At 43.8% G+C, this 142,696-nt stretch overlaps 4 protein-coding genes, 1 long non-coding RNA gene and 1 pseudogene across 10 annotated transcripts; 4 read left to right on the top strand and 2 right to left on the bottom strand.

The window, feature by feature from the left end:
* The first annotated feature begins 26,391 nt into the window (after window positions 1–26,391).
* On the top strand, window positions 26,392–38,724 carry LOC100619893 (zinc finger protein 883-like). Of its 3 annotated transcripts, XM_007490093.3 has the most exons (5): window positions 26,708–27,186; window positions 27,289–27,413; window positions 30,622–30,748; window positions 35,879–35,974; window positions 36,855–38,724. In XM_007490093.3, the coding sequence occupies exons 1-5, from the start codon at window positions 26,973–26,975 to the stop codon at window positions 38,441–38,443; spliced, it is 2,151 nt and encodes a 716-aa protein (XP_007490155.2). In that variant the 5' UTR covers window positions 26,708–26,972; the 3' UTR covers window positions 38,444–38,724. The 3 variants fall into 3 exon arrangements, with proteins under 3 accessions (XP_056677181.1, XP_016288345.2, XP_007490155.2); XM_056821203.1 differs by lacking the exons at window positions 26,708–27,186; window positions 27,289–27,413 and adding an exon at window positions 26,392–26,488; XM_016432859.2 differs by lacking the exons at window positions 30,622–30,748; window positions 35,879–35,974; window positions 36,855–38,724 and adding an exon at window positions 28,143–30,615 and having other exon boundaries at window positions 26,681–27,186.
* Window positions 38,725–60,550: 21,826 nt separating this feature from the next.
* Window positions 60,551–68,390, bottom strand: LOC100014472 (zinc finger protein 300-like). 3 transcript variants are annotated; one of them, XM_056821211.1, is made up of 5 exons: window positions 68,235–68,390; window positions 66,313–66,404; window positions 64,990–65,116; window positions 64,515–64,613; window positions 60,551–62,579 (listed from the first exon to the last, which is right to left on the bottom strand). In XM_056821211.1, the coding sequence occupies exons 2-5, from the start codon at window positions 66,364–66,366 to the stop codon at window positions 61,270–61,272; spliced, it is 1,590 nt and encodes a 529-aa protein (XP_056677189.1). In that variant the 5' UTR covers window positions 66,367–66,404; window positions 68,235–68,390; the 3' UTR covers window positions 60,551–61,269. The 3 variants fall into 3 exon arrangements, with proteins under 3 accessions (XP_056677189.1, XP_056677187.1, XP_056677188.1); XM_056821209.1 differs by lacking the exon at window positions 68,235–68,390 and adding an exon at window positions 67,494–68,123 and having other exon boundaries at window positions 66,313–66,458; XM_056821210.1 differs by lacking the exon at window positions 68,235–68,390 and adding an exon at window positions 67,494–67,781.
* A 150-nt stretch (window positions 68,391–68,540) lies between these two features.
* On the top strand, window positions 68,541–69,746 carry LOC103106402 (uncharacterized). Its single transcript, XR_466051.2, has 2 exons — window positions 68,541–69,211; window positions 69,486–69,746. It is a non-coding gene; the product is annotated as an uncharacterized LOC103106402 (long non-coding RNA).
* Window positions 69,747–72,464: 2,718 nt separating this feature from the next.
* On the top strand, window positions 72,465–98,860 carry LOC130458148 (zinc finger protein OZF-like). The gene is made up of 5 exons (XM_056821198.1): window positions 72,465–72,540; window positions 73,096–73,216; window positions 85,518–85,644; window positions 95,260–95,355; window positions 96,211–98,860. Exons 2-5 carry the CDS (start codon window positions 73,184–73,186, stop codon window positions 97,569–97,571), a joined length of 1,617 nt encoding a protein of 538 aa, XP_056677176.1. The 5' UTR covers window positions 72,465–72,540; window positions 73,096–73,183; the 3' UTR covers window positions 97,572–98,860.
* Window positions 90,582–91,228, bottom strand: LOC100619260 (ATP synthase F(0) complex subunit C3, mitochondrial-like; annotated as a pseudogene).
* Window positions 98,861–107,660: 8,800 nt separating the features above from the next.
* On the top strand, window positions 107,661–116,830 carry LOC100014327 (zinc finger protein 501-like). Of its 2 annotated transcripts, none has more exons than XM_016432480.2 (5): window positions 107,661–107,929; window positions 109,019–109,110; window positions 110,500–110,626; window positions 111,003–111,101; window positions 112,750–116,830. In XM_016432480.2, the coding sequence occupies exons 2-5, from the start codon at window positions 109,057–109,059 to the stop codon at window positions 113,940–113,942; spliced, it is 1,473 nt and encodes a 490-aa protein (XP_016287966.1). In that variant the 5' UTR covers window positions 107,661–107,929; window positions 109,019–109,056; the 3' UTR covers window positions 113,943–116,830. The 2 variants fall into 2 exon arrangements, with proteins under 2 accessions (XP_016287966.1, XP_016287965.1); XM_016432479.2 differs by having other exon boundaries at window positions 108,965–109,110.
* The last annotated feature ends 25,866 nt before the right edge of the window (window positions 116,831–142,696 follow it).

Below are 142,696 nucleotides of genomic sequence, written 5' to 3'. Positions count from 1 at the left end.
AAACGTAAACTTGAAAAAGAATCTTGCATTTTTACATTTCGTGTTCATTCAAATATATTATCGGACTCATATTTAGCGATAAAACAATTCCACAAAACTACTCCCTGCATCAGTGGCATCAGAACGTTGTGGACAACGTGGCCATCGTACCTCCACTACATTAAAGAGAACAGTATTGTTCAACTCTGGGACCCGCTTGATCATCACAAGAACCACATCCCTATCCACTTGCATGGTTTGTTATTGCTCACACAAAGTGAAACGGGAACTGAAAAGGAGCCGATGAAGCTTCAAGGCCCTCCTCCTTCAGCTGACTGACTGACTTCTTCCTAAAAAGTCTCCCCTGTTTCTGGGACTTCTTCCTAGTCACAGTTTCTTATAGTGTGTCATCTTCATTCCATCCATATACCACACTAGCTGTTCTTCAGGCAACGGTCAGCAAGAGGGAGCCCCAAAGCATTTTGTTTTCAGTTCTTTTCTCCTACAACAAAGTCCTTCCGTGATTACTTTGACACATTCAAAGTCTGTCTGTCTGATCTCCTTGGCACAGATGCCCACAGTGAAGGCTCAGGGTTCAACCCCAGCACGCTTTGGTCACCTTCCAGAAGGGTAGCCCCAAATCATCTTCCTGGATGGTCGATGGATTGAGAACGTCAACAAGGAATTAAAATTCCCATTTTCCCAAGTTCCTTTTGGCTTTGACTCTTTTCCATCTTTTGCCATTTTGGCCTATTTTGTGGGTTAGAGGTGAAACCTTGGAGTTTCATCAGCATTTTCTCATTATTGATTGGTTTGGAAGTGTTTGAGCGTTCCAACTCTTCTGTTACTAAGCCACCATCTTGGTTCTGCTTACCTCAGTAGTGTTGCCCGGAAGCAGTTTCTCGTAGGGTTGTAAATATTTTTTAAATTACGTTTTTATTAACATCTTCTGTTCCTGACATCGTTGTCATTACCCAAGTATCTCCCCCACCCCCTACACCCTAACCCAGGCACAGATCCCTCCCTTTCTTCATGGATCTCAAGAGGGTGAGGCACGTCGGGTGGCCCTCCGGGGACTACCTTTAATTATTCATCCTTTTCCTCCCCCGAGGAAGGACTGGCAGCCCGAGAGGCAGATCCGTAGAGGCTGTCTCCCTTCACCAGTCCCCAGAGTGTCATAACGAGAGGTCCTCGGCATGCTGCGCCATCGTGCCTGGCTCCCTAGTGAGATGCAGAGAAGGGCCCGAATGGTCCAGGAGGAGACGAGGGGCAGCAGCGAGGCTGCGGGTCTCCCGAGGCGAGGGGCAGCCCCCGCGCTTTCTTCAGGCTTCCTGTCTCATGGCTCTGCCGCTGTCGCTCGAGTTCCCCCAGGAATCCATTTCCTCGGAAGTCAGTAAAGGGACCGTTTGATTTTTTGAAACCGGGGTCGTCGTCTCCTGCCGGTGGACAAGGCGGCGGAGCCCTTGGTAAGAGGAGCGCGAGGAATAGCGGCAAAGACCGAGCAAGAAACCAAAAGGCGCCCGCGTGTCTGGGAGGGTCCTCTGCACCCTGGGGAGGGGGGGGGAGGCGTGGCTTCAGCAGCGATGGGCGGACGGAAAAGCTGCTTCTCTCCCGGAAGTGGGCACACACGAGCCTTCCTCAAAGGAGGCTTCTGCTGCCAAACAGAATGTTCTCTGGGCTCTGCTCATTTCCGGAATGAACCGCCCTCCATTCTCATGTGGGAGGGCTTTGCTGTCCGGCCATGGCTGGGCTGGGTCCCTGGTCAGCAGCGAAGCCTCCCATCATCCGCTTGAAAGTAAAAGACGGAATGCGAGTTCCATGAACGGCCAGGGAGGCAGGAGTGGGCGGAACGCTGCTCCCAGGGCAGCAGGTGCTTGGGATGCTTCTAGCCCCTGGACGCCAGGAGGATGCTGGGGAGGGTCTGAGGCAGGAGTAGATGCTGTGCTTCGCAGAGCCGGGAGGGGCGGACCAGTATTCACAGGAAGCCGGGGGAGGCCCCGAGGGGATGTTCCCTTCATCTAGACCTGGGCTATCGCTGGGGTTTGGGGGTGTCGGGGTCCCCTGACATCTCCCCCCTCTCCAGATTTCCATGGGAGAATGGTGAAGTTTGTGTTCTGTGGCTCCCTCAGAGCTGTCTCCTAGCAGCAGCAGACCTCCTGTAGGCCTGGCGATCTGGAGGATGGGCCCAGGCGACGGGTTCCCCTCATTGGCAGATGGAGCATGAGGGAGAGGCTCAGTCCCGAAGGCCAAAGTGTGGAAGCCAGAACTGGGGCAAACACAGAAAAAATGAGCGCAATAGCACCTGATAACATCGGTTCAACACGCGACTTCCCTGCATTTGGGCAGCTCATCCCCAGGGCCAATAGATGCTGTCTCAGAAATCTTCACACAGGACGTTGGCTCAGGAAATGTGCTTCCCAAGTTGCTTGCAGAGATGCTTTGGGATGTTCCTGCTAAAATCCTCTGCAAAGCACAGATGAGTTGGGCTTAATACACCCAAAGACAGTGGCTCGAGCCCCAGTTCTGGAGGGACTACAGAGAGCTCTGGGCCCAAGATCCGAACTTCAATGGTGATAAATTAAAACTGCAGAGGCGGATCCCTGATGCAGCAGCCCCTCTTACTTCTCAAAGTATGTTCCCTGGCCCTTCACCTCCCTGCTTTGCTCAGTTGTTTGGGATATAGAGTGCTCACGCTCCCATTTCACACTTTGTTTTATAGGAATTCACCATAAAAGGAAAAGCAGGAAAAGATTGTACTGTCCTGGCTGGCTCCTTAGGTCTATGCCTTAAAGGGCCCAGAGTCATTCAACACTGTCTAACTCGAGCCTCCAGCAATCCACATGCCACAAATCCACTCGGGAACCATCTGAGTCCCTGGCCTTAGTGAGCCAGAAGAATCCAGTTCTGTCCTTTAGCCCTGTTACAAAGGCCTTCACTGGGATCTAGCCACATTCCTCTGAGTGCCTCGTGGTCTTGGATGGTGGCTCAGTCATCAGACAGTTAGACTTCAATTCCAACCGCAAAATAGCATTTGTTGAGATCTCCAAAAGCTTTTTCCTCAAATGGAAGATCCTTCCCATTCCAGCTTGGAGAAGTTCAGCCTCTCAGTACTTCAATTCCACCATCTTGAAATTCCGTAACCCAAACAACTCTTTTGTTCTAAAGATTCCTTAAAGCCATACAAGTTTACAGATAAAGTGCTTTTTAAAAACTTTCTTATACAGTAAATGCCAATCCTATACTATTTTTTTTCACAGACTCTTTACATGGATCTTAATGGAAAAGATTTGATCTCAAGCTATTATAGTTCATTTATTTTTCTGACTGTCAGGGCCTGGGGTCCTTTTCTCTTCCTAAAAGTTCTCCTTTTCCTTTGTAAAGCATCAGCCTCTCCCAGGGAATTCAGCCCTCCTTCCCTTGTGTCCACTGTAAAGCCAATCCATTGAACTTTCTGGTCATTTTTCTCCCAAAAGGTATGTATATAAGACCCCAAGTTCTTCAGTTCATTGGAACTCCCCTTTCGAGGTATTTTTTCCTGGAGACACTGTTCCCAGATTCCCAGAGCTTTGGCTCTGAACTTTGCCCCTCTTGTCCTGATTAAAGACTTGTTCTTTCTGGCTACTTCAGTGGTTCTGTGTTTTTCAAGACTGAAAGGCATAATTCCAGATTGCTTTCCAAAATAGATGAATCTGTAAGTTCCACCGTTAGTGTATTCATGTTCCCATTTTCCCATATCCCCTCAATGTTTGTGATTTTGTGTTTTTATCATTTTAGCCATTCTGATAGGTGTGAGATGATATCTTGCTTTTCATTTTAAAATCAATAATTCCGTAGAACATCTTTTCATACACTTACATATAGCTTTGATTTCTTCAACCAAAAACTGTTTTTTCATATTTTTTGACCATTTATCCATTGAGGAATAGTAATATTCTTATATCTTTGACAAAGTTCTCTACATATTTTTGATAAGAGACCTCTGAGAAACTATAAATCCCTCTCCCCCTGTGAAGAACTTATTACAACTACAGAAAGATTGGCAAGCAAGTGCAAGCAATGGAAGCTTGAAGATCTGTAAACCAGGAAGATTCTAAAGGAGAATGTGGCCAGGAGGAAGGCAGTTTGAATAAGCTGGCACAAACTGTTTTTACTCACCTTTCTTCCTTGGACTCTGAGGAAGGAGCTATCAAAGAGATTTACTCTACCTTTCTGGCTATTGGCTTCTCCTTGAAAGATTTGTGGCGCAACTCTGAATATCTTCTCAAGTTATTAACAATATCCCTTAAAGACTATTCAGCCTTACTTATATTGAATTTATTAATTTTTATTATTTTTTTTTAAAACCCTTACCTTCCGTCTTGGAGTCAATACTGTGTATTGGCTCCAAGGCAGAAGAGTGGTCAGGGCTAGGCAATGGGGGTCAAGTGACTTGCCCAGGGTCACACAGCTAGGAAGTGGCTGAGGCTGGATTTGAACCTAGGACCTCCCGTCTCTAGGCCTGGTTCTCAATCCACTGAGCTACCCAGCTGCCCTTGAATTTATTAATAGATTAGGGAAACCATAAATTCCCTCTCTCCTATCCCCACTCCTTTACCTTTCTTCCTTTCAAATAAATCCCTGTTTTCAGTATTATAGAGTGAGATTAGTCTGTTAAAAGCTGCAGCCAACTTAGCAACTCTGAATCACTGTTGAAACCAACCAAAGGAAACAAGAAGTGTGGGGGGTGGGGGCAGGGAGAAGTGAGAATTCAGTGTCCCCCTTAACCTTATTTCTTATTATTATTCCAGTCTTTCCCTTTACCTTAGTAACTGAGCCTCGAACACAATTTGGCACCCTGGAAAAGATTACTTACCCTTCCCTAAACAGTGAAAGATAAGGGAAAAAGAAGATGTTTCTGCAGATAATCTGTGAAGTGGTGGTACTCTCAGTCTTTGCGTGCTATTGGATTTATAATTTAATGTATAGTGCAGTGACTAATATTCTGATGGACACTATAGGCCTGATTTCTAATTCGACTGCTTTTCTAACAGCTCTACCCTTCACTACTGACACTGTACTATGGCAAATCCTCACCCAACTGTATGTGTTTACCAGGGCTGCCATACAGACCTTCTCCTATCTCAAGAACATTATTAAGTTTCTGACACCAAAGAAAGCAGCTCAAATCTTGGTTGTAGACACAAATCTGGAACAGCTAGTTAAGAAAATGTGTGAGGAGTTTCTGCAAAGGCAAGGATTAGATCAGGCTAAGGATGGAAGTGGGCAAGAAGATATTGGGCTTAAGGACAAAGATAATGAGGAGAAGATAAGAAAGCAAAGGGAAAGAACAAGAAAGGGGCCCAGGAAAATGGCAAGGAAATCAGCAATGATGTTGAGAAAATATTACCACTTGGGGACATTGCAAAGATATCAGGCAATGCAGGGGTGCTTCATTCCAAAGTTCACAAACAATTTTCCACCCAGGAACTCGAATCTATCTGGCGCAGATTTCCAAAATTTCTCTGTGAGTCTTACTATGCACTTAAGGAATTGAAGAGGGCATTTAAAATGTTTGAGCCTAATTTTCAGGATGCAGAGTTCCTCCTTTTGGAATTATTTAGCCGTCATCAGCATAGGCAATTTATTGATAAGACCAGAACTGATTAGCACCCTGACAAGATGGCCTGCTGAAGAACAGAGAGAAGACTTTGATTTTGCTAATCCAGTTTACCCCCAATTTACTGCTTTCCTTCTAATCTTGACTACATTAATTTTATTTGTCCATTAGTTTGATTTTAATGGCTACCATGAGAAATTGTTAGATTATATATAAATTGAAATCCCCCCAAATCCCAAGATCTCTTTTAGAAAAACTATAGTCTAGCTATGCCTCTATCTTCATACTCTTGTGAAATTGGTATTTTGAATTCTGAATCTAGAAACCTTAAACTTGTAGCCCAGTAAGATCTGATGAACTCCAAGTTTTAGGACTAGCTTGTAAGTTGGAGACCCCAAAGCTTCTGCTTGTTCCTTGTTCCTGTGAGAATCCACCCTGAAGGGAATCTCAGGCTGGCAGTTTGAGAAGGAATAATGACCCTAAGGTAACCGACAATCCCAGTTAGGTGGGGCTAAGCAAAAGCCAAGTGCCTCTTTTTGCCTTAGGAGCTTCTCCCATTGTACCACATCCCCCTTTTGAGGATCAAACTCAGGACCTTCAGCTTATGAAACTGACTTGCAAGGCCTACTGCACTAAGAAGGCACTCGGCTTTGGATATGATTGCATCAGCCACAACAAAACTTCTGTAAATGGTAGCCTCGGTTTTGGATATACATTCTTCCTTAAGCACTGCTTTGTCTGCATCACATATATTTTGGTAAGTTGTCTCATTGCTGTCATTCTCTTTATTTAATTTAATTTAATTGATTTATTATTTCTACAATTCATTTGTTCATCCATTCATTCTTTAGTATTAGATTTAGTTTCCAATTAATTTTTAGTATTTCCACAGGCCTTTATTGAATTTAATTTTTGTTGCATTATGGTCTAAATGAAAGGATGCATTTAATATATGTTTTTCTGCATTGAACTGTGACATTTTTATGCTCTAATATGTGGTCAAATTTTTTTTGTTGGTATCATATACCACTAAGAATGTACCCATTCAGTTTTCTCCAAAAATCTTTCATATCTAATTTTTCTAAAATTCTCTTCATCTCCTTAATTTCCTTCTTGTTTATTTTTGGTTGGATTTATTTAGTTCTAAGAGGGGCAAGTTGGGATCCCCCAATAGTATAGTTTTATAGTCTATTTCCTTCTGTAATTTATTTCATTTTTTCAAAAATTTGCATGGTTACCATTTGGTGCATGTATATTTAGTATTGGCATTACTTCATTGTCTATGGTACCTTTTATCAAGATAGAGTTACCTTCCTCATCTCCTTTAACTGAATCTATTTTTGACTTTGCTTTGTCTGAGATCATGATTGCTGCCCCTGCTTTTTTTACATCAGCAGAAACATAATGGATTATGCTCTAACCCCTTTTCTTTGACTCCTTTCTTAGAATGCATTTCTTGTAAACATTATATTGTAGAATTCTGGTTTTTAATTCACTCTGCTAGTCACTTGTTTTATAGGTGAGTTCATTCCATTCACATTCACACTTATGATTACTATGTATCTGTGGTCACTCAAAATATATTTCCACATTACTTTAAAAGTTGAATAAATCTGCCATTATCTAATCAATAATGAGTTAGCATATTTTTTCATATGACAGTTGGTAAATTTGATTTCTTCATCTGAAAACTGCTTGTTGATATCTTTTGACCTTTTATTAGTTCAGGGAATGTCTTGTATTTTTAAAATTTGACTAAGTTCTCTCTATATTTGAGAAATGAAGACTTAAGCAGAAAAACTTGCTGTAGTTTTTTCACTTATGATTACTGTGCATTTCCCTCCATCTTATTCCCCCCATTTATCTTACTCTTTCTCTCTGTTCACCCTGACCATCCTCAAAAGTGTTTTTCTTTTGACCAAAGTCTTCCCCATGCTCCCATGCTTTTTTTTTTTAATTTAAACCCTTACCTTCTGTCTTGGAGTCAATACTGTGTATTGGCTCCAAGGCAGAAGAGTGGTAAGGGCTAGGCAATGGGGGTCAAGTGACTTGCCCAGGGTCACACAGCTAGGAAGTGACTGAGGCCAGATTTGAACCTAGGACCTCCAGCTCCCATGCTTTTTAGCATGATATTTTTAGCAATGTTGCCAGCTACCTTCAGGGGGGATGAAAACAGCATCAAAGTCAGCTACTACACTGAAGGTCAGTGATTTAACTTGAAAAGGCTACAAGCCAAGCCTAATGTGGAGGGACAAAAGGTGGACACCTTTTGGTTTACAGATGATTGCATACTTATTATAGCCTCAAGTCTGAGATGCAATAGAACACAGATTTATTCTCTGTTGCTTTGCTAATTTTGGCCTGGCATGAAGAAAACCAAGATTTTCCACCAGTAAACACTGCCTTATGTGGAACCATCGGCTGCAAAAATGGGTGGATTCCAAATGCTAGGGAAGACTTCACTTACCTTGGCAGTGTACTTTCCAGGGATGTCCACCTAGATGATGAGGCTGACACACACATGGCCAGAGCTGGCTGTGTGCAAGTGTGAGAACAAAGAGGTATTGGACTGCCCACCAGCCCAAAGGTCTACAGAGCCATTGTGCTGACTTCATTGTTATATACTTGTTACACCTAGAGAGTATACCAATGCCAGGCAAAGAAAGCAAATCAATTCCATGTGAATTGCCTTGGGAAGATCCTGAGGTTCATATGGCAAGATGGGGTTGTGGACCCTGAGGCCCTTTTGTGAGCTGAACTGCCAAGCATTCAGATTCTACTGCAAGAAGCACAACTCTGATCAACTGGCCACTTGCTGGAGTGCCAAACGTACATCTACCAAAAAGACTATATTTTGGGAGAATTCACATGAGGCAAGTGCTCGTACTGAGCTCAGAGGAAGTGATACAAGGCTACTCTTAAAGTCTCTTTGAAGAATTGGTATTAATTGTGAGATGTGGGGAACAGGGACCCACGACCATCCTGTATGTTGTGACTACATCAAAGAAGTCAATTTGCTCATAGTTCAAGAGAAAGGTGAGATGTACAGATTTAGAGCCCTCTCCACCTCATAAGTTCATACTTGCTCTTTGTGCCCAAGCACAAATTTCTGAACTCATATTGCTCTGATCAGCCACTCAGAAACACTGCACAGTGATCCCAACATAGTGATGTCCTTTTGGTCCTCTTCTAGCATGAAAGACAATAACCATTCTACCTTCTGAATCTAGGGCATTTTTCTTGAAAATTTATTGAAATATAATACTAGACTCTTTTTGGGTCATGTTTCAGGTAGTTCAAGATTTTAAAATGCTTTCTCGTGGACCTATTTTCCAGATCAGTTGTTTTTTCCAGTTGAGATATTTCATATTTTTTCTCTTTTCATTCTTTTCACTTTGTTTAATGTTTCTTGATGTTTTATGGTGTCATTAGCTTCTACTTGCCTGATTCTAATTTTTACGAAATTATTTTCTTTAGTGAGCTTTTGTTCCTCCTTTTCCATTTGGCCAATTCTACTTTTTAAGTTGTTTTCTTTAGTGAATTTTTGTACACCTTTTCCCATTTTTGTAACTTTCTTTACTGTTTGCTTTTTTGTAATGATTTTTTTTTGGTGTCACTCTCATTTCTCTCCCCAGTTTTTCCTCTACTTCTCTCATTTTATTTTGAAAATGTTTTTGATCTCTTCCAGGAATTTTTTTTATTCTGAAACCAATTCATATTTTTCTTTGAGGTTTTTTTTTTAATAGCTGTTTTCACATTACTATTTTCTTTTGAGTTTGTATTTTGAACTTCCCTAGCACCATAGTAACATTGCATAGAAATTTCTATGGTGATTTTTTGGTGTTATTGTTTGCTTGTGTTTCCAGCTTATTTATTGACTCAACTTTATGTTATAGTTGGACTCTGTTCCTAGAACAGAGGAAACACTGTCCTAAACTTCAGGTTTTCATAAATTTCAGAACTAATTCTGTGGATTTATAAGTTTTCAGTTATTCTAACATGATATGATCTAAGGAGAGGTGTGGTCTCTGCTCTCTGTCCTGTACTCCAGTTTGTGAGAGACCACAAGCATTTTTCAGCCCTGAAGCTTTCACCAGGATCCCTGGTCCCCTGCATTCACATGTTCCAGAGTTGGAGGACTAGTGCTCCACCTCACCCATGGACCTGAGTGAGGCCTGGGCCTGTGACCTAGATCTTCTTCTGGGCGATGCAACTGAGCCTGGCACCCAGTGCCACAAAGTTTCCAGGTTAACCTCCTCCTGATCGGTTTTCTGGCCCCCACTGTTAGTAGGCTGAGAGCTCTAGACACTATCGGTAGTGATCTCACCTTCCACAAGGCCTGCGCTGGCTGGCTGTGGTCTGTCTGTCACTCTCACCCCATTGAAACAAACCCTTCCTGTGGCCTCGTAAGCTCTTTTGGGAAGGAATTGCTTTACTCCATCCTTTGGTTGGTTCTGCCATTCCAGAAGTTATTTTGAGACATTGTTTTAACGTTATTTGGAGGGGAAATTGTGAGAGGTCATTTTACACATTTACCTTTTACTACATTTGCACTGCCATCTTGGCTCCTCTTCTGCATGGTACGAAGAATAAAAAGACCAATATGAAAACTGTCCCTATGCTACAGAAGTTTAAAATACATTTAAAATATGAATGTTTATTTGATTCCGTCCTTATGGGAGCCTAAATAGAAGCTTCCTTGAATGGAGTTGCTTACCTGTAAGACAGAGTGATCGATTCAAACCTTCTTCAGCCCAAGTGTGCCAAGAGCCAAATGCTCCCCCAAAGAGCCTTGCTTCCTCTGTTCTCTTTCTTACAGAGTCATGTAGAGCACTCCTGGGTCGCTCTGGTTGGACAGCCTTCACCTCAGGCCAAGTCGGAGTGCTGAGGGAGACTAAACCCACCTATAATGGTGGGGCTGATACCACCAAAATGGGATTTTAAACTGAATAAGAGGTACGATTTATGCTACATTCACATAGATAAAGGGCATCTGAAAGGGGTGCATAGAATGGGGAGGAGAATGGAGATCATGCCATACAAGAACTGACTTCAGGAACTTAGATGGTTAACCAGAGGAACAGGAGGTTTAGGGAAAGAGGTAGAAAACACAGTAATTTCCTTCGGGTATTTGAAGGCCTGACACGTAGCACAGTGTCTGGCACAGAATACACTCTTTTTTCAATGTTGATTGATTGATTGGCATGAATTGGCATGAATCCCGTGGCAAAGGAATTAGACATATTTATTTATTTATTTACTATGTTTTCCCATGGTTCCATGATTCATGATTCCCCTTCTATCTTCTTTCCCCTCTCTTGGAGCTGATGAGCAGTTCCCCTGGGTTATACATGTATGATTGTCCAAAACCCATTTACATTTTATTCATATTTGCAGTATAGTGATCTTTGAACATCAAAACTCCAATCATATCCCCATCAAACCACGTGATAGATCCCATGTTTTTCTTCTGCGTTTCTGCTCCCACAGTTCGTTCTCTGCATGTGAATAGCTCTTCCATGAGCCACTAGACCATGTGGAGGTCTCCATGCCACTTGCTTAATGAAATGATGTAAATGTATTCATTGCCTTCCATCTTAAAGGGGTACAACACTATAAGGAAAAATGGGATTGGGAGGCAGAGTATCTTGAGAAAGACTTAGAAAGACTTGACATTCAAGTCCTTAGTTATCTCATCTCTTAAATGAAATAAGTTGGATGACCCCTGAAATCCCTTCCTGATCTAAATAATATTACGTTCACCACATTTTGGCAGCAATTGCTTGAATGGGCATTATTCCTTTTCATTCAGAATTTGGTAGAAAGAAGAAAGTAGAAAATGGGAAGCACCCAATTATAAAAGAAAAGACATTGTCTCCAGAATCAAAGGTCTTAGTTCAAATGGGCCTTGGAGTGGTCGAATGTCAACAAAGCTAGTGAAGAAAACTCCCTAAAGCCTGGAATGGGCCAAATGGAAAAGGAAACACAAGAGTTCAAGGAAGAAAACAAATTTCATAAACACTAAAATTCAGCAAATGGAATTTAATGACTCCCTAATGGGGACAAACTAAAAATTTTCCCAATAAGATCAGGAGTGAAACAAGGATACCCTTTATCAGCACTACTATTTAATATTAGAGTAGAAACACCAGTTATACTAAGAGCAGAGAAAAAATGGAAAAACACTGGAAATTGAGAAATTTTAGAAAAAGATATGGAAAACTTGGGACATTAATATACTGTTGACGGAGCTGTGAACTGATACAAACATTCTGGAGAGCAATTAGGAACCAGGCCCAAGGGACCATCAAATGTGCATACCCTTTTACTAAACAATACCACTACTAGATCAGTACCCCAAAAGAGATGAAAGATAGGGAGAAACCTACTTGTGCAAAGATAATCGTAACAACTCTTTTCATGGTGGCAAAGAATTACAAACTGAAGGGATGTTCATCAATTTGGAGATGGCTGAATTAGTTGTGGTATATGATTGTCATGAAAAACTATTTTCCCATAAGAAATGATGACTAGAGCAGTCATAAAAATACCTGAAAAGGCTTATATGAAATGATGCAAAGTGAAGTGAGCAGAATCAGGAGTTGGACATAGGAATTCTAATATATGATGATCAGCTGTAAATAACTTAGCTATTATCAGCAATGCAAGAATCCAAGACAACTGCAAGAGAGTCATGATGAAAAAGTCTATCCACCACCACAGAAGGGCATGATGGAGTCTAAATGCATATGGAAGCAGCCCATTCTTTATTTTATTTCCTTTATACATTTCCTCTAATGTAAGATACATATCTCCTTTTAAAATTGTTTTCTTTATTTTATTCCAGTAACAAATTTACATATAAGTTGTCCCTGGTTATGTGATTCATGTTCTCTCCCTCCTCTCTTTTCTTCCCCTTCCCAGGATTGATTAGCAAATCCACTGGGTTATACATGAATGTCACTCAAAACCTATTTCTACATTATTCATTTTTGTAATAATCTTTTAATACCCAAACCCCAAATCATATACCTAAACAGGTGACAACACATATGTTTTATTCTGCGTTTCTGCTCCCACAGTTCTTTCTTGGGATGTGAATACATTCTTTCTCATAAGTCCCTTGGAATGTCCTAGATCATTGCATTACTGTTAGTAGCAGTCTGTTACATTTGATTATCCCACAATGTTTCAGTCACTGTGTATAATATTCTCCTGGTTCTTCTCATTTCACTCCACATCATTTCATGTGGATCTTTCCAGCTTTTTCTGAAATCATCCAGTTCATCATTCCTCATAGCACAATAGTATTTTATATCACCATCATATGCCACAATTTGTTTAGCCATTCCCCAATTGAGAGACGTCCCTTCAATTTCCAATTTTTTGCCACCGCAAAGGCACAGCTATAAATATTTTTGTACAAACACGTCTATCCCCATTTTTCTTTATCTTTTTGGGATACAAATCTAGAAGTGCAATTGCTGGATCAGAAGGCATGCATTCTTTTAAGCCCTTTGGGCATAATTCCAAATTTCCTTCCAGAATGTTTGGATCAATTCATAAAAATCCACCAACAATGCATTAGTGTCCCAATTTTGCCACATCCCCTCCAATATTTATTATTTTCCTTCACTGTCATATTGACCAATCTGCTAGGTGTGGGGTGGTACCTCAGAATTGTTTTGATTTGCATTTCTTTAATCAGGAGAGATTTGGAACATTTTTTTTTCATATGATTATTTATTTTTTTGATTTCTTCATCTGAAAACTGCCTATTTATATCCCTTGGCCATTTGTTATTTGGGGGATGACTTGGTTTCCTATAAATTTGACTTTGTTCTTTATATATTTGAGAAATTAGACCTTTATCAGAGAAATTTGTTTAAAAATTTTCCCCCAGTTTGTTTCTTTCCTTTTAGTATTGGTTGCATTGATTTTGTTTGTATGAAACCCTTTAAATTTAATGTAGCAGTCCAGCCCATAGGTATTATGGAGAGACAAGGATTGTGAGTGAGCACATGGCCATCCTGTGCATGGCAATGGGCTCTATTCCCAGCGTGGCTGAAGTTTAGGCGTGAAACCTTGCTTCCTCCTGTCTCACTCACCTGAGGATAATAACCCCACCTTCGCCTTGTCATAAGTTGCAATGATCCAATGGCAATACACTAGGTAACTCATCCATATGTATTGAGGCATCATGTAACTGATCAATATGTATTGAGCTCATTTGTATATCAAAGAGAATAAAAGGAACGGGAGGCAGCCAGCCTGCCCACTGGGAGGACATCAACAGCTTTGCAAAGGAGCAACTTCTCCCCTTTCTCTCTCCTCTCTATCTTTCTCCCTGAGGGCTGGCCTTTCGGTCAGGCCTTCCTGTCTCTCTCTCTTTTCCAATGCTAATACCTAGCATTATCTACCGCCTTTGGTTTCTGATCTCCTTTCCTTCTGAGCTAGCATTATCCCTCTGACCAGTGCAGTGTTAAATTGAGATCATTGGATGGGAATAGTCTGAATAGTAATGTACAGTGGTTGGAGCAGGCTGTGGCTCCCGAAAATCAATAATTGATTACTGACTCGATTATTTACATCTCTAAAGCCGGCTCCTTCACACCCTTCGCAGGATCCAAAACTTCTATCCTATTTCTATTTTTCTCTCCTTGAAACCTCTCGTGGGCCAGGAGGTTTTATTTACTATAGTCAAAATCTTGTAATGTTCTTCATATCTTGTTTGGGGTTACTTTCTTTTCTTCTCCATAGGATCTGATAGGTAAACTATTTTATATTCACCTAATTTGTTTATAATATCACTCTTTATGTATAAGTCATATACCAATTTTGAACTTACCTTCATATAGGATGCATGTCTTCTTTCAAAATATGATGATTGTGAAAATATGTATTGCATGAAAGCACATGCACACCTTATATTACCTGCTATATCAGAGTGGGGTATCAGGGAGGAGAGAGGGGGAGAACATGGATCTTAAAATGTCAGAAAACAACTATTATAATTGTATTGCCATGAAATCTGGAAAAAATAAAATTTTAAAAATAAAGGATGAACAATCAACAAGAAAAGAATTGCACAAAAATATTTAGTGCAGCAAAGAATTTGAAGTCATTGAGATGTCCAGTTGAGGAAAGGCTGAACAAGTTGAGGTATAGGATTATAATACTATTGTGTGATAAGTAATGATGAGCAGGATGACTTTAGAAAAACCTGGAAAGACCTATAGGAACTGATGCGAAGTTAAGTGAGCAGAACCATCAGCACTAACAGTGATATTGCACAGTGATCCACTCTGAATGGATTATTCTGAACATTACAATGATTCGAGAGAATTCCAAAGGACTGTTAAAATAGAGAAGTTAGGAGATAAGTTTGAAGTTATATCATATTGGCTCACAGGAGGAATTAAGGGGAAAAGAGGATTGGCCCTCCTAGTGTTAGATTTAAAATAGTTGAAGGCCTTAAACTGTAACAGTTAAAAGAGTGATGATGTAAACTGTAGTGAGTTAAAATGGTGGAAGATATAAATTGTGATAGATATAAGAGAGGGTGAGTAAATTTGACCACAGAAAATATGTTTCACTACAGTGTCTTGGTTTTTAAATCAAATATAAGGTGGTTGCCAGGGAAATATTCCCAATTATTCAAATACCCAAGTCAACTGGGTTTTATAGAGGTTTTAATTAATACAAATGTGGAATTAAAGAAAAGAGAGAAAGAGAGAAAAAGGAAATAAGTATGAAGGGCCTTAAGCCAACATGGCCTAGACCTGAGTCTTAAGAGAGAGAGATCAGTCAGTCAGTCTTTTAACACTCACCACAAGGTCTGTCTAAGCAAGGATTCTAGTGACACCAGGCCAGCTCCATCTCAGCTGACTTCACCAGCGAGAATTCCAGCCAGAGTCCTCCTTAAAGAGCCTTCCAGCCAGAGACTGTTCCAAAGGGCCTCTCTCCAGAGCCTCCAGAGGGACAGAGTCCCCTCAGAGGAGCTCCAGCAAGACCTCCTTAGAGATTGTCCTCCAAGAGCTTCCCTTCTCCAGAGCCTCTCTCAAGAGATTCTTCCCAAGCGGTCCTCATCAGAGATCCTCCAAAAGGATTTTTTTTCTCAAGAGATTCTGCTTTTTCTTATATAGGGGTTTTTCTCCTATGTCACCTCCCCTAAGTCCTTACATCTACCAATCACTATAGATGTTTTCCAAAGGACTGCCCACCTGAATTCCTGCTAAGTCAACTAATCTCCTCAGTAAGTCTGAACCAGAAAAAATGCTGCTGTGTCAATTAATCTCCTCAGTAAATCTGAACCAGTGAAAACACAGCTGAGTCAACTAATATCATTAAGAGAAAACTTGCCCGACCCTTTTAGGTACCTAGCATCTCATTGTATCAATTCTAAAAAACAGGCCTGGCTCAAAGAACTCCTTGCCCCACCATAAGCATGGATCCAAGTACTTTCTTTGTTTAGCAAGGAGTTTTCTCCCCTAAAGCAGTCTTAAGTACAGGTGGAGTAGCGGTCCTCCCATTTCTGATCCTGACGAGGTCTCACATCAAAATGGGGAATGTTTCCCAGTAGGGAATTTGTTCCAATGGAGGATTCCTCAATGTGGAAATTTTTAACATTCACAAGTCTGAGAAATTTCAAGATTTACACTAGTCACGTGCTTTCTTATTTGTATTTTTTTAATTTCTTAATCTCTAATAAGCCTCTAAAAATATAATACTTTTAGCAGAGAAACTTATTTTTAATCTTAACATCTCTGAATATCCCCAGCTCCACACGATGTCCTCCTTACATATGGTGAGATGCAGACCAAGTGGAGCACTGGGGACCAACTGTCCCACTTTCCCCAAAGAATCATTCCCACTAGGAGAGTAGAGATGGTTCATTATAGCATACTGAGCCTCCTGGCTTCTTTGCTCATCCACAAACAGCGGTTGGCAGCACTGTGGTTAAGTTGCACGTTCTTCAGGAAGGAGTGCCTCTGAAATGGAAGAGGAATCTGCAATACTGGGGGAAGGGCTCCCCCAGAAGGACAGCCTGAGTTACAGGGGAAGTCCTGGGCCTGTTTTGTTGTTTTATGGAATTTTGTACTCTTATTTGGAGGGGGGATAAAATGAACCTCTGGAACCCACAGTGCTGCCAGCAGCCTCCGGGCTCATAACCTCAGTCATCTCTCATCCCTTTGATGAAATATTGCCAAATTCTGATGATTTCACCTCTGCCACACCTCTGAATTTTAGAAATTTTAGAAATTATAATAATGATTATGGAAATAACTATAATGAATATAGAAATAAGAACTTTAGAAACCAGAATTATAGAAATAGGAATTGGGAAAATAATGACAATGATCAAAATGAAGAAAATTATAATGACCAACAACAAAATATGAGAAATGGCGCTCGTCCAAAACATACTCGAGGTGCTAATGACCCTCAGAGAGGTGCCCTTCAGGAGGGTGCCCAAGGAACATCCCAAATATAATAAAGATGATTCTTCTTAGACTCTATTGATATTGTTGATATTAATTAACCTTTTTCAGTTTTTTCTCCACTCCAAATAGTAGAAAAGGATGAACAAAGAACTTAAAACTATGATTGGAAAATTATGCACTGAGACACATTTAAAATGGCCTGAAATTCTCCCTCTGGCCCTATTTTATCTTAGAAGCAGGCCTAGAGGAGACCTACACATCTCACCATTTGAGATGCTTTTTGGACATCCGCCTATACAGGCTAAACCTTTTCCCCCTACATATACCTCACTATTAGGGAGAGAGATTACTATTGCTTCCTATATATAGGAGTTACAGCACAAACTACGTGAACTTCATGAATCCGGAGCGGCAGTATAGGCCGGACCACTAGACTTTTCTCTGCATGACCTGAACCCAGGAGATAAAGTTTATATTAAGAATTTCAAGCATACTGGAGCAACTCAGCCTTCGTGGGAAGGACCATTCCAAATACTGTTAACTACTCCAACATCTATAAAGGTTGGAGAAAAGGACTCTTGGATTCATTGCTCACATGTGAAGAAAGCATCTTCTGCTGAGACTGATTGTATCCTATCATATGCATTGGAGATAATAATCCATAGACAAATGGATGCTGTTTTTCGAGAACACATTGAATTACTGATTTTTTTAATTTTATTATTGCTTTTCTTTATTTTGATTAGAATATTTGATTTTTTCATTTCTTGTACTAAAGGTACACATAATTAATATTATTTTTCTGCAGTAATAGAAATTTAAAATATATATATTCTTGCTATAATGTCAATGCACACCCAAAAGCTTTAAACTATGGGAACCTGCCATTTATTGATAAAATATTATAGGACTGTGATTAATGTTTGTATCTGATTCCAAAAAAAGGGATAAAAAACAAGGAGCACAGATTTAACCTGAATAGTGCCAAAAAGAGCACACATGAAATACTAATGTGAGACTCGAGGTTGCGACGCTTGACATACGTTAAGTCGTAGGACTTCCTTGTATCTACACTCTTTGCGAAATACTCATACAAGTACAAAATTTGACTATTATGCTGGCTCCCTATATCCCTGAGAATGTAAAAAATCAAATGAGGGAATGACGCTTCCCTATCAAAATAGAATTCTAATTCTTTTCCTTCTTATATTATGGCAACTTCCTGTAGTCTTGGCTACAAATGAATAAGTGAAATATTACTGCATTCTGTCCTACAGACTTGTGGGATAGAAATTACTCTAAATTGGATCTATACAAAGACCTATTTTGAATTTTTTTCTTATGTTTTTGATTATTTTTCTCTTCTTTTGATAATTGACACATACACCCCCATACTAAACATTGCATCCTGAGCTGAACTGGATGTTTTTTTAACACTTACTTCGGGGGGGGGTTGTATTTTAATTCAAAATCTAAGAATTTTGAATTTTTTTTAAGATTGTATTGTTATAAAAATCCAAGACTTTGAATTTTGTTCGAGAAAATATCTTCAAGAAAGAAACTTGAAACTCCTAAATCCAGAGAATGAATTGTTGCAGAAAGATACCTGAAAATCTACACTTCATCAAGAAGATCAAGAATGAACTTTGGACATGATTGATTGAACTGAACTTTGATTGAACATTTATTGTAAATGTACACATTTATGCCAAAAGGGACTGCCCCTAATTTGGCTTTCTGTCAATGAGCCCAGCAAAACATTGGTTTTGCTTTCTTTTCTTTTCTACTTCCTCCCTCACTATTCTAATTTCTCTTAGAAAATTGAATATTGTGTATATCTATAGTTAGAAGTGCATTTAGAACTACAAAATGATTATGTTAAATGATCAATGGGGAGACTAGTCTCTCAATGATCATCAGGGGGGATTGTGAATCTTGAAATTTCTCAGACTCTACCTTAGAACATTTGGTTAAGACCATCCCCATTTTAAACAGTGAAGCTACTTAGATCTAAAATGTGAGAACTCTACTTGGATCAGAAATGGGAGGACCTCTACTCCACCCGTACTTAGGACTGTTTTAGGAAAAAAAAACTCCTTGCTGAACAATGAAAAGTACTTAAACCCGTACTTAAGCCATGCCTATTTTTAGAAAGGGGTGCTAAGTACCTATAAAGGTCAGGCAACTTGTGAACTTACAAGGAGCAAAGAGGTGAAAACTTACTCAGAGCTTTCCTGATGTGAATTACTCAGAAGTTTTAGTCTACCCAGAAAAGGTGAGAGCAAGATGTGAATTAAGAAGGTGATAACAAAATGTGAATTCAGAATGGGCTGTCCTTTGGAAAATGTCTACTGTGATTGGTAGATGGAAGAACTTAGGAGAAAACCCCCTATATAAGAAAAAGGAATCTCTTGAGAAGAGGGCTCTTGAGAGAAAAGCTCTTGAGAGACAGGCTCTAAGGAGGGTCTCTGTAGAGAATCTCTTGAAGGACAATCTCTAAGGAGGTCTCTCAAGGGAGGCTGACTCTGGCTGGAACTCCCTCTGGGGAGACTCTGTCCCCTTGAATCCTCGCTTGAACAGATCTTATGGTGAGTGATAACTGACTGACTGATCTTTTCTTTTAGGACTTAGGCCTGGGTTGGCCAGGACTGGCCAGGGCTGGCTTATTCCCTTCTCATTATTCCCTCTTTTTTCTCTTTCTCTCTTTCTTTAATTCCTCATTGTATTATTAATTAAATTCTCTATAAAACCCAGTTGACTTGGGTATATTCATAATTGGGAATATTTCCCTGGCGACCACCTTATATTTGATTTAAAACAAGACACTGTAGTGAAAACATATTTTCTGCAGTCACAAATTTACTCACCCACTCTTATATCTATCACAATTTATATCTTCCACTATTTTATTCACTACAGTTTACAACCTCAACCATTTAAACTGTTACAGTTTATGGCATCCACTCTTTTAAATGCCACATACTGCCACAACCTCATGGCCTCACACATACTGCTGGGTCTGTCTGCCAGAAGTGCCTCCTTTCTCCAGCCCATCTTCCATTCAGCCAAAATAATTTTTCTAATTCTGACCATGTTATTCCCATACTGAAGAACCTATAATGGCTCTCTAGTACCTCCAGGAGAAGATGCAAAATCTTGTGTGTGAATTTCAAAGCTTTTCATGTACTCACCCCCTCCTCAACCTTTCTTGCACCAACCCTCCCCACCTACTCTTTAATCCAGTGACACTGGTTTTCTTGTTCTTCTATGTGCAAGAGATTCCATCTCTTGGCTCCAGTAGACACTTACTTCTGTTTGTGGAATTGTCCCCCACCTCATCTCGTACTTGCCTTAATCCAAGACCCTATTAAAATCCAATTTTACCACCCATCTTGATTCTACTGTCTTATTTCTGTTGATTATTTCTCATTTATCCAATTGGTACACACTTGTTCTCTCCCCTCTTAGATTGTTAGTTCTCCAAGATTGTACCTTCAGTTCCTAATACAGTACCTCGAACATAGCAGGCATTTAATAAATGCTTCTTGAGTGAATGACTACATACTATCCTTTCCCAGAAGAGAGTTTTTGAAGAAGGGATCCATTTTACCACTCAGTTTTGTGGTCACTTTGGCTTCCTTCTACATAGCAAAGATGATCCTTGTTGCCCTGGAATCACATCCAGTCATGGAGATCCCCAGTGCTCAGAGACAGGTCTGAGGCAAATACATTCTCGGTTATTTATGTATCCTTATTAGAGGGTAGGTTTGAAAGTGGAGAGCCAGGTGAATAGTTCTCCTTGAAGAATGGGATTCGGAAGTATAAGAGAAACTAAATCCACAGATACCATTGGCCAATGAATCCTTACAACACTCTCCATGATTTTTGAGAAGGCTTGCCCTTAATGACTTTATTTTTAATCCATATCTAGAATAATTCTTTTGGAAAAAAACCCCAAAAATTATCATCTAAACTCTGCCCCAAACAATCAATCAGCCCTTTGTAAGCTCCTTCTAATGGCAAGAAACTCTGCTAAGTGCCACACTGGAATATGGGTCCCACTGCCCAAAGGCCATTATTCTTTTGAATAGATATAGTTAGATACATGTTTGACCTGACATCATCTCCATATTGATAGATCCTGGGACCAAAGCCATCCCCTTCCCCAATCCCTGCCGAGCCCAAAGCCCCCACCCCTTTCCCCCTTCCCCCAGCCCCTGCCTGGGATAAAAACTGCCACAATAGTAAAACCTGGCAGAACACCAGGATCTCCCTGTTAGGCCTGGAAAAATGACCTCCTGCATCAATGACCATCAGGTCTGAGAACTTTCCACCCCCAGAGAACAGGATTCCTTACAACCCCTCTGGGCCTTCCATTGAACTTCACCCAAGGCCCCCCACCTTGGCCAACAGAGACACCCCAAGTTACTTCATTCCAGACCATCACACTATAAGAGATTGCCCCCTTCTCCACCCAGGTGGAGACCCCTAGCCCTCTACTGGTTGTGGACTCCTCCCTTGCTGTCTCTTCCTCCCCCACCCCTTCCTTTGCCACAATAAATCCTTGCTTGTGTTACTTAATCTCTCTGTCTCCTTTGCCTTGGGTCGGATGCTGCTAGCTAGAGCAGATACATATATGCTTCTGGGCACCTTCCACTCTGCTCCTGTGTCTTCCCTCTTGGGAAAAATAGAGTGACTTTAGTCCCTCTTCCGTATGAGTCTCTCCACTTCTTGAACAAACCTAGCATGTCCCACTCCTTTGAATGTCCTCTTCACCAGGCTAAGCTCTTTCAACAAATCATCAGACATCTTGAGAAATGAAGTCCCTTCACTTAACGGCCTTCTAATAGACATTGTCCAGCTTCATTAGTGAATGCTAGCCATCAGCATCCTTCCTAAAAAGGAGGCTGCCAACATGGAGCACCAAAGACCAGCCCTGGGAAGATCTTCTTCTCAGACTGTGCCTCAATTACAGTTGTCCAAGGTTCCTTTAGCTTTCATCACGATCACCTCATGTTTCTGTATCAGGTTGACCTCACAGCTCTTTTGCAGGCATCAGAATTTTTTGAGAGTTGCCGTCCTCCAGTCTCTCATCTCCAATTGCTTTTTAAACTCATTGACCTGGACTTTCAGTAGATGTTTAAAAGTCACCACGGCAAAACATAATCATTGTCTTTCCCCATGAGCTCTCTCCCTCCTCTCTTCCCTATTAGTGTAAAGGGCAACTGAGTCAAAGTCAGTTAATCAATCAATAAGTAGCATTTACTATGGGACCAAGTACAGTGCCAAACATTGGAGGTAAAAGATGATCCCCACTCTGAAGAAGCTCAGTCTAAAGGGCCTAAAAACCCTACTATGTATAAATAAGCTATGCACAGGATAAAAGTGTTTAAACAGGAAAGACTCAAAAGACGGAGGCAGAGGCATTGAGGGGCTATAAAAAGCTTCACGTTGGCCAACGATGAAGAGTTATTCAACAATTCTTACTAAGTGGAATGAGACACCCTCAGAGTTGACAGGTTATGCCATGTAAGGTGTTTTAGTGCAATGACTGGAAGTTCTTGTCAAAAGAACCCAGTCCAGACACATTTGACTAGTGGATTCTTCCTAAGGTCCTTTCCGACTCCAAGATTCTATGAAAGAAACAGCAATTACAAGCTTCACCTGCAGATCGACAGACTGGAATGAAAAGTACAATCATTAAGGAACATATAACCATCATGGAATTTGAGAATTGTCACGGACTTCATTTTCTATGTTGTCCCAGCCCTTCCCAAAATATATCTCCACTACACCATATCTAAAATGTGACCGACCATTTTATATTACCTGCCAAGAACGAGGTACTAAATATTCTTCGTCTCTCATTGAACGTTCCTCCAATTTTCTCAGAAACATCTCATGGAGAGCCTAAGCCAGAGCATAGACAACATTGTAGATGGTGTAACTCAAGCCAGACACGGGCCTATCAAAATAGCACACAGGCAAAGTCTCCAAGGAAGCATTTGGTGAACATATCTCTAGCTCTGAGCTTTCTGCTTGATCTGGGCATCTAAACACGGAGAGGCACAATCTCCTAAGTAAAATGTCATCTGGGTATTTCGAAGGTGTGACTGTCTTAAGAAAAGTCTTGAACCCAGGAATTTCACTTGTCAAATGTGAAAATGTGAGAGCCCCGTGGAAAGCATAACCTCTTTGATACAAATATCTCATTGTAACACCCCAGTGAGCTGTGGCAATCCACACCTTGTATATTGGATATAAAGGAACTTGTGCGTATCTCAGAATCATTAATGAATCTGTGTCGCCATGGACAACAAACACCTCAGTTGGGGATGTTATGATTCTGAGCATGGAGGCCTCCTGTGAGTCTATATGTCTTCTGTCACTGACAGAGATCTTCTCTGTGAAGGACACACAAACTCTATTCTTCACCATTTCCTCTCCCATTTTCCAGAGGAATTCCTCACCTCTCATATCATCTGTGGCAATCAAGACTATCCAGTTCCACTGGAAATATACAATTAAGCAGATAATACCTTTGTGAAGAGAAGAGTCTTTGGGGGCCATCTGGTAGAGAGAAGGAAAATGGACCTTGTCACTAAGAGTGGAATCAAATGGACCATAGCTGATCTGGATGAGAAGGAAACAGTTTGATCCATGGTAAGAGTTAGAGAGGGGCATCGAGGTGCCACAGTGGATGGGGGATTGACCCAATCTCAGGAGGGATCATCCCGAATTCAAATTTGGTCTCAGACACTTAATAGCTTTGTGATCCTGTACAAGTTATTAACTATGTGTGCCTCAGTTCCCTCCCCTATAAATTGAGTTTGAGAAGGAATTAGCAAGCCATTTCAATGTCTTTGCCGAAAAAACTACAATTTGGGTAATGAAGAATGAGACATTTTTGAAAATGACTAAGCCAAAATGATGAAACAATTGGAGCAAAATGCAAATTCAGAAGTAGGCATTTTTGTTTATAGAAGAAGTTATGTAGATTTTAGCACACAGTTTATTATATCTAGTATTTTAATCTCTGAAATTGCTTTAAAATAACCAGATTATATTATTCCATCATTTTTTCCTTTTTTTAAACCCTTGTCTTCTGTTTTGGAATTCTTACTGTGTATTAGTTCTGTGAATTTTAAAACTACTCAACCCTACTCAGGCTGTACTTTAGAAGATCTGATTTAGCTATTTCCTGATTAGTAACAACAGAGATACTTGGTTTAACAGAATCAGGTGTTGGGAACTCTACATTTCTCCACCCTATTTAGTTTAACAAAGTCAGGAATATCCACACCATACTCAAGATTTAATTATCTAAGAAGATGGCCTTCAACAGACACATGCAGAAACAGCTGACAGACCCCTGGGCTGTCCTAAGTCAAGCTAAGCTATCATTGGTACAGATGAGATGCAGGAAAGTGACGTAAAACCATCTATATAAGGCATGTCACTTGCTCTCTCTCCCTTTCCCCAGAGAGGTGACTGGCTGGCAGCGTGCTAAGCGTTCAGACATCTTGGCGTGGTGGCAGCTATTTGTCTGGGTTTTGGCGTGAGTTTGCCCTTGAGCTGATTCAGGTTCAAGCATCTTGGCTGAGCCCTTTGGAGTTCAGGCTGATTCCTTCCTCCTTTACTCTCTAAACTTTACCTTCCTAGAGCCTCTGGTCTTCCTCCTGGTACTAGCCAGGCAGGAGAAATCCTATACCCTTTCTTTCTTCCTTATTCTTAATTTCTTTCCACCATATCAATTAAATCACCATAAATTTCCAGCTGAGCTGTAAAGAAGCCAGATCAAAAGGGTTCTGAGCCATCCATGACCCAGAAGCTTCTATTCCTGACATTGAGAGAGCCCCCAAGAGTCTCCCCAACCTCCTCTCTGGGCCTCTAAAAACCTGTCAGGGCCCATAACTGGGTGCAGAGCTAAGGGGGGCCTCTGCAGACTTCTGCCTCCTTTCCTGGAAATCCAATTGAGAGCCACATTGCTCAGAGACACCTTGGCCCAGTGTGCTTCTCTCCTGCACCTCCTTGTGTCTACATACCTTCATGCACCCATTATCATGGCTTCCTCTTCCTCCCGGAAGCCTCCTTTCCTCTCCCAGGGAGCCAACAAGGCCCCAGACCCCCTCCTGCTCTCCTCCCTGAGGCCCCCCACCCAAGCCTAGGAAGTTGGTGCTTGCCAGAGCTCAGGGCCTGGAGTCATGGAGGCCTGACTAAACCTAACCCTGACTAACCCTAATCCCGAGAGACCCTGGACAAGTCACTTTACTCTGCTTTCCTCAGTTTCCTCCCCTGTCTTTTGGGCTCCAGGAGGAGAGGGCAAAGCTGCCAAGCCTCTGTCCAGAAAAGCCCCAAAGAGGAGGAGAGTCAGCCAGGCCTGAGCAGCCTGAGCCCAGCAACCCTGCAGACAGATACACAGACACCCCCAGACTGTCTTCTATCGATCAGGGCTCCGAGCCTGGGCTCAGCAGCTGCTGTTGCCTTCTGGAGCTTCCCAAAGGGCAGGAGGGGGGTTCCTGGGCCTCTGGAGGGTCTTTAGGCCTTGTGGGCAGGGGGAGGTGCTGGAGAGAAACCCTCCTCAGCCCGCCCAGAGGCCCAAAAGACCCCAAGGAAACAGCTCTGCTTCTGCCCAGACCTTCTCTGGACCAGCTTCCCCACAGCCCCAGCTCAGGCTCTTATTGTCTGGATTCTACAGTGGGGAAACTGAGGCAAAGGCTGGGGAGGGCCTTGGCCAGCCCCCCCCCCCCCCCGCGCCCCCCTGCATTGGGCAGTGTCTGAGGCCATGTTTGAGCCCAGATCTTGGGGCTTCCAGGCAGGGGGGCAGCCCCAAGTCACTGGACTCCTCCACCTGGGGATGGGGTTGGCCCCTCCTTTGGGGAGCCCCCGGGGTCCCCCCAAACAGAAGGAGCAGCAGGATGTTCAGAGACAGCCCTGGAGGAGGGGAAGCTGGGGGGGGGCTGGGGCTGGGCAGCTGCCCTCTGCCTCAGTTTCCTCCTCTGTCAGAAGGGGCATCCTAGAGCCACCTCCCCAGGCCCTGCAAAGCAGAGATCCAAGGACTGATCAGTCAGTCAATCAATAGACACTTATTGGGCACCTGCTGTGTGCCTGGCCCCATCCTGAGGCAGCTCCCTCTCTGAGGAAGAAGCAGCTGGCGGGGCAGGATGGGGAAATGGGGGGAGGGGAGAAGACTGCCGCTCCCCGGGGTGGGAAACAATTCCTAATTACCCCTCCCCCACCAGGCCTCTACCCCCAGGGGCCCAGGCGGGAGGACTCCATTTCCCAGAATGCATGAGTCAGACATGGCCCTCCGCTGTGCAGGACTCCATTTCCCAGAATGCCGTTTCCCTGACTCCGCCCCAGCCCCGGCTCCTCCTCTCTGTGGTGGTCTCCGGGCATGCTGGGAGTCTCCTCTGGGCCTCCTCAGCTCCCGGAAGCTGCACAGCTACGCTTCTGGGACCTTTGCTGGGTAAGAGGGGGAGGGGAGGGGTCCGTGACCCAGGGAGGGGCGGCCCGGGCTCCCTGCTGTGTCCCTGAGACTTTCTGCTCCCTCGCTCCTGCGGGGGCGGGAAGACCCGGGTGGACCTTCTGGATCACTGAGCTTGTGCGCATGTGCAGCCAGAGAGGCGGGGCTGGAGCGCGGGGGGAGGGGGAAAGGAGGGGCGTGTAAATGCTGGCGGTGGGGGAGGGGCTGCCTCAGTGTCTGTTCCCCACTTTAAAGGACCCCGGAAAAGGGACAAACACGGAAGTGCCGGGCTCAGGCCGGGGCGGCTCCGTCTGGACCCCGAGCCACAGCGGGGCTTTGCCCTCCCCCAGGAGAGAGAAGGGGCCGCCAGCCCGGAAGAAGGGAGGCAGCTGGGGGAGGGAAGCAGTCACAGGATGGGGATGGGGCTGGTCCTGCCCTTCCCCCCAGGGGAACGTCCAGGGGAGAAGCAGCCCACGTGAGCCCGGTCATGGGGCAGCAGGGGGGGTGCCCGTGCCCACATGCCAGGGGGGGAGCCTTGATCTCAGCACTGACGGAATGCCAGCCCGCTCTCCCCGCCCCCAGCTGGTGCCCCGCCCACCCTACCCTCCGTCTCCTCCCAGCAGCCTCCCTCCCTCCACCCTGTGCGGCCCTGAATGGGATGAAGCCAAAGATGACGTCAGAGGGGGCGGGGCTTCTTCCTGGTCAGTTGGAGTCTATTCCCAGCCTGAGGCTGCCTGTAACCCCCGAGGCCAGGGAAGGCCTGGGAACCCCTCTGACCCTCCCCCTCTCTCCTTCCCCCCCAGGCGCACCCAGAGGAAGTCTCCCCCCCTCGGGGCTGCCACCCCCCACCCGAAGCACCCCAGGGTGGCCCCGCAGAGAGCCCGCAGCCAGAGGAATGGCCCCCGGGACCCCGAGGCCCCCCTCCCAGGTGAGTGCAGCCCCTCCCCGGGCCAGGCTGGGATCCCCCAGAACTCCGAGCTGGGTCTGTGCCAGGCCTCCAGGGGCGCCATCACTGCTTGTGCTCAGGGGGAGCTCCTGGGGCCGCCCTGGCTGCATCCACCCTGTTCTGGGCTTTCCCGGCCTCGGTATCCCCTGCCTGAAGGAGCCATCCAGGTCCCTCCACCCAAGCCCAGGCGCTGCCAGTCCTTCCCCCCCCCCCAGTGTGACCCCCTCCCTCAGGATGGCCAGGGGTCCCCCAGCTCCAGGCTCTGCTCCTGCCCTCCAGGCCTGGGCTTGGGGGGGTCAGTCAGGCCTGCCAGGGGGGCTTCGGAAGGAGTTTGGGGGAGATCAAGGAGCGTTTGTAGCCCAAGGAAAGGGCTGGGCACGGCGGGCAGGGCTGGAGGGTGTGCTGAGAGGGGCTCCAGCCAGGCTCCTGCCTCCAGGTCAGAGGACACGCCATGGACTGCCTCCTGGGTCAGGCCTTCGCTGGGCCTTTGGGCCTTATTAGGCAGTAAGACGTGGGGGAGGGGCGGGCCCGGCTCGGTATTTTGAGGTCACATCCGTGTCCTGTGCTGATTCGTGCCTTGACAGAATGATGGAGCTGCCTTGGGCTGGCGCTCGGGGGCTTTAGGCTTCCTTTTCATTGCGCTACTTTTTAAACATTGGAAATGCTTCGGGCCCCGTTTACCATAACTCGCCCCCGGCCTCTGGCACCCAGGACATTCCTCACGGACTCCATGGGAAGGCCGAGCTGCCCGTTCCTGTTCCTGGGACTCGTGGGCTTTCCTCACGGTTATACATTCAGAAGACGGTTTGTGGAAGCCCTTTCCGAGGGACGTTCTCCGTGGTGGACAGACAAACGCCCCCAACCCAACTAGCAGGCGCTGACAAGGCCCGGACGTTGCTAGATCATTAGGCACCACGTCAGTGCCGGGAAACTCCGATGTGGTGTTGAGTGATGCGCAGGCGAAGTCTCTGTCCAATATGGCTCGTGCCTGTGTTTGGGGGCCACGTTTGGTCACATCTGGCAGCTGGAACTGGACGGACTCAGAGAAGAGAATTCTTCCCGCCAATCAGGAAATGCCTTCCAGGCCGAGGTCTTGTGTGACACACAGGCTGGGTAGCACCCAGAGTCGCCTGTTGGAAACGCCACTCTGGACCAAGACCTTACGTGGACCGGAATCCAGTGTCCCAGCCCGCCGTTCCTGTTCCTGCCAGACAACTTCCTCAGCGACTTCTCTAGTGACGGGAATCTGTGAAACAAGCTTTTCACTGACTTCTGGCAGCCATTACAGGAGCTGGTTAGGGTGGACAGAAACCTGCCAGGACAGTGACCAGATTTCCGAACACGAGGAACCTGCTGTGGCTCAGTGTTGGAGGTATCAGTTTACAGTGTAGGATCACGAATGCGAGATAAGCACACCCGATGATCAGCTTTACATAAATGAATTGAACCCTGGCCTGCATTCTTACAGGGCACAGACAATGTGGAGGAGGATGTTGGGCTCCCTGTCAATGGGCAGCAGCAGCTATGGGACACCAGCAGCCACTTGGGCTGGGTCTGGCAGGGATGCTGTGGCTGTTGGTGGCCCAGAGGAGGCTAGAGAGGTTCAGGGCTCAGCAGCCTCCTGCTTAGGTCCTTCGATGGAGTGACTTGCATCTGTCTGGGACAGCAGGTGTGGAGAGCAGAGATCTCTTCTGAAAAATGTCCAAAGTTTAGAGCAGCCTCCTTTACCATGGGCAGGACAGGGCAGGGTGGTAAGAGAGAAAACGAGTTAAATCTTTTCACCAGTGAAGAACTAACTCACTTGGGGTGCACAGGTTGGGGGTTCTTTTTATTAAACCCTTACCTTCTGTCTAGAATCAATGCTGTGTATTTGTTCCAAGGCAGAAGAGTAGTAAAGGCTAGGACTAGGCAGTGGGGGTCAAGTGACTTCTCCAGGGCCACACAAGGAAGAGTTGTCAGCAAGACCAAAGCAAGAGAAAATTCCAAAAGAGCCCATTGAAAGAGTAGAAAAAAGAGTAGCCAGACAAAGATCTCCACCATGACTTTTCCAGCACATTCCTTCTGAGTAAGGTGGCTTTTCTCTGGAATGGTGGATTATCAACGTCATGTTTAAGGAGTCATCAGACAACTATAAATTTGTCTATAAGTGTAACATCAGTTAGTTTGGAATACTATTAAAATGTATACTTTTAGAACAAGAATGTGATTACATTGGTTATATGTAAAAATCAGCGTAACTGATTCAAATGGAATATAATTTTATTTAACCATAAGAACTTACCTCAGTTTACCAGTTTGTACTATCGGCTAAAGTAATGTCTAACATATGCTAAGATACTGGGTTAAAATGGGACAGTCTTCAACCTGGAATCTTTGGGGTTATCTCTCTTAGGAATCTCTCATAGGCCAAAATGGCCTAGGCCTTTCTCTTTAAGAGAGAAACTAAGTCAGTCTTTAATCACCACAAGGTCGTTCCAAGCAAAACTCCAGTGTTCAGAGAGACCCTCCAATTCAGCTTTCAGAGCTGAATTCACTTCAGAGGCCTCAAGCTCCTTCCTTTTAAAGAAAATTTTCTTTTGTGTCACCTCTCCTAAATTTTCACATCTACCAATCACAGTAGACGCTTTTCCTAGGACTGCCCATTCTTAGTTTTCACCACTCTTTAGTTCTCACCTTCTCTGGGTAGATTATAACTTCTGAGTACTTCGAACCTCTTTGCTAAGTTTGCCCTTTGTAAGTTGCTTGCCCTTTTAGTGATTAATTTGACCTTCATAGTTACTTAGCACCCTTTTGTATTAGATCTAAAAATAGACCTAGCTTTTGCCTCACTATAAGTATGGGTTAAGTACCTTTTCATTGTTCAGTAAGGAATTTTAGAACTTTATCTTCCCCTAAAGTATGCCTAAGTATGGGTGGAGTAATGTAAAGTTCTCACATACATTCCTGACTAAGTACCTCCATTGTTTAAAATGGGGAATAGCCTTAACCAAATGTTCTAAGGTAAAGTCTGAGAAATTTTAAGATTCACACACTGCATGACTAGACTCCAGTGCTGGCTCTGACACCCTTCAAGATTAGAAGTCTGGGTAAATCTCTTTTGTGATTAAGTTTTCTCCAGTCACTGGATGAGGGTTGTACTAGATGAATTCTAATGGTTCAGATCTAAATCTTGCGACTTTTGCTGTTTTAGGGGTCAATAACATTCAAGGATGTGGCTGTAGACTTCACCCAGGAGGAGTGGTGCCTATTGGACCATTCCCAGAAAGAGCTGTACCTGGAGGTCATGCAGGAAAATATGCAGAATCTACTCTCTGTGGGTAAGGACCATTTCCTCTGTGAACTCTGAATCTGCCATTAAGGGAACATCTTCATTCCAAACCAGATATACAAGACTTTGATCTTTGTCAATGATTAAAAAAGCAAAAGTGCTGATCCCTGTCCAGGGTCCTCCTCCTGCCTGCTTTTCGTTAAAAAAAAAGTCTGAATTATGTGATGGGAAGCTGGATCTTTCTTTTCTTGCTCCTAAAATCATTTCTCCTCTGTTTTAGATAGCTTCAGGAAAAAATTTAAACCACTGTTACAGATTTATATTCCTGAAGCTAATCTCAGAAGTCATCTAGTCCAGGCTCTAATTAGACCTGAAATTTGTGTGCAATTTCTCTGTTTATATCCAGGCAGCTTTTCCTTGAAAAGAACCCTCTACCTGCCAAGGCAGTGTCTTCCCCTTTGGGTTGGGTCTGGTCTTTAGAAAGGATTTCCAGTTATTAAGTATTGTGAGATTTAAAATGGTTGAGGTCTTAAACTGTAGTGATTAAAATAGTGGAAGATATAAATTGTGATAGATATAAGAGAGGGTGAGTAAATTTGACCACAGAAATATGTTTCACTACAGTGTCTTGGGTTTTAAAATCAAATATAAGGTGGTCGCCAGGGAATTATTCCCAATTATTCAAATACCCAAGTCAATTGGGTTTTATAGAGATTTTAATTAACAATACAATGAGTAATCAAAGAAAGAGAGAGAGAGTAAGAAAGGAATAAGTATGAAGAGCCTCAGGCCAATATGGCCTAGACCTGAGTCTTAAAAGAGAAATCAGTCAGTTTTTTATAACTCACCATAAGATCTGTCTAAGTAAGGAATTCTAATGACACCAGGCCAACGTCCTTCCTCAAAGAGTCTTCCAGCCAGAGATTGTTTCAAAGGGCCTCCCTCAAGAGCCTCCAGAGCTCCTACCCCAGAGGGACAGAGCCCCTCAGAGGAGCTCCTCAAGGAGCTCTCCTTCAGAATGAGAGTCAGAAATCGTGATCCTCAGAATGAGTCTTATCAAAATGAGCTCCCTCAGAATCAGATCCAGCTCTTCTCTGAGCTCTTATTTTTAAGAGCAAAATCTCCTATGTCACCTCCCCTAAGTCCTTACATCTACCAGTCACTGTAGATGTTTCTAAAGGACTGTCCATTTTTAATTCACAGCTGAGTAGTTTTAATCTCTTTAGTAAGGCTGTGTCGACAAATTTCATTAAGAAAAAACCTCTGAATAAGTTATCACCCTTTTAGGTTTAAATAGTTTACAAGTTTCCCCACCTTTATAGGTACTTAGTATCCCATTGTATCAATTCTAAAACAGTCATGACTCAAAGAACTTCCTGTCCCTTCCATAAGCATGGATCAAAATACTTCCATTGTTCTCAAGGACCTCTCTGTCCTAAAGCAGTCCCAAGTAGGGTGGAGTAGGGATATTCCCAAGGCAAGGAGCCCCCACACTCAAGTAGAGTTCTCACCATCTGCTAGGGAATTTTTTAAAGTAGAAGATTCCCCAATGTAAACCTCAAAATTCCTTAGACTTATAAATGTTGGAAATTTCACCATTGGGATATTTCATACTTGGAAAATTTCTTACTGATAGTCTATTGGAATGGGAACCCCATTGGCATGGGAGGTTCCTTCTCTTCCCTTCTTCAGATTACTTTAGGACAGAAACCTTTTGCTGAACAATGGAAAGGACTTTGACCTATGCTTAAGCATAGAACAGGAATTTCTTTGAGTCTTGATTGATTTTAGAATTGATACAATGGAGATACTTGGAATAAATCTCCACCCTATTCAGTCCTAATAGGATTGAGTAAGGGCTGCAGCCTAGATCAAAATTTAATTATTCCAATCTCTACCCTACTCAAGTTAACAGGATTTAGAAAGGGCTGTAGCAAAGGAGTAAAGATTTAATCATTTGAAAATATGACCTTCAACAGACATGTGCAAAAGCCAGAAACCTCTGGGCGGTCCTGGGTTAAGCTAGAGCCTCCATTGGCACAGGGAAATTGATGAACAGTGATTGGTAGATGGGAGAACTGAGGGGAGGAACTTGGATGGTTTCCTTAAAGATAGGGGGTCTGAAGACTCGAGGGGAGGTTGAGGAGAGTTGGTCAGTGTGGTTCCTGTGGGCTCTGAGAAGGCTTGCTCTGAAGGAAGCTGAAGGTGGGGGCCTCTGAGACTGTTTCTCCATTTTGGTCACGTGAGTGATAGGGACTGATCTCTTTTCTTTGCCTCAGCTATCTAAGGGCTTGGGCCTTTTGGCCCAGCCTAAACAGAAGGGGTATTTAAGCCCTATTCCCTTCTCTCCCTTTTTATCTCTCTCTATCTCTAATTCCTTTCTTACTCCTATTGTAATTAAACTCCAAAAAAGGCTGACGGCTGACTTGAGTTTTTCATTTAGGAATTACATAGCTGATTCCTTGGCGACCTTAAATTAATATATATCAGTCTTTTAAAGTGATTCCCTTGTTACACCAATGGGGGAAATTTCCAACATTCATAAGTCTGAGCAATTTTGAGGTTTACAGTATTCATGGGGGAGAGAAATCCAAGAAGGTGGCATAGCAAAAGGAAAAGCTGAAACTACTCTGAGAATTGAAAGCAACCTTAAAATGTGCTTTTAAATTACTAGAGTCACAGAACAAATATGTAAGGTGTAGAGGTGACTCTTGAGGAAAACAACTTGAAATTTAGGCATAAAGGGATAAGGGGGGACCTGGAAGTAAAATTGTGCAGAGAGGAATACAGGTAATTCACACCCTACCTATTACTTCAGGTCCTGATCCTGGACACAGGTCAACTTCAAGACCTTGGGACCTTGCTTAAACCTACATTATTAGTACCTCCCACACCCACCCCTTCGAATACAAAGGCCTGGCACAATGCTTTAGTGAGACCCCAAAGTGACTTGGTCAGTTCAAGCTTGTGATGAAGTCCCTAACCCCAGGGCAAAATAGCTCCCAATTCTCTGATCCCAGCAATCCATCAATAGTCCCTAGAGCAGCTTTCAGAGCACCCAGCCTACAGGCCATGGTACCACGTTAGAAAAAATGAAAGTCACAGAAAACCAATCAGAACTACAGCTAAGGGGAGAAGCAAGGAAAAACTGAAGTTTAAGAGAATTCCCCCATACCCTAAGAGAGTTGATCAAGGGGGAAGAGAGTTCCAGGAAATGTAAAATGACCAAAATGGAAAAAAGGTCACGGAAGAAAATAATTCTTTTAAAATTAGAATTGGACATATAGGAGCTGAGGATGTCATGAGACATCCAGAAAGCATAAAACAAAATCAAAAGAATTTAAAAATAGAAGAAAATATGAAATATCTGATTAAAATAACAACTGACCTGGAAAATAGATTGAGGAAAGACAATCCAAAATTTATTAGACAATCTTAAAAAGAAAAAAGTCTGGATGCCATATTATAAGAAATCATCAAAGAAAACTGCTTGGCTATTGAATTATAACTTAAAAGAGAAATGGAAAGATTCCACAAATCACCTAGTGCAAGAAACCCCCAAAAGACAACTCCCAGGAATATTATAGCCAAATTGAAGAAATCCGATGCCAAGGAGAAATAACTCAACCAAACCACTAAAAATCAATTCAGATATCATGGAGCCCCAGTGTTGATTACACAGGATCTGGGAAGTTCTACATTAAAAAATGAAAATGCGCAGAATATGATATTCTAGAAGGCAAGGAAACTAGTTTTATAAGAGTGATTTATCCACCCATCAAGACTGATTATATATTTTCAGAGAGAAAAATGGTTATTTAATAAAAGGGGATATCCAAGCATTCCTGATGAAAAGAGCAGACCAAAACAGAAAAGGTGATGTCCCAATGTAAAATTCAAGAGAATCATAAAAGGTAAATAAGAAAGAATATAGGACTCAAGAAGGTCCTATTGTTTATATGCCTAGTGGAAAGATCATATTTGAATCTGTTTAAATCGCTCTCATTATACTAGTTACTTGAAGTGTACTTAGACAGAGGGTGTGGTACTAAAGTGTTTAGGAAAATATGTCCCCCAAAAATTAAAGGTTGAAAAAGAGGATAGCACTGAGGGGAAAAGAAGAGAGAAGTAACATGGGGTAAATTATATCAAAGAGGCATAAGAAGAAAAACTATTACAGTGGAAGTGACAAGAGTGGTGCCAGCCAATCAGTATAACTTATTCTCATTGGGAATAACAGTCAGACTCATTGGGGTATAGAGTAAGAGGAGAATAAGGATGGAGATAGGGAGGGGAATAATATAAGGGAGGGGAAATGGAGGAAGTGATTAAAAGGGAAAAATGTGGACACAGTGAAAGGAGAAAACGTAGGATTAAAAGAGGAAAACAAGATGAAGGGGAATACAGAGAGTAATCAAAGCTGTGATTGTAAATGAGATGAACTTACTCATAAAATGGAAGCCAAGTGGATTAAAAACCTGAATCCTATGATATGTTGTTTATAAGAAACACATTTGACACATAAAATTAAACATATAGAGAGTAAAGGTAAGGGGATGGTTATATCCATAACAATAAGGGAATACAATTTAAAAAGACATAAAATTGTACCTCATAGCCCCTAATTCTGTCCAGTCTGGCAAGTTTATCCTTATTCAACCTTCATTCTTCCCTCACATCCCAGGCCAGATGATAGAAATGGAAAGAAAAGGAATAAGCATTTCAGAATACCTGCTCTAGGTCCTTTCTACTGGATAAAGGAATTCATAATAATCAGTAATTTCACAACATCTCTGTGAGTTTGATATTCTTATTGTCTTCAGTTCATAATTGAGACAAACAGATTAACTTGCCCAGGAATACCCAATTACCAGCTCTCTAAGCCTGGATTAAATTTGCTTTTCTGACTCCTTAAGTTCTGATCTCTTATCCCTTCTCTACTAACTGCCTTTAATGTCTAGGTAATAGGGGTTTTATAATGTGCCTATCCTATTACAAGAGGTAAATCAAGATGGACTTTTCTGATTACCAATGGTTTCCATGATCTCTGCCCTCATGCAACTGTCCCAATAGTGAATACAACAGAAGCCATTTGTAGGCCTTACCTGCCCCCTTTCCTTTAAAAAGATGATGTTTTTTATTTTTCTCTCCTGATCCCTTCCTTCTTTCTTATGCCCAGGGCTTCCAGTTCCTAGAGAAAATTTTATGTCCTGTTTTCAGCAAGGGAAAGCACCATGGCTGCTAGAGCAAAAAGGCCCAAGGAGCTCCTGTCCAGGTGAGTGAGGTGAAAGCAGGTGTATAAGGACTGTTATCCCAAATGACTTATCATTGTGGATAAGGGAGTGCTAGACATGGGGGCTGGCAGACCAGTGCTGAATCATGCTGTTCATTTCCTGAGAGATGGATGATGGCCTCAGTGTAGGGCATGAGACATAATTTATGGTTGATCATAAAATAAGATAAAGAGTTAGTATGTCATCACTAAATGACATAAATATCATTGCATGTGTAGAGAAAAGGAGAAAATTTCTATTCTACTTTGAAAATTACTGCATGAGAACTAAAAAGAGTGAAATTCTTTTTCTGCTTAGTGTACAATTTTACCAAGAATGGCCATATGATATTGTTTCCAAAATAATGAAAACAGAATGTCTGGAAGGTAATGTTACCTGAGATTCACAAAATGATAAGAATATTGGACAAGTGACTTTTTAGGAAAGATAGAAAGGGCAATGGAGGAAGACAGTGCAATACTGTGAACAAAGCATGATCAGGCATGGGGTTTGAGTGGTAGTCTAGCTACAAAGAAGTAGGTCAGGTCATTCCTCCATTCTTTACTCATGACATAAGTTGTAAAGTGTGATGAGAATCTCAGGCCTGCTTGTGAGGTTTCGTTGTTATTGTATGGGAAAGTCTTTCTAAAATTATCCATCTTGCAGATATGACCAAAAGGTATATCCAAAGACTGGTTTTGCTTGTTAAAGTTTGCCAACTCCTTTTTACCTGGGGAAATAGAAATAAATCAGTTTACTTTCTGCTATCAGAGGAAGTGTGTGTGTGTGTGTGTGTGTGTGTGTGTGTGTGTGTGTGTGTGTGTGTGTGTGTGTGTGTGTCCTCCTTTCTTCTGTATTTATATCATTATTTGTTTTCTTCAGAGGCTAAGACCATTATTCAAGTGAAGATGTCTACAAGGCTGAACTTTTTTGAGGAAGGATCTGGCCCCCAAAGATGCGTGAATGAGGATCCCCATCACTTCATTTTGAGAGAAATCTGTGACTATAATATCATGGTAAAAAAAAATCCAAAGAGTGACTGTGAATGTGATGAAACTGCAGAGAAATTCAGCCAGTATTCAGTCCTAAATCAGTATATGAAATTGTCCTCAGAAAAAGACTGTTGTCAAGATAGGGAATATAACAAATGCTTTCCTGGAGAAGTAGGACTTATTCAGCCTCCTGAGAAACCTCCTGAAATGCCCATGTATCAAGGTAACCTAAGGGGGTTGGCCTTTGGCTACAGTTTAGACCTCATTAGACATCCAAAATGTAAAAGTGTAGAGATGGTTTCTGTGAGTGATAATGGTGGGAGACCTTTCAGTCAGAACTCCAAGCTTGCTGCACATCAGGGAATTCACAAGAGAGAGAAAACTTATGAATGTAAACAGTGTGGAAAGGCTTTTACAGTGAGGGGCTCTCTTGCTAAACATGAGAGAATCCACACTGGAGAGAAACCATATGAATGTAAACAATGTAAAAAGGCTTTTACAGTGAGGGGCCATCTTGCTGCACATCAGAGAATCCACACTGGAGAGAAACCTTATGAATGTAAACAATGTGAAAAGGCTTTCACACAGAGGGGCAATCTTGCTGCACATCAGAGAATCCACACTGGAGAGAAACCTTATGAATGTAAACAGTGTGGAAAGGCTTTTACACAGAAGGACTCTCTTTCTACACATCAAAGAATCCACACTGGAGAGAAACCTTATGAATGTACACAGTGTGGAAAGGCTTTTACCTGGAAGGCCTCTCTCACTGCACATCAGAGCATTCACACTGGAGAGAAACCTTATGAATGTAAACAGTGTGGAAAGACTTTCACACAGAGGGGCAATCTTGCTGCACATCAGAGAATCCACACTGGAGAGAAACCATATGAATGTAAACAGTGTGGAAAGGCTTTCACACAGAGGGACTCCCTTGCTGCACATCAGAGAATCCACACTGGAGAGAAACCTTATGAATGTAAACAGTGTGGAAAGGCTTTTACAGTGAGAAGCCATCTCACTGCACATCAGAGAATCCATACTGGGGAGAAACCTTATGAATGTAAACACTGTGGAAAGGCTTTTACAGTTAGGGGATCTCTTGCTGAACATCAGGCTATCCACACTGGAGAGAAACCTTATGAATGTAATCAGTGTGGAAAGGCTTTTACAGTTAGGGGATCTCTTGCTGCACATCAGAGAATCCACACTGGAGAGAAACCTTATGAATGTAAACAATGTGGAAAGGCTTTCACAGAGAGGGGGCATCTTGCTACACATAAGAGAATCCATACTGGAGAGAAAATTCATGAATGTAAACAGTGTGGAAAGGCTTTCACACAGAAGGGTCATCTTGCCAAACATCAGAGGACCCATGCTGTAGAGAAAAATTATGAATGTAAACAATGTGAAAAGATTTTCACAAGGCAGGACTCTCTTGCTAAACATGAGAAAATCCACACTGGAGACAAACCTTAATTGTATGGGATAAGATCATGCATTATTCTCTAGCATACATTAATTAGTAATCTTTGATTGGCAACTTCCTATAGAAAATTGGTGAAAGGTAGGTACCCTTCAGAAGGGAGATAGTAATCTCTCCTTATGAAGAGAAGAGAAATCCCTCTCCCCAAGCAGCTTTTTCTATGTGCATAAATATACACCTTCAACTTACTCTTTTCTAATGTGGCCAAAATCCCCCTTTTCTCCCCCTTTTACAATTATTATGGATTAATAAAATCAATGGATTAATCAGCCTAGCAAACTTGTAATCTACCAATCAGACTTATGGGACCCAAGGCCTGGAGTTTAAGGCCAGATTGCCCTATTCACAAGATCCAAGGGCAGTATACTTGTGGCCTGAAGGGCAGGGTCTGTTAACCCCGCGTGCATGGTTTGGGGTGTAAGGTTACTAGGTCACCCTTTGGCTTTCATCTTTCCACACTGCTCTGTGTCTGGAGGAGCATCAGCCTTGTGTTCTAGGCCCCAAGTACAACTGCATCTATAGTATGGTCTGAGGTTCATGATCAGAGATGGGGTATGTTGAGTCACCCAGCTTTGTCCACAGGACCCAGGGCATGGCTAGAAGATGATGGAATCTTGGCTTCCTCTCAGCAAGTCTTGCAGAACTGAGCATTTGGAGCCCTATTGTGGGGCGAGGGGGTGGGGGAAGGTGGTTGTGGCGAAGCATAGTCTGTTAACAGTAGGATGATAGTGATAGAGTGGTGACCCCAGCTCATGAACCAGAGGCTGAAGGAGTCTAGGCTTGGGGAGGGGGGGTGTGGGGAGAGTCTGAGGCCAGTTTGGCCTCTACCCCTATTCTAGGAAGAGCTGAGCCCTGGTTAGTGATGTCCTCAGGATATTTAGATGTTATCCCAGGAGAATGTGGCTCTGGACCCATGTTTGAGTCTGAAGTCCTGAAGAGTCAGTAGCAGAGGACTGTCCCAACTTTTAAAAGGAAGAATAAAGGTCTGCCATGACCCGGGGTAGTTGCCATTGTCTGAGCTTTGGCCACAGGGATGGGGGCAGGGGTCATGTTTTGAGCCCCACCAAGGCTGAGCTCTAGGACCCATTGACCTGTAACCTGAGTGCAGTTCCCTTACACTGGGGCACCTGGAGTCTTGGGCCTCGTGGTAAGAGTTACAGGATCTGATGAGTCAATGCTGCCCTGCTTATTGAGCTTGTGGTTCCCAGGGTAGAGTGACCCCAGGTTCTGTTCTCTGTAGTCTTAGACTGATTCATGTAAAAGGGTGTAGCTTTTCCACCTTTAGGATGGACCCCGCAAGTTGTGAATTGATCCAACCATTCTGGAGGGCAATTTGGAACTATGCCCAAAGGGTGCTAAAAGACTGTCTGCCTTTTGATCCAGCCATAGCACTGCTGGGTTTGTACCCCAGAGAGATAATAAGGAAAAAGACTTGTACAAGAATATTCATAGCTGTGCTCTTTGTGGTGGCAAAAAATTGGAAAATGAGGGGATGCCCTTCAATTGGGGAATGGCTGAACAAAGTGTGGTATATGTTGGTGATGGAATACTATTGTGCTCAAAAGAATAATAAAATGGAGGAATTCCATGTGAACTGGAACAACCTCCAGGAATTGATGCAGAGTGAGAGGAGCAGAACCAGGAAAATGTACACAGAGACTGAAACACTGTGGTACAATCAAATGTAATGGACTTCTCAATTAGTGGCAATGCAGTGATCCTGAACAACTTGGAGGAATCTATGAGAAAAAACACTATTCTCATTCCGAAGAAAAACTGGGACTAGAAACACAGAAGAAAAACAACTGCTTGAATACATGGGTCGAGGGGATATGACTGGGTAGGTAGACTCTCAATGAACATTCTAATACAAACACCAACATGGAAAATAGGTTCTGATCAAGGACACAAGTAATACCTAATGAAATTGCATGTCAGCTGCAGGAAGGGTGGGTATTGGAACCAAGGAATAATGTTCTAAATTGACTAAATAAATTAATTTTTAAAAAATAGAATGGACCCCGCAGGCATTCCACCACAGTGACTAAAACTACATGGCTCCACAGAAACCAAATTTAGCCTTCCAGTCCATACAAGAAAGCCTTGTTCCTAGGAGGGTTCCATGGAGGGAGGGTGAGCCCTGGCCTTGAGGTAGGTACCCAGGAACCCTTAAGCGTATAAAGGGACCCTTGTGACTGGTATTCTCTCCTGGCAGCCCAGCTGGGAATAACCTAGGAACTGAGTGGGGGTGCAAGAGGGAGAGCAAGCATCTAAGTCCTTTGTGCCTGTCTTGGGTTTTCTCTCCCAGGACTTCACGGAATTGGGACTTGTACCCTTGCTGGGGCCCTGGGGCCAGAGCCTGGTGACAGTAGGTTGATGGTATTCTGAATGAGGCCTTGCTCGTTAACCAGACCCTGCAGTATCCCTACTTATGTGTCATCTCCCCCTCTAGAATGTGAGTTCCCTGAGGGCTGCATGTGTCCCCAGTGCTTAACACGGTGCCTGGCACACAGTGAATGCTTAATAAATGTTTGTTGGCTGACTGTTCTTTCAGACCCATGGTGGGATAGACACAGCCTTGCTGAATAGGGCACTGTGTTGGGCTGCCCATGTGTCTCATGTGTTTGGACAGTGGATGTGCCTTCAGCAGGCCTAGAGAAAGATCAAAGGACAATAAGGTTTGGAGGTTCCTGAGCATTCTTGGGCTCATGTCCCAGACTGAGTGAGGCCCAGCCTAGCATAGAAGCAGGGTGGAATGCCACTGCAGGCATAGGAGCTAAACACAAGCTCCCCAAGCCTTCTGGCCCCCAGTATCAGTGCCTGAATGTAGACAGGGTGAGGTGCTAGTGACACCCTGGTTCCATTTTCTTCCCCTGATCCCTCTTTAGGCCCTCAGCCTGAGAAAGTCTTGGTCTTTTTGTTGGTTCCCCAAGAAGATTTGGGGTGACCAGCCTGCACCCCCACCCAGGATGGAGCTGTGGCAGGAAGGGCAGGATTCCACACAGCCTTCCATGACCCAGTGGTGGCAGGAGGGGAAGGTCTGTTAGGGCCAAGGGGCACCAACTCAGGTGAGGCACGCCTTGACTAGAACCCAAAGTAGTTTCTGCTTTTTGTTCACTGGTGTAGCTCTGGCTCCTTGGTCTGGGCCCGAGCCGCATTTGAGGCTGGCAGGGTGGCAGAATTCTAGTTGAGACTCAACCAGCAGCCTTTGCTATTTTATAATTTGAAAGCAAAGTTAAGATTTATAAGGATAATAATGGTAGTTTTTATTTAGATAGTATAAATTTGGGTTAGTCAGGAGGATTAGTGTAGCCTGTGAAACACATGAGAAGCAGTTCCTTGCGGAACCTGGGAGTTTATTTGGGTGGATTTAGAATCCCTTAGAATTAGAAATCCTTCTTTATCCTTATATTGAACAGTTTCAATAAATATTTTATTTTTATAACTTGTCAACTTATTTTTACAGTTTGGTGAGCTAAATAGGACAAAGAACCTAACTGTCTGATTTTAAGGGTCCAATTGTCAATTTAGGCAGTTGGAGCCATCATGTCAGTAGGGGGTCTGTGGAAGAAGAGGTGAGCTGTGGTAACAGTGAGCTGAACTCTAGTTGGCTACAGTCAACTTGGTACAAAGACTCTTTACTCTCAGGAAACCTGGTGAATAGCTATATAAAATCACTGTGGGATTTTCTCAGATATGGTTTCTCTCATTTTCACTATTATACCGGAATATATACAAAATGTACTTGCCTGTGACTTTCTAATGCCAGTCCTTTCACTGACACTCCTACAACTACTCTCTCATGTCCCTGTGCTACTATTGTTTATCATGTGCTTTTACGTGATGATCAAATCTTTGACTTGTGTTTAAACATTTAAAAGCAATCATCAAGCAAGCTACTGCAAAGAGTGATCTGATGTTAAATGTGAACTATCCGGAGACTGAACTAGATAGAATGCAAATTCAATATGAGGAATTACTCAAAGCTAGAGACAATGGCAGAAAGTAAAGAACATGAAGCAACTAATTTAGAGGGTGCAACTAAATCAGATAATCCAACTAAATTAGAAATGGAAACTGAGGCATTAGAAAGCAAACCAGCTCATGTTTCCTCTAAGGAGGTACCTATAGTGTCCCCAGAGCATGGTATAGTGAATCTCATGTGCCACACAATGTTTACGCAGGCTGATATAGACAGTTTTAAGAAAAATACTCCATCTTATGAAGAAGAACCCATAGGTGTTGTAAAGCAGTTCAAGTGTTTAGTTAAGATTTACAATCCTTTTTCCGTGGATTTTGACATCCTTATGGATGAATTATTAACAAAGAGAAACAGCAAATTATAGAAAACACTCATAATAACTCCCTAATTGCCGATTGGCCAACTGAGGATCCTGGTTGGGAAGTTAACTCTGTTGCGGGGTACGGAGACTTAACTACAGCCAAGAGGGAATAATTGAAACTATGAGGCAAAATTCCAGACACTCAGGAACCTGGTCTAAATTTGAGTGCCAAAAGCAGGAAGTGGGAGAGACTCCCTCCACTTTCCTTGATAGAATTATTCACTGTGCTGAAAAATGGATTGAGTTGGATACTTTAACAGAGGAGAACGTAAATCATATTCACAGGCAGTTTGTAAAAAATGCATGGCCTATGGTCTGAAATTATTTTCAGAGTAACTGTCCAAATTGGTTTGACATGGGTCTTAATGAAATTTGCCGAGTTGCTAACTATATTTTCCAAGATGAGAAAGATAGGCAATCAGAAAAGAAAAATGATATAATTGATAACTTAACCAAAGAAATTAGAGAGCTTAAACAAAAACTGAAATCCAATGAAGTGCAGGAAAAAACAGTATCTGCATTAAGAACTTATAGACAATCCAGAAATAATTACAACCCCAGACAATACAGACAAACCCCAAGATGTTTTCTTTGTAACAGACCTGGCCACCTCATGAGAGAATGCATATTTAGGGGACAATCTTTGGACAAAGCTTCAGGGGAAACCGAGGCAATAGATTTAATCACTTTAATGGGGTCAGGCAAAATGGATATAGAAATTATGGATTTAACAATGGATTTAATAATGCAGTTCAGTATGGGACACCAAAATACCCAAATTCTTTTGATACTGGATACTACCATAATTCCCAACAAGCCACAGACCTGAATACCATGCAATATTTTAATGCAGGTGCTCATCCAAAATATTCCCAAGTAGCTGGTGGGAATCCTCAAAAACTTGATCTACTAAAAGGTGCAACTTCATTATGAAGGTGTGCCAAGGCCTATGCAGTTAAAAATATAATATATGGAGAAAATGGACTAGGAAGTATGGGCAATGGAATAAAAACTAATGAAAATGACAAAGATGTAGCATCCCAAGCATATCCACATCTATGAAATATAAATGACTGTATGGCGACTGTGTCTCCAAGCATAAGGTTATACCAATGACGCTTGTGAATGTAACCTTGAACTGGCCATGCGGCCCTTGGCTAAGACAAACTCATTAACATGCTCGGACTCAATTCCCTGGGAAAGCACGGTTTGCAATCTACACGCCCAAAGGTGTTCCCTCTACCTTGCCACCCAATCTTAATTGTCTATACTTTGTGATGTGGATACTACATGCTTGGGAGTACCGCCCAAGCAGGACAGGAATAAATTCAGAGGCAAACCCATGAACTTCCTCTTGGCTTTCTCTCCCCTTCCATGGAGTTCCACTCAGCTCCTCAATGACTATGTCTCTCTCCTCTTAACCTTCTCCTTCCCCAAGGCTGTAACCATCTCGGCCTGCATTCCCTACCTTAATCTCCTCATCCACCTCCTGTTCCTTTGTACTCATACTTTCCTATCAAAAGGAGTATCATAGGGATTGCCTGCCCTATCCAACCACTGACTTGTCCTTGTCTTTCATTCTCCACCCTGGTTCTCGGTTCCTACCTCTCCTCGGGTCCCATCACAAAGGTGAGCCCCTTCCCTTGTGGGACCCTGCTGGTCAGGGAAGTTCATTAAGGAAAACCCCACAAAAGAGATTTTAAAAACATGTGAAATTAGTACAGGAGAAATCAATGAAAAATTAGGAACAGGAACAAGTGTTGAGTTTTCCTGATCCTAGCTCCTGTGCTACCTGTCCATTCTCCAGAAAATAGCACAGAACCCCATGTAACCCTAAAAATAGGAATACAAGTTTATGGTTGTCTCTTAGACATAGATGCTGCCAAATCTGAGTTGCAGAAATCCCCTGAAGAGTGCAAAGAAATAGGTTAAATAGAAGTTGTGGATGAGGCAAGTGTTTTTTAGATTATGCACTCCATGTGATAAAACCAGGGGTTTTCGTTTACATAAAAAACTTTAAGTATTAAGTGTATTAGAGAAAGAAATGTGGCTACATTGCTGCATGTGAAAAAAGCAACAGCAGAAGAAATTATTTAAGTCAACATGGCTGCAGTCAAAAAGATATCAGAAGAAGAATGAAATGAAGATAGAGATCAAGATCAAGACAAAGTAGAAGACAATGTAGAAGAAATATAGATGGGAGCTAAAAGGACAATTGAACTGTAACAAAGACATTGAAGAAAAAATCAACACAGAGAAGAGGAACATAGACTGATTATGGACATGAATTGTAAGATTTTTGCACCATTCTAACACTACACACTTTCACTATAGTTGCAAACAAACACTACAAAGTAACAACACAAAAACAAAAGATAGTAGCAGAATAGGTTACTTTAAAATTTTAGTAAGTACTCACTACAAAATAACATACATATATAGGACACATTTCTCATAACCTCATAATCTCATAAACATCACGACCAGGAGTATCCATAGAAATAAATACAGATAAATCATCTTGGGAAAATAATAATTGTACACATTAAAATAATATGGTATTATCTCACAGGGAGTCTTTATGTGTTCCTAAGAGATAAAATCAAGAAAACATACATATCTTTAAAAAATCTTTAAGTTTTTCTTAGACTATCTTAAGGGGGGAGTTTGTTTTCCTTCTGCAACATGTGAATAGTTTATACATAACATATACATAGCTATAGAAATTGTACATATCTGTATACTTATATAGATGTGTATATAGGTAAATTATTAAAAAGTTTTGATTTTATTAGTGTGGTAAGTTGATTTTGAGTTTTAATGTAGTCAGTTTTGGTTTTCTGTATTAATGATAGGATATGGTCTTAGCATAGTAAAAAGTTTCATTTTTTGTAAAATGAAGTTTACTTGACTTTTGCATAGTTATTTTAGATAGACTTCAGTTTTCTTATAAAACAAGTTAGTTTGTAACTGTATTTTATTGTTTCAAAAGTTTGCATTTTGAATTTCTGTAATTGTATGTTTTGCGTGCAAATATGTTTTCATTGAAATTTTCTTTCATTTATATCCCTAGTACAGGTTAGCATAAAGTATAGCAATTAGAATAGGATAAAATCATCATATGATTTCAATTATTCTTAGGAAATGTAATAATAATAAGGTTGGGTATAACTTTAGAATTACATAGAATAGTGAGTATACGGGAGAAATTTTTCATCTCTCCATATGCTTGAAGGGGGCTAATTGAAAGGATGATATTAGTTCTTTTCCCAGTTGTCTTCAGCCTCTCTTAATTGTGTTTTGAATTGTATTTTGAGTTCTTCCAAAGCCTGTATCCAATTCACTGGAGTTTCTGTGTTTTTGCTTGGTGTTCCTTGATCCTCCTCTGTTCCATTTACTCTTTGTTCATTGCCTGGGTACAAGCTGTTGATTGTAATTTCTTTTTTCTTTTTCTATCATTTGCTCATATTTGCCCCTTCTTTTTCCCCTTGTAGTTAGTTGCCTGTACTCTTTATCCCCTCATTATGGGCTGGATCTATGGGTTTGGGCTTTTCTGTCAGCCTTCACCCTTGGAGCTTAGCAAGGCTCTCTGTAGGGGAGAGGTGTTGGAGCTTCAGCTTCCCTGCCCTCTGAAGGCTTGATAAGATTAAGCATGGTAGAGTTGAACTTGCAGAGCTGGATGTGCCCTGAGGCCAAAACCTCTGGAATGGGGGGAGGGCAATAAGGAGTGTCTGGACTGTGACTAGGCTGCCTGCTCTGCCCTTCTCCAGCTGCTTCCCTGTATTCAAAGCCCTGAGCCTGGCACAGCTGGGAGCTTATTTGGATGGATTTATAATCCCTTGGAATTAGAAACCCTTCATTTATCCTTATATATTTCAATAAACATTTTATCTTTATAATAAGAGTCTCTTTAGTGTCCTTACACCTGGCCCTGAAGGGAAGTTCACATTTGAGCTTCACTTCATCACTAAGGATACTTTTGATTACCTCTAACAAACAGTTGGAACCTGATTGGCGAGTTAAACAGTTTGAAGCAGTTTTGAACCTATATTTGAACAGTTTTTCCATCTAAATATTTTATTTTATATAGCTCATGAAATTTATTTTTACAGAGGACTAGACAACTGGGGTTAAGTGACTTGCTCAGAGGTACCCAGTTAGGAAGTGGCTGAGGCCAAATTTGAATCCAGGACCTCCTGTCTCTGGACCTCTCTCTTTCCATTGAGCCACCTTAAATGCCCCTATTTCTGCTTTTCTACATTTATCTGTGACCGAATAAATGGACAGATTTTCTAGGTACCACAAACAACTTATAACTATTGTCAATTTGTAATCTGGGGACCCCCAAATCTGTTTATTTGGGATCTAGCAGCCCCAAGTTTAGTCAACCTGATAGAGACCCTAAGTTTCTATTTTTATCCCATGACAGTTTGCCTCTAGGAAGGTAACAGATTCTACCAGTCTCAGACTGAAAAATAGACCTTAAAGTAAATGATAATACTAGCTTAGGCGGAGATGACAGGCCTAAGCATATGCTAAATATCCTTTGTGTCTTAGTAGCATTCCCCAGAAAGATCAGAGATCTTTCCAAGAAGACCAGCCCCAGGGCAGGGACCCTCCTTTCAGTGTCCATTGTAAGTAGTCCATTCCCTGACACCCCAGTCTCTGTCTCTGGTTCCTTTCCCTAGCCTGTCAGTGTAGTTTGAACAGACCCATTTCCTTGTAGCCATGGTCATATCCATCAGTCACATTTCCCTGCCCCTCAGTTCCCCCAATACTATGGTGCTTTGCAGCTGTGACTTAGTGCAGTGTCACTCTCAGGGATACTGTCCCCAGAGTCCCGGGGGTAGGCTCTGTAAAAGTTTTTGACTCTGGGCTCTGGAGGTGGCCAAATAATGGACTTATCCCTCTCCTGATTAAAGATTTGGTATTTCTGACTACTTTTGTAATTGTGCATTATTTCCAAATGTAATAGAAGGATCTGAGAGAGAAGGATTGAGAAGGGAATAGGGGAAATGGAAGGAGAGAGAGGGACATGGGGAGAGAAGTTGAAGAGATTCTTCTTCCCCTCTCCTTTTCTGGGAGAGAGTTATCGAAGTCTTGTCCCCCTGACAGGGGGACTGTCTCCTCAGGAATAGTTCTGGGAGATGGAGGACACCCGCTGTCACTTCCCTTCAGAAACCTGGGGCCACCCCACTATCAAGGAGAGTTGTTGTTCCTTGGGTTAGGCAGTTTGGATCCCGGGGATGCTGAGCTAATCTTCTCTTTTTGGGGAGAGATGTGATTCTCCCCAAATCTTCTGTCCGCTTTCCTAGTGTCAGAAACCAAGCAGACCTAATTCTAAAGTAGTGTTAAGATTAAAATTTAGGGGAGACTGGGGAGACTGAGGCAGGTAGACTGAAATTAGTTTCTCTCTGCAAGGAGTATTATATTTTTTAGAGGTTTATTGAAGATTCAGGACTAAAGAAAATACAGGATAAGAAACACGTGTCCAGGCCATAGAGTGGCCTAGACACAACCTCACCTACATTATGAAAAAAAGCCACGCCTGCCCCAAAACGGAAGTCCAAGAGCCAAGAGAGCCCTTAAAAGCCTTTGAATCAGCTTAAATACCTTCTCGATCTTGGCCCAGGTGAGATTACAAGGCATTCTGGGGAAGTGGAGCAAGGAATTGTGGGGGATTGTAGTCCTGTATTCAAGTCTATTTTTTACATTTCCCCGTGTGATCATTTTGGAAAAATTAATTTTTCCCCAAAAGGATCATAAAAACATAATCAACTTAAAAGATTACAATAATGTGAGGATAAGAGAGAAAAAAGAATAAAACCAATAATTACTGGACACATTGACAGAAAGCCAGTTAGGGGTCAGTCCCCTTTGGCATGAAAGTATACATACAAATAAATGTTCAATCAACTACACCCAAAGTTCAATTTTGCACAACTTGTGGTCTGGAGGCTTCTTCATGGTGGCTTCTCCAACAGTTCAGTTCTGGATTCAGAGACGTAGCATCTTTCTTTACCTAAAATTCTTCTCAAAAGGAATTTAAACTTTGCAATTTAAATAATGATTTTTTTTTACATTCCCCCGTGTTGTGGGTGATTGAAAGATTCAGAATCAGTTAGGGATGCACAGCTGAGGTATGAGGTATATGAATCAATTGGCAAGAGTTATTAAAAAGACATCAGAAAATCCAAAAGAAAAGAAAAATCTCTGGATGAAAAATATAGACTATCAAAGTCTTATGTGTAAAAATTCCAAGTAGAAGAAAAATAAATCTATAACAGGTCCTTCAATCAGGGCCCAATCAAAATGATCTAAGTAATGATGCATTTACCCAGTCAGTGCCAGGACTACAGAAAGGTACCACACTATGAGAGGCAGAAAAGGGGACCAGATTATAGGAGCCAAGGTTTTGGGGATACTCATCAGTGAGTATTCTCAGGCTGAGTGTGGATACAAGGAAAGCCTATGTCTAGCAATGATAAACATAGTAACCTCGAGTCTTCACACCAGGTTCAAGACCTTTGTATTGGCCTGGAAGTGTATCAATCCATCCTGGATTGGCTTTACTTTGGCTCTGTGCAATGGCTCTTGTGTGTATATCTTGTCCTGGAATCAGACAGAATCATTAAGCAAAGTCCCATAATTTATTTAAATAATTAGTGGCATCATTTTTATAGTCACAAGCTTTTTGGGCATGTATTAGCAAATGTATCTTAAACTTGTAGTACTGAAAAATCAAAAGGTTAAAGAAAATCTTAATGCTGGTGACATGTGCTTCAAATATAAAAAGGAGAGAAAAAATAATAAAAAAACTGAAAAAGTATATTGCACATGCAAGAAAAATATAATAATAAAAGCTTTAAAAAATCCAAAAGTATAGCTTATAATCATTGACACTCTGTGTCAGCTAAGAAAATATAAAATGCAAGGCTTTCTCACCAAAAATGAGATCCATTTCCTCTTAATATCTGGCCATGATCACTGTGAGTAGAAGGCAAATGAACTGAACAAGGTTAACAATTTTTTCATCTTTAAAAATACAGTAGTACAAATATGTAGATATCAAAATCCCCAAAATTCTCAATAGCCCAATTAATTACAATAGCAAACAAACACACTTTCATATTTCACATAAGTTGCTGTATGACATTTTTAAACCTATGAATTGATTGATATTTGTCACAATTTTTACAAACGTAGCAATCTTTCAACCTTGGTATTTAAATATATTTTTAAACAAAGTAAAACTCATCTTGGGTTAAGAACATAATCAAGAAATCTAGATATCATTCTGGTGCAAGTAAAGTAGTGAGCTGAAGAGCATAAATAAAGGGGTGCTCCTTTTGGAGGCTTTTTAAGGGTACAAATGTCCTGAGATTAACTGCCCAACTTCCATTCACATGTGGGAAGGTTGGGGTTTATAAAATGTATTTCACTTCAGCTAATGGGCCTTACCTTGTGGTAGGGGCAGGCAAAAATAACCAGATTGTTAAAAAAAATTCCAAAAATCATATTTAAAAAACCCTTAAAATCAAATCATTTGAGGTATTTAGCACATTAAAATTTCCAAAGGTTGTTAATACAATTATAACCAGTTCTGAAGTCCATCTATCCTCAGCAAAATAGAAAAAGGCTATTTTTTCATATATGGGCTTATTCACAATAATATTTGTTCAATACAGTTATAGGGGAAAAACAACAGAATTTTTAAAACTCAGTACATTCAAAATAAATTCAATCAACCTTCCATTCAAGCACAATAATATTGAATCCAGTAATATATGAACTTAAAATTACAAAGTTAAACCATAACAAAAAATGCAATAGAATACAGAGATTTTTATAAACCATTGGAATCTGAAATGCCTTAGAATATAGCCTTTAGTCTCTTCAAAGTTCCTTGGGTTCTTATCCATTTAAATGTCTATTGTCAGAAGGCAGAGTAGTAAGAGCTATGGATCTGCTCGGAGCCCCACAGCTGGGGAGAAACTGAGGCCAGATTTTAACCCAGGACCATGCTCTCAGTTCCCTGAGCCACCCATTTGCAAATTCAAAGTTGAATCTTTGGGCTGAATGTTTCTTCTGGCACACAGGTGAAATCAATGATATTACTAGAACAGTCAAAAATCCTTTTAAACAGCCCATTGCTTTTTAAGTTTCTGTTTGAAAAAATCTGTTTTCTTCTCTCTAGTCTCTCTTTCCCCTCTCCCCTGATATGATCCTTCCTCCTGCCCCAGTCCACGTGGAGCCCAGGACACGTGGAGTCAATACCTCCGTTTGCTCAGAGGTTTAGCCTAAGGGAAAATTACCCATTCTCCTTTCCCTCTCGTCTCTCCCCTCCACCCACGTGGCCAATACTGTTACCAGCTGGTCGCAATGAGTCCTGAGCAATCTGCTCCAAGGATCTGGGTGATGAGCCGGCTGGGTTGGAGGCCATATGGGTGAGGGACAGACCGCCAGGGTGGGTCAGGAGCCATCAGGTGAGAGGCCAGGAGCAGAAGCAGGAGCCAGAGCGGGCCACAGGCAGAAGCTGATCAAGATGGTTTTTTAAAGAGCATCTTGGAGAATTGTGGCTTTAAAAAAAAATTCTCTAGGCTAAAATTTTTTTGAGAAGTTCTCATCCAATCTAGTGGTCGCCATCTGTTAAGATTAAAATTTAGGGGAGACGGGGAGACTGAGGCAGGTAGACTGAAATTAGTTTCTCTCTGCAAGGAGTAGTATATTTTTTAGAGGTTTATTGAAGATTCAGGATTAAAGAAAATACAGGATAAGAAACACGTGTCCAGGCCATAGAGTGGCCTAGACACAACCTCACCTACATTATGAAAAAAAGCCATGCCTGCCCCAACATGGAAGTCCAAGAGCCAAGAGAGACCTCAAAAGCCTTTGAATCAGCTTAAATACCTTCTCGATCTTGGCCCAGGTGAGATTACAAGGCATTTTGGGGAAGTGGAACAAGGAATCGTGGGGATTGTAGTCCTGTATTCGAGTCTATTTTTTACAGTAGTAAACAATTTATTTGGGTTCACATGGGAAAGGAGAGGCAGGGGTGTCTGGCAAGGAAAGTGGAAAGCAGAAAACCCAAACACTGGTCCCCTCTGGCAGGCTGGTCCCCCCAAGTTCTCAGGGTTGAAGGTTGAGTGCCTTGAACTCTCTTCTGGCCAGCTGTTGGTTGATCCCTATTCCTCAGCTAACAAGGTTTTAATTCAGGAATCTAGGATCAGGTCAGGGAGAGAGAGAAATGTTGGGAAAGATCTGGATGGCTCTGACCAGTGTGAGTCCAAATCCAAAAATCCCTTGAGAATTCCAGTAGTGTGAATTTTAGATTTAATCAACCCTGATAAGACTTTAGAATTCTAGCACCCAGGAATGTCTACACCCCCACTTAAGGATTAAATGTGGGGAGGATGGCCTATGACCAGTATGTGCTAGCAAGTGACAAATCAGAAACAACTGATTGACCCCCTGGGCTGTCCTAGGCCAAGCTTAAACCACCATTGGTACATGTGAGACACAGGAAGTGATGTAAAGAGCTGACCATATATTTCACATCACCTCTTATGAGTCTCTCAGTGGCATTGAGAGCTTTTGGCAGCTTTTGGGGTGCTTGCGACTTTGGTGTTGGCATTTACTGAAAAGAGCTCTGTAGCTTGGTTTAGGTGAGGTGGTTTCCCTGAATTGACCTTGGTGAGTGATAAGACTGACTCCCTTTTTCCTTGACCTTCTGAAGGCCCCAGCCTCCGAGGAGGCCCCTCATCTTGGAGGAGGCCTCATGGCTGGAAGCTGAACTAGATTTAATCCTCTGGGAAGATCCCTTGGCTGAGGCCTCTTCCCCTGGTTTAGGCCAGGCCAGAGCAGATCTTCTACCCTTTCCCTCTTCTCCTTCTTCTTAATTCCTTCCTTCTATTGTAAATAAACCACCATAAAATCCTATACTGACTTGAGTATTTCATTGGGATTGAATTTAAATCCCTGGTGCCCACTAATATAACATAATTCAGTCTCAACCCCTAATTTTACCCTTAACAGTCACTATTCTTGAAGGGTCTTAGTGGAGGTGTTGGAGTCCCAGAACAAATAACAGGTCTCAAGTTGATGGGCTTCCAGCTTTTATCAAATTCTAGAGATTAGAGATTAAATTCTAGATTCTAGAGATGAAAATTCTAAAAATAGAAACAGAAGTTTATGATTGTCTCTTAGACACAGGTGCTGCCAAATCTGTGCTACAGAAATCCCCTGAAGAATGCAAAGCAGGGGCGGAGTCAAGATGGCAGCTTTAGCAAGCAGCAAAAGTTCAGACCTCATGGAAGACCCTTCATTACTGATACAGACTGAATGCTCCCAGGGCACCGAAATTCAATCTGAACAACAGGACAGAAGTGGGGAACCCTCCTTCTGGACTCAAATCAAAAGGTACATCCCCCCAAAGCCAGAATCTGAGAATACCCAGAGCTAAGGGGAAGGCAGAGAGAAGGTCCCAGGACCCTTCCCCCACAACCCAGAGGGCTGAGCCCCCAGCAGCAGCAGGAACCTCTGAGCGGGCAAAAGTGACCTCTGAGCGGGCAAAGGTGCTGGTTTGCAGGGTCTACCTTGTGAGCAGCGGGATGCCGGACTTGGAGCATCCAGCTTGTACAGCGGGGAGGAAGTCAGGGAGAAACGGGATGTGGCTGGGTCCCTCCATCGGGCTCCAGTCTCACCCTTGCCTCGGGCACATCCAGACCAATCCAGTTAAACCTAATCCCATCAGAACTCCCCAGAGTTTAGGGAGGTGGGCAAAGGCACTTGCGGATAGCTGAGAAGCAGCTGGAGAGAACTGAAGAGAGCCTGGGCGTCCCAGCCTTCCAGGAGTCTTCAGAGCCTCAGAGATTTATACCACATACAGCCCAACCCAATTGAACTCAATCCAATCAAAAGCCCCCAGAGGACAGGGAAGCTAACATTCCTCCCCTAGAGACTGTACCAAGAGATCTGACAAAGCTCCAAGAGGGGAGACTGACAGCCTCAAAACCAAAACAAAATGAGAGGAGCAAGAGCACAGCCAAATATGGGGAGCAAAGAAGAGCAAAAACGTGAGCAAACAACAGAAAAAGAAGAAAGAAATTACAATAGACAGCTTCTGCACAGGTAATGAGCAAAGAACGAATGAAACAGAAGGGGAGGACCCAGCAAAGGAAAAATCAGAAATCCCAGCGAATTGGATACAGGCTTTGGAAGAACTCAAAATGCAATTCAAAACACAATTAAGAGAGGCTGAAGACAATTGGGAAAAGAACTTAAAAACTAAGATAAGTCATCTGGAAACAGAAAATAGTGTCTTGAAAGCCAAAATCAACCAGCTGGAAAATGAGGCAAAGGAGATGAAAGATGAGGCAAAGCAGATGAAAGATGAGGTGAAGAAGATGAAAGATGATCTCCAAAGAAAATCCGACCAAAAGGAAAAGGACAACCAAAAAACTAAGGATGAAATCCAGTCTTTAAGAACCAGAATACAACAACTTGAATCAAGCAACCTCACAAGGCAGCAAGACACTATAAAACAAAACCAAAAGAATGAAAAAATTGAGGAAAATATGAAGCATCTCATTCACAAAACAGAGGATTTAGAAAATCGTTCAAGGAGAGACAATTTAAGAATTATTGGCCTACCAGAAGACCATGACAAAAGAAAAAGGCTGGACATTATATTACAGGAAATTATTAAAGAAAACTGCCTCGAAATCCTTGAACGAGAGGGAAAAGTGGAGGTTGATAGAATCCACAGATCACCTCCTGTACTTAATCCCCAACTGACAACATCCAGGAATGTTATAGCCAAATTCAAGAACTATCAGACCAAAGAAAAGATATTACAAGCTGCCAAGAAGAAGTCATTCAGATACCAAGGAACCACAGTGAGGATAACTCAGGATCTGGCTGCATCCACACTGAAAAAAAGAAAGGCATGGAATACGAAATTCCGGAAAGCAAGGGAACTAGGTCTACAACCAAGAATCAACTACCCAGCAAAACTGATTACATTCTTACAGGAAAAAGTATGGTCATTCAACAAAATAGAAGAATTTCAAGAATTCGTAAAGAAAAGACCAGACCTGAACAGAAAATTTGATGTCCAAGCACAGAACTCAAGAGAATCATCAAAAGGTAATTAAAAAAGAGGGGAAAAAAGAAAAACAAAAAAAATTCTTTTTAAGAGACTCAATAAGTTAAAATGATATGTATCCCTATAAGAAAAGAGGTCATTGGTAACTCTTAAAAACTGTTGTTATTAGCTAGGAAGCAAAAAGAAGTATACTTAGAGGGAACAGCAACAAACTGTATAGGATGAAAGGACAAGACATAAATAGGTATTTGATAAATGCATGCAAAAATACATACGCATGAGTATGCATATATATATATATATATATAACTAGAGCTTAAAATAGGTTAATATTAAAAGAAATGGGAAAAGAAACAAATGGGGGTAAATTTATATGTCATAAAGAAGCTCATGGTGGGAGGGGGGAGAACATCAATACACTGGAAGGGTAAAGAGGTCAGAGACAGGAAATACTCAAGTTTTACGTGCTTTGAAAGTGACTCAGAGGGAAAAACAATCCAATCCATTGGGGGCAAAGAATAGATTTGCACCCTATAGGGGAGTAGCAGGGTAACAAACAGTCTGGTGGGGAGGTAAGCAGTACAAGAGAGGGAGGAAGCGGGGGGGTTAATTTTAGAAAGACTACAGGGAAAACAAGGGGGGGGGATAAATAGGGAGGGGGGTAGAAAGGGAAGTAAAATAAGGGTGGGAACAAGGGGGACTGTTCAAAAGCAAACATTGGTGTAGAAGGAAATAGTGAAAGAAGAAAAGGCAGGTAAAGGAGCAGAAATCAAAATGCCGGGAAATACACAGCTAGTAATCATAACTCTGAATGTGAATGGAATGAACTCACTCATAAAACACAAGTGAATAGCAGAGTGGATTAGAGTCCAAAACCCTACCATATGCTGTGTACAAGAAACACATATGTGAAAGGTAGATACACATAGGGTGAAAGAGGGTGGAGCCAAATCTATTGGGCATCAACTGACAAAAAGAAGGGAGGAGTAGCAATCATGATATCCAACAAAGCCAAAGTAAAAATAAATCTAGTTAAAAGAGATATGGAAGGTCATTACATCCTGATAAAAAGCAGTATAGACAGTGAGGAAATATCTGTACTCAACATGTATGCACCAAATGGCATAGCATCCAAATTTCTAAAGGAGAAACTAGAGGAACTCAAGGACGAAATAGATAGAAAAAGTATACTAGTGGGAGATCTGAACCTTCCTCTATCCAAACTAGATAAATCAAACCAAAAAATAAATAAAAAAGGTAAGAGAAGTGAATGAAATCTTAGAAAAATTAGAGTTAGTAGACATGTGGAGAAAAATAAATAGGGACAAAAAGGAATATACCTTCTTTTCTGCAGCACATGGTACATTGTCCATGTTTTCTCAAATCTTAAACAAAGATTTGAAAACTATCCAGTTCAAGGACAGTAATCTCATTTACTTTGTGGATGACCTACTTCTAGCATCACCATCTGCAAAAGTGTACCAGCATGATAGTAAATGTCTGCTGTGTGAACTCTAAAAGAGGGGACATAAAATATCAAGAGCTAAACTTCAATGGGGTCTTCCTCATGTAGAATATTTAGGGTTTGTACTGTCTGAGGGGTCCAGAAGCATTTCCCAAAAGAGACTAGAAGAAATACAAAAGCCGAGTGTCCCTAAGACCAAAAGGCAACTCAGAGCTATCTTAGGAACCACAGGTTTTTGCAGACAATGTATACCTAGTTATGGTGAACTTAGAAAACCACTGACTGTTTCAACGAAAGACACAGAAAGACCCATTGAAGCTAAAACCAGAGGATTTGTAAGCAATTAAAAAGTAAAAGGAAGCAATATTATTGGCTTCTGCTCTTGTTATCCCTAATTATTCAAAGCCATTCTCACTCGATGTCCATGAGCAAAAGGAAATGGCTTCAGGCGTTTTAATGCAGAGCTTAGGACCAAACTAATTTCCTATTGCATATTATACTGGTTAACTAGATCCCAAAGCCATAGGAATAGTTTCATGCTTAAGAGGGATGGCAGCAACTGCATTGCTTGTTACCAAATCTGCAGATTTAGTGGTAGGCTATGCACTGACAGTTTACATTCACATGAAGTCAAGGTACTTCTCCTAAAGTTCAGAACACAGGCATTTTCAGATCAATGCCTGGCTAAATATGACATAGTGCTTTTGAGGAATGAACATATAACACTAAAGAGATTTAATAATTTAAACCCAGCTACATTATTAATCAATTTACTAAAACAAGGTAAACCATTGCATGATTGTGAAACTGTAGTGCAATTAATAGAAAGACCTTGAGAAAATCTGTCAGACACACCTCTTGACAACCCTAACATGATCTTATTTACAGAGGGATCATTATATGTGCAGAATGAAATAAGATTTACATAAGCTGTGGTAGTAAGGGAATTTGAGACCCTATGGTTTTTGCTTCACTACTTAGGAACCTAAGTGCTCAGGCAGCAGAATGAATTACTCTAAAACATGTATGCAAGCTTGCAAAAAAACAAATGTGCAAATATTTTCACTGAGTACAAATATGCATTTGGAATTTGCCATGCTGTCAGTTCTCTCTGGCTTCAGAGAAGATTTTTAATATCTAGTGGGAAAATAATTACTCATTGAGAAATAATTAGAGAATTACTGTCATCTCTCCAACTACCAAAGGAGTTGGCAGTGATTCTCTGCAAAGAACATCCTTTAGGAAAAGACTTAATTGCCAGAGGAAATCATAGGGTGGAAATTGCTGCATAATATGTGGCACAAAATGCTCCTGCTTGCTTTATGAATCTCTCTGTTATAGATACCACAGATTTAGAAAAAACCATACAATGACATTGAGTTCAGAAATGGATGCAAAATTTTGGAGCTAGAAAAGAAAATGGGATTTGGATAGCATCTGTGGGAAAACCACTTCTTCCAAAAGCATTTTACTCTTACATATGTCAAGCAATACACAAAAAGGGTTGTTTTGCAACACAGGCATTAATTGATACTGTTAAAAGAATTTGGATAGCTCTGGGAATTAGCACTGGCAAATAAGATCTGTGTTTTATTATTTCAAAAGTTTTTCAAAAGTATTTTGCATTTTGAATTTCTGTAATTGTGTTTTTCACTTGCATTTGGGCAAGTATGTTTTCATTGAAAAATTTTCTTTGATTTATATCCCTAGTGCAGGTTAGTGTAGATAAGATGTAGCAATAAAAATAGGATAAAATAAGTGTAAGATTAAGACTATTTGGTGGGTGGGTGGGGGAATATAATAAGGTTAGGTATAGATTTAGAATTACATAGAATAGTGAGCATATGGGAGATTTTTATCTCTCCATATGCTCAAAGGGGGGGATATTATAAGGTTGATATTAGAAATTAAGTCTTGCTATATTAGTTTAGAGATAAGAAGTAGAGAAGCTGGCTTGAGAAATAATTGGAGTTTGAAACAGCTGAGATAAGAGTGTCAGTTTCAAATCTAATGTTTTTTCTCTGCCAGATGGCAGTCACTCATGGAGACTCACTCTGAAGCCTTGAAGGAGGTAACATCTTTGCCTCTCTCTCTCTCTCTCTCTCTCTCTCCTCTGTCTGAGATAGAAGGAAAGGAGGGAAAGACCTGAAGGAGCTTAGTGTTTTCTTTTTCCAACTTGGGAAACACTATTGACTATCTATTGCTGTTTTTTTTTTAACCCTTACCTTCCGTCTTGGAGTCAATACTGTGTATTGGTTCCAAGGCAGAAGAGTGGTAAGGGCTAGGCAATGAGAGTCAAGTGACTTGCCCAGGGTCACACAGCTGGGAAGTGTCTGAGGCCAGATTTGAACCTAGGACCTCCCATCTCTAGGCCTGGCTCTCAATCCACTGAGCTACCCAGCTGCCCCCTATTGCTGTTTTTATAGATTGTTTTTAACTCTGAGAATACCAAAGAAAGACCTGGTCTTTAGTTTGGACTCTGAGTCAGCTAAGGCTCAGAGTCCTAACTTGATTCTTGTTGAGACTCAACCAGCTGGCCTTTCTTATTTTTATAACTTGGAGGCAAAGTTAAGAATTATAAGGATAATAATGTTAGTTTATTTAAGAATAGGGGAAATTTGGGTTAGTCAGATCAGGAAGGATCAGTGTAGTCTTTGGAAACAGGAGAAGCAGTTCCTTGCAAAACAGTGAGTTTTATTTGAGTGGAGTGTGAAGATTGAATTTAGCTATCTCCTGATTGTAACAGTGAAAATACTTAGCTTTTCCTTTATTGTTAAGATTAAATTGTAACCCTATGATTGTAACAATGAAGGTACTAAACTCTTTCTTTATTGGAAAGATTGGATTGTAATCCACAGTCTATTTTTAGATTTTAATCCCAAAAAGGTGATAAATCAGTATTTAAGCAGATCTGCCCATTTTAACTACAAAAAGATGTTAAGTAACTACGAAAGGTGAACTAATCAAAAAAGGTGTTAAGTAACCCAAAAGGGTATAATCTAACCAAAGGTGTGAACTAAAGAGTGGGCAGCCCTGGAGAAAATTGTCTGCTGTGATTGGTAGATGTGAAATTTAGGGGAAGTGATATGAGAAAAAGATCTTTAAGAGGAGGACCAGAGGCCAGAAGAAGATATATTCGATTCGAGGAGATCGAAGAGCTTTCTGACTCAGAGGAGAAACTGGAAGACACATACTTGAGGAGCAACCAGAAGATAGACACCCAGACTTCTTTCCATTTAGAGTAACCATTCGTGAGTGAAAGGCTTAGTGACTCTGTCTTTCTCGGAGAAAGGCCCATCATCTTGAGACTCTATTCCCTGATTAGAGCCTTCATATTTCTACCTGGTTCAGAGGAAGCCAGTTTCCGCTCTCTCTCTAATTCCTTAATATCTTACCTCTATTGTAAATAAACTACCATAAATTCTATTTACTTTAGTAACTCATTTTGGGATTTAGAAATTAAATCCCTGGTGACCACCTAATTAAATATTTAGAGTCCAACCACAATTAAATTTAACGGGAGTTAGAATTCCTTAAGAGTAAGGAATTTTTTTTTAATATAACTTATATCTTCAAAAAAGTTTATTTTATATAACAAGTTTCCTTAGTGCCCTTGCATCTGTCCCTGAAGAAAAGTTCACTTATGAGTTTCACTTCAATTTATTGCTGAAGATACTTTTGATTACATCTATCAAAAGTATCTAAACAGTTTTGAACTTCTGATTGTATAGTTTTTGTCATTTATTTTTACAAAACCCAAACAAGAATGATTTGGGTGAATCGAGTACCTGAGGAAACTCCAAATACTTTGTAATTATATCCATTATTCCTAGACAGTTACTGGGGTCAGGCAACTTTCTGACTGTGGATAACCTTTAATCACATAGATGTAAACAATGTAATTCCCCCCCACACACACACACCCCAACATTATAATGGTTTGTATTTCCTGCAATGGCTTCATTTAGGTATAAGCCTAGTAATGGAATCACTGGTTCCAGAGTTATTCAAAGGGTATAGATAGTATAATCACTTTGTGTAATTAAAAATTTCTTCCTGAATGGGTTGTACTTTTTTTTTTATAACCACCAACATTGTATTAGTCTTCCTATTGTGTGGAGTGGAATTGGTGGGGAGGAGCTCATACCCCCCAGAAATCACTCTAATGAGCAGACAGGAGACTTGATAAGATACTGGCAGAGAAAAAATGGCTTTATTTGGAGAAAACGGGACAGTAGGATGGAACAGGATTCAGCACAAATCCCCAAGGCTCTTGAGTGCTGACCACTCTCCAAGCTGCTATTAAACTCTTCAGAACTACTCAAACACCATTAAACTGTTCTAAACAAATTTACCAAGCTGTTCTATGGTCTCTCCTCTATCTGTCTATCTTGCTGGAAGCATGATATTTACAAAGTTCAGTGCTTGACATTAAAGATTAGTTCTGGCTAACATCCTGGCTATTTGAGAGAGTATATGCCTCCATGGCATCTCTAGCTAAGGACTTTTCTAATGAGGAGAAATGGTTCACCATCATTAACAGTAGGGCTTTCCAAAGGCATCATATTTGTTTGGTTTCTTTCCAAAATGAAGGAAATTGATCAAGGAATCCCTTCCAGACAAAATATTGCTTCAATGATTATATTAATGAGGTTCTCTCCATCTAAATTGTTTTATATTTAGGAAACAGCTGTGATCCAGAGGAATGTTTTTCCACATTAATTACATTCCTAAAATTTCTTTTTGGCATGTATCTTTCTTTCACACAATGAAAGATTTTTATTTTGGAAGCAGGCCTTTATAGATTCACTACATTCATAGGGTTTCTCTCCAGTATGAACTCTTGAGATCTCCACAGTTACGGCTCAGTTTCTGGGGAAGGCTTTCCCACAATATTTTCATTCATCAGGTTTCACTCCAGTATGAATTCTCCGATGTTTGGTCAGTGAATTTCTCCACGGAAAACATGCACTGAAAAGGCTGTTCTCCAGTATGAGTCCTATTATGGTTGATAAAATCTAGCTTTCTATAAAAAGCCTTTCCACATTCACTGCATTTGAAAGCTTTCTCTCCAGTATGACTTCTAAAGTGAAATGTAAGACCTGCCTTTAGGCGGAAGGACTTTCCACATTCACTGCATTCATAGGGTCTCTCGCCAGTATGAATTCTACTGTGATTAGTAAGATCATACTTCCGAGAGAATGCTTTCCCACACACATTGCATTCATGAAGTCTTATTCCTTCATGAGTACTTTTCCGGTGTCCTGAAAGGTGAGAGCTCGACCGGAATGTCTTCCCACATTCATTGCATTTATAAGGTTTCTCTCCAGTATGAGTTCTCTGATGTAAAGTTAGGCTTGTGCTCCTAGAAAAGGCTTTCCCACAATCATAGCATTTAAAAGGTTTCTCTCCAGTATGAATCCTAATATGGCGAATAAGATCTGTCCTTTGGCAGAAAGCCCTACCACATTCACTGCATTCAAAAGGTTTCTCTCCAGTATGAATTTTATAATGTATGTTAAGAGACACCTCATACCGAAAGGTCTTTCCACATTCACTGCATTCAAAAGGTTTCTCTCCAGTATGAATTCTGTAATGTATTTTAAGAGACAACTTGTACCTGAAGGCCTTTCCACATTCATTGCATTTATACCATCTCTCTGAACTCTGAAGATGAGAGTGTTTAGCAAGATTCGTCTTCCCACGTTTAGTCAATTCAGTACATTTTCCCTTTCTATCAGTTCTCTGGCGTGGACAAAGTTCGTTATTTTGAAGGAAAGAATTCCCCCTTTCACGACCCAACACATTCTGACATTTCTTAACCTTAGGACATTTCTTCCTGGAATAGACTTGATTATACTGTCCTCGGTTTGAATGCATGGTGGAACTCCCTCTCTGCTTATCTCCTTTCTGGCACTGCATAACTACAGATACTCCCTGCTGTGGAATAAGGTCTGGCTCTGGGCTAGAGGTCTGACTGTATTTACTATATTCAGAACCTCCAGCCTCCTTGGGAGGTACTGCTTGGATTGTTTTTAGTCGTCTAGGTTTCCCCTCAATGCGCTGCTTTTTCTTCAAACTGCCATCACACTCCCAGATCTTCTCCATCTTGTAGATACTTGGATCATCCTCCAAGAATGTTTCCTGGGTTAAGACTTTCACCGAAATACTCATCTTGGGAGCTGACTCCTTGGTCTGAGGCCTAGTGTCCCAACCTGAAAGAAAGAAAGAGTGTAAATGCACCTTTTCCTGGGATGAATTAGCTTTCAGGTGTCACTCTTCCATATAATCTGGATGTTACAAACACTGTACTTGTTTTCATATAACTGGAAATCAGTTTACGTGTCTTCTAAAATTTCTTTGCAGTCACCAAGCTTATCCCTTGATATGGACCATTGTAAACCTTAAAATTTCTTAGACTTATAAATGTTGGAAATTTCACCATTGGGAAATTTCATACTTGAAAAATGTCCTATTGATAGTGGGTCTTGACTATTGGAATGTGAATCCCATTGGCATGGGAGGTTCCTCCTCCTCCCTTCTTAAGAGTACTTTAGGACAGAAACCTTTTGCTGAACAATGGAAAGGAATGCATCAATAGGAAATTTTTCAAGTAAGAAATTTCCCAATGGTGAAATTTCCAACATTTATAAGTCTAAGAAATTTTAAGGTTTACACCATTATTATTAAATTAGCTGAAAATGGGAAAACTGACAGAAGGGCCTCAGAATCAAAGAAGGCGGGGATGACTGCTGGCTCCTCTACACCAATATGAACAATACAACCTGGAATATACATGTCTATATGTGTTTATGTATAAATATACAACTTATATCCATCATAGACACAGACATAGACATACAAGACTGCCTTGGAAGCAGTACTTAGCAATTTAAGACTGTGAATTTTAAAACTATTCCACTCTAATCAGACCATTCTTTAGAAGATTTGATTTAGCTATTTCCTGATCAATAACAATAGGGATACTTGGAATAACAGAGTCAGGTCTTGGGAAGTCCACATTTTCCCCTCCCTCCTTAGTTGAACAAGATTAGGAAGGTCTGCACCAAACTCAAAGATTAAGTATCTGAGGAAAAAGGCAACAGACATGTGCAGAAAAAAGGAGACAGATCCCTGGGCTGTCCTAAGTCAAGCTAAGAGATCATTGGTACAGATGAGACATAGGAAAGTGACATAAAACTGTCTATATGAGGTACATGACTTCTTCTCTCTTCTTCTACCTGGAGAGTCAACTCTGGCTGGGAGTGTGCTAGGCGTTTAGACATCTTGGAGTGGTGGTGGTGAGTTTGCCTTGAGCTGATTCAGGTTCGGGCATCTGAGTTTAGCCCTTCTTTTTCTAGAGTTCCAGCTGACTCCTTCCTCCTTCACACTCCAAAACCTTCCTTCCTTATCTCCTGATCTTCCTGCCAGGCCGGGGTGGGGGGGTTGGGGGTAAGAAGGAGAGAGAAAGCCTTCTCCTTCTTCCTTCTCCTTCACTATCAATTAAATCCCCATAAAAAAGTCCAGCTGACTTGGGTATTTTATTATTTGGGATTTCCCCTGGCGACCACTTAAATTTAGATTTTTCAGTCTCAACTATAATTTTGACCTTTACAAGACACAAGGTAAGGATATCAAAAGTAAAGCCCGAGGAAGGGCCGGGTCAGGAAGAACTCTCAAGGCCAACAAGGGAGGGCTATAAAAGGTCAAATATGCCTGGAAAAATCTTCACCTGAATTAGACCTCTGCAAGGAGTCATGGGAATATGATCAATGGGACTAAGAAACAGAATTCATGTGTAGATCTGAAGCTGAAAAATTCCAGTTTGCTTTCCAAAAAAGACTAAACCACCCAAAGCGCCACGCACAGTGGAAATGCATTCCCATACTGTGAGGGCACCAGCAGAACCTGACCTTTTCTAGCCATTCCTGGTGAGGCAACACCCCCCTCCCAGAGTGGAGGAGGCGGGAGGAAGGAATTCTCTGCGGGATCTATGGCCAGTGACCCAAAAGGTCACTGAGGGGATCCCCCAGGAGCCCATTCTCTGTGGGCTGAGAGACTAATGAGCAGCAGAGCTGTGGATGGGGTGTTGTGTCCTCCCCAGGGCCCGGCACTCACTCATTCACTCACACACATACACACACACTCACCTGGCCAGCAGCTTCTTAGAACACCACCGGTTGGAATCCACTGTGGTTCCTCTGACTCCAGCACAGAGATCCTCACATCCTGACGGGAATCAGCAAGGCCTAGTCAAGGGAAAGGGCAGACGGAGAGAGACGGTCATGGCAGGACCCAAGGCACACACAGGGAACGGGTGGGCTTTCCTGGAAGAATCGGGAATGGAACGAGGAATGGAGAGGGGGTCAGAAGGACCCATTGCAGCCATTCGACACGGAGCCATCGGGAGCTCTTCTGACTTCAAGTACTTCCCCTGAGCCTTGAGAAGGCCCCTGTGGCCTGAGGGGGCAGAGCGGGGCCGGGAGCACACAGGGAAGCCCTTGGTTCCCAGCAGGGCCAGCCTGGCTTTTGGCCAGATGAGACAGGCCAGAGAATCCCTGCTGCTCCCTGGCCAGGGCCCAGGACAAGGAAGCAGATCCGCAGCCCCAGAGGTGCCCTCCTCACCCAGGCACACCAGGTTCCTGTAGTTCTCCAGCATCACCTCCCAGTACAGCTCCTTCTGGGGAGGCTCCAGCAGCCTCCACTCCTCCCGTGTGAAGTCCACAGCCACATCCTGGAACGTCATGGCGGCCTGAAAGGACACATTGATGGGCTCAGCCCGGGAAGGGAGGGGAAGCAGGCGGGAAGGACCAGGGCGGATTCGGCCCCCAGTGACCAAAGACAAACCCTACCAGGACTGGCTCCCGGCCTCCGGCTGTCCTGGATTGTGAGTCACGACACAAACAACAGTCACTGAGGAGGCAGCCAGCACTGGGGGAGAGTCTGTCCTGTGCCTGGCTCTGGGCCAAGCCCTGGGCAGGGCATGTCCTCCTCACCCCTAATTACAGATGAGTAAACTGAGGCTCAGAAGGGGGGCAGGAGATGGCTCATGGTCACCCAGACAGGGTCAGAGTTGGGCCCCCTCCCTGTCTCTAGGCCCATCCACAGCCCTTCCCAGCAGGCCATGCTGCCTCCCAGTCATCAGCCAGGACTCGATACAGGAGGTCTTGGATTCCAATCTGGCCTCAGACACCTCCTAGCTGGGACCCTGGACAGCCCCTTGTGCCTACCATGACCTGGGAGCAGATCTAAGCAGAAGCTCCGCCTCTCTGAAGGAGAAACAAGGAAGGGCCGGTCAGGAAGCCCTCAGGAGCCCACAAGGGAGGGCTGTCAAAGGGCAAAGTGCTTCCCAATGAGAGCCTAGAGCCTGGCAGCACCTTCCCACACGGGGAGCTCCTGAGCGGCATCTTCCAGGAAGCCCCCAGGATTGCAGGTGCCGGAGAGGAGGGGAAACAGACCAATGTGGAGGCAGGAGATGGCAGTCACGGAGGGCCTCTTCCAAGGCCTCGGCTGCCTGGAAGGCTACGGGGGGAGGAGCTGATGGAGGCCTCTAAAGGCCCAGAGGAGTCTCTGCCGGGCAATGGAGAAAGCAGAAGCCAGGCCGGGGGGACATGGGCTCAGGCGCCACTTTACGATGACGACGGACAGAGCTGCCATGTCAGGAGACAGAGGAGTGTCTACACCAGGGGCATGAGCCTCCATGTCAGGAGACAGAGGAGCATCTATACCTGGGGCCTGAGCCTCTATGTCAGGAGACAGGAGCATCTACACCCGGGGCTTGAGCCTCCATGTCAGGAGACAGAGGAGCATCTACAACCGGGGCCTGAGCCTCCATGTCATGAGACAGAGGAGCATCTACACCTGGGGCCTGAACCTCCATGTCAGGAGAGAGGAGTGTCTACACCTGGGGCCTGAGGCTCCTTGTCAGGAGAGGTCGATGCTGCTTACCTGGGGGGGCCACCTGCAGGGCTCCAGCGCAGCGTCCTCTACACACTCCTCCATGCTCCCTGCTCCCTGGCCGGGGGTCCCAGAAGGCCGCGCTGGAAGGGAAAAGGGGTCTGGCGTCAGGGGGTTCGGGCTCTCCTTCCTGGCACCTGTAATCGCGAAAATATGGTTTCAAGACTGTGAATTGCCCAAACTGTAAAGATAATTTTTAGCTTCTTGATTTTAAATAAAAAATAAGTGGTCGCCATGGGAAAAATTCCCAAATATGAAAATACCCAAGTCAGCTGGGCTTTATGGAGATTTTCATTAACAGGAATGAAGGGAAGGGCGAGAGACCGAATAAGAGGAAATCACAGGAAGGCCAATGGCCGGGGCCTTTCTCTTTAAGAGAGAACCTAAGTCAGTGCTTAATCCCTCACCACAAGATCCTTCCAAGCCAAAGTCTAGTTCAGAGACCCTCCAGTTCAGCTGCTCCAACTCAGCTTCCAAAGCTGAACCCACTCCAACTAGGTGGCCCTGTTCAAGCAGCTCCCTTTAAAGAGATTTTGTCCTGCGTCACCGCCCCTAAACGGTCACATGGACCAATCACAGGAGCCGGCTCACTAAAACTTCTCACCTCTTGCTGAGCCTGCCTGACCTTTCAGTGATTCACTGGACCTTCAGAGGCTCTAAAAATAGACCAGGGAAGGGCTTTGGCCTCCCTCTAAGTACCTTCACTGTTCACTGACGAGTCTCACAGCTCTAATATGGCTGCGCTCAGGTGAGAGTTCCCACCTTCCTGGCCAAGCACCTCCCTTGTAGAAATGGCGAATGGCTGAACCAAATGTTCCAGGGCGGAGTCTCAGAAATGTTCAGATTCACACCTCCCAGCCCCCACCGCACCCCCAGTTCTCCCAGGCCTCCCGCTCCCAGGGACCCCGGGCAGAGCTTGTGTGTGCCCAGGACCCGGGACAAGCCCCGCAGCCCTGAGGAAGCCCCTGGTGGGAGCCCGGCTGGGTTCTGGGTGCCAGAGAGGCTCAGGGGAAAGAAGGGCCAGGCTGTGCCCCACCCCGGGAATCCCGGCAGTGCCCGGAGGAGGGGGAGGGGAAGCGGTCGGGCAGCGGGGACCAGGAGGGGAGAAGAGGGAAGAGTTCAGGTGCGGCGGGCCCCCGCCTGTCCGCAGCCCACGGGGACAGGGGACTCACCTCCTCCGGGGCAGGACGAACTGTGCAGGAGCTCAGCGGCACCGGACTCCCGGATGGGGGAAGCAAAGGTAAAAACCCGGAAAAGCCTGGCTTAAAACCCTCAAACCCGCCCCCTGCCCAGGCCACACCCCCAAGCAGAGCCCCGCCCCGCCCGCCCCCTGCACCTGGCCTGGGCCCAAGCCCTTAGCCGAAAGCCGTCTTATCTTTGCGCCCCACCCCCGACCTATCGGCCCCGCCTCCATGCTCCGCCCACGCCCGTAGCGTAGGCCCCGCACGCCACGCCCCCCGCCGAAGCCGCGCCTCTGACGCTGGTCCGCCCACGCTTTTCCAGTCCCCTAAGCCCAGGCCAGATCGCTGGCTTGCCGGCGCCAGCACTTCCCAGAAGGCTTTGCAAGGAGGGCCCCTGGCGCCGGGCCTCCCCTCCCCCGACTTGTCATCCACGCCTCGGGGAACTCCGGCCCTCCTCCCGGCACTGTCCGCCCCGCGGAACCGAGGCCGGACGCTCCCTCCCGAGGGGCCTACGGGCGGCCTCCCTCCGTGTCCAGGTGGTTTTTCCAGAATGCAGCCCAGGCGTTCCGCCAGCGCCGCCTGAGCTCTGTAGGCGCGCCTGCGCACTCGGCACCCTCTCCCGGGCTGCCTGCAGGGGCGCTTTTCCGGGTCATCCGTCCTCGGTGACCTGAGGGGCCTGGGGGCTGAGTCCGGGGAATGGGTGCAGGGCTCCCTAGCGTGCGGGGGGCTCACCCCGGCAGCGCCCGAGTTCCGGTGGGCCGGTTTCCCGCTACCCCCCGCGGCCGCGCCTTTCCTTGTACTGGTGCCTCCTCTCCCCGCCCCCCTCCTTCGTGGGTCCAGCTGTAGCCTTAGCCCACGGGAGAGGGGCTCCCTGGGTGGGGGCGGGGCCGGACAAAGCCCCTCCTGCCCCCCCTCCCCCCCCCAACCCGGGCCCAAGCCTCGGGGCTCCCCCTGCCTCAGGGTCCGGTTCAGGCCCCAGACTCTAGCCCAGGCCACCACCCTGGTTCCATCCCCAGTGGGGTCCATGGAAGCAGCTAGTCTGGAAGCCAGGGGGCGGGGCCTCTGGCTGTGGTTCCCCCAGCCCTCAGGCTGGGCCTCATTCTGCCTTGGCCACTGCCACGTGATCAGAGGGGGCGGGGCGGGGGGCTGCTCCTCAGTCCCAGCCTCGACCCAGGTGGGGGCCCTCCTGGCTGCAGGGGAGCTCCAGCCCCATGGCCAGCCTGAGCCTCCCCTGGCCTCCTCCCTGCTCCCGCCTGGCTCTCTGCCCTTCCTGGAGCCCGGCTGCCTGGGCTCTCTCCAGGAGGCCTTCCCCAGGTCTGCGGCACTCTGCCAGTTCTCCCCGCACCAGGGATGGTCCAGATCGGCATCCTTGGCCCCCTGGCAGCTGCAGGGCGGGTTCTCTCCTCCTGGTGACAGACCTCCCCAGGCCGGCATTGGGCCGCTCTGGCTTCCGGGTTCTCCTCCTGACCAATGGGGAGTGGGGAGGGAAGGGAGGCGGGCTTTGGGAAGAGGCTGATCCCAGGGGCGGCTTTTCTGCACCAGGCGGGCCCCTCTCTGCGGCCCCCCCTGGCTCCTCCTGGTGCTCCTCCTCAGCTGCTGGGAGCCCTGGAGAGTCCTTGGCAACCGCTCCCTCTCCTCCTCGCCGTGGCCAACGCCTTCCTGGGCAAGGAGGGCTTCGATCTGGACGGGCCACAAGCCGCTTTTCATAGGTGTGCAGAGAGAGGCAGCGTGTTATTCTCCAGACCCTCCTGACTGCTGTCCCAGTGAGGAAGCTGCTTCCCCCACAGCCCTTCCATGTCTCCTGCCCCAGCCTGAGCGCCCAGTTTGGGGTGGCCTCTGGCGGTTTGGGACCTCTCCGGCGGGGCGGGTGTGACTGACCCATCCAAGTGAAGCTCCCTTTCGTCTGAGAAGGCTCTTGTGTTGTGTGGGCAGCTTCTTCCGGGGAAGGATGCTCTCGTCAGTCAGCCCTTCTCCCTTTTGTAGGCTATTCCTGCCCTTTACTTCCAGGCTGAAAACGTTGTCGAGAGCTGCTGACCATTTCCTGCAATATTCGTTTGCTTGAATAGACCCCTGGGGAGGCTATTCCCTGCCCTGCCTGCCACCTCCGATCATTCTGCTGCATTTCCCTGCCACTTGGGACTGTCTGGAAAACCAGACATGGCCGGATCTCTGTCGCTGACTGTCTGTGTGTCTCTCCACCTCACTCTGTCTGTGTGTGTCTCGATAAAAACATTATATTTGCAATGATGGGTCTCCCGGCCCTATTTTTTTCATCCTGGTGAAAGAGGTTTTCCTTTGAACTTTTCAGGGCCCCCCTCAATCTCCACTTCTCACCACAGCAACAGGGAGAAGCCCTTACAAGCTAGCCAAGGAGCTGCCCCCCTCCTGGTGATGGGAGCCCCGCAGAATGCAATTTCTCATCAGTCCCTCTTCTGTGGCTGAGAGCACAACCGAGGCCCCTGTGTGCTCCTGAACCCTAGCAGAGTCACCCGTAGGGGAATTGTCACCGGCAGCCCCTTGTCCCCTTCCCAGGACCTGCCTTCTGCCCCCTTTACCAGGGCTGCAGCAGAATCTCCCTGACCAGCCGGGGCAGTGCCAGCCTTGCTTCCTCCCAGGGGAACTGGTCTGCTGGGAGCTGCCAGCTTGGCCCCAGACCCCCAGGAAACAAGAGCCCCCACTGAACGGCCAGGAGGGAGCTGGGAGAGGTGGTTCTGCCCAAAGGATCCCCTTTGGGTTTCTGAGCTTCTCTTCTGGGGCTGAGGCCTCTCCCAGCCCCAGGCCCAGCCTCCAGCCCCTTTGTCTGACCCCTGGACATCCAGGCCCTGCTTTCTCTGGTCCCCTTCCCTCAGCTGTGGATACCTTAGAGAAGGGCTTCTCCCCAAAGGGAGACTCTACCAGGACAAAAGGAGACACTTTACCCATCACAGGACTGCCAGCTCCAGCTAAAGTACTTCACTGTGTATTATTAGTCAGAACTTGGGAGGGGGGGCTTTCCCTCACTTCGAAATTGTCTCCTGGCAAAGTGAAAGTCTTCCCTTTCAAGTGGGGGCTTTCCACATGCCAGGTGGCTGCAAGTTTGGTGGTTCTAGAGCCCACATTGACAGCCATAAAAGGGGGTGGGGGGTGTCAGGAGGGGAGAGGCAGCCAGGCCTGAGCAGCCTGAGCCCAGCAGCCCTGCAGACCCCCAGACATCCCCAGACTGTCTTCTGTCGATCAGGGCTCCGAGTCTGGACTCAGTGGCTGCTGCTGCCTTCTGGGGTCTCCCAAAGGGCAGGAGGGGGTTCCTGGGCCTCCCCCAGGCCTCTGGAGGGTCTTTGGGCCTTGTGGGCTGGGGTGGTGATGAAAGAAATCCTCTTCAGCTGGCCCAGAGGCTCAGGAGCCCTGGAGGAAGCAGCTCTGTTTCCCCCCAAATCCTCTCTGGACCAACTTCCCCACAGCCCTGGGCAAGGCCCTTATTCTTTTGATTCCACAGTGGGAGAAACTGAGGTAAAGGCTGGGGAAGGGCCTTGACCAGGCTCACCCAGGTGGGCAGTGTCTAAGGCCATGTTTGAACCCAGATCTTGGGGGCTCCAGACCCTAGAAGGCAGCCCTGAGTCACCAGATTTCTCTACCTGGGGATGGGGTTGCCCCTCCTTTGAGGAGCCCCCTGTAACAGTTAAAATTTAGGAATATGGGGAGACTGAGGCAAGTAGAAATTAGTTTCTCTCTGCAAGGAGTATTATATTTTTTAGAGGCTCATTAAGGATTAAAGAATATACAAGAAACATGTGCCTAGGCCAGAGGCCTAGATAAAATAACCTCACATCACAGAAGAGAAGCCTCTGCTTCAAAAGGGAAGTCCAAAAGAGACCCAAAAACCTTTGCCACCAGCTTAAATCCTTCCTGGATCTCGGCCCACCTCAGAATTCCTGTGAGATTACAAAGCATTTTGGCTAAGTGGAGCAAAGGCTTGTGGGGATTGTAGTCCTGTATTCGAGACTATTTTTTACACCCCTCCCCATATTCCCCCAAACGTGAAGGAGCAGCAGGATGTTCAAAGAGAGCCCTGGGTCTGGGCTGTCAGCAGCTGCCCTCTGCCTCAGTTTCCTCCTCTGTCAGAAGGGGAATCCTAGAGCCACCTCCCCAGGCCTGTGGAGCAGCGATCCAAGGACTCATCAGTCAATCAATAGACACTTATTAGGCACCTGCTGTGTGCCTGGCCCCATCCTGAGGCAGCTCCCAGTCTAAGGAAGGAGCAGCTGGCAGGGCGCAAACGGGAAATGGGGGTTGGAGGGGAGAAGGCTGCAGCCCCCTAGGGTGGGGAACAATTCCTATAGACCCCTCCCCCACTAGTCTTCTACCCCCCCCCAGGGCCCAGCGGGAGGACTCCATTTCCCAGAATGCCAGGCTCCTCCTCACTGAGGCCCCCTCGCGACATGCTGGCAACCTCACGTGGGTGGTCTCAGCTCCTGGAAGAGGCACAGCTGTGCTTATTGGACTTTTACTGGGTGAAAGGGGGAGGGGAGTGCACCAGGCGGGGGCCGTGCCTGGTCTCCCTCCTCTAGCAATTGAGAATTTCGGCTGAGAAATGTTTAGGGAAAGAACTGGGCGGACCTGTTCCGGCCTAGGGAGTGCGGCCGAGAGCTTGTGCGCATGCGCAACAAGAGCAGCAAGGCAGGGGTCGCGTGCTGGGCTGTGAAAGTGTTCTGAGGAGCTGAGATTGTGGATCAGAAGGGCATCCCCAGGCCGGGGGGAGCACCGAGCCATTGATCCGTCAGACACTCAGTACTGCCAGGCTCTCGCCTGAGGCACTTTCCACGCGGAAGTAGAATCCGGGCCGGGCCGGAGAGGAAATGTGGGAGGGAAGAGAAAGCTGCTGGGACTGCGGTAGAGCCCCTCCCCCGCCGAGCCGCTAAGCCCCGGAGCCGGGCCGGAGGACTCCATTCCCCAGAATTCCCCAGAAGGCCGACGTCCGGACGTCACGCAGGTATTCCGGGAATCCTCTGGGCTGTGTCAGCTCTTGGAAGGCTGACTGTTGGGGTTCTGGGACCTTTTCCAGGTGCGAGGGGCAGGGGAGGGAGTCAGTATACAAGATCGGCCGCTCAGATTTTCTGTTCCCAAACTCTGGTCTTCCTAAGCTTGTGCGCATGTGCGAGCAGAGAGGCGGGTAGAAGCTAGCGGGCTGCCTCAGTGTCTGTCCCTCACTTTAAAGGACCCCAGAAAAGGGACGAACAGGCGGCTCTGTCTGGACCCGGGGCCATGCCGGGGCTTTGCCCCTCCCCCAGGAGAAAGAAGGGGCGTCCCGCCCCGGAGCCAGAGACAGCGGGAGTGGGGGGGACCCTGATCTGGGCACTGAGGGAATGCCAGCCCGCTCTCCCCGCCCCCAGCTGATGCCCCGCCCACCCTCCGTCTCCTCCCAGCAGCCTCCCAGCAGCCTCCCTCCCTCCACCCTGTGCGGCCCTGAATGGAATGAAGCCAAAGATGACGTCAGAGGGGGCGGGGCTTCTCCCAGGCCAGTCCAAGGCCCTTCCCAGCCTGAGGCTGGCTGTAACCCCTGAGGCCAGGGAAGGCCTGGGAGCCCCTCTGACCCTCCCCCTCTCTCCTTCCCCCCCAGGCGCACCCAGAGGAAGTCTCCCCCCCTCGGGGCTGCCACCCCCCGAAGCACCCCAGGGTGGCCCCGCAGAGAGCCCGCAGCCAGAGGAATGGCCCCCGGGACCCCGAGGCCCCCCTCCCAGGTGAGTGCAGCCCCTCTCCCGGCCAGGCTGGGATCCCCCAGAACTCCGAGCTGGGTCTGTGCCAGGCCTCCAGGGGCGCCCTCACTGCTTGTGCTCAGGGGGAGCTCCTGGGGCCGCCCTGGCTGCATCCACCCTGTTCTGGGCTTCCCCGGCCTCGGTATCCCCTGCCTGGAGGAGCCATCCAGGTCCCTCCACCCAGGCCCAGGCGCTGCCAGTCCTTCCCCCCCCCCCCAGTGTGACCCCCTCCCTCAGGATGGCCGGGGGTCCCCCAGCTCCAGGCTCTGCTCCTGCCCTCCAGGCCTGGGCTTGGGGGGGTCAGTCAGGCCTGCCAGGGGGGCTTCGGAAGGAGTTTGGGGGAGATCAAGGAGCGTTTGTAGCCCAAGGAAAGGGCTGGGCACGGCGGGCAGGGCTGGAGGGTGTGCTGAGAAGGGCTCCAGCCAGGCTCCTGCCTCCAGGCCAGAGGACACGCCATGGACTGCCTCCTGGGTCAGGCCTTCGCTGGGCCTTTGGGCCTTATTAGGCAGTAAGACGTGGGGGAGGGGCGGGCCCGGCTCGGTATGTTGAGGTCACATCCGTGTCCTGTGCTGATTCGTGCCTTGACAGAATGATGGAGCTGCCTTGGGCTGGCGCTCGGGGGCTTTAGGCTTCCTTTTCTTTCACTACTTTTTAAAGCATTGGAAATGCTTCGGGCCCCGTTTACCATAACTCCCCCCGGCCTCTGGCACCCAGGACATTCCTCACGGACTCCATGGGAAGGTCGAGCTGCCCGTTCCTGTTCCGGGGACTCGTGGGCTTTCCTCACGGTTATACGTTCAGAAGACGGTTTGTGGAAGCCCTTTCCGAGGGACGTTCTCCGTGGTGGACAGACAAACGCCCCCAACCCAACTAGCAGGCGCTGATGAGGCCCCGACGTTGCTGGATCATTAGGCGCCACGTCAGTGCCGGGAAACTCCGATGTGGTGTTGAGTGATGCGCAGGCGAAGTCTCTGTCCAGTATGGTTCGTGCCTGTGTTTGGGGGCCACGTTTGGTCACATCTGGCAGCTGGAACTGGACGGACTCAGAGAAGAGAATTCTTCCCGCCAATCAGGAAATGCCTTCCAGGCCGAGGTCTTGTGTGACACACAGGCTGGGTAGCACCCAGAGTCGCCTGTTGGAAACGCCACTCTGGACCAAGACCTTACGTGGACCGGAATCCAGTGTCCCAGCCCGCCGTTCCTGTTCCTGCCAGACAACTTCCTCAGCGACTTCTCTAGTGACGGGAATCTGTGAAACAAGCTTTTCACTGACTTCTGGCAGCCATTACAGGAGCTGGTTAGGGTGGACAGAAACCTGCCAGGACAGTGACCAGATTTCCGAACACGAGGAACCTGCTGTGGCTCAGTGTTGGAGGTATCAGTTTACAGTGTAGGATCACGAATGCAAGATAAGCACACCCGATGATCAGCTTTACATAAATGAATTGAACCCTGGCCTGCATTCTTACAGGGCACAGACAGTGTGGAGGAGGATGTTGGGCTCCCTGTCAATGGGCAGCAGCTGCTGTGGGACACCAGCAGCCACTTGGGCTGGGTCTGGCAGGGATGCTGTGGCTGTTGGTGGCCCAGAGGAGGCTAGAGAGGTTCAGGGCTCAGCAGCTTCCTGCTTAGGTCCTTCGATGGAGTGACTTGCATCTGTCTGGGACAGCAGGTGTGGAGAGCAGAGATCTCTTCTGAAAAATGTCCAAAGTTTAGAGCAGCCTCCTTTCCATTGGGCAGGCCAGGGCAGGGTGGTAAGAGAGAAAACGAGTTAAATCTTTTCACCAGTGAAGAACTAACTCACTTGGGGTGCACAGGTTGGGGGTTCTTCTTTTTATTAAACCCTTACCTTCTGTCTTAGAATCAATGCTGTGTATTTGTTCCAAGGCAGAAGAGTAGTAAAGGCTAGGACTAGGCAGTGGGGGTCAAGTGACTTCTCCAGGGCCACACAGCTAGAAAGTATCTGAGGCCAGATTTGAACTCAGGAACTAACTGTCTCTAGGCCTGGTTCTCCATCTACTGAATCACATAGCTGCCACCCTGGGGTTTCTTTAACTGTGTCTTTGAGCCAACAAAGCAGAAAGAAGAATCTCACTTTTCAGACTTGGAAAAAAATGTAAAGAAGTTTCAGAAGATTCTGACTATTCAGGTCACTGAACAAAGGAGAGTTGTTAGCCAGACAAACACAGGAGAAAATTCCAAAACTACCAAATGAAAAAGCAGAAAATTATGTGTTTATTTTCTTAACTTGTCAGAAAAAACAACAACAAAATTTCAACAAACAAATTCCTTTTTCTTAGAGAAATAAAAACAAAATAGAAGGCCAGCTGAGGTTGGTTTGGTCTAAGGTGTTAATATGATGGTCCTAAATCTCCTATTTCACCTCTCAGCTTGCAACAGAAGAAATGAGTGTACAGAGAGAGTAATCCAGAAAGTAAAGGTCATCAAAGAGCATTTGATAACATTAACTAACATCAGGCTTCTTTGCCATGTCATCATTCATCCTCAGTGTCAAGAAACTCCATTTCCACTCACAGATATCCCAGGTAGTTTGAAATTCCACAACAGTCAGGAATGGGTCTCCTGTTTAGTAGATTTGCTTTTTTGGGTTCCCTGTTGCTTATAGAGATTCTTTAGCTATTCCCGCCAAAATCTTTTACAAAGCAGGTCTCAGGACAGCTTTTCAAATGTTATTAAACTATTAGGAACTTAAAAGCACACTTAAAATCCAGAAACTTTAGATCTGTCCATGTCCCATTAGAATCATCCATGGCACTTAACAGGCTTATTTAACCTGTTGCTTTCGCAATATTTTTAGTTTCAGCTCTAGGAGGATGAGGTGCAGTTGGGGTTCTAACCCTCTAGGTAAAACATAAGTAACAATCCTTTCTCCACCCCCTAGGTTCAGTGATTCCACAAATGAATTTATTTACAAGAGATTAATTATACTCCAGTTAAAACAAAAATGTTTGTGGGGTGAGGAAATACTTCAGTACTTCCCCGTTGTATATAGACAACAGGGGTTCTCCATTGAGTTGCCTCTACTAGAACATATTTGGTTATTGTCCATATTCAGATGGAGAAAATATTACACAAATATTCTATTAAAGGTTTTATTCTTCCAACAGAAGTCTTCAATACTTTCATTGTTGTAATACTCACATACACCAGGCTGCATCCTTTCCAATACTATGGCCAGTTTTCTACTATTATGCTTGATATCTTAAACACAATTAATGAAATAACTGGGTCTAACTCTTAAAAATTGTAATTGCAGTTACTTATCTAAAGGATTATATGTGATCACTTGTTTCATGATTAGTAATGAAAAGGTAATAAAACAATTTTTCTTTCAATATGTATCAGGTAAATTGAAGGAAATCAAACAAAGAAGGTGGGTCAATAAAGGTTTCTTGCAGAAGATCAGATTTTCCTCCAGACCTGAAGGAATCCAATGCACTGAGGAGGCAGAGACCAGTGGGGACATTAGTAAAATCTGGGGGAGGAGGCAGAGGAGCCCCAGAAAATGCAAGGTCAGGAGATGGAGGATCTCCTGTGAGGAACAAGAAAGAGCCCAGTGTCACTGGATTCTTAGAGCATGGAAGGGAATAAAGGAAGAGGGAAGCAAAGTAAGTGTGAAGTTCTCAAGGTGACTGGTGTGAAAGGGAACTCTTTATTCCCTTTGTCTATTTTTAGTTGATCAAGAAACCCCTATTTAACACTGTTAACTATCAAGTAAGAGAATTTACAAGTCACTTAGAGAGCTCCACTCTTTTAACTCAAACTTGTGAATCCTTGGATAAGAGTTTATACCTCAGAGGATGAGAGGTGTGTGAACCTTAAAAATTCTCAGACCCTACTTCATAAGGTTTGGTTAAGACCATTCCCCATTTGAGCAGTGAAGGTACTTGACCAAGAAAGTGGGAACTCTACTCCACCCCTACTTGGGCATGCCCTAGGGGAATATAAAGTTGTAAACTCCTTGCTAAACAATGAAAAGTACTTACACCCATACTTATAGTAAGGCAAAAGTTCTTAAGCTGTACCTATTTTTAGATCGACTACAAAAGGGCACTAAGTACCTATAAAGGTTAGGCAACTTGTGAATTTACAAGGAGCAAAGATGTGAAAACTTATTCAGAGGTTTTTTTTCAGGTGTGAACTTAATCAAAAGTTCAAGCCTTCTTAGGTCTGAACTAAGAATGGTCTGTTCTTTGAAAAATGTGTACTGTGATTGGTAGATGTGAGAACTTAGGGGAGGTGACATAGGAGAAAATTCCCTTTATAAGGAGAGGAAAAGCTGAGTCTCAGGGAGGCTGGCTCAGAGGAACTGTCTCTCTGGAGATGGCAGCTGGCCAAAGCTGAGAATCCTTGCTTGGACAAATCTTGTGGTGAGTGGATAAAAGACTGACTGATTTCTCTCTTAAGGCTTGGGCCTAGGCTGGCCTGGACTGGCCTGGGCCGGCCTATCTTTTTCTTATTATTTCCTTTTTCTCTCTCTTTCTTTAATTCCTCTTTTATATTAATTAAAATCTCTATAAAACCCAGCTGACTTGGGTATATTTAATAATTGGGAATTTTTCCCTGGCAACCACCTTATATTTGATTTAAAACAAGACACTGTCTTGAGACCCATATTTTCTGCGGTCACAATTTTAACAACCACTCTTATATCTGCTACAATTTATGTCTTATACTATTTTAATTATTACAGGTAGACCCCATAGACATTGCAAATCGAAAGAGTGCCATTGGCTTCTGTGCAGAAGTGACAGGAAGTGATGTGGAAAAGGGAGGGGTATAAAGGAGACCAGCATGGTCTAGGATTCATTCCCTTCCTGGCATTTGGAGATATTGGTTCTAGAGAAGACACCACTGGGACTCCTGCCTTGGTGGCTCTCTGAGGAAACCCTCTCTTCTCGTTAGTGCTTCATTGGGACACTCCCTTCAGAGTGAGTTCTGTGCAGAGACTCTTCCTTAGATCCTGCATCAGCTTGCTGGTGAGGGACTCAGACTTCCACATAGAGATTGGAACTTTGTTGGGGAGTGGGCTGAATTTCATCAGATCAGCACTTAGGGTAGGCTAGGCAACTCTTACCTCTTTCCCACCTACATTTCATAGTTCAACTCTTTCTCTTCCTTTTTTATAAATAAAAGCTGCTAACATTTTTTTTCCTGGCTTAGGGATAATATTTTTAATTTGGTGACCACATTGAATTTATAACTCTTATTTAGTCAAAACCATAATTTAATCCTAACACCATCCTTTTAAGTGGCTATCCAAGTGGAATATCAAACCCTGGGGTGGTTTAGATGCCTGGGAAAGAGTCTAGGCTGAAGAGGGCTCATTCTGTGGCAGTGCCATTCTAGATAATAGAGAGCAAGGCTTGGGGTGGAGAGGCAGTCAGGGTCCTGAGGTCCTGGCCTTGGATGCCATTGGAGGATATTGGTGATCTCAGGACCTCAGAGGTAAGGCAGTGGGGATGACCAGGAACCACCCAGAGTAGATGAGTTCCAAACAAGAAGCTGTTTTTTCTCCTTGGAGCTGAGCTCTCTACATTCTTCCCTTTGAGCCCAGATATCTCTGCTTTCTTTTGGGCCTGAAACGTTTCTGACTTCTGGTTCTAACAATATCTGAGTGAGGACCTTTTGCTGTCCCTGCTAGTGGTGGTTGCTGCCCTTTCCACTGGACCTCATTTCTCCTGTATGAACTCTTTGATTTTCCTTCATATCAAGAGCAATTCTCCCTCTTAGACCTGACTCTGGGGGCTGCTCTCTGTCCTGGCTACTGTTGTGGGAGAGTGAATTCTGTTGGGTGAGAGGGAATGCTGGTTCTGGCCCAAAGGCTTCTCAGATACGGTCCTCCCAAGACATGAAGGTATCTATTCAAGGATATTATGCATAGTATTGCCATGGGGATGGACAAAGCCATTGCAGGGAGTTGGAATAGCCCCCAGGTAGGTGTAGAGGAAGGTAGGATAGCCCTTGTAGGGCTCAGGTTTCTAGATTGTGTAAGGAAATAAATTTAGGGTTTGATTATATTTATGAGAATTCTAAGATAATCTGGTTGCCAGTTTAAAAATGTTATAGCTCAAGTCAAAATGACTTTGAATAGTTTTATTTACAAAGAGGTGGAAAGAGTGAAAGAAGAGAAATGTAAAAAGAGGGTAGAGAAGATGTCTAGCCTATCACACTAAATGTTGCTCTGCTGCCCGGAACAACCCTGACAGGGCTCCCTAACCTTCAGGTAGAGGACCCTGTGGTGAATTAAACAAGAGTTCTCCAAGAGGGGAAGGCCTCTCGGGAACTAATCTCTCCAGAAGCCAGGAAAGGAGGTTCAGCTACTCACTCACCCAAGATGACCTTCAAAGGAGAAGATTCAGGAGCAGTATTACCAGAAGCAGCCCAAGAACCAGAGTCTTAGGTCCAAGTTCAAAGCCACTTCCAAGAAGCACATTATGTCACCAGCTGAAGGTCTCTGGACAGGAAGTTCAGGACTTTTTATAGTCTGTGTCACTTCCGATTGCAATTTGCTTAGCACTGCCCAGTGGTAGGGCAATGACTTCTGGAGTTGCCACCCACTTTAGTAAGTGGCTTGTGAACCTCCCCATCTCAGTCTTAAGTAAGAGTATTTAAACTTTGGTTGATTAATTTAAAAGTTGCTGATTGATAGACAAAGAAAGTCTAATTCACACTTCACAGTTGTATTGAGGATCTGAGGAACTGTGTGTTCCCATGCTTGGAAACTCTTGGCCTTTCCTTAGACTATTCCTCCCCTGGATATCCCAAGGGCATTCCAGGCCGAAAAATAGGGAATGGGTCAGGAAGGGGTTAAATGGAAGAGTATTGATGTTGGGGGGAAAAGGAGGGAAAGGATAGGGAACAGGAAGGGTAGGAAGTAGCTGGGGGTCCTTCTCCACACCTGTCGGCAGGGAAATTGAGCAGGCTTTCTTCTTAACTAGGCTGGGGAGTTTATATCAAACCTAGACTCAAAAGAAAGTCAGGTAGGTTTGGGGTCTTTTAGGAAAGGGAAAGTAGGAAAGTTTGATATCTGGCAGCTATGCCAGGACCAATGCTCCCCAGCCACATTCAGGGAAAAAGGTGCCCAAACCAATGCTTCTCTCTTCTTTTATTTTCCCTCAGACTCCTCCCACAAAGGAAGTGGGAGGTGTCTGAGGAAGTTGCAGTAGAGAGTTCTGGGAGCTGTAGTCTCCAGGGCTTAGTTCCATTTCAAAATGCACAGTATCCGGTACCAGGTCTACCTGTGTTTTCCGTGGAGCAGATGGAAAAGTTGAAGAGCCCTGCCAAGCGACATTATTGTCAGATCTGACTACTGCCTTGTCAGTTATTCCCAGGTCGCCCTCTTAACTACGTCTCTTGTCAACTGGATCCCCAGCTTTCCTTAGTTACAGGGCTAGGCTTAGATCCTTTGTTTTTCACAAACTGTTTTTGAAAATTAATTGAATTGTGATGTTTTTGTGGAATAATAAATTTCCCTTTAGCCTGGCCAAGGTCAGAGCTCCAGACTTGCTGTCCCCTTCTTCCCAGGTTATGGAACTAAGGGGGAATCTCCCTTCTTTTGTTAAGCTAAAAGGATTAAGGACAGGGCTGGGAAACCAAGGTGAACCTTGACACATTCTGGGAGTGTGCTAGGCCAGCCACAAGGCTGGGGAAAGCTTGTCCTGACACCTTCCTTGGTATGGACAAGGACCTGCTTCTCATGTTATGAGGGAGGAGTTGAGGTCTCCTAAGCCCCCCTCCTCAGTGGTTATTTATGTATCTGAGATCTCCAGGGATGTCCAGAGGAGGGACTGAGTGGTGAGCTCCCCAGGGAGAGAGGTGTGTGTGTGTGTGTGTGTGTGTACGTGCACACGCGTGCTTGTGGGCCTGCACTATATATTATTTTTCCATGCTTACATGATTCATGTTCTCTCACTTCTCTCTTCCCTCCCTGCTCCTGGAGCTGACAAGCAATTCCACTGGGCTATACGTGTGTTCTCACTTGATACCTATTTCCATACTCTCTGTGTTCCTTCTGTGTTTCTATTCCCACAGTTCTTTCTTTCCATCTTGATGGTGTTTTTCCTCATAAGTCCCTCAGGATTGTCCTGGCTCATTGCATTGCTATTAGTAGCAGAGTCTAATACATTTGATTGTCCCACAGTGCTTCAGTTTCTGTGTACAGTATTCTCTTGGTTCTGCTCATTTTGCTCCACATCAGTTCATGGAGATCTTTCCAGTTCTCACAGAAATTGAGCAGTTCATCATTCCTTATGGCACAATAGTATTCCATCACCACCAGATACCATAGTTTGTTCAGCCATTTCCCCAACCAGGGACACCTCATTTTTCCATTTGTTTGCCATCACAAAGAGCATCACTTTGAATATTTTTGTAAAACTTTAATATTCTCTTTTGTGGGTACAAACCAGTAGTGGTATTGCTGGATCAAAGGGCAGACATTTTTTTTAAAGCCCTTTGGGCATAATGGACCAATTCACAACAGTACCAGCAATGCATGTCTCAATTTTGCCACATCCCCTTCAACATTTATTGTTTTCCTTTTTTGTCATACTGGCCAATCTGCTAGGTGTGAGGTGGTACCTCAGAGGTGTTTTGATTTGCATTTCCCTAACCAGGAGGGATTTAGAACACTTTTTCCATGTGATTATTAATAGCTTTGATTTCTTCACCCAAAAACTGTCTATTCATATCCCTTGAACATCTGTCCACTGGGGAATGTCTTCATTTCTTGTACATTTGATTTAACTTCTTATAAATTTGAGGAATCAGATCTTTGTCAGAGCTTTTTGTTATAAAATATTTTCCCCAGTTTGTTGCTTCCCTTCTAATTTTGGTTGCATTTGGTTTTGTTTGTACAAAACTTTAAATTAATATGATCAAAATTATTCATTTTACATCTTGTAATGTTCTCTATCTCTTGCTTGGTCTTAATAGTTTTTCTTTTCCATAAATCTGACAGGCATACTATTCTCTGTTTGCTAAATTTACTTATTTCCCTATTTATATTTAAATCATCCACTTTGAATTGATCTTTATTTAGGATGTGAGATGTTGATCTAAACCTGATTTCCCCCCTACTGTTTTCTAATTTGCCTAGCAGTTTGGGTTTATCAAACGCTTGCTGAGGTCATAGTCTATTCCAGTGATCTTCTCTTCTGTCTCTTGGCCAATTGTTTTGATGACCACTGCTTTATAGTACAGTTTAAGATCTGGTACTGCTAGGCCTCCATCCTTCACATTTTTTTTCATTCGTTCCCTTGATATTCTTAATTTTTTGTTCTTCCAGATGAACTTTGTTAAAAAAAATTTCTAATTCTATAAAAAGTTTTTTGGTAGTTTGATAAGTATGGCACCAAATAAGTAAATTAATTTAGGTAGGATTGTCATTTTTATTATATTAGCTCCTCCTATCCATGAGCAATTAATGGTTTTTCCAGTTTAGGTCTACTTTTATTTGTGCAAAAAGTGTTTTATAATCGTGTTTATATAATTCCTGAGTTAGCCTTGGCAAACAGATTCCCAAATATTTTATATTGTCAAGAGTGATTTTAAATGGAGTTTCTCTTTCTAACTCTTGCTGCTAAGATTTGTCAGAAATATATAGAAATGCAGGTTTAATTTTTTACCCTGCAGCTTTGCTAACATTATTAATTATTTCCACTAACTTTTTAGTTGATTTTCTGGGATTCTTTAAGTAGACCATCGTATCACCTGCAAAGAGTGATAGTTTAGTTTCCTCAATGCCTACTTTAATGCCTTCAATTTCTTTTTCTTCTCTAATTGCTACTGCTAGTGTTTCTAATACAATGTCAAATAATAGAGGTGATGATGGGCATCCTTGTTTCACTCCTGATCTTATTGGTAAGGCTTCTAAGTTATCCCCATTGCAGATGATACTTGTTGATGATTTTTAATAAATACTAGTTATTTTGAGGAAAGGTCCTTCTATTCCTATGCTTTCTAGTGTTTTCAATAGGAATGGGTGTTGTATTTTGTCAAAGGCTTTTTCTGCATCTATTGAGATAATCATGTAATTTCTTAGTTTGGTTATTGATATGGTCAATTATTAGGATGGTTTTCTTAATGTGGAACCAGCCTTGCATTCCTAGTATAAAACTCACCTGGTCATAGTGAATAATCCTTGTGATAACTTGCTGTAGTCTCTTAGTATTTTATTTAAGATTTTTGCATCTATGTTCATTAAAGAGGTTGATCTGTAGTTTTCTTTCTCAGTTTTTGGTCTCCTCGGTTTGAGAATCAGTACCATGTTTGTGTCATAAAAAGAATTTGGTAAGACTCCTTTGCTAATTTTGTCAAATAATTTATAGAGTATTGGGAGTAACTGTTCTTTAAATGTTTGATAGAATTCACTTGTGAATCCAGCTGGCCTTGGGCATTTTTTCTTAGAAAGTTCCTTGATGGCTTGTTCAATTTCTTTTTCTGAGATGGATTTATTTCAGTATTCTATTTCCTCTTTTGTTAATCTAGATAATTTATATATTTTTTGAATATTTGTCCATTGTGCCTAGATTACCATATTTATTGTCATACAATTGGGCAAAATAGCTCTTAATATTTGACCCCTTATAATGTGAAAATATGCCTTCCTCTGCATACCTTTCATGCTATATTCAGTGGGAGAGTCCACTTGCTCATCCTGCTTTGACTTCTGTTTTGTTTTTTTTATTTGAATTTGTTTATTTAGGCAATTTATACATTATTCCTTGGTTACAATAATCACATTGTTTCCCTCCCTCCCCTCCACCCATCCTTCCCGTAGCCAACACACAATTTCATTGGGTATTACATGTGTCCTTGATCAGAACCTGTTTCCATGTTCTTGTTTGCACTAGGATGTTCCTTCAGAGTCTCCATCCCCAACCATATCCCTTCGACCCGTGTATTCAAGCAGTTGTTTTTCTGCTGTGTTTTACTCCCACAGTGTTTCCTCTGGATGTGGATAGTGTTCTTTCTCGTAGATCCCTCTGAGTTGTTCAGGATCACTGTGTTTCCACTAATGGAGGAGATATATATACTGTTTATTGTTTTTAGGAAAGACTCTTCTATTCCTATGCTTTCTAGTGTTTTCAATAGGAGTGAGTGTTGTATTTTATCAAAGGCTTTTTCTGCATCTATTGAGATAATCATGTGATTTTTGTCGGTTTGCTTGTTAATATGGTCATTATGTGGCTGGTTTTCCTAATACTGAACCATCTGTGCATTCCTGGTATGAATGACTTCTGTTCTTTTGAGACTCTTTTTGATGATCGATTTGGAAGGAAATTCAGAGCAGCTTTAGGATTTCCCCGCTACTATGATGTCATCATGGCTCTGCTTCCCTGTCTTTTAGATTTTGGAGTCAACTGACCACATTAAGTGACCAATCATTTAATAAATTATTTAAAATGAAGAAATTCTGCCTCTTGGGAATTCAAGTCATTACACTGTAAGTGTCTTTCTTTTGAATTAAGGTTAACTGCCAAAATCTTTTCTTTTAAAAAGATGACCACTCCTTCCATTCCTCATCATACTTACTCTTCTTTCTGTGTAACTAAATATAAAATGACTGAATATATTCCAGTAAGAAATTTAAAGTTCACATCATAAAGCAGAGACAATGTTTTGGCAATGGCACATCATCTCCAGTGGTTCCTCAGACCCTCACTATATCTTGAGACTGCCCTTCTTCACTTAGCTAGATTCAGTCTGATCCCATAGAGCTATGGAAAGCTCTATATGCTTTCATCTAGATAAGAGTATATATCAACCTTTTAGGAAATTAAGTAGAGAATTCCTTTTTTCTTTGTTTCTTCCTCATTGATCACTGGTCATATTTTCCCCCTAGAATACACTGTACATGCTACCTTCTCAGAAACTTCAAAATATGTTCTTACCAGATCAACTCTGACTCATGTACTGAGGAGGAATTTCAGATCACCTTCTCTCTCCTCCACAGAATCTCATACTTCACTCAGAGAGCACTTCCCATCGCCCTGATTCCACAGGGAAAAGCATTTCACAGTAAGACACTTCTCCAGGTTTTACTCTTCACAACATGATTCTGTCTTCAGACACAAAATGTCTGTCAGTATTCCATTGGGCTCTGAATGACAGGTCTACAGTGCTGGCTCTGACAGCCTTCAAGGTTAGGAGTTTGGGTAAATCCCTGGAGTGCTTCACTTTCCTCCAGTCAGTGAATGAGGGTTGAACTAGATGAAAAATGAAGGTTCGGATCTGAATCTTGTGACCTTTGCTGTTTTAGGGGTCAATAGCATTCAAGGATGTGGCTGTGGACTTCACCCAGGAGGAGTGGTGCCTCTTGGACCATTCTCAGAAGGAGCTGTACCTGGAGGTCATGCTGGAGAATGTGCAGAATCTATGCTCTGTGGGTAAGGATGATTTTCTCTGTTAACTCTGAATCTGCCATTAAGGAAACATCTTTATCCTAATCAAATGTATGGGATTTTGTGCCTTTGTCAAGGATTAAAAAAGCAAAAGTGTGGAACTCTGCCCAGGGTTATCTTCCTTCCTGCTTTTCATTAGAAAAGTCGTTGAATTATGTGATAGGAACCTGGGATGTTCCTTTCTTGCTCCTGAAATCGTTTCTCCTCTGTTTTAGATCACTTCATGTTATTAAGATTAAAATCACCAAACTGTTACAGGGAAAAATTAGTTTCTCTGTTAAAAGTATTATATTTTTAGAGGTTTATTTAAGATTAAGAAATAGAGAAAATACAAATAAGAAAGCACGTGTCTAGGCCCAGAGAGCCCATTCACAATCACTCACATCTTGCGTGCTAGGTAGAGAGCCGCGTGTGCTCTGAAGCGGAAGTAGGAAGAGCCCTCAGTAGGCTTTTATAGCCAGTTTAGAAATTTTGATCTCTCCCAGGTGAGAATTTCAGTAAGATTACAAAGCATTCTGGGAAGTGGCCAAGGACTTCTGGGGATTGAAGTCCGGGGTTCAAATCTCCATTTTTACAAGGTGAAAACCTAAACCAGGGTTACAGATTTACATTCCTGAAGCTACTCTCAGGAGTCATCTAGTCCAGGCTCTAATTAGAGCTGAAATTTGTGTGCAAATTCTCTGTTTATACCCAGGCAGCTTTTCCTTGAAGATGGGCATGGAAGGGAAGCCTCTACCTGCCTGGGCAGCCCCTTCCCTGTCGGGGCTGGGGCTGGTCTTTAGAAAGGATTTCTTGCTATCAAGTATTAATGGGGGAGGTGAAGGCAGGAAGGTGGCTTATGAGAGAAGCTGGACCTGCCCAGAGAACGTCAAAGCGGCCTTAATGTGTGCTTTGACACGATTAGTCCCAAAACAAACATGAGTAAAAGGGAGGCGGCCCTCCTTGGGAGGTAAGGGGGAAACTGGAAGCCAAATGGCCCCCAGAGGAGTGCAGACAATCCCACCCCCAGCCTCCAAACCTGGGCACAAGCCCACTGTGAGATCCAGGGACCCTTCTTGGGCCGACGTTACCGGCACGTCCCATACCCCCCGGAATACAAAGGGCTGGCACAGAGCTGTCGCGAGGCACCAAAGTGGCCCGGCCCGTTCAAGGCTGTGATGAAGTCCCCACGGCAAATCGGCAGCTTTCAGAGCCCCCAGCCCTCAGGCCCTGGCGCCATCTGGGTAGAAGGAAAAGTTGCAGGAAACCAGAACTACAGCTCAGGTGTGAGGAAAGATTCCCCCGCCCCCTTATGCAAGATTAGACTTTTTGAGGCAGTGGTGGTCAAGTGACTTGCCCAGGTCACACAGCTAGGAAGGGTCTGAATCCAGATTTGAACCCAGGCCCTCCCATCTCTGGGCCTGGCTCTCCATCCACTGAGCCACCCAGCTGCTCCCCAAGATTAGATTTTACTGTTAGTGATAGTCGTAGGATAATCATAATTGTGACTGGAAGCTAGTTAGCAGAAGCTTCTGTGAATATTCTGGCCTGAGTCTCCAGGTTTGGGTAGCAGGAAACGACTCGGAGATCACGGAGCCCCCGTGTGGGTTACACAGGATGTGGCAGCCTTTACGGGGGAGGATCAGCGTGCTTGGAGCAGGAGGTTCCGGTTAGAGCCTCGAAGCCCGGCTCTCTTCGCTCAGGGGAAAGAAGGCCGTGGTGTAGCCAAGTGAGGAGCGTCCAGGCGTTCCTGAGGAGAACAGCCGGCCGAAAGGTCCCGGCACAAAATCGGGAGAAGCGGAGAAATGGAACGACGACGGGGAGACGCGCCGGGCCCGCACGGGCGCCCTCTTCACCCAGTGCAAAGGGCGTGCTTGTAACTGCTCTCCTCAGCCCAGTGGTTGGAAGAACTCTGCGTAGGCAGAGAGGCCGGTGCTGAGGCGTCTGGCAGGGCAGGCCGCGCCGCCCCCCATCAGATGCGGAGAGGAGGCACTGAGAGAAAGACGACTGCCAGAGGCGCCGAAGAACAGCGAGTCCAGTGGAGGCCGTGCGGAGGGCCAGCAGGCCTTCAGGAATAGCAGCGGGCTCGCTCTGTGGAGGAATAGGAGGAGGCTAAGAGGCCGCCGAGGGAGGTGGAATAGGGATGGGGAAATGGTGCAGTGACTCTAAAATCATGTTTCATGTTTACCTTTATTCCCCAAAAGCTCCAGTGGCGAAGTTCACCCCAAGGGGGAGCCCCTGAGGAACCTCCAAGCCCACCAGACGGGACTTTTTAGATAAAACCTTCTGCAAAGCGCAGCAGCTCGGCTCAGATCCTTTTCTAGAGACACTCCTTCTCCACAGTGAGCTCCCATAAGGCCGCGTGTCCTCCGCCATTCCCGGACAGGAAGCTCCTAGCCTCCAACAGGAAGTCAGCGCTCCCGAGCAGGTGTCACTGCTCGGCCTTCTGCCTGCCACGGTCCTTCCCCTGCAGGTCCTAGTCTGTGCCTTGGAGCCGGCCTGCCTCTATTCGTTCTCCCTCGGATGTGATCCGAGCAGATACACGCCGTGTGCTCATTGTTGTAAACTCGTCTCACGGCACTTACCGAAAAAGCAGTCGAAGAGCCTGCTCTCGCCTCATCGACGTTTTGTGAGAGGAACAAATCCAGACGCCCGGAGAACCGGCCAGGCTTCCTGGCAGTGGGGGATGGGCCGAGGAGGTCGGGGCTTGGGGAAAGGAAGAACCGGGGGGAGTCCGTCGGTCCGCTCTCTCTGACCGAGACTGCCAAGGAAGAGGTCCACTCTTTGACTGGGTGCTTCCCTGAAACCTGATCCCCGTCGTCCTCGGTCCACCGGCGGCCTGTTACCTTGACCTTGGGCACCTGCTGGGCTGGGCCAAAAGCCAGGGTTCATTGCTGTGAAGCCCTCAGGGCTCGGGCCATGGAACCTGGGGTCCCTTCTGCCCCCCGAGCCCCAGGCTAGCCATCCCGCATCCCTGTTATTTTAGAATAAGCCTGTTATCCAAGCATAGCTGAGTCAGGCCCCCGTGAAGGGCAGCTAGAGCTCGGGGGGAGAGAAGTGACCTATTTAGGAAGAGCCTGGCAGTGGGGAGTGAAAAGGCAGGCCTAGGGAGGGGCCACAACTAGCGAGGATTGAAGGGGGGGAAGAACAGACTCACCTCCTTCCGCCTCTTGGTCCAAAACAACCTCGACTCCGCCTCCTCCTTTTGCCCTTTGCTTGGAGGGAGGGCAGCCTATTCTCTCTCTCTCCCCTCCCCACACAAAACCCCAGCAGGACAGTTTCCTTCTCCTATTCACTGCCTCATTCTGGGGATGTACACTAGGGAAAAAGGGAATCACGCAGAAGGCCAAAACAACATTCAAACAAACGCTAAAGAATAGTGATAAAGTCCCCACAATGCAACATGCCGAAATTTCACAAGAATTGTTACAAAGAATACTTATCCTGAAGCTAATATAGAAAACCACTTTTGTCTCAAAATCTTATTGCACGGAGAAATTTACAACAAACTTAATGAGCTCATGCAAAGCCCACCTCAAAATCGTCGGTGAACAGTTCAAAGCAAAAGGGTTTTCTCTAGGCTAAACCTTATTCTAGTGACCCCAAACACAGCTGATTACAGATCGCTGACAATTGGGTTTCTGTTCTCAAAATCGAATTTTTATACCATTATAACTATTTCCACAACTAATTTACAGTTTGCACGTATTTAAATCTACATACAAATGACTTCCTGTGAAGTTACACAAATATCTACAGGTCTAATAGAACTTTCGACTCTTGCAACTTTGTAACTCTTCACGATGTCATATCTAGAACCCGTACGCTATTTACATTTGTACACATTTTGCTGTTCTCTGTGTGTTCTCTATACACTATGGTACACGTTTATCTTCAAAGTGTATTACAGATCTGCTCACAGAGTACATGACAAATATGTACACGTATGTGTCGGGAAGATAAACGTCCCCCCTCTGACAACACTAAAATCTGTATGAAGACCTCTGTGTTTTCTGTTGTTACTGAACGGAATGTTGCCAAACGGAGACTTTCCACTTAGGTAAGATCTCGTGAAACGAAAGTGAATTTTCATTGTAGTCGGTACCGCTTTTTCTTAATGTATGTTCCGTAGGTATCCTTTTATTAACAATTCATGACGAGGGTGTCTTAAATGTGTGCCGGATGCAAAGAAATACTAAATCTTCAGATTCTCCTCTCGTCGTCTTCTGTTTTCATACCTACTTGTTAGTACTATGTGCAGTTGGTAAGTCGGGTGGGAAACGTTCAGTGTTCGATGACACGTTGTCTTACCATTAACGTCCCTATCCGTCGTCTTTTTTCCTGTATTGGATTCTTCTACAAAGTCTGTTACTGTTATCAGCAATTCTGCTATGTTGTCTTCTCTCTTCAGTCGTCTTCTTTTTCTGATTGTGTTTCCTCTTCTGTGGCCTTTTTACCTGCAGGTGTGTTCACGGATGATCTCTCAGCTATCTCTGTGTCTTCTTCCGGAATTCTTTTTCTTCGAGAACTTTTTCCTATCATCCCTAGAAACTAATTTAGTTAGTGTGCGAATAATGGAACCAAATATATTTTTCTAAGATTTTTATTGCAGAAGGTGAAACTAGAATGACTGTGTAAGGACCTCGCCTAGATTGCTGTGTGGCTGGTGTTGCGCCAAAATTTTATATATATAAACAGAGTCACCTGGCTCTATGTTGTGTAATGAATAATCAAGAGGACCACTTTGAACTAAAATTCCCATATCTTATAGTTCTCTTGATCTGGTTTGTACGACAGTACTACAAGGTAGAACTTGCTTGTCTCCTCCTAACATGGAAGCATAGGCGGTTTTGGAAGGTTTGGCTTGTAGTGAAGGAGATGTATGTCCGCATGGGGTCTTGTACGGATATAACATTGAGCCAAGGGTAGGATGTCTGGCCGTTTTATTTTATTTTATTTTTTTAAGTTATCATCTTTAATGAAATGACTTTGGAAATAATGTGCAGTTCCATGACACTGACAGAACAGTTTTGGAACCACAGTTAAGATACACAGAATTACATCCATAATTTGTATTAAATGTCAACATTTCAAATAGCAGTTTATTACAGGGCAAACAAGATCAAGAAAGCAACCATCAAACAAAAGAGACCCATAGCTTCAGACAAGGCGAATCCCAGGATAGCATGAGAACAGCTGCTGCTTCGGTGATGGCATAACCAATAATGAGAGAACCAAAGACAGTTCCACTACCAGCACCAGAACCAGCCACTCCTACTGTGGCAGTACCTGCACCAATAAATTTAGCAGCAGTATCTCTGCTGATAGCACTGGTCTGGAACTCCCTTAGTACTAGCTGAGACACCCCGTTCTGGGCCCCATTAGATACTGTGTTGCCTTCTCCAGTCCTGATCTCTGGTCAAGACAACACTGCTACAGAAATTGGTCAGTATACAATTCTGGATCCAGCACGGCTCAGTGCCAGGGAGCAGACGAGCTTGGCGCAGGCGAACATCTTAGGAGCAGTTGGGGCGGTGGAGACAGAAGAAGGGATCAGGTGGTGGGAGGCGAGGGCTTGGCTCAGCGCTGCTTTCTCATCTGTCTTTCTCTGGTGGCTGCAGCAGAGGTTGAACCCTGTCTGGCCATTTTAAATGTGTCTCGGTACAAAGTTTTCCAGTCACTGTTTCAAGTTCCCTATTTGTTCTTTCCACTTGGCCTGAACTTTGTAGCTGATAAGGGTACTTTTTATTTTTTTGCATATTTATTTTGCAGATGTTCCTAAATTTTCATAAACTTGTTTTAAAATATTGGTGAAATGAGAACCTTTGTCTGAGTCAATTTTAACAGGCAAACCAAATCTTGGTATAATCTTCCTTAATAAGAGTTTAACCACAAAAGCTGATGTATTTTTAGCCATTGGAAATGCTTCTGGCCATCTGTCCACCAAATTTATCCACCAAAACTAAACAAAACTTGAATTTTCCAGCTTTTGGCCTACTTATATAATCTGTTTGCAAATTTTCAAAAGGACTGCAAGCTAAAGGTCTTACCCTTATACCTTTTTTCTTAAATACATGTTGATTGAATCTTTGACAAATAGAATAGCTGGAACATACTTTTATAACATTTGTGCTCACCCCTGGTGCAATTCACACTCTTTTTATTTTTCAGTGATAACTTATGTCCCAAAATGACCCTTATTATTGATATCCCTACATAGGTGGTTGTAAAAATGTTTTGGTAAAATAGACTTTCCTGTGGGTGCTGCCCAAATTCCATTTTCTTCCCTAGCTCCAAATTTTTTTTCCATGTCTGAATCTCAGTGTCTAAATATGCTTTTTTAAGATCTCTTGGCTCTATCACTGACAAACTCATTATGCAAGTTGGTGCATTTCATGTTGAGTATCTAGCTACAAAATCAGATGGATTATTACCTTGAGACACTGGATCTTTGTTAACAGAATGGTCTTTGCAATGCATTACAGCCAATTCTTTAGGTTTTAGGATAGATGTAACTGTTATAATGACAGCATGAGCTATCTGTTTTCCTACATATGTAATAAATCCTCTGTTTCCAAACTGATCCAGTTCCATGGCATATTGAGAATACATAACAAGAGTCTGTGTAGATATTAGCTCTCCTGCTTTCAACTAAGTTACAAGCATGTGTCAGAGCCACTAACTGTATTTTGAGCACTCATATTTTGGGGTAGGGAAGCACACTATAAGGTCTTAAATTCTGTTACTACTGTTACTGCTGCACCCATACACCGTATCCCATTTTGCCTTTATGAAGAACCCTTGGTAAAAAGCACAAGATCAGGATTATCAATTGGTCTATCTTTTAAATCTTTTCTTGGTGTTCTGTTAATTCTACAACTGTTGTGTATTCATGCAATGATTCTCCATTATTTGGTAAATTGGGAAGGAGTGTTGCTGGGTTCACCACACTAGACCTTTTAATTTGTATATTTTCATTCCCAAGAAGATTTATGTCATATTTAGCTATATGTTGATCTGAGAAAGCTTGAATGGGATACTTAAGCATAAGAGCTTCAACTTCTTCAGGGCAAAAAATTGTTAAAGGACACCCAAGAACGAGATCTGCAGATTTCTGTACTAACAGTGCTATGACTGCAACACCACACAAGAATGGAGCGATGCCAGATACAATGGGGTCTAGCTTTACACTGTAATATGTTATGGGAATGTGATTTGGTCTTGGGTTTGTGCTAATACTCCTGAAGCTATGCCTTTATACTCATGCACAAATAACATAAAAGGTTTTTCATAATCTGATATCCCAAGGGCTGGAGAAGAAAGAATTGCTTCTTTCAGTTTTGTTATGGCTTGTAAATGTATCTGATTCTGGTTCTATATTTTTGGTCAGATCAGTTAGAGATTTTGTTAATTCACTATATCCAGGGATCCATTGACTACAGAAACCTGTTGTCCCAAGTATGGCTCTTAATTGTCTTTTGGTTCTTGGGGCACTAAGTTTTGGAATATCTGCTATCCGTTTTTAGGAAATACTCCTAGAACTTCCAGATAGAACAAATCCTAGATATTCTACACTTGGTAGACACCAATGCAGTTAGATTTCGATTTCTGAGATCTTATGTCCTCGTTTATATAATTCACATAAAAGAAATTTGCTATCCCTAAGACAAATTTTTGAATTTGGAGAGGCTAAAAGGATGTCATCCATGAAATGTACTAATTTGCTGTCTTTAAAATGAATAGTTTCTAGATCTTTATTTAGGATTTGCGAAAAAAGAGATGGACTTTTGCAATACTCTAAAGGCAAACAATTCCAACAGAAACTTATTCCCTGCCATGTGAAAGCAAAAATCTTTTGAGAGTCTTTTTCTATGGCCATAGAAAAGAAAGCGGAGCATGTCTACCACTGTGAAATATCGTGAATGACTGGGTATGGAGGAGATAATTGTAGCTGGGGATGGTACTATTAGGTGGGATTTTATAACATAATCATTTATAACTCTTAAATCTTGAACAAATCTGTAACACAGTTTCCCATTTTCATCAACTTTTGTTTTTTTAGTTGGAAGTATAGGGGTATTAAATTCTGAAATACATGGGACTATAATTCCTTGCTCTAACAATGATTTCTATAATTGGTCTTATGCCCTCTATTGCTTCCTTACTTAAAGGCTATTGGGGTATACAAGGTGGAAGACCTCCTCTAGTCCTTATTTTAATTTGTATTGCTGATTTCAGTAGGCCTAAATCTGTCAAAGATGAAGCCCATAGACCATTTGGAATGTCATCTGGAATCGGATAAACCGTATCCATTTCTCCATCTGTCTCAACTGTCTTTAAGAATAACATTGGGAAAATTTTCAGGGATTCTTTGGGAACTTATAAAGCGATATCTCCAGATGGTGTACATTGTACCTTAATTTACATAATAGATCCTTTCCAAGTAAATTCATTGGTGAGTTGGTCATTAAATGAATGTTCCACAGATAAGGGACCCAATGATACCACTTTGGGTTGTAATTTCTTTACCCTTTGTTGTTTCCCAGTTATCTCCACTACTTCTAAACTTCTTACAGCCTTACATTCTTCAGGAGATGTTTACAAAACACTTTTACTTGCACCTCTGTCCACTAAACAATCATAGATTCTCTCCCCCCCTCCCCCCAACATTTAACGTAACATTTGGTTCTGTGCTATTTGGTGGTAAATGTGGAGGGACAGTAAAAGAAGAAACCAAGATGAAGGAATACATAGATGGTAATTATAACTATGATTGTAAATAAGATGATTTCACCCTTACAATGGAAGCAGATAGCAGAGTGGTTTAAAAACCTGAATCCTATGATAGGTTATTTACAAGAAACATATTTGACACATAAAATAAATATATATAGAGTAAAGATAAGGGGGTTGTTATTTCCATAACAATAAGGGAATAAAATTAAAAAAGAAGTATAAAACTGTACCTGACAGCCCCTAATTCTGCCTAGTCTAGCAAGTTAATCCTCATTCTTCCTTCATTCTTCCCTCAAATCCCAGGCCAGATGATAAGAATGGAGAGGAAGGGGAGAAATATTTCAAAATACATGCTCTGTATCCTCTCTACTGGATAAAGAAGTTCATAAATTATCATTAATTTCAAAACATCCCTGTGAGTTTTATAGTTTTATTGTATTAAATTCATAGTTGAGGCAACTGAGGCAAACAGGTTAAATTACCTGCCAAAAGGCATCTACTTAACATCTCCCAGAAGCTGGATTAAATTTGGTTTTCTAACTCCAAGTTCTATTCTCCTATCTCTTTGTTACCAGCTGCCTTTAATTTCTAGATAATGGAGGCTGTGAAATGTGTCTAGCCTTCTTTTACAAGAGGTAAATATAGATAGAATTTTCTGATTACAAATGGTTTCCATGATCTCTGCCCCCCTGCAAATGTCCCAACAGTGAATACAACAGAAGCCATTCTGTAGGCTTTACTTGCCTGCCCCCTTTCCTTTAAGACCATATTTTTTTATTTTTCTCTCCTGATCCCTTCCTTCTGTAATAAGGAGTAATAATAATAATAATAATAATAATAAGCAGCCAGAGTATCTCATTTATTACACTTATTTCTTATGCCCAGGGCTTCCAGTTCCTAGAGAAAATTTGATCTCCTATTTTCAGCAAAGGAAAGCACCATGGTTGCTAGAGCAAAAAGGCCCAAGGAGCTCCTGCCCAGGTGAGTGGGGTGAAAGCAGGTATATAAGGGCTGTTATCCCAAAGGGCTTTATCTGTTGTAGTGGAGGGAGTGTTAGATTTGGGGGCTGGCAGACCAGTGCTGAATCATTCTGTTTATTTCCTGATAGATGGATGATAGACTCAGTATAGGATATGAGACATAATTTATGGTAGATAACAAAATAAGATGAATAGTTAGTATGTCTTCAATAAATGGCATAATACCTTTGCATCTGTGGAGACAAGAAGAAAACTTCTATTACACTTTGAAAATTACTGCATGAGAGATAAAGAGTACAGTTGCTTTTCTGTTTAGCATACAAAATTTACTAAGAATGACTATGTGATAGTGCATCCAAAATGATGAGAACAGAATATCTGAAAGGTTATCTGAGATTCATAAAATTATAAGAAGATTGGACAAGTGACTTTTTAGGAAAGATAGAAGATTTAGGAAAGATAGAAAAGGCAATGGAAAAAGATTGTGCAAGACAAAACATGATCAGCACAGCATTTGAATTATAGCAAGGAAGTTGGTCAGGTCATTCCTCCATTCTTTACTCATGACATGAGTTGCAAAGTATGATGAGTGTCTTGGGCCTGCCTTTGTCACCAGTCCCTGGTGAAGTTTCATTGTTATTGTATGGGAAAGTCTTTCTAAAATCATCCATCTTGCAGATATGATCAAATGGTATACCCAAAGACTGACTCTGCTTTTTTAAGTTTGAAAACTCCTCTTTGCCTGAGGAAATAGAAAAAAATCAGTTTAATTTCTCCCATCAGAGGAAAGAACTTAATATTGCTCTGTGTGTGTCCTCCTTCCTTCTGTGTCATTGTCATTATTTGTTTTCTTCAGAGGCAGAGACTAATTTTGAAGTGAAAGAGATGACTGCAAAGCTGAGCCTTTTTGTGAAAGGATCTGGCCCCCAAAGATGCATGAATGAGGATCCCCATCACTTCATTTTGAGACAAATCTGTAACTCTAACATCAAGGCAAATAAAGATCCGAAGACTGACTGTGAATGTGATGAAACTGCAGAGAAATTCAGCCAATATTCAGTCCAAAATCAGAATATGAAATTGTCCTCAGGAAATAATTGTTGTCAGGATAGCAAATATAGGAAATGCTTTCCTAAAGAAGTAGAACTTGTTCAGTATCATGAGAAACCTCCTGAAATGCCCATGTATCAAGGTAACCTAGGGGGAATGGCCTTTGGTTACAGGTTAGACATCATTAGACAACCGAAAAGTAAACATGTCAAGACGGTTTCTGTGAGTGATAAAGGTAGGAGACCTTTCAGTCAGAACTCTGAGCTTACTGCACATCAAATAATCTACGCTGGAGAGAAACCTTATGAATGTAAACACTGTGGAAAGGCTTTTACAGAGAGGGGGACTCTTGTTGCACACCAGACAGTCCACACAGGAGAGAAACCTTATGAATGTACACAATGTGGAAAGGCTTTTAAACGGAGGGACTATCTTACTGCACATCAGACAGTCCACACTGGAGAAAAACCTTATGAATGTAAACAGTGTGGAAAGGCTTTTACAGTGAGGGGCTCTCTCGCTGCACATCAGAGAATCCACACAGGAGAAAAACCTTATGTATGTAAACAGTGTGAAAAGGCTTTTACATGGAAGGTCTCTCTTGCTGCACATCAGACAGTTCACACTGGAGAGAAACCTTATGAATGTAAACAGTGTGGAAAGTCTTTTACACAGAGGTGCTCTCTTGCGGTACATCAGAAAATCCACACTGGAGAGAAACCTTATGAATGTAAACAGTGTCAAAAGGTTTTCACACAGAGTGCCCATCTTGCTGCACATCAGAGAATCCATACTGGAGAGAAACCTTTTGAATGTACACAATGTGGAAAGGCTTTTACAGAGAGGAGATCTCTTGCTATACATCAGACAGTCCACACTGGAGAGAAACCTTATCAATGTAAACAGTGTGGAAAGGCTTTCACACAGAGGGGCTCTCTTGCTGCACATCAGAGAATCCACACTGGAGAGAAACCTTATGAATGTAAACACTGTGGAAAGACTTTTATAGACAGGGAATCTCTTGCTGTACATCAGACAGTCCACACTGGAGAGAAACCTTATGAATGTAAACACTGTGGAAAGGCTTTCACAGTGAGAAGTCATCTTGTTAAACATCAGAGCATCCACATTGGAGAAAAAATTTATGAGTGTCATCAATTTGGATAGGCTTTCACATAAAGCTCCACAGTTGCTTCATGTCAGAAAATCTTCACAGGAGAGAAACCTCATGAGTGGTATTGATCTTATAGTTGTTACTTTTAGATTATTTAACTTAAGAAGATCCACACTAGGGAGAAACTTTAGGGATATAATGAATGTGGTAAGGCCTTCAGGTAACAATCATCTCTTATTCTCAAGTGAGAATTCCTTTTGGATAGGAATCTTACTACTGTCATGAATGAAGAAAGACAATGAAATATCGAGTCCAGAGCATGGATTCCTTGTAGGAAGGCTTTCAGCCAGAGATCATTTCTTACTTCATATCAGAGGATTTATAGTGCAGAAAAATCTAATGTATATACTCAAATTGTATGTTTTCTTCAGGAGAAGGGTGATCACTATTATTTAAAGAAATGCAAATTATAGTAAGTCTGAGGGGCCACCCTGCATCTGTTAGATTAGCTATAATGACAGAAAAGGAAACTGACAAAAGTGGAAGGAGATATGGGAAAACATGCGATACTAATGAGCTCTTGAGTGGAGTTGTGAACTGTTTCCACCTTTCTTGAGAGCAATTTTGAACTATGTCCAAAGGGTATTAAAAAAGAGAAAGGACCTATATGTATTTTTTTTAAAAAACAACACTTAAAACTGCTCTTTTTAGGGCAACAAAAGAATTGGAAAGTACAAAGAAACTCATCAATTGGGAAATGGCTGAGTAAATTGTGGCATATGATTGTAATGTAATACTATTGTTTTGTAACTAATGAGATGAAGCAAGAGTTGAGAAAAACCTGGAAAGCCTTGAGAATTGATGCAGACTGAATTTAGCAATACCAGGAGAATCACCACACATTGTGACAGAAATATTGTATGCACAACAATGCTATGATTTGAGTTATTCTTAACAATACAATGATCAATCCCAAAGGACTCATAATAAAAAAAATTTTTTTTTCATCTGCTTGCAGAGAAATGATGAAAATTTTTTTTCAGTTTTTATATTTTTGATTGAGTTCCACAGAAGGATCAATATTGGAAATTTTTTTATAGGATTGCACATGCAAAATCTGTATGAGATTGCTTAACATGTCTTAGGTGTGGGGAGATAATCCAAGACTCAAAAAAATTTTTTAATGTTGGACATTATTTTTACACATAATTATTTTCAAAAAATTAAATGTGAAATGATGGAGAAGAGTTGTGTGTTCATTGGTGAACAACATTCTTTTTTGCTAGCAAATATACATATATATATGTTTTTTCAGTATTAAATTTTTTTTTAATTTAAAGCATTTTTCCATGGTTACATGATTCATGGTGAACAACATTCTTTATGAGATAAAGGGATATACAAGGAATGATTATTGGAAGGGATTCACCTTAAGCTCATACTTGAATATGCACTGCACATATGCTGGAGATAAGATTCAGTGACTCCTGTTCTCTAGGAAAAGCATTTTGCTGTAGCATGCACGTCATAGACTTTCTCACAGAGGAGCCCTCATTAAGCACCCCAAATTTTATACTGTGAAAAAAATACTATAATGATAAGGACTTTTCCTCTGAAATCCTAATGTTTGTCATATATAGTACTGTTATTTTAGCCATTCTCTAGTTAATTGGCACTCATTTGTTTCTTTTTTTTTTCTGGCACAGATAGATTTAATCAAACAAACATCATAAAGAGTGCATGTGGAAGATGTCGAAGGGATAGGGGACCTGATCCATACTGTTCAGTTCATTCTATTCAAGGACTCAGGCTCATGATGCAGTTGGCTGATTTCTTTGTCTGAGCAGGAATCTAAACCCTCTGATGAAGTAAGAAGGGAGGAACTGAGGTCTCCAAGTCCCCCTTATCTCTCGAAATACCAATGTCCTAAGCTTGAGTTGTCAGGCTAAAAAGAAACAGGACACAACTCCTTTCATAAACAAGAGGAAGACACCTTTTCCAGGGACAATTGTGGCGATATGTTTTTTCTTATGGGAATCCCATGCTCCCATTGAGAAACCATATTATTTTGGAGAAATAGCCTCAAATTTTATATTGGTTAAACATTTATACAAGATGAACAAAGTCCTAATTACTCCTCCCTCTGATAATAACTTTCCCCTCTAATCTGAATGATTATTATGGAGGAGATAAGAATTTGACTTGCTCGTATAACTCACAAGGAAACAAGATTTAAGCAGATTTCTTCAATTTTCCCCTTTCAAATATAGCCAATTAAATATTTGATGGGTTTTAATAATATCAATATCACACAACATTAATTGATAAAATATTACATGTATTATATTGTTATATTTTAATAGATTATGTTGTGTAATACTGTATTATAGATTATAATATTGTAATAATCATATTATAGTGATTTTACGATAACCCAAATTATTTCATTATTTCCATAAGGGATAATCAAATAACTTTAGAATAAAACAATGCTTCAGAATTAGATTTATAACTGAAATGAGAATTAAAATCCATGAAACAATGCCTGATATAATTAAAACACACGATCAACAGGGCTGATAAAATACATGACTTTTTTCAAATGTGTATTTTTTTACCTTTTAAAAAATTTAATTTATAATCTAGCAACATCCAAATTATAAGTCAAGTTGCCTTTCTACAGCACATCTTTACAAGGGTTTGCCAAATTTCACCTTTGCATAAACTATATTGAGTTTGAAACCTAAAACAAAACTATCAAATTACCTTATAGAGATCTGTTTCCTCTCATTACTCTTTACATTTTTAATCATATCAAAACCCTGTATAAGGCTATTTAATATGAACATTCTATTAAAGAGATAACAATAGAGGCAGTTAGGTGACTTGCTCAATTGAGGGACAGGCATAGTAGAGATGGAAGGTGCTAGTTTGAAATCTGGCCTCATTGACACTTCCTAGCTGTGACCCTGGGCAAGTCACTTATCCCAGTTGTCGAGCTCTTTCTACTCTTGTGCCTTTGCAAGCAATTCACAGTATTGATTCCAAGAAGGAAGGTAAGGATTCAAAGGATAGTAATGATAGCAATAACAAGAATTGACATTTATATAGTGTTTGCCATAAATCGAGTAGGATATTAAACCTTTTGGGTGCTAATATTTCCATATTATCCTTTAGTTGGGTGGAATCCCATGGCTAGTCAATTACTCAGACTGCAGCACTGTATTTCCCAGCATTATGGTTCTTCCTCAAAATTGTAGGCACTTTAAAGGAAAGAAAAGATCTTATTTTATCCCTCCCCGGTTTCAAAATTCCCAGCTAACAATAACCGTATTCCTATTTCCTTTTATTGAGCTGGATCCATTTTTGTCCCGATCCAAAGGCCTGATCAGATCTTTTGTGTTCATTTCGTCCACTCCTGCCCCTCTCTCTGCCTCTCGCAGGCTTTTTAGGGAAGCAGCTTCACATTTAGCCTCCCCCCATCTTTAGGAGCTGAAAATTTCTAGCTAGTTTTACAAAGAGTATCCATGTGAAGTTTACTGTGTGAAAACTGTCCCTGTCCTCCTCTATAGCTTGATCTGAGCCTTCCGTTAATAATCGCATCCCAAGTGTTAATGGAAATAATCCTTCTATGTCACTGATTCTTGTTTTTAAATGCTTACCTTTCATCTTAGAATCAATATTGTGTATTGGTTTCAAGTCAGAGAAGTAATAACGTCGAGGCAATGGGAGTTAAGGTACTTACTCAGAGTCAGAGAGCTAGGAAGTGTCCGAGGTCAAATTTGAACCCAGGACCTCCCACCATGGAACGATCGAGGTGTCCCTACTTCACTCATTTTTCATGTCTTTTATGTTTGTTTGTTACCTGCCTTCCTACATTTCGGAAGGGAAAGGAGACTCGATTTTAAAGCTTTCCAAGTTCCCCTCCAAGCCTCCCATTCTTGCTAGGGAGCTCTTTTCACCTCCTAACCTAGCTGCCCTTAGCCTATATTATCAAATGCTAAAACCATTGATAAATTAGTGTATATTTTCTCACCATAACAGTAATAAAATATGCTTGTCAAAGAGAATAGCTTTCCTAAGGAACCTTTCTAATCACTGAACTTGTATGCTGCCTATACAAACGTATTTAGTTTTGCATTAACAGTATTGGAAAACATCCGCACAGCTTTACTAAATTTGCTGGATGACTTGCTTTTGTTGGGTCAGCTGAGCGTTAACATTTCTTGTCTTATGCTTAATTTACAGTCATAGCTGAAAAGCTTTAAGGAATTCTGATTGGGTTCTGGCAAGGCATAGCCTGGGGGTTCAAAGAACAAAGAGAAATGATTTCTAATGCGCGAGCTGTCATAGAGAGCACTGAAAATCACAACAACCAGCCATCATCTACTGTTCGAGACACTGTGGGGCAAAGTTCTGTACTAGGTGAGATTTCTTGTGACTTTCTAGGCAGTGCTGACTGTCCGATACATATCGGACTGCCTGAATTTCATTTCGACAGGGCCACTTAGTGGTCAGAGCTCAAAGTTATATTTCATTCCATCTGTAATGATATTTCTCAATACCATGAATTGCCACATTTTGGTTAGACTAAAATGTTGGCAAACTGAGGTAATTTGACCTAACAACTTGGATTATTCGTGTTTGTTTTGTTTTCAAAGCCCTTATCTTCCACTTTAGAATCAATTCTATGTAGTGATTGTAAGGAAGAAGAAGTCAGACAATGGGATTTCTGTACCTTGTCTGGGATGACATCTAGGAAGTGTCTGAGGGCAGATCTGAACCCAAGACTTCCCACCTGTAGGTCTGACTCAAAACTCTTGAACCTCCTAACTGCCTCCCTAACACCGTGCTCCAATTCCAAATATCAGGGGGAGCTACTTGCCTCAGTGCATTCTTAGAACAATCCGGCCAGCGTTTGTTATATGATTTTCCTTTGTGGGTTATAAGTTGAGAAGGAGAAAAGAGCCTGAGGAAAATGGGTGATAAATGAAGACTCAAAGACAAGTTAATTGATATGGGGAGCGGCGCTTGCTCCTATACTGTTTTCCCTTAAAGATTAATTAAAGGAAAACGAGAAATAAGAAAACACGTGGATGTAAGAATTCCGAGATAGAAAGCACGTGGGCGACAGTGTCCCGAGGAAAGATAAGGAGAGAAAGGAGGAAGAACTCCGAGGATGCAGAAATCAAGAGAGAGCAGCGCCCCTCACCCGAGCCTTTATTGTGCATTGAGAGGTGATCCATGAACACGCACAGCACGTAGGTCTTAACATTGGTTGAATAGCCAATGACAAGATCAGAGGAGGCGGGGATTGGCCTGACATGAGCTTTTCAGAGGAACGAGGTTTGGAAAGGTGAGGGTTAGGCCTTTGTGGCTCAGGCCCAGGCATTCTCCTGCCCTTTGGCCTGTAAGCTCATTAACTGACCTGCCCACATATCTGACAAATGAATATATATAATACAATAGCAATACATCACCCATACTGCCCAGATGCCAACGTGCCTGGTGTGCTACAATTCTGAAACTTGTATTCAGAATTTCCAACTATTAAGAGCCGTCTCTTTCCCTCCCTCCCCCCCTCCTTCATTCCCCTGTATTTATTTCTCTATCTCTGGCCTTTATCTCTCTCTTCTCTTTTGCCTCTGGTCTTTATCTCTTTCTTTCTTGTCTTTCTATCTGTTTCTTTCCCTCCTCCTCCCCCCTGTAATAGTTAAAATTAAATCATGAGACTGCTAGTTGCTTTTATAACTTCATTACATATAAAGAGTGATAGTAAACTGGGAAATATAGGAAAGAGGTGGAGAGCTGGTTAGCTCACTACTCTATTTGCTGCCATGATGGATTGAAGCTCACCACCAATACGGGTTCCTGCAGGTTCCCAGCTCCAGTCAGAAGAGCACGTGAACCATCTCCTGCTTTCACCTTATGAGTAGTTTTCTCCACTCACTGGCTCTCCCATGTCACATCTCAGGAGCCAATCATAGTTCCTTAATTTGTCTGGCACCGCCCAAGGGGGCAGGACCTAAGGGATCAGTTTCACATCTCATTGGTTTCAACTTCCTTTCCCTGAAGGTTTGTCTACACCTGTGACTGTAACAGTGTGATACAACTGTCTCCAGTATGTCCCAACCATTTGTACGTGGAGCCAAGAGCTAAAAAGCAAAAATCATTTCAGTGTGTCATCCATTACATTTACAATAAGTGCAGAGATGGGAAAATAGAACAACGTCATTGCACTCTACTTCGGCTACAAATGGGCCCTTACCTCCTGTTACAAACAACCCGGAGGCAGGCAAATGACCAGTCAGAGATAGGGATGCTCCCAGATATCTGAAAAACATGTCCGAATACCCGTTAAAATCAATTTAAATTAAGTGGACAATTAAATTCTCCAAAACTTCTATGCAGGTTAAAACCAATGTGACGGAGTCCAAACATCAGCTCTGGCTGACAATTAACAAAGGCAAAAAAGGAATAAAATGCTGTTTATGGTCATTTTACCAAGAACTTCTACAGTACAATCATAGGGGAGGTACCAATTGTGAATTTGAGATTGACTCCACCCTGCTTAGTCTTGAGAATTTTAGCAACCAGAAATGTCTACACCCCCACTTAAGGATTAACTGAGGAGGACCTATGACAGACATGTGTTAACAAGTGACAACTCAGAAACAATTGACTGACTTAAGCCACCATTGGTACATGTGAGACACAGGAAGTGATGTAAATAATTGGCTATATATTTTGCATCACTTCCTGTGATCACTCAGTGAGGTTGGGAGTTTGGCGGGTGTTTGAAATAAAAACAATAAGAGCCTGGCCTGGGGCTGTGGGGAAGTTGGTCCAGAAAGGATTGGGGGGGGGGGGAGAAACAGCTACTTCCTCCAGGTCTCCTGAGCCTCTGGGCCAGCTAAAGAGGGGTTCTATCATCACCTCCCCAGCCCACAAGGCCCAAAGACCCTCCAGAGGCCTGGGGGAGGCCCAGGAACCCCCTATTGCCCTTTGGGAGACCCCAGAAGGCAGCAGCAGCCACTGAGTCCAGACTCGGAGCCCTGATCGACAGAAGACAGTCTGGGGATGTCTGGGGGTCTGTCTGCAGGGCTGCTGGGCTCAGGCTGCTCAGGCCTGGCTGCCTCTCCCCTCCTGACCCCCCACCCCCTTTTATGGCTGTCAATGTGGGCTCTAGAACCACCAAACTTGCAGCCACCTGGCATGTGGAAAGCCCCCACTTGAAAGGGAAGACTTTTACTTTGCCAGGAGACAATTTCGAAGTGAGGGAAAGCCCCCCCTCCCAAGTTCTGACTAATAATAGACAGTGAAGTACTTTAGCTGGAGCTGGCAGTCCTGTCATGGGTAAAGTGTCTCCTTTTGTCCTGGTAGAGTCTCCCTTTGGGGAGAAGCCCTTCTCTAAGGTAGCCACAGCAGAGGGAAGGGGACCAGAGAAAGCAGGGCCTGGATGTCCAGGGGTCAGACAAAGGGGCTGGAGGCTGGGCCTGGGGCTGGGAGAGGCCTCAGCCCCAGAAGAGAAGCTCAGAAACCCAAAGGGGATCCTTTGGGCAGAACCACCTCTCCCAGCTCCCTCCTGGCCGTTCAGTGGGGGCTCTTGTTTCCTGGGGGTCTGGGGCCAAGCTGGCAGCTCCCAGCAGACCAGTTCCCCTGGGAGGAAGCAAGGCTGGCACTGCCCCGGCTGGTCAGGGAGATTCTGCCGCAGCCCTGGTAAAGGGGGCAGAAGGCAGGTCCTGGGAAGGGGACAAGGGGCTGCCGGGGACAATTCCCCTACGGGTGACTCTGCTAGGGTTCAGGAGCACACAGGGGCCTCGGTTGTGCTCTCAGCCACAGAAGAGGGACTGATGAGAAATTGCATTCTGCGGGGCTCCCATCACCAGGAGGGGGGCAGCTCCTTGGCTAGCTTGTAAGGGCTTCTCCCTGTTGCTGTGGTGAGAAGTGGAGATTGAGGGGGGCCCTGAAAAGTTCAAAGGAAAACCTCTTTCACCAGGATGAAAAAAATAGGGCCGGGAGACCCATCATTGCAAATATAATGTTTTTATCGAGACACACACAGACAGAGTGAGGTGGAGAGACACACAGACAGTCAGCGACAGAGATCCGGCCATGTCTGGTTTTCCAGACAGTCCCAAGTGGCAGGGAAATGCAGCAGAATGATCGGAGGTGGCAGGCGGGGCAGGGAATAGCCTCCCCAGGGGTCTATTCAAGCAAACGAATATTGCAGGAAATGGTCAGCAGCTCTCGACAACGTTTTCAGCCTGGAAGTAAAGGGCAGGAATAGCCTACAAAAGGGAGAAGGGCTGCCTGACGAGAGCATCCTTCCCCGGAAGAAGCTGCCCACACAACACGAGAGCCTTCTCAGACGAAAGGGAGCTTCACTTGGATGGGTCAGTCACACCCGCCCCGCCGGAGAGGTCCCAAACCGCCAGAGGCCACCCCAAACTGGGCGCTCAGGCTGGGGCAGGAGACATGGAAGGGCTGTGGGGGAAGCGGCTTCCTCACTGGGACAGCAGTCAGGAGGGTCTGGAGAATAACACGCTGCCTCTCTCTGCACACCTATGAAAAGCCGCTTGTGGCCCGTCCAGATCGAAGCCCTCCTTGCCCAGGAAGGCGTTGGCCACGGCGAGGAGGAGAGGGAGCGGTTGCCAAGGACTCTCCAGGGCTCCCAGCAGCTGAGGAGGAGCACCAGGAGGAGCCAGGGGGGGCCGCAGAGAGGGGCCCGCCTGGTGCAGAAAAGCCGCCCCTGGGATCAGCCTCTTCCCAAAGCCCGCCTCCCTTCCCTCCCCACTCCCCATTGGTCAGGAGGAGAACCCGGAAGCCAGAGCGGCCCAATGCCGGCCTGGGGAGGTCTGTCACCAGGAGGAGAGAACCCGCCCTGCAGCTGCCAGGGGGCCAAGGATGCCGATCTGGACCATCCCTGGTGCGGGGAGAACTGGCAGAGTGCCGCAGACCTGGGGAAGGCCTCCTGGAGAGAGCCCAGGCAGCCGGGCTCCCGGAAGGGCAGAGAGCCAGGCGGGAGCAGGGAGGCCAGGGGAGGCTCAGGCTGGCCATGGGGCTGGAGCTCCCCTGCAGCCAGGAGGGCCCCCACCTGGGTCGAGGCTGGGACTGAGGAGCAGCCCCCCGCCCCGCCCCCTCTGATCACGGCTTTCGGCTAAGGGCTTGGGCCCAGGCCAGGTGCAGGGGGCGGGCGGGGCGGGGCTCTGCTTGGGGGTGTGGCCTGGGCAGGGGGGGGGTTTGAGGGTTTTAAGCCAGGCTTTTCCGGGTTTTTACCTTTGCTTTGCCAAGGCAGAATGAGGCCCAGCCTGAGGGCTGGAGGAACCACAGCCAGAGGCCCCGCCCCCTGGCTTCCAGACTACCTGCTTCCATGGACCCCACTGGGATGGAACCAGGGTGGTGGCCTGGGCTAGAGTCTGGGGCCTGAACCGGACCCTGAGGCAGGGGGAGCCCCGAGGCTTGGGCCCGGGTTCGGGGGGGGGGGGAGGGGGGGCAGGAGGGGCTTTGTCCGGCCCCGCCCCCACCCAGGGAGCCCCTCTCCCGTGGGCTAAGGCTACAGCTGGACCCACGAAGGAGGGGGGCGGGGAGAGGAGGCACCAGTACAAGGAAAGGCGCGGCCGCGGGGGGTAGCGGGAAACCGGCCCACCGGAACTCGGGCGCTGCCGGGGTGAGCCCCCCGCACGCTAGGGAGCCCTGCGCCCATTCCCCGGACTCAGCCCCCAGGCCCCTCAGGTCACCGAGGACGGATGACCCGGAAAAGCGCCCCTGCAGGCAGCCCGGGAGAGGGTGCCGAGTGCGCAGGCGCGCCTACAGAGCTCAGGCGGCGCTGGCGGAACGCCTGGGCTGCATTCTGGAAAAACCAGCTGGACACGGAGGGAGGCCGCCCGTAGGCCCCTCGGGAGGGAGCGTCCGGCCTCGGTTCCGCGGGGCGGACAGTGCCGGGAGGAGGGCCGGAGTTCCCCGAGGCGTGGATGACAAGTCGGGGGAGGGGAGGCCCGGCGCCAGGGGCCCTCCTTGCAAAGCCTTCTGGGAAGTGCTGGCGCCGGCAAGCCAGCGATCTGGCCTGGGCTTAGGGGACTGGAAAAGCGTGGGCGGACCAGCGTCAGAGGCGCGGCTTCGGCGGGGGGCGGGGCGTGCGGGGCCCACGCTACGGGCGTGGGCGGAGCATGGAGGCGGGGCCGATAGGTCGGGGGTGGGGCGCAAAGATAAGACGGCTTTCGGCTAAGGGCTTGGGCCCAGGCCAGGTGCAGGGGGCGGGCGGGGCGGGGCTCTGCTTGGGGGTGTGGCCTGGGCAGGGGGCGGGTTTGAGGGTTTTAAGCCAGGCTTTTCCGGGTTTTTACCTTTGCTTCCCCCATCCGGGAGTCCGGTGCCGCTGAGCTCCTGCACAGTTCGTCCTGCCCCGGAGGAGGTGAGTCCCCTGTCCCCGTGGGCTGCGGACAGGCGGGGGCCCGCCGCACCTGAACTCTTCCCTCTTCTCCCCTCCTGGTCCCCGCTGCCCGACCGCTTCCCCTCCCCCTCCTCCGGGCACTGCCGGGATTCCCGGGGTGGGGCACAGCCTGGCCCTTCTTTCCCCTGAGCCTCTCTGGCACCCAGAACCCAGCCGGGCTCCCACCAGGGGCTTCCTCAGGGCTGCGGGGCTTGTCCCGGGTCCTGGGCACACACAAGCTCTGCCCGGGGTCCCTGGGAGCGGGAGGCCTGGGAGAACTGGGGGTGCGGTGGGGGCTGGGAGGTGTGAATCTGAACATTTCTGAGACTCCGCCCTGGAACATTTGGTTCAGCCATTCGCCATTTCTACAAGGGAGGTGCTTGGCCAGGAAGGTGGGAACTCTCACCTGAGCGCAGCCATATTAGAGCTGTGAGACTGGTCAGTGAACAGAGAAGGTACTTATAGGGAGGCCAAAGCCCTTCCCTGGTCTATTTTTAGAGCCTCTGAAGGTCCAGTGAATCACTGAAAGGTCAGGCAGGCTCAGCAAGAGGTGAGAAGTTTTAGTGAACCGGCTCCTGTGATTGGTCCATGTGACCGTTTAGGGGCGGTGACGCAGGACAAAATCTCTTTAAAGGGAGCTGCTTGAACAGGGCCACCTAGTTGGAGTGGGTTCAGCTTTGGAAGCTGAGTTGGAGCAGCTGAACTGGAGGGTCTCTGAACTAGACTTTGGCTTGGAAGGATCTTGTGGTGAGGGATTAAGCACTGACTTAGGTTCTCTCTTAAAGAGAAAGGCCCCGGCCATTGGCCTTCCTGTGATTTCCTCTTATTCGGTCTCTCGCCCTTCCCTTCATTCCTGTTCATGAAAATCTCCATAAAGCCCAGCTGACTTGGGTATTTTCATATTTGGGAATTTTTCCCATGGCGACCACTTATTTTTTATTTAAAATCAAGAAGCTAAAAATTATCTTTACAGTTTGGGCAATTCACAGTCTTGAAACCATATTTTCACGATTACAGGTGCCAGGAAAGAGAGCCCGAACCCCCTGACGCCAGACCCCTTTTCCCTTCCAGCTCGGCCTTCTGGGACCCCCGGCCAGGGAGCAGGGAGCATGGAGGAGTGTGTAGAGGACGCTGCGCTGGAGCCCTGCAGGTGGCCCCCCCAGGTAAGCAGCATCGACCTCTCCTGACAAGGATCCTCAGGCCCCAGGTGTAGACACTCCTCTCTCTCCTAATATGGAGGTTCAGGCCCCAGGTGTAGATGCTCCTCTGTCTCATGACATGGAGGCTCAGGCCCCAGGTGTAGACACTCCTCTCTCCTGACATGGATGCTCAGGCTCCAGGGGTAGACACTCCTCTCTCTCCTAACATGGAGGTTCAGGCCCCAGGTGTAGATGCTCCTCTGTCTCCTGACATGGAGGCTCAGGCCCCCAGTGTAGACGCTCCTCTCTCCTGACATGGAGGCTCAGGCCCTGGTTGTAGACGCTCCTTTGTCTCTTTACATGGAGGCTCAAGCCCCGGGTATAGATGCTCCTCTGTCTCATGACATGGAGGCTCAGGCTCCGGGTGTAGATGCTCCTCTGTCTCCTGACATGGAGGCTCAGGCCCCGGGTGTAGACGCTCCTCACACTCCTGGGTGTAGACACTCCTCTGTCTCCTGACATGGCAGCTCTGTCCGTCGTCGTCGTCAAGTGGCGCCTGAGCCCATGTCCCCCTAGCCTGGCTTCTGCTCTCTCCACTGCCCGGCAGAGACTCCTCTGGGCCTTTAGAGGCCTCTATCAGCTCCTCCCCCCGTAGGCTTCCAGGCAGCCGAGGCCCTCCGTGACTGCCATCTCTCTCCTCCATGTTGGTCTGTTTCCCCTCCTCTCCGGCACCTGCAATCCTGGGGGCTTCCTGGAAGATGCCGCTCAGGAGCTCCCTGTGTGGGAAGGTGCTGCCAGGCTCTGGGCTCTCATTGGGAAGCACTTTGCCCTTTGACAGCCCTCCCTTGTGGGCTCCTGGGGGCTTCCTGACCAGCCCTTCCTTGTTTCTCCTTCGGAGAGGCGGAGCTTCTGCTTAGACCTGCTCCCAGGTCATGGTAGGCACAAGGGGCTGTCCAGGGTCCCAGCTAGGAGGTGTCTGAGGCCAGATTGGAATCCAAGACCTCCTGTATCGAGTCCTGGCTGATGACTGGGAGGCAGCATGGCCTGCTGGGAAGGGCTGTGGATGGGCCTAGAGACAGGGAGGGGGCCCAACTCTGACCCTGTCTGGGTGACCATGAGCCATCTCCTGCCCCCCTTCTTAGCCTCAGATTACTCATCTGTAATTAGGGGTGAGGAGGACATGCCCTGCCCAGGGCTTGGCCCAGAACCCGGCACAGGACAGACTCTCCCCCAGTGCTGGCTGCCTCCTCAGTGACTGTTGTTTGTGTCGTGACTCACAATCCAGGACAGCCGGAGGCCGGGAGCCAGTCCTGGTAGGGTTTGTCTTTGGTCACTGGGGGCTGAATCCACCCTGGTCCTTCCCGCCTGCTTCCCCTCCCTTCCTGGGCTGAGCCCATCAATGTGTCCTTTCAGGCCGCAGTGACGTTCCAGGATGTGGCCGTGGACTTCACGCGGGAGGAGTGGAGGCTGCTGGAGCCTCCCCAGAAGGAGCTGTACTGGGAGGTGATGCTGGAGAACTACAGGAACCTGGTGTGCCTGGGTGAGGAGGGCACCTCTGGGGCTGCGGATCTGCTTCCTTGTCCTGGGCCCTGGCCAGGGAGCAGCAGGGATTCTCTGGCCTGTCTCATCTGGCCAAAAGCCAGGCTGGCCCTGCTGGGAACCAAGGGCTTCCCTGTGTGCTCCCGGCCCCGCTCTGCCCCCTCAGGCCACAGGGGCCTTCTCAAGGCTCAGGGGAAGTACTTGAAGTCAGAAGAGCTCCCGATGGCTCCGTGTCGAATGGCTGCAATGGGTCCTTCTGATCCCCTCTCCATTCCTCGTTCCATTCCCGATTCTTCCAGGAAAGCCCACCCGTTCCCTGTGTGTGCCTTGGGTCCTGCCATGACCGTCTCTCTCCGTCTGCCCTTTCCCTTGACTAGGCCTTGCTGATTCCCGTCAGGATGTGAGGATCTCTGTGCTGGAGTCAGAGGAACCACAGTGGATTCCAACCGGTGGTGTTCTAAGAAGCTGCTGGCCAGGTGAGTGTGTGTGTATGTGTGTGAGTGAATGAGTGAGTGCCGGGCCCTGGGGAGGACACAACACCCCATCCACAGCTCTGCTGCTCATTAGTCTCTCAGCCCACAGAGAATGGGCTCCTGGGGGATCCCCTCAGTGACCTTTTGGGTCACTGGCCATAGATCCTGCAGAGAATTCCTTCCTCCCGCCTCCTCCACTCTGGGTGGGGGGTGTTGCCTCACCAGGAATGGCTAGAAAAGGTCAGGTTCTGCTGGTGCCCTCACAGTATGGGAATGCATTTCCACTGTGCGTGGCGCTTTGGGTGGTTTAGTCTTTTTTGGAAAGCAAACTGGAATTTTTCAGCGTCAGATCTACACATGAATTCTTTTTCTTAGTCCCATTGATCATATTCCCATGACTCCTTGCAGAGGTCTAATTCAGGTGAAGATTTTTCCAGGCATATTTGACCTTTTATAGCCCTCCCTTGTTGGCCTTGAGAGTTCTTCCTGACCCGGTCCTTCCTTGGGCTCTTCTTTTGATATCCTTAACTTGTGTCTTGTAAAGGTCAAAATTATAGTTGAGACTGAAAAAATCTAAATTTAAGTGGTCGCCAGGGGAAATCCCAAATAATAAAATACCCAAGTCAGCTGTACTTTTTTATGGGGATTTAATTGATAGTGAAGGAGAAGGAAGAAGGAGAAGGCTTTCTCTCTCCTTCTTACCCCCAACCCCCCCACCCCGGCCTGGCAGGAAGATCAGGAGATAAGGAAGGAAGGTTTTGGAGTGTGAAGGAGGAAGGAGTCAGCTGGAACTCTAGAAAAAGAAGGGCTAAACTCAGATGCCTGAACCTGAATCAGCTCAAGGCAAACTCACCACCACCACTCCAAGATGTCTAAACGCCTAGCACACTCCCAGCCAGAGTTGACTCTCCAGGTAGAAGAAGAGAGAAGTCATGTGCCTCATATAGACAGTTTTATGTCACTTTCCTATGTCTCATCTGTACCAATGATCTCTTAGCTTGACTTAGGACAGCCCAGGGATCTGTCTCCTTTTTTCTGCACATGTCTGTTGCCTTTTTCCTCAGATACTTAATCTTTGAGTTTGGTGCAGACCTTCCTAATCTTGTTCAACTAAGGAGGGAGGGGAAAATGTGGACTTCCCAAGACCTGACTCTGTTATTCCAAGTATCCCTATTGTTATTGATCAGGAAGTAGCTAAATCAAATCTTCTAAAGAATGGTCTGATTAGAGTGGAATAGTTTTAAAGTTCACAGTCTCAAATTGCTAAGTACTGCTTCCAAGGCAGTCTTGTGTGTCTATATCTGTGTCTATGATGGATATAAGTTGTATATTTATACATAAACACATATAGACATGTATATTCCAGGTTGTATTGTTCATATTGGTGTAGAGGAGCCAGCAGTCATCCCCACCTTCTTTGATTCTGAGGCCCTTGTGTCAGTTTTCCCATTTTCAGCTAATTTAATGATAATGGTCCATATCAAGGGATAAGCTTGGTGACTGCAAAGAAATTTTCGAAGACAGGTAAACTGATTTCCAGTTATATGAAAACAAGTACAGTGTTTGTAACATCCAGATTATATGGAAGAGTGACACCTGAAAGCTAATTCATCCCAGGAAAAGGTGCATTTACACTCTTTCTTTCTTTCAGGTTGGGACACTAGGCCTCAGACCAAGGAGTCAGCTCCCAAGATGAGTATTTCGGTGAAAGTCTTGACCCCGGAAACGTTCTTGGAGGATGTTCCAAGTATCTACAAGATGGAGAAGATCTGGGAGTGTAATGGCAGTTTTAAGAAGAAGCAGAGAATTGAGGGGAAACCTTCTACACGACTAAAAACAATCCAAGCAGTACCTCCCAAGGAGGCTGGAGGTTCTGAATATAGTAAATACAGTCAGACCTCTAGCCCAGAGCCAGACCTTTTTCCACAGCAGGGAGTATCTGTAGTTATGCAGTGCCAGAAAGGAGATAAGCAGAGAGGGAGTTCCACCATGCATTCAAACCGAGGACAGTATAATCAAGTCTATTCCAGGAAGAAATATCCTAAGGTTAAGAAATGTCAGAATGTGTTGGGTCATGAAAGGGGGAATTCTTTCCTTCAAAATAATGAACTTTGTCCACGCCAGAGAACTGATAGAAAAGGAAAATGTACTGAATTGACTAAACGTGGGAAGACGGATCTTGCTAAACGCTCTCATCTTCAGAGTTCAGAGAGATGGTATAAATGCAATGAATGTGGAAAGGCCTTCCGATATGAGGTTTCTCTTAAAGTACATTACAGAATTCATACCGGAGAGAAACCTTTTGAATGCAGTGAATGTGGTAGGGCTTTCTGCCAGAGGATAGATCTTATTCGCCATATTAGGATTCATACTGGAGAGAAACCTTTTAAATGCTGTGATTGTGGGAAAGCCTTTTCTAGGAGCACAAGCCTAACTTTACATCAGAGAACTCATACTGGAGAGAAACCTTATGAATGCAATGTATGTGGGAAGACATTCCGTTCAAGCTCTCACCTTTCAGGACACCGGAAAAGTACTCATGAAGGAATAAGACTTCATGAATGCAATGTATGTGGGAAAGCATTCTCTCGGAAGTATGATCTTACTAATCACAGTAGAATTCATACTGGCGAGAGACCCTATGAATGCAGTGGATGTGGAAAGACCTTCTGCCTGAAGTCAAGTTTTACATTTCACTTTAGAAGTCATACTGGAGAGAAACCTTTCAAATGCAGTGAATGTGGAAAGGCTTTTTATAGAAAGCTAGATTTTATCAACCATAATAGGACTCATACTGGAGAACAGCCTATTCAGTGCATGTTTTCCCTTGGAGAAATTCACTGACTGAACATCAGAGAATTCATACTGGAGTGAAACCTTATGAATGAAAATATTTTGGGAAAGTCTTCCCCAGAAACTGAGCAGTAACTCCAAATCTCGGAGTTCATACTGGAGAAAAACCCTGTGCATGCAGTGAATCTAGAAAGGCCTGCTTCCAAAATAAAAATCTTTTATTGTGTGAAAGAAAGATATATTCCAAAAAAGAACTCTTAGGAATGTAATTAATGTGGAAAGGCATCCCTCTGATTACAGCTCTTTCCTCAACATAAAAGAATCTTGATGGGAGAGAACCTTATTAATATAATCACTGAAGCAATACTTTGTCTGGAAGGGATTCCTTGATCAATTTCCTTCATATTGGAAAGAAACCAAACAAATATGATGCCTGTGGAAAGCCCTTCTGTTAATGATGGTGAACCAATTCTCCTCATTAGAAGAGCCCTTGTCTAGAGATGCCAAGAAGGCATATACTTTCTCAAGTATCCAGAATGTTAGCCAAAACTAATCTTTAATGTCGAGCACTGAACTTCCTAAATATCATACTTCCAGCAAGATAGACAAATAGAGGAGAGACTATAGAACAGTTTGGTAGATTTGTTTAGAACAATTTAGTGCTGCTTAAGTAGTTCTGAAGAATTTAGCAGCAGCTTGGAAAGTGGTCAGCAATTAAAGAGCCTTTGGAATTTGTGCTGAATTCTGTTCCACCCTACTCCCGTGTGGGTGTTTAATATTTAATAACTAAGTGCCATATTTTAAAAGTTTTATTAATAATAACTAAGGCAAAAGAACCTCTGACTTCAGCCCAGTCGCAGGTCCAAGGGAGAGAAAGAGGGTAGAGTTACAACTACTTAAATAAAATCATGCAAAATGTTGGGATGCAGGAAAATGGAATTTTGGGAAATACTGTGAAGATTGGATTTAGCTCTCCCCTGATTGTAACAATGAAGTACTTAGCTCTTCCTTTATTGGGAAGATGGAATTGTAATCCACAATCTGTTTTTAGATTTTAATCCCCAAAAAGGTGGTAACTCAGTATTTTAAGTAGATCTGCCCATTTTAACTACAAAAAGGTGTTAAGTAACTACAAAAGGTGAACTGACCAAAAAATGTGTTAAGTAACCCAAAAGGTATAATATAACCAAAGAAGGTGTGAACTAAAGAGTGGGCAGTCCTGGAGAAAATCGTCTGCTGTGATTGTTAGATGTGAAATTTAGGGGAGGTGACACAAGAGAAAAAGATCTTTTAAAAGATGACCAGAGGCCAGAAGAAGATATATTCGATTCGAAGAGATTGACAATCTCTCTGACTCAGTGTTGGACTTGAGGAACTGGACCCTTGGAGGAACTTGTGTAGGAGACCTCATTCTGCTTTACCATTTTAGATAGTCGCCATTGGTGAGTGAAAGGCTGACTTAGTGAACCTACCTTTCTGGAGGGGTGAAGCCTCCAGGAAAAGCCCATCATCTTGAGACTCTCTTTCCCTGGCTGGGGCTTAGAATTTCTAACTGGTATTAGAGGAAGCCAGAGCTCTATCTCCTCTCTCATTCCTTAATATCTTCCCTCTATTGTAAACATAACTACCTTTAGTCATTCATTTTGGGATTTAGAAATTAAATCCCTGGCAACCACCTATAAAATATTCAGAGTCCAACCACAAAAAATTTTAACAATTCTAAAGGACTTCTGGGGGATGATGTCCAATGACTCAAAATCTCCATTTATACATATTCCCTCTGTGATCATATTGGGAAACCAGTTTCCCCAAAAGGCTCATGAAAAGAATCAACTTAAAGATTGCAACAATTTGTGAATAAAAGGAAAAGAGAACAAAACCAATGATTACTAGGTTGACAAAAAGCCAATTTGGGGCAGTCCCTTTTGGCATTCAGAAGAAAAGGCATTTCAAGCCCTCATAGTTCAATTCACATCCCAGAGTTCACTCTAGATCTTTTGGTGCAGCATGTGGTCTCTGCAGGCATCTACATGGTGCTTTCTGGATTCTGGGAGGTAGCAAGTTTCTTATCCTAAAATTGCTCAAATGTAAATCAAAGTTCACAACAATAACTTGGTCCCCCTGAGGTGAATAATGATGAACAAAGGGATCACTCGGGGATGTGTGGCTGAGTCATGAGGTATATGAATCAAGTTGCAAAAGAAAATCAAAAACGTGAAAAAAATCTAAATAAAAGAGAAACATAACTTGTGGATGAAATATAAAATATAAAAGTTATATGTCTAAAAGAAAACTAAGTAAAGGAAAAACAAATCTATAACAGGTCCTTGAATCAGGGCCCAATTAAAATGATTTAAGCAATTATGCATTTACCCAGTCAGTAGCCAGGGCTACAGAAAGTTTGCCACATCATGAAAGGGAACTAGATTATAGGAGCCAAATTTGAGATACTTGAATGTGGGACAAGGAAGACCTGCCTTTAACACATGTTAAACAGCCACAACCTTGAACCCCAAACAAGTTCAAGTCCTCTTGTCATGGCTCAAACTTTTCATCAACCCCACTGGGATCTGGTCTCTTTGCCCTTGTGCTCCATAGGCACTATGCAGTTGCTCTGTGCTTCTTTAGCACTGTACAGTGGCTTTTTTTGTATTCTCTTATCCTGGAATCAGAATCATTAAGCAAAGTCCCATAATATTTTTTTAACAATCAAGGGCATTTTTATAATCTAAAGCTTTTTGGATATGCATTAATATTAGAACAAATGTATTTAAAACATTACTGCAAAGTAAAAAAAATTAAATATCTCAGTACTGTTGACGTGCTTCAAATACAAAAAGGAGAAAAATACTCATATGCTATATTGCACATGCAAGGGAAAAAATCAAAGTTTTTTTTTTTTTTAAGTTTTGAAAATAAAAAATATAGCTTGAAATCAGTGACACAGTGTCAGCCATGTGGGAGTGCAAAATGATTTTCAGAATAAAACAGTAACACAGTAGATAATGCACATTCAAAGAAGTACCAAGTCCCCAAAATTCACAATAGCCCAGTTAATTACAATAGCAAAGAAACCCATTATATTTCACATAAATTGCTGTATGACATTAAAAAAAAACCCTGTGAACTGCTGGATATTTGTCACAATTTTAACAAACGTAGCAAATCTTTCAACCTTGGCAAACATTTTTAAACAAAGTAAAACTTATTTGGGTCTAGAACATCATCAAGAAATCTAGATTGTTCTGCTGGAAGTAAATTAAAGTGAAAAGCTTTGCAGGAGCTCTTTTTCCTCGGCTTCCTGATTCATAGAAACACCTTGGTATTTCTTTACCTTTAATACAACATTCTTTAATATATGTATATTAAAAATCATCAATTCAGAAACTACTAGTTACTAAAATTGTTTCTGAAGACCCCTTAAAATTAAATTCTTAACTCATTAAATGCTCCAAGGCTTGCACACAATTTAACCAGTTTTGTTGAAATCCATCCATCATCATCTATGTGACAACAGAGACAACATGTGATCTTCAGTGGATCTAGTGGCAAGGATTTTAGGCAAGATGTTTATGAGCTTATACAGAGATATTTTGTTCTTCAGCAGAAGTGAAGATCAATATAGGCAAAACGTAGTAGTTTAAAATGATTCAGTATACCAGAAAGATATTGATTAAATTAAAACAGATAAACTTAAAAAAAATTTAAACCTTAAAGCAATCAGAAAATGCAATAATATAAACCAATGAGAATTTGCAGACAGGCAATGAAGTCAAAATCCTTTTCATCAATCTCGATAGACTTATTCACTATTATAGGAGGAGAATAAACTCAAAATAGTTAGCAATAAGCTCCCAGATCTCTTTTAAAGTTTCCTTCCCCTCCCCTCATATTTACTATCCATTTAAATTTCATTTGTCAGAGGTCTGGGTTTCCTCATAGAAGCACAGGGCAGACTCTCCACTCTGCACATTGAGAGCAGTTGGGACTTTTAGAACTTTGTCAAAATGTTTCTGGTTGATTTGTAGCATAAGCAGCCTAGCTTGTGGCATATTCTTGAGGAGAAGGAAGTAAAATGGGAAATCTCCAATGAAAATAAAAAGTCCCTAGAAAAGAATTAAGCAGATCCAAGCTGCACTTTTTAGCTCTACCAACTCACACTGTTGTTTCAAAGTTTCAAGCATGCTTTGCAATACCATTTTTCCTGAAAGAGGCTGAATGGGGTTTATTTACAGAGTAAACAGAAAGAAACAAAATTTTGAGGGAAAACAATAGCATATTTGCATATGAGAGAAAAAATACTTCTCCTTGGTGTTTTGGGTCAAGAGAGAAGGGAAAAAAATCAGGCTTTCCCCCCAAAACTGACTTTAAATCTACTGATTTGGAACTAACTGCCCTCCCTGTGAAAACCCTTTAGTAAGAGCCTTCTAAACTAGGAGTTCAGGATCAGCTTGAAAATTAGAAGGTGTTGGGTTCTTTTCTCCACGCTGAAAAATGGCAATGGCAGGCTAGAAAAACATGTGGAGTGTGGAAAGGGATTGGGGCAGAAAGATTTTTAAATGTTACCCTCTGCGGAAATAATGTCTGGGATTGGCAGGCTCTTGTGGCAGGTATGGTCTTGGCAAGATGAGGCTCCAAACTGGGTGGAGAGCAGTGAGGAATGCTGTCAAAACAGATGGACAGGAGAAACAGCAGGCAGCAGGGTGGGACAGGAACACAGGCACACTCTGCCACCGGACCCTTGTGGTGGGTGTAGCAGTCCACCCCTAGCTATGGGCAAGGGAAACAGTTGGTATGTACAGATTGCCTTAGGAGAGAGCATGCTCAGTATTGCACATGGCTGGGAAAGTCTCCGACCCTTGACCCCAGCTTCTCCCAGGTTAGGCGGAAACGCAGGTTTCTTTGTGATCACCTGGTTAAGAGAAACCACACCTATACCTTGTCATTAACCAATGAGGATCATCCCTATGTACTGTGTATAGTTCCAAAGAGATTAAATAGGGCCCAGCCAGCTCCGCCTCTCTCTTCTGCTCTTCCTCCCTTCCAGCTCGCACTGATGCCTGTCCTCGCTGGGGCCTGGCCTTTGGCCAGGCTCTATCTCTAATCTTTATCATTTCTCCAACCTGTGTGGTCTTGAATCTGGATCTCTGGACTGGTATAAGCTTTCGGAATGGTCCTGTGATCAGAGCTTGGCTGTGGCTCATTGATAATTAATAAAGACTCATTCCTGCCACCTCATATCTCTAATTCGACTCCGTCATACCCCTTGTGGTATCTAAAACTTCTATCCTTTCTCTATCTTCCTACCTTAAAGCTTCTCTCTCTCCTTGGAGGAAGCTTTATCGTGGACAGTGACCAGGCAAACTTACTGTCTTTACTGTAAGTCTGTCTGCTCAAAATTTTTTTGAGAATTTGTAATCCCTTCGTGGTAAGCCAAAATGTAGGTTTTTAAATTAATATTCAATGGGTGCTCAGGGAGGAGTAGTATCTCTGGTATGGAGGGCTTGTCGTGCCCTCCTAGGGCAGCTCTCCAGCCTCTGACCCCCACCTGACATCCAGCTCTCACTTGTGGCTCCTAGTAGCTGCTAGCATGTGGCAGCGGCCACATCCTGGGCAACAGCTTCGACAGGCCGGCTAAACCTTGTGAGAGTAGCCATCGGGTCGTCGTGGACCCCTGGTGAACCAGAGCTTTGCTCACCCAGCATGTGAAGACTGCTTCGGCCAAACAGATGGAAGAAACCAATAAGAAGGTTCAACGGCTGAGAGGGCTACGCAGCAAAGCACTGTGGAGTGCTTAGGGCGTGTTGAAGCACAAAAGACAACATGGCCATCCAATGCAGCTGGGGAAGTCTCCAGGTGTAACAATTTTTCATGCCACTGGACCCAGGCTTCCAACGCCGAGAGAGTGGGACTGTCTCTGCACCGACTTTTCCACTTAAATCGTTATGCACAAGTGTTTTTTGTGTACACTCATCTACATCACAGATGAAAGAGCACAAAGAAAATCGTCATCCTCAGTTACCAAGAGACTCCTAGTAGTAGTAGTAGTATTCAATAACTATCATATTTTAAAAGTTTTATTAATAATAATAATTAGGGCAAAAAAACTGCCTGAGCAGCCCAGTCATAAGACCAAGAGAGAGGAAGAGGGTGGAGTTACAACCACTTACATACAATCTTGCAAAATGTGGGGACTCAGGAAAATGGAATTTTGGGAAATACTAAGGGACTTCTGGGGGATGAAGTCCAAAGGCTCAAAATCTCCATTTATACACCCATTTTCTACAAATAAAGCCATTTTTTTTCTGCTAGTATCTTATCAAGTCTCCTGTCTGCTCTTTAGAGTGATTTCTGGGGTATGAGCCCTTCCCCCCCAAATTCCACTCCACACAATAGGAACATTAATACAATGTTGGTGGTTATAAAAAAAGTACAGCCCTTTCAGAAAAATTTGAAATTATGCAAACAAAGTGATTATACTATCTATACCTTTTAAACAACAACTCTGGAACCAGAGACTTTATTAATGGGCTTATACCTAAATGAAGCCATTGCAGGAAAAATAGTCCATTATAAAGTTTTGGGGAAAATTATATTGTTTGCATCTTACTATGTGATTAAAGGTTATCCACAGTCAGAAGGTTGCCTGACCCCACTAACTCTCTAGGAATACTGGAGATAGTTACAAGGTGTTTGGAGTTTCCTCAGGTCCTGGATCCACCCAAATAATTCTTGTTTGGGTTTATAACACATAGATCCACCCAAACTTGTGTTTTGGATTCCCTTGGGTTTCCTCTTTGATCAAATTTTATTAGAAGTTTAGTTACTCATATCAATTTTATTTGCTTCAAGTTGGCATCTCACCAACTTTGCATAACTATATACATGTGGTTTGGGTTTGGGCATCCTTGTCTAAATCCTCTATACTTCAAATGTATCTTTACTGTCCCAGGCTGAAAATCCTATGGTAGTCACCCGGGCATTTCTCTTGTAAATTTTCAGTAACCTGAACGTCTGTTTCTATTAACCTCAGCTTACCAAAACTTGACTTGGGACCTAATAACATCAACTGTTTGATTTTCTTCAGGTAGAACAAAACAAAACAAAGCAAAGGAAAATCTGAAGTTCCTTGAAATAATTTAGTTATTACCCTAGTTAACTGTATCAGAGGATTTCCCTGGCCCTCCTTTTCTTGATTACTTTGGTCCTATGTAAATCTCCCCTCCTACAACAGTCCATCGTGAATTCTCTAAATATTAGTTTAATCTATTATGTGCCTTGGTTTGCCCACAAAGTCATTTAATGAAGCTTTTCTTCTTAAGGGATATATGAGATTATGACTCAATTGTTTGTTCATCTTTTATGGCATTGACAGGTACAGGGGATTATGATTTTTGTAATACTTATGGCCACAGTTCACTCATTTCCTACTGTAAGCATTTACAACCTCTAAGACTAACAAATTGGTCCCTCTAAGAGACTTTGGGGGGAGTTGGATGCCAATTTGGCCTTTACCCCTCCTTAAATGAATTATAGCAAGCTCTAGACAAGATGGATAGTGAGGATGCTTCCATTTGTTCAGGTTGTTTTAATGAACCCCTTTTGAGATCTTAACCTAGCTTTTGGCTTCTGTAATTATGTTTTCACTAATATGAAAATGTTAGATTTGAGAAACCCCCAAAGAAGAAAATTGTAGACAAAATGATGTTCAGGGAAAAAAAAATACTATTTAAATCTAGCCTTCTATGGTTAAAGGTTGTCCACAACCAGAATGTTACAAAAAATTTGGGGTTCCTCCAGGTCCTAGATCCACTCAAATCAGTCTTGTTTTGGGTAATGTAAGAGTTAAAATTGTTTTTGGTCAAATTAAGAGTTATACAAGTTGTGGTTGCTATTTATAAAAAATTTAAGTCACAAGGCTGTTGGTAGCTTTATTACAACAGGGTAGAGATAGTAAAGGGGGAAATGTAGGAAGGAAGTAGAAAATATTGCCTAGCTAAATTTCCCAAGTCTGGGTCTGAGTGCCTCACTTAAGAGAGAATCCTGCTGATAACAGGAGAAGAGTCAAAGAACCAGTGTCTCTGGCCAGGGTCTCCTCAACACAAATGAGTCACCAAAGCCAAGATCCTTGAGCCACCAACACAGAATCTCCAACACAATGATATCTAACACAGATACACATGCAGAAGTTCAGAAGTGGAAGTCCCTGTTCAGCTCTCTGGTCTTGCCTTTTATAGTCCTTTTCCCATGTTACTTCCTGTCTCTCTGTTTTCTACTTCCTTTCACTGTGGGCTGGTCTATCACATCTCAGGAACCAATCAGAGTTTCTCAATTTGCCTGGCACTGCCCAGAGGGAGGCTAGTGATTGTGGGATCTACCTCTTGTCCTCTGAGGGTGTGAACTTTAATCAAAAGGATATTCAAGTCCCTGAATGATTAAATTAAAAGGGTGTAGTACTCCAATTACTTGATTGATTAAGTTAAGATAAAAAAAAATCCCCTTTATGGTTATGACACCTAGATCTTGTGATAGGTGCACTCAGGTTTGTGCTTTGAGTTCCCTAGTGTTTGGACTGACTCAAATTTTATTAAATGTCTACAGTTACTCATATCTATTTCAATCTACCTTGCTTTAAGTTGACCTCTTGCCAACTTTTCTTAACTGTATATATGTAGTGGGCATCCTTGTCTAAATCTCAAATACTTTTTTTCCAGAGCCCTGATAAGAGGGGGCCACATGTCCTTTCTTGCTCATTCCCCTCTACCAAGTGACCTAATATATTTCTTTCTAAATCTATTTCAGATGTTGGAATTTGTTCTCACAAACACCATCAATAAGAAAAGTCTCCATAATACTCTAAAATATTAATAGCAGTACTTCTGTGATAGCAAAGAATTGGAAGCAATTGTCTGTCCTTTATTTTGGAAGAGGACCAATGACACCACAAGGTGATCTCTTGACTTGTGAATTAGATTCATGTGAGACAAGGTTGCATAGTCATTAGCCTGACTCTCTCTTCCAGATTCATAGAGGTCCAGTGGCAAGACAAGGTCAGGATGACTGACTATTAATAGCCCAGGATTCAGTGGATGACCAAGCTCTAAATACTCCACAGTGCCTACTTCAGCCACCTTCATGGCCCCAGAACAAACTGTTCTCATTGGCCCATTCTGCCAGGGTAAGTTTCACATGCTTGGTGGATGGGGTGTGGAGGGAGGACCAGCTTCTCTGGGGTTTTCAGGGCTGTTTATGCACCTGAGTGTCTACCTGTCACCCAACTCTCAGCTGTGGATCCTAGAAGCAATACCATGCTCAGCAGCTACAACCCAGTAAAACGATCTTGGTAGGCAGACTAAACCAAACTGAGGGTAACCGAAACCCATCAGGGTCTTAGGGGGATGTCTACCCCAAGCATGGAAAGACTTCCCCAGGTGGACTGGGACAGTGAGAATAATTTGCTCCACAGCCATGAAAGAAACAAAGTAGGTGCCCATCAAGTGAGGAATGGCTCAACAGTCTGGTCCATGAATATAACAGAATACTGTGGTGCTGTAAGAAATGATGTGTGTGATGAATGCAGAGAAGCATGGGAAGATCTATGTGATCTGATGCAGAATGAAGTACATAGGGCCAAGAAAACAATAAGCGTGGTAGGCACAACAATGCAAATGGAAAGACAGAGGCACCAGAAAATCAAAATTAAGTAATAAAATGATAAAGATTAAATGGGACACTGACCCCTTTGTAGAGATGTCTACAGATGTTATTATATATTACATACATTTTCAGACTTTTTCAATGCATTGATCAGTTATGATAACTTTTTTCCCTCTGTAAAAAAATAGTATTTGTCGTATGGGAAGGTTCTCAGGGAGGGGGAAGAGGAAGGATACATGGTGTAAGATTTAAATTAATATCAAATAACTCCAAGTATTATATTATATAAAGTTTATTATAATCACTTGAAGTGGGGCAGCAGCTTAGCATCTCTAGTGGGCAGGTCCCCACCCCTGAAGAGAGTCTTCTGGAGGGGGAGGGGGAAAAGCCAGGACAGGAGAGAAAGTTTTAAGCTGCTCACCAACTTTACCCAAAGGCTTTCTTAAGAAAAAAAAAAGATCAAGGATTCTGTCTCTTCATGGTCTCCAGAAATGTAAGATTTAAATTAATATCTAATAACTCCAAGTATTATATTTTATAAACTTTATTAATAATCATTTGAAATAGAAAGAAAATAAACAAAAAAGAAATATAAGTTCAAATCTAAATATCTAACAAAAAGCAAACCCGAGTTTGTAGATTCTCCTGCCTGGCATAAAGCCTGCTTTCCCATTGGCCATCAGGGGGGGAAAAGAGAGAGGGTGGAGCTTCCAAAACTTATGTCCTCCTCACATTAGCATGTAACATGGGAAGGAACATGGGAAACTGGGACTTAGAGTCCTGGGGAGCAAAATCTAATTATACAATGGGATGATACAGTGATGTAAGAAACAGAAAATGTCAGTAAAAACTTACTAAAATAAAGAGGAATGATTGATCTACCTGAAGCCAGGACTTCGAAGGAGAATAAAAAGGATGAATATCATATTTCAGGAAATCTTGAAAGAGAACTCTCCGAATCTCTAAGACCAAAGGGTACAGGAAAAATAGAATCTGGCAGTCACACCCACAAAGAAGGCCCCAAGAGAAAAATCCCAGGAAAATCATACCCCCAATCCAGAGCATGAAGAAGGAATGAGTTCAAGTACTGAGAAACAAACAAAAAACGTTTAGCAGTCATAATCATTAAGTAGTGTAGAATTTGAGATATCATATTTCAAAAGGCTAAAGCTACAGGCTTACAATCAGAATGAACTCACTCGGGCAAAACGGAATATAATCTTACAGAGGGGAAATAAAATAAGCAACTTCTACACATGCTCGATGAAAAGACTAGAGCTGACTAGAAACAGTGAGTTAAGGGCAACAAAAGGAGAAATACGCACAAGTAATCCAAATGGAGAGAAAGGATGCCATGTGTACACTGTCAGCAGAGGAGATGGTTCTAGTGTCCTCTCAAAGTCGTGATGTCATCAGGGATTACTTTATGAATTAAATAAGGCAGAATCTGATGAAGTAGCATTGTTATGCTCTGATGCCCTTTAAAGGAAAGGGAGGGCCAAGGAATGTTCAAGAGGAAATAAGGAGGGAGAGTGAGGAAGATTATATCAAACAAAAGGATCAAAGGAGAATTTTATTCCAGCAAGGAGAAGAGAGTAGGGAAACACGTAACACCAGAAACTCACTTCATCTGAACTGATCAAAAGTGGGGAGACGAGATACACCAGAATTGGCTAAAGAAATTCATTTCATGCAATAGGGAAACAGGAGGGAATGAAGCGAGGAAAGAGAGAAATGAGAGAGTGAATTCAGGGAAGTTCCAGTCCTAAGCAAAACCAACTCTAACTACAAAGTGTGGCTCAAATAAAGGATTTGGAAGGAAGGACAGGAAGGATGGAAGAAGGGAGGGGAGAAAGGAAAAAGAAGAAAACGAGGAAAGAAGATCAAAGAACCTACGATTTGTATCCACACAAGAGAAAGAGAAGAGGGGCAAGATTGGAGCTGAATACCAACCTCACCCAACTACTCTCTTCTTTTTTGCAAAGAGGAAGCTGGAAGCAAAGGGAGGAGGAAAGGATAACTAAATAAGATGGAGGGAAATACAGAATCATTCTCATTACTACGCATGTGAATGTGATGAACTCATTCATAAAATGAAAGAGGGCAGAAGAATGAATGAGAAAACAGAGTCCTACTATACATTAATTATAAGAAACACACTTGGGAGAGAATATTTTACAAGCAAATGGGATGCTACAGCAAAATCTACTATGCTTCCACTTACAAAAAAAAAAGGCAGAGGTAGCAAGAATGGTCTCAAATGAGGCAACAACATAAATGAAAATTATTTTTTGATTGATTATTGATTAAAAGAAATAAGTAGGTAAAGTGTGTTATGCTGAAGGTATTGTAATGTTAATATCAATAGTATACACACATTGAATGAACTATAAAAGTGAGGAATAAGTTAAGGATCTGAATAGAATTTTATAAAATCTGGAAGTGATAAATATCTGGAGATTGTTGAATGGGAATAAAAAAAAATATATATATATAGTGTTAACTTGGAAATAACACAGAACTACTAAAGTACTCAGACATACCAAGTCTTTATTCAGGAGAGGGATAAGTCCAATATTCAGTCATGTCGAGAGCCCAGCGCCAAAAACCTTTACAGGGGCTACACCCTGGGACTCTGGGACAGTGTCCCTGTGGGTGACACTGCACCATAGAATTGGGGGGACTTATATACCTCTTAGGGGAACTGTGGGACAGGGAAATAGGAGTGATGGATGTTACCATGGCTACAAGGAAACTACACAGGGAAAGGAACCATGGCCAGAGGGCGTCCAGGAATGGACTACTTATAATGGACACTAAAAGGAAGAGGTTGGTTTTCTTGGGAAGGATCTCTGATACAATGGGAAACACTACTAAGACACAAAGGATATTTAGCATATGCTTTAGGCCTGTCAGCTCCGCCTGAGCTAGTATTATCATTTACTTTAATTGTTCAGTCTGAGACTGGTAGAATCTGTGACCTTCCTAGAGGCAAACTCTCAGGGGACTAAAGGGGAAACTTGGGGTCTCCATATTTCAGGTTGGATACATTTGGGGTTGTGAGATCCCAAATAAACACATATTTTGGGGTCCTCCAGATTACAAATTGACAATAGTTATGAATTGTTTGTGGTACTTAGAAAATCTGTCCATTTATTAGGTCAGAAAAACCTCACAAATGAGGACCTATTGAAGAAACTGGGGGTGTTCAGCCTGGAGAAGGGAGATGGGAAGACATGATAGTTATCTTCACATATCTGAAGGCTTCCATGTAGACAAGGCATACTTTGTTCATTATGGAGGACAGAACTATAAGTGATGGGTAGGAGTCACAGGTTGATAAGCTTAGGCTTCATATCAGCAAAAATTTGAAAACTCAGGTGGCAGAATGGACAAAGCACTAGGTCTGGGATCAGGAAATCTGGAGTTTAAATCCAGGCTCAGATTTGAAGTGTATGACTCTGGGAAAGTCACTCAATCCCTATATGCCTTAGTTTTCTCATCTATGAAATGGAGAGAGTGTAATAATTAAAATGGGTTTGACAAATATAAGAATTTTTAAAAATTGTTGTGGTCGCCATTTATAAAAATAAAAAATTAAACCATGAGTCTGCTAGTAGCTTTATTACAGCAGGGTAGAGATAGTAAAGAGGGAAATGTAGGAAGGAGGTAGAAAATATTGCCCAGCTAAATACCCTATAATTGCTGATCCAGCTCAATTCTGAAAAAGGCTCCCTCAGGTCCCAATCTCCATCCAGGAGTCACGGTAGTCTCTTCAGCTAGAATCTTGCCAATGCAGCAGAATCTCAACCCAAAGATACCAATGTAGAAATCCTCCCTCAGCAACACCCACCAAGGCAGCAGAATGAATCAGAATGCCCTCAGCTGACTTTTTTAGAAGTTTTCTCCATGTCACTTCTGTCTTTCTGGTTTCTCCTTCTTTTCACTGTGGGCTGGTTTATCACATCCGAGGAACCCATCATAGCTTTTCAATTTGCCTAGCACTGCAGGGGTGGGGGGGCAGTGCTTGTGGTCTTTTAGGGGGGGACTTTCTTTGTTAGTAACTTACTAAGTGTTAAGTAGGGGTATTTTAAGTACTTGATTGATTAACTTGAAATAGACAAAGGGAATTTTAAAAATTCCCTTTCAAAAGGGTAATAGCACTTACTTCCCAAGATTGTTGTGAAGATCAAATGAGATAATGATAAAGCGCCAGATCATAGTAAATGCCAGGTAATAGTTAGTTATTATCATTATAATACCTCTCCCCAAATGGGATGGATTGCATCAGGAGGGAATGGGTTCTCTCTCATTGGAGGTTATTATTAAGCAAAGGCTGGATGACCACTGACTGAGGAGGCAGCCTGGAGCAGGGATTCTTCTTCAGGGTTGGGTTGGACCAAATGGCCTTGGAGTTTCCTTCCCCAAAGAAAATTCTGTTCACTGCAGTGACCAGCCATTGTTAATGGATGAGGGTGACCCCATTGCTGTTGAGACTTCTGCTAGGGCTCCAGGTGGGCTGAACACTCAAGCCCTTCATGACTCTCCTCTGACCACAGCAAGTCCCATTAGGGTATTTGAGGCACTTGGTGTCAAAACAAACAGTCTTGGGTTGGGAATCAGGAGGACGTGGCTTCACATCTGGCTTTCTACACTGACCAGCTGTGTGAGCTTGGGCAAGTCATTTAATCTCTGTTGTGGTTCCTTTGACCATAAAATAGGAATAACAGCACCTACCTTTGCGGTGTTGTTGTGACAATCATATAAGATACTTGTAAAAAAAATGGTTAGAGCAGTGCCTGGCAAATTGTAGGCACAATAGAAATGCTCATTCCTTTCCCTTCCCTTTAGGGTCAGGAGAGGCAAGACTGGAGCTGTCAGAGGGACAAGTCTTGGGGAAGATGATTCCCTTTTTTATAATGTGTGTGAGCCTCTACACCCCTGCTGGGAATCACCTCATGTTCTCCTTTTGGGGTTCCCATACTGTCCATGGGCCCCCTTTTCCTGGTTTGCTTCTCTTTTCCACAGCAGAGCCCCAAAGGGAATGATGGCCAAGGACTGCTCAACTAGCCACTCAGGGACCAGGCTGGAAGTCTCCCTTCTCTGATGAACAGGCCAAGGCCATCTGTTGCACCACCCCCTGCTACAAGCAGGCCGTGTGTACACCTGCCCCAAAATAGCGTGACAATCTCCAAATCCTGATGGTTCCTTCCCAGAAAGAGAGCCAGGCCTTGGGATGGCCAGGCCTGTCTGGGATGCCAGCTTCTGCTAGGAAACCTCCCCCAGGACTGAGCAAGTGTAGAGAATGGCCTCCTCGGATGTTCCCTGGACTCATTGGCATCATTCTGGTCTAGTCCTCAGAGGAAGGTGCCTCCCTACTTCCTTGGTCCATGGCCAGACTTTGATGCTCAGGACTGCTGACCCTGACCACAACTGTCTCTACATGGATCTGGGCTCACCCAACAATGGCCCCAGAAGGCCCTGAGCCCAAAAGCGGGTCCCCAAATCCCTAATTCAGGCACTTCATTCACTAGTTGGCAGACAGACCTGTGCCGTCCTAAACCATAGGCCAAAGCCTGGGCACCAAGCTTTGTCTCCTTGGACAAGGCTTGAGCTATTCTGGAGAAGCCACCAAGAACTATCTAAGAAGCAGGCAGAGGTTCCAGTGCCCACTGTGCCTCCCCCAACCCCTGAGGCTGCCCTGGGCCTTCTCCTTCACTGGGGCTGGCCTAAGAGATTCAGACTGGAGAAGTCACTCACTGCCTGGGGCTCCATTTCACCCAGCTGCAAGAGGAGGACAGAGCCCCCCAACCCCTGCTCTGAGGCCCATCAGGCCCTAATCATCACAGAGGAGGCACCAGTGGGCCCCTGCCCCCAGAGCGGAGCTGGTGCTAGGGATGCTACAAGGTCTGGTTAATGTGCAAGGCCCCATCCAGAAAACTATCAACCTGCTGTCCCCAGGCTCTGGCCCTGGGGCCTTAGCAAGGGTACAAGTCCCAAATCTGAGAAGTCTTGGGAGAGAAAGCCTAAGCAAGGCACGAAGGACTAAGCTGCCCCATCCAAACCCCCAAACGCTAGGTCCTCACATTGGAGTCCCAGCTGGGCTGAGAGGATAGAACACTACCAGCCACAGGGTTCCCGGGTGCCCACCTCAAGGCCGGGGCTCACCCTCCAATCCTCCTAGAAACAAGACCTTCTTGTATGGACTAGAAGGGTAACAAGTCCCCAAAATGTGTTGTGTTTTTTTTTTTTTGTGGAGCTAAGTGGTTTTAATTACTGGCTTAGAATGACCACAGGGGTCCATTCTAAAGGTGGAAAAGCTACATCCAATTACATGAACCAGTCCAAGACTACAGAGGAAAGAGCCTGGGGTCACCCTACCTTGGGGACCACAAGCTCAATAAACAGGATGGCATTCAGAGACTCATCAGATCCTGTAACTCCTATCATGAGCCCCCAGACCTCATCCCAACATAAGGGAACTGGGCTCAGGTTACAAGTTAATGAGTCCTGGGACTCAGTCCTGGTAGGGCTCGAAAATGACCCCTGGTCCAGGCCCTACGGCCAAAGCCCAGACCATGGTGACTACCCTGGGTAATGGTGGATCTTTGTCCTCCCTGTTAAACATTGGGATGATGTTCAGCCACTGACTCTTGAAGACATCATGTTCAAACTTAGAGCCACATCCTCTTGGGACATTATCTAAATATCTTGAGGACAACACCAGCTGCAGCTCAGCCCTGCCCAGAGAATAGTGTCAAAGAGGCCAAGCTGGCCTCGGGCCCCCCACCCCAGCCTAGGCTCCTTCAACCTCTGCCTGGCTTGCCTGATATGGTCCAAGAATTTCCCCAGTGGGATCACTATGACCTGATCATCAGATCAAGGTGGCCCTTTGCCCCTCTCACAAAATGAAGGCCATGTCCTGGTCAGCTGTGCTCTGATTAATGAGCCTGTGTCACCATCATCCTACCATCACCAGAATGAGCTTCGTCATATCTCCTGGCCCCACCATAGGGTTACAAATGCTTAATTCTGGAGAAGTTGCTAGGAGGGAGACAAGATTCCCTCATCATCCAGCCATGCCCTGGGCCCTGTGGACAAAGCTAGGTGATGCACCATACCCCATCTCTGATCATGAACCTGAGACCAAACTAGAGATGCAGTTGCATTTGGGGCCTAGAACTCAAGATTGATCCCCCATATGGAGAGCAGGGTGGAAGGATGAAAGCCACAGGGTCACCCAGTAACCTTATACCCAAAATCATGCACTTGGGACTAGCAGACCCTGCCCATCAGGCAACAAGTTCACTGCCCTTGGAACCTGTGATTAGAGCAATCTGGTCTTAAATTTTAGGCTTTGTGTCCCATAAGTCTGACTGGTGGACTTCATATTGTGAATCTTAAAACTGCTCAGACTATACCTTAGAAGATTTGGTTAAGCTATTCCCTTATTGTAACAAATGAAGGTACTTGGTCAGGAATGTATTGAGAACTTTAAAATTACTCCACCCTGCTCAGACAGTGCCTTAGGGGAAGATAGAGTTGTAAATTCCTTACTAAACAATGAAAAGTCCCCAACCCATACTTATAGTGAAGCTAAAACCCTAAGCTAGGTCTATTTTTAGATCTAATACAAAAGGGTACTCTAAGTACTTACAAAGGTTAAAGTAATCACTAAAAGGTCAAGCAACTTATAAAGGGCAAGCATAGCAAAGAGATGTGAAATACTCAGAAGATATAATCTAATCAGAGAAGGTGATAACAAAAGAAGATGTGAACTAAGAATGGTCAGTCCTGGGGAAAACATCTACTGTGATTGGTAGATGTGAAAATTTAGGGGGGGCAGCTGGGTAGCTCAGTGAATTGAGAGCTAGCCCTAGAGACGGGAGGTCCTAGGTTCAAATCTGGCCTCAGACACTTCCCAGCTGTGTGACCCTGGGCAAGTCACTTGACCCCCATTGCCTACCCTTGCCACTCTTCTGCCTTGGAGCCAATACACAGTATTGACTCCAAGACGGAAGGTAAGGGTTTAAAAAAAAAAAAGAAAAGAAAATTTAGGGGAGGTGACATTAGAGAAATTTCTCTTTAAAAGGAGCTGGCTCTCTGAACTTAGGGGGAGTTCGCTTTGGAGGGGATTTTGGAGTTAGTTTGGAGGAGCTGGGTCTCTGAACTCCAGGAGTTGAGGATTTCAGTGGACTGGAGTTTTTGCTTGGGACAAATCTTGTGGTAAGTGATAAAAGACTAGTCTCTCTTAAGGTTCTTAAGGTTCTCTTAAGGCTCAGGCCTAGGCCATTTGGCCTAGGCCCTTTATACTATTTTCTCTTATTCTCTCTCTCTCCCTTTCCTTAATTCCTTCATTTGTATTAATTAAAATCTCCATAAAACTCAGCTGACTTGGGTATTTTCATATTTGGGAATTTTCCCATGGAGACCACTTATTTTTGATTCAAATCAAGACACTAAAAAATTATCTTTACAGTTTGGCAATTCACAGTCTTGAAACCCACATTTTCGTGGTTATAATATTTACTAGGTTTTGATTAATAGATTGATTTTATTAATCTATAATAATAAAGGGGAGAAAAGGGGGGGGGTTTGGCCACACACATTAGAAAAGAGTGAATTGAATGTGTATAATTATGTACATATAAAAAGCTGCTTGGGGAGAGTATTTCTCTACTCTTCATAAGAAGAGATTACTATCTCCCTTCTGAAGGGTACCTACATTTCACTAATTTTCTATAAGAAGTTGTCAATCAAAGATTACTAATACTAATTAATGTATGCTGAAGAATAATGCATGATTTTATCCAATACAGTAAGGTTTGGCTCCAGTGTGGATTCTCTCATGTTTAGCAAGACAGCCCCTCCCTGTAAAAGACTTTCAACATTAATTACATTCATAAGATTTCTCTCCAGTGTGTATTCTCTGATGTGCATCGAGAGAGCCCCTCCCTGTAAAAGTCTTTCCACATTGTTTACATTCATTAGGTTTCTCTCCAGTTTGGATTCTCTGATGAACAGTGAGGAAGTTTCTCTGTGTGAAAGCCTTTTCATAGTCTTTACATTCGTAAGGTTTCTCACCAGTGTATATGCTCTGATATGGAGATAGATTGCTACTGTGTGAAAGCCTTTCCACTGTTTATATTCATAAGGTTTCTCTCCAGTATGGATGCTCTGATGTGCAATGAGAGAAACCTTCCAGGTAAGACTTTGCACAATACTTACATTACTATGGTTTCTCTGCAGGGTGGATTCTCTGATGTATAGTGAGAGTGTCCCTCTGTGTGAAAGCTTTTCCACAGTTTACATGCATGAGGTTTCTCTCCAGTGTGGATTCTATGATGGACAGTGAGGGAGTCTCTCTGTGTGGAAGCCTTTTCATAGTCTTTACATTCATAAGGTTTCTCACCAGTGTGTATGCTCTGATGTGTAGCAAGTTTGCTCCTCTGTGTGAAAGTCTCTACACAGTGTTTACGTTAATAAGGTTTCTTTCCTCTATGGCTTCTCTGATGTACAGTGAGAAAGACCTTCCAGGTAAAAGCCTTTCCACAGTGTTTACATTCATAAGGTTTCTCTCCAGTGTGGATGATCTGAGGTGCAGTTAGAGAGTCTTTCCAGGTAAAAGCCTTTCCACACTGTTTACATTCATAAGGTTTTTCTCCAGTGTGGATGCCCCGATGTGCTGCAAGCTCAGAATTCTATGTGAGAAATTTCTCACCTTTATCATTCATAGAAACCATCTCTATACTTTTATGTTTAGAATGACTAGAGAGGTCTAAAATCCAGCCAAAGGCCATTCCCCTAGATTACCTTGATACATGGGCATTTCAGGAGGTTTATCAGGTGAATGTACAAGTCCTACTTCAGTAAATGTTTTCCTATATTTACTATCCTGACAGAAAGTATTTCCTGAGGTCAATATCACATACGGATTTAGGACTGAATATTGGCTGAATTTCTCTGCAGTATCATCAAGTTCATAGTCACTCCCTGGATGTTTTTTTTTTTACCATGATATTAGAGTAAAAGATTTCTCTTAATATGAGGTCACAGAGTCCCACATTCATGCATCTTTAGGGGCCAGATCCTTCCTCAAAAAGGTTCAGCTTTGTGGGCACCTACTTCACTTCAAAGCTGGTCTCAGTCTTTGAAGAAAACAAATAATAATATTAACACAGAAGGAAGGAGGACACACAAATAGAGAAATATATTTCCTCTAAAGGCAGAAAGGAAACTGATTTTTTTTTCTACTTCCCCAGGCAAAAAGTTGTTTTCAAATTTCAACAAGCAGAACCAGTCTTTGGATATACCATTTGATCATATCTGGAAGATGGAAGATTTTAGAAAGACTTTCCCATGCACAATAACAATGAAACCAGGGACCTGTGACACAGGCAGGCCTGAGAATTTCATCATACTTTGTAACTCATGTTACGAGTTAAGAATGGAGGAATGGGGGGCAGCTGGGTATCTCAGTGGATTGAGAACCAGGCCTAGAGACGGGAGGTCCTAGGTTCAAATCCGGCCTCAGCCACTTCCGAGCTGTGTGATGTGACAAGGAAATCACTTTAAAAGACTGATATATATTAATTTAAGGTCGCCAAGGAATTCAGCTATGTAATTCCTAAATGAAAACTCAAGTCAGCAGTCAACCTTTTATGGAGTTTAATTACAAACAGGATGAAGAAAGGTATTAGAGATAGAGAGAGGGAGAGAGAAAGGGGAGAGAAGGGAATAGGGCTTAAATACCCCTTCTGTTTAGGCTGGGCCAAAAGGCCCAAGCCCTTAGATAGCTGGGGCAAAGAAAGGAGATCAGTCCCTATTACTCACATGACCAAAATGGAGAAACAGTCTCAGGGGCCTCCACCTCCAGCTTCCTTCAGAGCAAGCTTCTCAGAGCACCTCTCCAACCACTCAGAGCCAAAACTCTCCAACCAACCACCCCTCAGTCCTCAGACCCCTCTCTCTTTCAGGAAACCATCCAAGTTCCCTCCCCTCAGTTCTCACATCTACCAATCACTGTCCATGTCTTCCCTGTGCCAATGGTGGCTCTAGCTTAACCCAGGACCGCCCAGAGGGCTGCCCCTTTGCACATGTCTGTTGAAGGTCATATTCTCAAATAATTAAATCTTGATCCTTTGCTACAGCCCTTCCTAAATCCTGTTACCCTGAGTAGGGTAGAGATTGGAATAATTAAATTTTGATCTATGCTGCAGCCCTTCCTAAATCCTGTTAGGACTGAGTAGGGTGAAGATTGTAATTTCCAAGACCTGGTTCTGTCATTCCAAGTATCTCTATTGTATCAATTCTAAAATCAATCATGACTCAAAGAACTTCCTGTTCTATGCTTAAGCATAGGTCAAAGCCCTTTCCATTGTTCAGCAAAAGGTTTCTGTCCTAAAGTAATCTTAAGAAGGGAGGAGGAGGAACCTCCCTTGCCAATGGGGTTCACATTCCAATGGTGTTCCCACTATCAATAGGAAATTTTTCAAGTATGAAATTTCCCAATGGTGAAATTTCCAACATTTATAAGTCTAAGAAATTTTAAGGTTTACAGTGACCCTGGGCAAGTCACTTGACCCCCATTGCCTAGCCTTTACCACTCTTCTGCCTTGGAGCCAATACACAGTATTGACTCCAAGATGGAAGGTGAGGGTTTAAAAAAAAAAAGAATGGAGGAATGACCTGACCAATTTCCTTGCAGGTAGACTACTACTCAAAATTTATGCCCAAGCATGTTTTTTCCACAGTATTACACAGTGTTTCTCCATTTACCTATCTTTCCTAAAAAGTCACTTGTCCAATATTCTTGTAATTTTGTGAATCTCAGGCAACCTTCCAGATATTCTGTTTTCATCATACTGGATACACTATCACATGGCCAGTTTTGGTAAATTTTGTATGCTAAACAATTTCACTCTTTAACTTTCATGCAGTAATTTTCAAAATGGAATAAAAATGTTCTTCTTTTCTCTACACATGCAAAGATATCAGGCCACTTAGTACATGCATACTAATTATTCATCCTATTTTGTGATTAACTACATATTATGTCACAAGGCCTATACTGAGACTATCATCCATGTCTCAGGAAATGAACAGCGTGATTCAGCACTGGTCTACCAGCCCACAAGTCTAGCATTCCATTCACCACAACAGATAAAAGTCTTTTGGAATAATAGTCTTTATACACCTGTTTTCACTTGACTCACCTGGGCAGGAGATCTTTGGGCTTTTTTGCACTAGCAGTCATAGTGCCTTCTATTGCTGAAAACAGGAGATCAAATTTTCTCTAGGAATTGGAAACCCTGGGCATGAGAAAGAAGGAAAAGATCAGGATATAAAAATAAAAATTATGGTCTTCTTAAAGGAAAGGGGGAAGGCAAGTAAGGCCTATAGAATGGTTCCTGTTGTATTCACTATTGGGACATTTGCAGGAGGGCATTGGAACCATTTGCAATCAGAAAAGTCCATCTTTATTTACCTCTTGTAATAGGATATGTGAATTTTAGATTTACTCCACCCTGCTTAGTCTAGGAACCAGGAATGTATACACTCCTACTTAAGAATTAAGTATTGAGGAGGATGGCCTATGACAGACATGTGCTAGCAAATGGCAAATAAGAAACAAATGACAAATCTCCTGGGCTGTCCTAAGTCAAGTTTAAGCTACCATTGGTACATGTGAGATGCAGGAAGTGATGTAAAGAACGATCTATATATTTCACATCACTTCCTCTCTCTGGGCTCTCTTGCGGAGACGGGGCTCTCGCTCTTGCTGGTGTGGCTTGTGGCAGTGTGCTGGGCATCCTGGCAGTTTGGCCGGATGCAGCTTGCTGGTGAGGTAACTGGGAGAAGCACTGTAAGCGTGGGCTAGGTGAGGCATCTTCCCTGAGCAACCTTGGTGTGTGGTTAGACTGATTCCTTTTTCCTTTACCTCCTAAAAACATTATCCTTTTAGGAGGCCCCTCATCTCAGAGTAGACCTTGTGGCTGGAAGCCAAGCTAGTTTTAATCTTTTGAGGAGGCCTTGTGGCTGAGTTCTCTGAACTTCCCTTGGCTTAGGCTAAGCTGGAGAAATAAGCTGGACATAGAACAGATATTTTGAAATGCTTATTCCCTTCCTTTTCATTTCTATCATCTGGCCTGGGATGTGAGGGAAGAATGAAGGTAGAATAAGGAAAAACTTGCTAGACTTAGGGGCTGTGAGGTACAGTTTTGTATTTCTTTTAAAAATTTTATTCCCTTATTGTTATGGATATAACAATCCCCTTACCTTTACTCTCTCTATGTCTACTTCTTTGGGTCAAATGTGTTTCTTATAAACAACACATCATAGGATTCAGGTTTTTAATCCATTCTTATCTGCTTCCATTTTATGGGTGAGTTCATCTCATTTACAATCACAATTATGGTTACCATCTCGGTATCCTTCTTCATCTTGTTTTCCTCTTTTAACCCTGGTCCCCAAACTATGACCCGTGGGCCACATGCAGCCCCCCAAGGCCATGTATCTGGCTCCAACCGCACTTCCAGAAGGGGCACCTCTTTCATTGGTGGTCAATGAGAGGAGCACTGTATGTGGCAGCGGCGCAAAGCTCAGCATCACTCACATACAGGACTGCTTCCAGTGACATCATCCTTTGGGTGGCACCTTGTTCTGAGAGTAACTGAACGAGTACGAGGCACCTCACAAAGATTATGTGGCTGCACAATGGAAGACGTCAGCATGGTGAGCGGCGATCTGGGGAGTGGATTCCGTATATACCAGTATATATCCCAGTATACTGTGCAAGTTGTGACAGAGAGGTCCATCACAGCCAACACTACAATCTCTGCTATCCCACACAGCAGTATAGAGATTTGCTCATAGTTTTTTTTGTTTTTTTTTTTAATAGTCCGGCCCTCTAACGGTCTGAGGGACAGTGAACTGGCCTCTGTGTAAAAAGTTTGGGGACCCTGCTCTATAGAATAAGATAAGATACTGTACCCCAATGACTCTGACTGTTATTCCTAATGAGAATAAGTTATACTGATTGCCCAGCACTACTCTCATTGTCACCTCCACTGTAATAGTTTTTCTTCTTGTGTCTCTTTATTTGATAAAATTTACCCCATGTTACTAATCCCTTCTTTTTCTCTCAGTGTGATCCTCTTTTTCACTCCTCAAGATTTTTTGGCATATCTTCCTCAACACTATAGTATCATGTCCTCTGTCTAAGTTTATACCTCAAATAACTATTATGATAAGGAGAGCAATTTTAAGTTACAAATATCATCTTTACACGAGGCATATCGACAATAGGACTTCTTGAGTCCTATAAATATTCTCTCTTATTTACGTTTTTATGCTTCTCTTGAATTTTGGGTTGGAACATCAGCTATTTTGTTTTGGTCTGCTCTTTTCATCAGGAATGCTTGGACATCCCCTTTTATTAAATAACCATTTTTCTACCTGAAAGTATATAATCAGTCTTGATGATTGACTAATTAATGGTTATGAAACTAGTTTCCTTGCCTTCCAGAATATCATATTACAAGTCATTTTGATCCTTTGATGTAGAAGTTCTCAGATCCTGTGTAATCAGTACTGGGGCTGCATGATATTTGAATTGTTTCTTAGTGGCATAGTTGAGTTATTTCTCCTTAGCATTGGATTCCTTCAATTTGGTTATAATATTCTTGGGAGTTGTCATTTGGGGATTTATTACAGGAGGTGATCTGTGGATTCTTTCTCAATCTATCTTTTGAACCAATGAACTGAAGTCTTTAATTATAAATTTGAAGGAATAAATTTGATTTATTGTAATAAACTGATAAAACTTTCATTCATGTTTTCAGTGACCAAAATATTTATATGGGCAATGTAATGGATTTTTCTTTTTGGAGGCAACTTTTGCAAATGTTGCTTTCCAGAAATCTCAACACCATTTTAATTATCTGAAAAAAAATCCCAAGAATCCAGAAGGTGTAGACATGAGTTTAGCCTGCTATAATCCCTTAACTGATCTGAAGATCTGAAGAAACCCATCTTTCCTTAGATGTGGTGGATAGAGACTTTTTTCCCTTTGGGGAAGGCAAGAGACTATCCACTCAGAAGATTTCCCACCAATATCTACAAACTCTATCTCTCCATATCAGGAAAATTACACCAGCCTGACTCCACCAAACATCCCAGACCTGAGCCCCCAACCCCTGAAGGGAATTTAGGTTGAAAATTGCTCCCTAGGCCCAGCCCTGGGGTAGTCTGAGGCCTCCTGCCATCCTGACACTTTCCCCAAATTCCCCAAATATTGACCTTTTGGGTGGAGGGCCTATGGGGAGGTCTGGGTCTCAACCTTCCTATTACAATGGAAAATTTAAATTTTATCTGCCTCGATTGAAATCCCAATGATTTCTGGGAAGTCAGAACTGGCCTCAGGTAAAAGCGGTCACTTTCTCTCAGGTTTGGCATAACCACAAACCCATCCATATTCCCATTTCCTGTTTTTTTTTTTTGGGGGGGGGGTCCTCAGTTCTCTGATGTAGCAGAACAATGTGCCCCAAGCTGCTGTCCAAACTTCAGCAACTTTCTAGTCTATGGAATTTGGATCTCAGAGGCAACAAGAGAAAGAGAAGGTTGCAAAGTGGAGTTAAGTTCTGTTGAAAGCACAGCCACCTGTCCTGCCCCATTTCCCTCTTTTTCTCCAGACTCTGGCCAAGCCCTTTTAGATCCTACAATATCCACATGTGAAATGTGTGGAAGAGAGAAATCCTAAAATAAATGCAATAACTGGATTTTGCAAGGTTATCTCCTGAAGAAATGAGATGGGACACTGACTGCCATCAGGGGATGGGAATGGACCATTCCATCTAAGAAAAGGAAGAGCAGTTGGGGACTGCTGGGTCTTTTCTCTTTGACTTGAAGAGGGGAGGAGCAAAATCTTCATTGAACCTACTTAGCTACCAACCTACAAATCCCTTGTTGAGCAGGAAAAGATCCAGACCATTCATCTGGGTTATAGTAGTGGGATACTTTTTTCCCTTCAGGGAAGGTAAAAGCCTATCCTTCAGAAGACTCATCCAAGCTATATCTTTGTGACAAGAAATATCATCATCTTGATCTATAAAGACAGTAAGATAGTCTGGGACTTACTCCCCAGGCTTGTGCCTCAATCCCCTGAAAACATCTATAGGAGGGAGATAGCTCAGGGACTTCCTGTTTCCTCTTTCCTAATTTATACCATAAGCCCTTATCCAATAAATTGCTAGTTTTACTTTACAGAGGACTCAGACATCTTAAATGTACCAGAAGGGATTACAAATACCATCAACTAAAGAAGAAAGAGACTGAAGGAGATTTTCTCTTACCCTTCAGCTTTAGTCAGCTCTGACTCCATTGTTCAAACAGCTCTGCCTGGGGGGAGAGAGAATTGGTGCTACTCTATCTGTTCCTCTCTCTCAAGTACCAGTCCAAACTTTGGTTCCTCTTGATTCCCCACTAGTACATGTGAAATGGTAAGGAAAGGGTGCTTGCCAGGAGCCATCAAAGACCACGCTGTCTGACATAATCCACATAGAAACTGTGGACTGTTTTGCAGCCCCAAGTGATTTTCATTATTAACATCCCCTTATTATTGGAATTGCCATGATTATTATTCTTACTTAGCCTCAGGAAAAATAGATGGGAGCAACATGCTTGGAGGGTTAATACAAATGTCCCACTCTGTCCCTCCAGGATATTACCAGGAGAGCCCCACTTTCAAAATTAAACCTAAGGATTCTTATATATCCACATAGACAGGACCCTCTTTTCTAGGCATAAAACTTCTAGCAAATCTGTGCTCTGAATTCCCTAACTAATATCTGGGTCATGTTGATTCTACCCACTGATCCTGCCCTTAGCAACAATGTTTCATTGACTGTCTCCCTAGGCTTCCTGTCTGTTGTTAGATTCCATGGAAACATGTATGTTGAGAATGAAACTGTGAGTCAAGTAGATGTGTGATCATGAGGATATGAAATAAAGCCAGACCTCAGCCAAGGTGGAGCAGTTCATCCTGTGAAACCTGTGCTGCAGGTTGAATGCAAAAGCTGTGTCCCATTCATCATTTCTCTGACACTGTCCCACCTCCAATACCCCATCCCCTGTGGGAGGCTGGCCCACCCCACAGCAGGTGCTGAGTAAGCATGTTAGGGAGGAGAGATTAGCCCAACTTCTTGATCCTTTTTATGCTTTGTGCCTCATTATATTTTTCCTAGTCTTAGCCCATGGGGGCAGTTGAAATTGCTCTGCCTCTTGACCATTATTCTTATTCTGGAGATGTTTGAAAGGCTGTGAAATCTTGAGAAAACGACTCATCTTCCAGCTTTTTGTTACATGTCTCATGGAATCTTTTTTGAGTACAATATCAAATTTCAAAGGGATATTTTCTTCCTATACTATAAAGTATTTTCAGGCCAATGATCATTCTCTTTGTAAAACTGAGGAGAACAAAAATGAGTTCTTTTAATTTTGTCCTTTCTTTTTATACAATTCTGACCTTTATCTCTGGTCTAAATAGTTTGTCTAACTGACATCAATGATCAATTATATCTTCTCTAAAATAATCATCCATTTCACTTCTTTTGGTGCTATTCATTCTTCCTCTGCTTCTCATCCTGAAAATAGTATCAATGATACATAGACATGAAGCATCTGATTTATCTCCCCAAATTTGGTTTCTTTAATTTCTGGAACCTGAATCATAATTTTCTGTTTAGGTTCTATAATTCTATATCATCCATTATTATTATTACACAGCAAAGCACTGTGGAGTGCTTAGAGCGTGTTGGAGCACAAAAGACAACATGACAACAATGCAGTTGAGGAAGTCTCCAGGTGTAACGACTTTTCGTGCCACTGGACCCAGGCTTCCAACGCCGAGAGAGTGGGACTGTCTCTGTGCATCGACTTTTCCACTTAAATCTCTTTCACGCACAAGTATCTTTGTGCACACTCGTCTATCCTAACCCCGTCCACCCTCTTCAAGACCTGCAGCGATGGGGGAGGGGCGACGCAACAGGTGGAGGTGACCACTGGCAGTTGTAGTCATGATCCTGCACGTAGGCGGCCCATGGACCAGTGGTCGCTCGGCCCTGTGGGCAGCAGAGACATTCGGCAGCATCCTGGGTGACTGAGCAGCCCTCTCTAGGACAGCACTGCTCACCCTAATCAAGGGAGGGGACTAGAAAAGGTGTCCCAAACATTGTCTGCCCTACAAACACCCGGTCAGCACACCGCGGCTGGTGGGTCATCCCTTTAAGTGGTCGAAATCAAAGAAAAAATACAAAGAAACTCCTACTAGGAGCATGGAACATCAGGACATTACTTGATAGAGAGAATACCCCAAGACCTGAGAGAAGAACAGCTCTAATCGGTAAAGAACTGGCGCGATATAACATCCACATCGCAGCCTTAAGCGAAACATGCTTACCAGAAGAGGGATCACTCAGCGAACCCACCACTGGATACACCTTCTTCTGGAAAGGTAGAGCCTCAAATGAAGACAGAATCCACGGTGTTGGCCTGGCCATCAAGACCAATTTGCTCAAACAGCTGCCAGACTTGCCTGTGGGCATCCGCGAGAGGCTCATGAAGATCAGTTTGCCTCTCAGCAAAGACCGGTATGCCACAATCATCAGCGCATATGCCCCAACACTGACCAGCACAGAGGAGACCATTGAGCAGTTCTACTCTGACCTGAGTGCCGTCCTGCACTCAGTGCCTACAAATGGAGACTTCAACGCCTGCGTTGGCCAGGACCGTGAAAGATGGAAAGGAGTGCTCGGCAGACACGGCGTGGACAAAATGAACAACAACAGCCTACAGCTACTCAACAAATGCTCAGAGTTCGAACTCACCATCACAAACACTGTGTTCAGAATGGCGAACAAATATAAAACAACGTGGATGCACCCAAGATCAAAACAGTGGCATCTCATTGACTACATCATTGTAAGCCGGCAAGACATCCAGGATGTAAAGATCACCAAAGCCATGAGAGGAGCTGAATGCTGGACAGACCACGAATTGGTTAGAGCGACTCTTCAAATGCGCATTGCGCCTCGCCATCCAAAACACGCCCAGACAGTTCGCACATTTTACAACGTGAGTTGTCTTAGAGA

This window comes from Monodelphis domestica, chromosome 3, assembly GCF_027887165.1.
Source record: "Monodelphis domestica isolate mMonDom1 chromosome 3, mMonDom1.pri, whole genome shotgun sequence".
Classification (NCBI taxonomy): domain Eukaryota; kingdom Metazoa; phylum Chordata; class Mammalia; order Didelphimorphia; family Didelphidae; genus Monodelphis; species Monodelphis domestica.
The sequence above is the reverse complement of the archived record's forward strand: the minus strand, read 5'-3'. Positions and strand labels throughout refer to the sequence as shown.

Coding starts and splice junctions, on each gene's coding strand:
- LOC100619893 (XM_007490093.3), top strand. CDS start 26,973: ATGGGGCAGCAGGGGGGGTGCCCGTGCCCACATGCCAGGGGGGGAGCC. Junction 27,187..27,288: donor GGGGGCGGGGCTTCTTCCTG/GTCAGTTGGAGT, acceptor CTTCCCCCCCAG/GCGCACCCAGAGGAAGTCTC. Junction 27,414..30,621: donor CCCCGAGGCCCCCCTCCCAG/GTGAGTGCAGCC, acceptor TTGCTGTTTTAG/GGGTCAATAACATTCAAGGA.
- LOC100014472 (XM_056821211.1), bottom strand. CDS start 66,366: ATGGAGGAGTGTGTAGAGGACGCTGCGCTGGAGCCCTGCAGGTGGCCC. Junction 65,117..66,312: donor CCTGCAGGTGGCCCCCCCAG/GTAAGCAGCATC, acceptor GTGTCCTTTCAG/GCCGCCATGACGTTCCAGGA. Junction 62,580..64,514: donor TCTAAGAAGCTGCTGGCCAG/GTGAGTGTGTGT, acceptor TCTTTCTTTCAG/GTTGGGACACTAGGCCTCAG.
- LOC130458148 (XM_056821198.1), top strand. CDS start 73,184: ATGGCCCCCGGGACCCCGAGGCCCCCCTCCCAG. Junction 73,217..85,517: donor CCCCGAGGCCCCCCTCCCAG/GTGAGTGCAGCC, acceptor TTGCTGTTTTAG/GGGTCAATAGCATTCAAGGA. Junction 85,645..95,259: donor GCAGAATCTATGCTCTGTGG/GTAAGGATGATT, acceptor TCTTATGCCCAG/GGCTTCCAGTTCCTAGAGAA.
- LOC100014327 (XM_016432480.2), top strand. CDS start 109,057: ATGGAGGAGTGTGTAGAGGACGCTGCGCTGGAGCCCTGCAGGTGGCCC. Junction 109,111..110,499: donor CCTGCAGGTGGCCCCCCCAG/GTAAGCAGCATC, acceptor GTGTCCTTTCAG/GCCGCAGTGACGTTCCAGGA. Junction 110,627..111,002: donor CAGGAACCTGGTGTGCCTGG/GTGAGGAGGGCA, acceptor TCCCTTGACTAG/GCCTTGCTGATTCCCGTCAG.